At 48.6% G+C, this 139,814-nt stretch overlaps 6 protein-coding genes across 19 annotated transcripts; 4 read left to right on the top strand and 2 right to left on the bottom strand.

The window, feature by feature from the left end:
• Positions 1 to 32,987: 32,987 nt before the first annotated feature.
• MFSD11 (major facilitator superfamily domain containing 11) lies at positions 32,988 to 58,920 on the bottom strand. Of its 2 annotated transcripts, XM_082679035.1 has the most exons (14): positions 58,645 to 58,920; positions 58,190 to 58,360; positions 57,627 to 57,682; positions 56,023 to 56,130; positions 55,035 to 55,114; positions 54,816 to 54,912; positions 53,707 to 53,765; positions 53,015 to 53,159; positions 49,292 to 49,332; positions 43,918 to 43,983; positions 42,302 to 42,427; positions 37,372 to 37,546; positions 36,517 to 36,652; positions 32,988 to 35,645 (listed from the first exon to the last, which is right to left on the bottom strand). In XM_082679035.1, the coding sequence occupies exons 2-14, from the start codon at positions 58,283 to 58,285 to the stop codon at positions 35,481 to 35,483; spliced, it is 1,350 nt and encodes a 449-aa protein (XP_082535161.1). In that variant the 5' UTR covers positions 58,286 to 58,360; positions 58,645 to 58,920; the 3' UTR covers positions 32,988 to 35,480. The 2 variants fall into 2 exon arrangements, with proteins under 2 accessions (XP_082535161.1, XP_082535160.1); XM_082679034.1 differs by lacking the exon at positions 58,645 to 58,920 and having other exon boundaries at positions 58,190 to 58,603.
• A 342-nt stretch (positions 58,921 to 59,262) lies between these two features.
• SRSF2 (serine and arginine rich splicing factor 2) lies at positions 59,263 to 62,473 on the top strand. Of its 7 annotated transcripts, none has more exons than XR_014298293.1 (4): positions 59,263 to 59,872; positions 60,094 to 60,404; positions 60,681 to 60,784; positions 61,413 to 62,473. XR_014298293.1 is itself a non-coding variant. In XM_082678527.1 (3 exons), exons 1-2 carry the CDS (start codon positions 59,511 to 59,513, stop codon positions 60,395 to 60,397), a joined length of 666 nt encoding a protein of 221 aa, XP_082534653.1. In that variant the 5' UTR covers positions 59,263 to 59,510; the 3' UTR covers positions 60,398 to 60,404; positions 61,413 to 62,473. The 7 variants fall into 7 exon arrangements, 3 of the variants coding, with proteins under 3 accessions (XP_082534653.1, XP_082534652.1, XP_082534651.1); XR_014298294.1 differs by having other exon boundaries at positions 60,094 to 60,784; positions 61,413 to 61,521; positions 62,028 to 62,473; XR_014298295.1 differs by having other exon boundaries at positions 60,094 to 60,784.
• A 141-nt stretch (positions 62,474 to 62,614) lies between these two features.
• Positions 62,615 to 68,672, bottom strand: METTL23 (methyltransferase 23, arginine; the record flags this gene model as incomplete). Of its 3 annotated transcripts, XM_082678532.1 has the most annotated exons (5): positions 62,615 to 63,084; positions 63,244 to 63,328; positions 63,412 to 63,649; positions 64,434 to 64,538; positions 68,313 to 68,672. In XM_082678532.1, the coding sequence occupies 4 exons, from the start codon at positions 64,515 to 64,517 to the stop codon at positions 62,919 to 62,921; spliced, it is 573 nt and encodes a 190-aa protein (XP_082534658.1). In that variant the 3' UTR covers positions 62,615 to 62,918. The 3 variants fall into 3 exon arrangements, with proteins under 3 accessions (XP_082534658.1, XP_082534659.1, XP_082534660.1); XM_082678533.1 differs by lacking the exon at positions 64,434 to 64,538 and having other exon boundaries at positions 68,313 to 68,373; XM_082678534.1 differs by lacking the exon at positions 68,313 to 68,672 and having other exon boundaries at positions 64,451 to 64,522.
• A 125-nt stretch (positions 68,673 to 68,797) lies between these two features.
• Positions 68,798 to 74,628, top strand: JMJD6 (jumonji domain containing 6, arginine demethylase and lysine hydroxylase). Of its 3 annotated transcripts, none has more exons than XR_014298349.1 (7): positions 68,798 to 69,201; positions 69,716 to 70,104; positions 70,558 to 70,844; positions 71,729 to 71,864; positions 72,332 to 72,425; positions 73,130 to 73,268; positions 74,054 to 74,191. XR_014298349.1 is itself a non-coding variant. In XM_082679490.1 (7 exons), the coding sequence occupies exons 1-7, from the start codon at positions 69,073 to 69,075 to the stop codon at positions 74,183 to 74,185; spliced, it is 1,263 nt and encodes a 420-aa protein (XP_082535616.1). In that variant the 5' UTR covers positions 68,798 to 69,072; the 3' UTR covers positions 74,186 to 74,628. The 3 variants fall into 3 exon arrangements, 2 of the variants coding, with proteins under 2 accessions (XP_082535616.1, XP_082535615.1); XM_082679490.1 differs by having other exon boundaries at positions 71,729 to 71,826; positions 72,337 to 72,425; positions 74,054 to 74,628; XM_082679489.1 differs by lacking the exon at positions 72,332 to 72,425 and having other exon boundaries at positions 74,054 to 74,628.
• A 5,977-nt stretch (positions 74,629 to 80,605) lies between these two features.
• Positions 80,606 to 110,437, top strand: MXRA7 (matrix remodeling associated 7; the record flags this gene model as incomplete). 3 transcript variants are annotated; one of them, XM_082679160.1, is made up of 5 exons in its annotated part: positions 80,606 to 80,932; positions 96,931 to 96,988; positions 101,525 to 101,621; positions 102,673 to 102,753; positions 106,535 to 107,814. In XM_082679160.1, the coding sequence occupies 4 exons, from the start codon at positions 80,606 to 80,608 to the stop codon at positions 102,704 to 102,706; spliced, it is 516 nt and encodes a 171-aa protein (XP_082535286.1). In that variant the 3' UTR covers positions 102,707 to 102,753; positions 106,535 to 107,814. The 3 variants fall into 3 exon arrangements, with proteins under 3 accessions (XP_082535286.1, XP_082535285.1, XP_082535287.1); XM_082679159.1 differs by lacking the exons at positions 102,673 to 102,753; positions 106,535 to 107,814 and adding an exon at positions 109,524 to 110,437; XM_082679161.1 differs by lacking the exon at positions 102,673 to 102,753.
• Positions 110,438 to 130,730: 20,293 nt separating this feature from the next.
• Positions 130,731 to 132,879, top strand: ST6GALNAC1 (ST6 N-acetylgalactosaminide alpha-2,6-sialyltransferase 1; the record flags this gene model as incomplete). Its single annotated transcript, XM_082678779.1, is given in 9 exon segments — positions 130,731 to 130,862; positions 130,864 to 131,004; positions 131,007 to 131,072; positions 131,074 to 131,164; positions 131,167 to 131,198; positions 131,973 to 132,142; positions 132,309 to 132,468; positions 132,472 to 132,479; positions 132,699 to 132,879. Coding segments are annotated over 9 exon segments (981 nt in total).
• Between the last annotated feature and the right edge of the window lie 6,935 nt (positions 132,880 to 139,814).

Below are 139,814 nucleotides of genomic sequence, written 5' to 3'. Positions count from 1 at the left end.
CCACTATGGGAAACAGTATGGAGGTTCCTTAAAAAACTAAAAATGTCCATGTGATTACCATATGATCCAGCAATCCCACTTTTGGGTATATACATGAAGGAAACGAAGTCACTGTCTTGAGGAATTATCTGTACTTCCATGTCCCTTGCAGCCTTATTTGCAATAGCCAAGGTATGGAAACAACCTAAGTGTCTATCGACAGATGAAGGATAAAGAAAAACTATATGGGGACTTCCCTGGTGGCGCAGTGGTTAAGAATCCCCCTGCCAATGCAGGGGACATGGGTTCAAGCCCTGGTCCAGGAAAATCCCACATGCTGCGGAGCAACTAAGCCCGTGTGCCACAGCTACTGAAACCCGCATGCCTAGAGCCCGTGCTCCACAACGAGAAGCCACCGCAATGAGAAGCCCGCGCACCGCAACAAAAAGTAGACCCTGCTCACCGCAACTAGAGATAGGCTGCACGCAGCAACAAAAACCCAACGCAAAAAAAAAAAAAAAAGAAATGAGGTTTTTTCCTCTCCTGATAACCAGGAAAAATAAGGAAACGATGAATAGGCTGAGGAAACAGCATAAACAGGCCTGAAAGAGTTAAGCAATCTTGGTTATTCTTTAGTTGTTACTACTAAGAAACACTTGTAGCTAGACTTGTCCTTCACAAAGCTGATTGCGCTCTGACTCCATACAAATTACCCTTTGCACCTGGCACCTCTCTCCCCCTACACTCCCTTGTGGCACTCATCGTTTCAGAAAGAAGGTCACAGGCCGATAACTTCAGGAACACCAGACCCGGTTGATGAGCCACCTGATGCCAGCTTTGGCCATGAATTTACAGAAGAAAAGAAATGCAAGACCTTCACTACTTTTGATCCTTTATCACATGCCCCAGACTGCGAGCCCCAAATAAAAAATCTTCTCCAATTCCCCAAGGAGGGGGCACAGTTCTCGAGGTGTTAGCCTACCGTGTCTTCCCTTTGCCTGGCAAAGAAAATAAAAAGCCTCTCTATTTCTTATCTTTCACTTCTCTGTCTCCGTATTGTTATTCGGCATAGGTGCACAGGGAGCCAGATTTGGCAACAAGCTCAAGGGTGATACCAGGAGGCGGGAAGGATGCTCAGGTCCATGTCCTCATTAAGGAGGAGGGACGGGGCTTTCAGGCCTGGGCACCACTGGTAATGCTCGGCGGCCACTCACGGAGCTGCCTGGCTGCACCTTCTCCAGGGTGTCCCTGAGACATGGAGCCCAGAGGACAGAGCGCAGGCCGGGAGTCAGCAAGGGGAGGGGGCACCCTGTCCCACCTCTGGGCTGACTCCCTGGATGGTGTGCTGAGCGGCACTTTGCTGTCTTGCTTCTTCTTCTCGGTACAGGTTTCACTGGCGCTGGCCCACCTCCAAGGCCGGGCCTGAGCTCTTCTTCGGTGGGTCCGGGCCAGCGGGGTCCTTTCCACAGGGTCCGATCCACGGAAGCAGACATCTGTGCCAGGAAGGGTCTGAGCTGCTTCCCCACCCCGTGAGCTTGGGGTGAAGGTGGCGGCCCCAGCCTGAGGCAGGCCAAGCGGGGCCCCAGGATGCCGGGCCTGGGAGGGGCTCACAGGCCCAGTCTCTGCTGCTTCTCGTGGGTTCGTTCCCCTCACCCTGCAGATCCCCCTCGTGGGAAACAGCCTGGGTCGTCTGAAGGCCCCACCCCACTCGTGCTCCTGTTCCCAAAGAGAGAATAAGACACCGTGTGTTAGTTTGCTCAGGCTGCCACAACAAAGTACCGCAGACGGTGGGCTGAAACAACAGAAATGGGTTTCCTCACAGTTCTGGAGGCTGAAAGTCCAAGGTCGAGGTGTCGGGGGTCTGGTCTCTCCTGAGGCCTCTCTCCTTGCCTGCACATGCTGCCTTCTTGCTGGGTCCTCACAGGGTCTCCCCGAGCACACACATCCCTGGCGTCTCTCCATGTCCACACTTCCTCTTCCTGTGAGGGCACAGTCACACTGGATCTGGGCCCATCCTAATGGCCTCATTTTAACTTAATCACCTCCTAAAGGCCCTGTCTCCAAACACAATCACAGCCTGAGGCTCTGGGGTTGAAGGGACACAATTCAGCCTGTAACATACAGTCTACAGGACCTATTCCTGGACACTATTTTTTTTTTTTTTTTTTTTTTGGCCTTGCTGCGCAGCTTGTGGGAATCTTAGTTCCCCGACCAGGGATTGAACCCAGGCCCTCAACAGTGAAAGCACTGAGTCCTAACCACTGGACCGCCAGGGAATTCCCTAGACACTCTCAAAACAGGAGGAAACAAAGGCAGAAGCCACCTCCTCACCGCAGCTGCCCGCCACTGCCTCCAAGAGACACAATCTCAGCTCGTCGCTATGACCCACCTCTGGGTTCAAATCCTGCACGATGGTAACGATCCAAATTATGTAAATTAAGTTTGGGGACAGGGACTTCCCCAGTGGCACAGTGATTAAGAATTCGCCTGCCAATGCAGGTGACACAGGTTCGATCCCTGGTCCAAGAAGATCCCACATCCCGCAGAGTAACTAAGCCCGTGCGCCACAACTACTGAGCCTGTGCTCTAGAGCCCACGAGCTGCAACTACTGAGCCCACGCCTGCGAGCCACAACTACTGAGCCCATGTGCCACAACTACTGAAGCCCGCACGCCTAGAGCCCGTGCTCTGCAACAAGAGAAGCCACCGCAATGAGAAGCCTGCACACCGCAACGAAGAGTAGCCCCCGCTCACGGCAGCTAGAGAAAGCCCACGCGTAGCAACAAAGACCCAACACAGCCCAAAAAATAAATAAATAAAATAAATAAATTTATTTAAAAAAAAAAAAAAGACTCCGTGTTTCCAATGCAGGGGCTGCAGGTTCAATCCCTGGTCAGGGAACTAAGATCCCCGCGTGTGAGGAGGGGCAACCAAAAAAAAAAAAAAAAGGCAATAATAGGGAATTCCCTGGTGGTCCAGTGGTTGGGACCCTGTGCTTTCACTGCAGGGGACCTGCGTTCAATCCCTGGTCAGGGAACTAGGATCCTGCAAACCGTGCAGCGTGGCCAAGAAAAAGAAAGCAATGACATGTTAGCATAAATAACATTTTTTAATGAAAAAAACTCCAGTTTCCAATACAACACAATTTCTGCGCAAAGAAAGGCATCGTTTTACAATAGTGCAGCTCTCTTTAAGGTCTGGCGTACCCGAAGGCAGCTGGATTCTCATGTCTGTTTCTGCATTTGGTCAGCTTGTGTAAAGAAAAGTTCCTGGAGCTTTGTGAGGACCCCACTTTGAGAATGGGTGACTTAAATGAAGCCCCTGGTCCCTAGTCTCTGGTACAAACAGGAGCTCGATAAACGTGCACCCCCTTCCCTGGGCACAGGGCTGGGTGGCGCCCCTGGGTTCTCTGGGGACGCTGTCAGGCTTGTGCCATTGATCCTGTAGCTAATTCAGCAGCACGGGGGTGGCCTCGTATCAGGTCCTAGAGGCAATGGGAAGTGACAAGATTGGAAGGTGGTGATGAGACAGGATAGAATTGACCCAGAAAAGCAAACTTTGATGTGCTAAAAATATCCATCAGTTAGGCAACCCCCCGGCCCCGCCCCCCCACTGTCTCTCCAGATTCAAATCCAGGAAGTGCCAAATGCAAGACGCCAAGCCAGGATTGAGACCAAGCAATCAGACCATTTAAGACAAACTTTCAAAGCTCAGACCCCCAGACGTTTAAATCTCACAAAGAAAATGTGCATTCGGTGTACACAATGAGAGCAAATCAGTTTCCCTTTTTCGTTCCCTTCTCCGCCCCTGCTCAGAGGCAAGCGGTGGAAGAAAATAAGCATAATTGGGCACAGACAAGGCAAAAATAAATTTAGCAACAAAGGGAACATCTCTGGGGGAGGTGCAGAGCTGATGTGGCCGTGTAGAGGTGGGGAGCGATGGCCCCCAGGGCTCAGCAGGCTGAGGCCCTGGATGACAGGGGCTGGACAGAGAGACCACTCTCTGGGGGTCTTTGCTGAATCCACAGGGATCAGTGATGAGGGCAGCCCCCCAGGCTGGGGAGGACTTCTCTTCCATCCAAGATGGGTGGCTGTCCTCCCTGACTGAGCCCTCAAGGGGCTCTCAGGTTCTCTGCAGGAACAGAACTTGCAAGTGGCCGTTGGAAGAACATAGTCCAATCGCTGCCCAAAGACTGCTATTCAGCCTCGCCCTGGCTCAGAATCGACCTTTGTGCCTTTCTCTCAATCATGAGACGCCACCAAAGGTCAGGGACTAGACCCAGTCAGATACTGTCCTTCACCCCTGACCTCTGCTGAATGACAAGCAACCTCCTGCTAAGAAGGTTGCATTCTCATCCATCCAAGGGTCCCAGCCTCCAACAGATGACATCCTGTAACTACACTGAGCTGCCACCGGGCAAGGCAGAAGCTTCCAGGGGGCAGTTTGGAAGGCTCTCTCTTCAGCTGCCATAACAAAACGCCATAGACTTGGGGGCTTAAAGAACAGAAATTTAGGGCTTTCCGGTGGCGCAGTGGTTCAGAGTCCACCTGCCGATGCAGGGGACACGGGTTCGTGTCCCGGTCCGGAAAGATCCCACATGTCGCGGAGCGGCTGGGCCCGTGAGCCATGGCCGCTGAGCCTGCGCGTCCGAAGCCTGTGCTCCGCAACGGGAGAGGCCACAGCAGTGAGAGCCCCGCGTACCGCAAAAAAAAAAAAAAGAACAGAAATTTATATTCTCACAGACCTGGAGGCTGGAAGTCCAAGATCAGGGTGCCAGCATGGTCGGGGTCTGGTGAGAGCTCCCTTCCTGGCTTGTAGACAGCCGCCTTCTTGCTGTGTCTTCACATGGTGGAGAGAGCGAGCTCTGATGTCTCTGCCTGTAAGAGCACCAATCCCATCATGAGGACTCCATCTACGTGACGTCATCTAACCCTAATTACCTCCCAAAGGCCCCCCTCTCCCGTTATCATCACACTGGGGGCTGCGGCTTCAACCTGTGAGTTTGGGGACAGGGATGTTCAGTCCGTAACACTCTGTAAGGCTCCTTCGCCACTGTCCCCCCACAAGGGACCAGGGAGGCTGCTTGGGGCCGCCAGCAGGGAGGGGGCTCCATCAATGCCCTGCATCCCTATAGCATCATCACTTACGAGGAGACACTCCTGGAATGAAATGCGAATCAGAGCAGCACTCTGTCCTTTCCATCTCTGTGAGCTACCCTCCCAACCTCGCCAACACATACACATTCTTCCACTCCCCACACTTGCCGCACAAAAGGAATGCCCCTCCGCAGCAAGCCCACATAAACAGTCAGCATTCCATATCAGAAGAAAAGCTCTGGTTTTCTTGTTTTGCCGTGGGGGACGGGAGGAGAGAGGAGACGCCCAATACTTCACGTGACTGTGATACGTCTGTAATTCTGCCAACCTCTTGCATAGATGATTTAACCCTCATACCACCTTACGAAGTAGGTGGTATTATCCCCACTTTATAGACGGGAAAACTGAGGTCTGACAGCTGGGAAGTCGTGAGGCCAGGATCCTGAAGGGTCTGTCCTGTCCCACATCCATGCACTTGCTAATACATCACACGCCCGGAAGAGCCAGGCGGAGTGGGGCTCCCCACAAAGGGCAGTAGATCTTGGGAGGAGGAAGAGATAAAAAAGCAGAAGTAGGACCTGGCCGAAGTTCCCGATCAAAAGTAGTCATTCCAGGGCCCCCTTTAGATGAACGGAATGGGACCACGTGCCCTGTAATTTCCTAGGATTCTAAGCTGCTTTAAAATATGTCCTTGTTCAGGAAAGGAAGAGAGTGTCCTGATTCCTGCTCACCCTCCCCCAGTTCTCTGCCCAGTGGCCTAAGGAGCTGGCCTGGCCCATTCGGTGGGGTGGTCCCCTCTAGCCAGAGCTGAGCCTTGCCGAGTCATTTCCACCACAAGTGGCAATGGAGAGAAACCACTGTCTAGGACCTTGATTTCTCCAGGGTAAGCACGATCCGGTGGCAGCATCAACGTGGGTCTGGCCAAGCTCCCCTAGAGGTTGGAGTCTCCCCCTGCCCATTTTTCAGGCAGAGCCCCAATCTGCAAACCTACAACTGTTGACAAACAACTTTTCATGCTGACATTTGAGAGCTGGCATTTTCTTTTTCTTTTCTTTAATATTTATTTACTTATTTATTTGGCCGCACCGGGTCTTAGTTGCAGCATGTGGGATCTAGTTCCCCGAATAGGGATTGAACCCGGGCCCCTTGCGTTGTGAGCTCAGAGTCTTAACCACTGGACCACCAGGGAAGTCCCTGGCATTTTCTTATATGTGCAGCTACCTGCTCTTATACACATCTGTAATTTGCGGATTTTAACTGGATTTTAACTTCTATCACAGACAGAAGCAAAGTGGTTTGCAAAGTGTACAATATGATAAAGTCAAATAAATTAATGGGCCACCGAGTGGGTCTCTCTCTTCCAGATAGCCAGGAAGAGCATGCTCCTGACCTATAAATCTGTGGGTGTTAATAGCTCCCACGGAACCAAAGTCACACTCCCCTGACACATATTCGTTCCCATAGGCTGTGAACTGGTAGGCGGCTCCCACGATGGCCCCATGATCCTCACCTCTGTGTCCCTGTGGAATCTTCTTTGCTGGAGCGTGGGCTGGACCGAAGGACCTGCTTCTAACAAGTAGAAAACACAAAAGCGATGGGATGTCCAAGATTAGGTTACACAAATTCTGTGGCTTCTGTCTTGCCTGCTCCTTTCTTGCCCTCTCTGGGGGAAGCTGCCCTGGAGGACTGCCGTCTTTGGAAAAAAAAAAGAAAGGAATGTGAGGCTGCCCACTGTGCATGGGGGGATCTTTCTAAAGCTTCCCCTGCAGACTTCCCCCATGAAGGCACTGCCCTTCTGGCGTTAAGGATTAACACCACACCTCTAGTGAGGCAGGCAACCAGCTTCTCCCCTACCATAAACCCCCAGGCTGGGACTTCCCTGGTGGTCCAGTGGTTAGGACTCTGAGCTTCCAATGCCCGGGGCCCGGGTTCGATCCCTGGCAGGGAAGTAAGATCCCGAAAGCCGCGCAGCCTGGCCAAAAAAAACAAAAAAAAACCTAGGCTTGGAGCACGTTCCCCACCACCACCACCAAAACAGAGGCTCTGGTACCTCCGTAACAAGATCCAACGATGAAATGCTTTCCCCCATTTTAATTAATCCACGTAGAATTTCATCGGCAGAGCTGCGCCCTCTCTCCAGCCAGGAGACAGCAGGTGTGGAGCCTCGTTCCCCAGCGCTTGCCACCCGGGCTCTTCCAGTTGCTGACGGAGATTCCCAGGAAGAAACCTCAGCCGTACTGAAAGGACGAGGCTGCGCTGAGCAAGACGTCCCAGGGCTTCAGAGACCCTGGGCCTCATCCCCCACCCCGTTGTCTCACCCTCGGAGCAGAGTTGGGAGAGAAGGGAAGCCCTCATCACCTTCCCCTGGAGGAGCCCCTATAGCCGCGGAAGTCACAGCGCGCCTGCCAACTGGTCCTGTTCAACCTCCACCATCCGATGGCCTCCACGGCCACCTGAGCCCCCAAGGCCCAGAGCAGAGGTGCCTCGCTCAAATTCAACAGGCAGCTAGTGAGGGGTTGAGCTGAGACCCACTCTCCACTGGTACAGACCCCTGGCTGGCCCACGTGTCCCCAGCTGGGAGCTGTTACAGAGCCAGCGGGAGGGTAAGGCTCCAACCCAGGAAACGTGGTAAAGAGATGGAGGATCCCACGGGCTCCATCCAGCAGCCACGGTCATGGTCACAGGAGCCCCTCCGGAGGCAGGCCCAGATTCAGAATGTGCAGAGCCCAGAGGGAGGCCCACGGTGTGAGACCTGGAACATGGACTGTCTTTATGGGCCATCCGGGAGCTGAGGAAAAATGGGATGAATGGAGTTCCAGGGACAGTGGTCTTAAGAAGAAGGGTCTTCAGTTTGTTTTGTGTTCAAGACTGGGAGTGGTTTACAAGGTGAGGAAAATGTGCTGGGGGTGGAGGGAGAGCCTGCAGATGTGAGAGAGAGGCCGTCAGACAGTCCACCTTTCAGAGAGTCCTGGGGGGGAAGGACAGCTCAGAAACACAGCTGCAGCTGCACCCCAAAGCACACTCACTCTCCGAACGGTGGCCCCCCCAAAATATTTGTCCACTTCCCGGATCCTGTGCGAGTGACCTTATTTGGAAAAAGACTCTATGCATATGTCATTAAACCAGGGGTCTCATGATAAGATTATCCTGAATTATCAGGTTGGGCTTAAATCCAATGACACCTGTCCTTATAAGGGAAAGGCAGGGGAATTCCCTGGCGGTGCAGCGGTTAGGACTCCGTGCTTTCACTGCCAAGGGTGTGGGTTCAATCCCTGGTCAGGGAACTAAGGTCCCACCAGCCTGCAGTGCAGCCAAAAAAAAAAAAAGAGAGAGAGAGAGAGAGAGAAAGAGAGAGAGAAAGGCAGAGGGAGATTTGGGAGGCAGAGATTGAGTGATGTGGCCACAAGCCAAGAAGCACCTGGAGCCTCCGGAAGCTGGAGGAGGTGAGGAAGGACCTTTCCCTAGAGGCTCCGGAGGGAGCATGCTCTGCTGACACCTTGATTTTGATGTCTGTCTTCCAGAGCAGTGAGCAGATAAACTTGTGTCGTCTTATACCTACACACAATGGAATACGACTCAGCCACAAAGGGGAATGAAATGTTGTCATTTGCAACAACGTGGATGGACTTGGAGGGTATTATGGTAAGTGAAATAAGTCAGACAGAGAAAGACAAATACTGTATGATCTCATTTATATATGGAATCTAAAAATACAACAAACTAGTGAATATAACAAAAAAGAAACAACTCACAGGGACTTCCCTGGTGGCGCAGTGGTCAAGAATCCACCTGCCAATGCAGGGCACACGGGTTCGAGCCCTGGTTCAGGAAGATCCCACATGCCACGGAGCAACTAAGCCCATGCGCCACAACTACTGAGCCTGCGCTCTAGAGCTCGCGAGCCACAACTACTGAACCCGCGTGCCACAACTACTGAAGCCCACGCGCCTAGAGCCCGTGCTCCGCAACAAGAGAAGCCACCGCAATGAGGAGCCCACACACCGCAACAAAGAGCAGCCCCCACTTGCCGCAACTAGAGAAAGCCCACGCACAGCAACGAAGACCCAACGCAGCCCAAAATAAAAATAAATAAAATAGGGCTTCCCTGGTGGCACAGTGGTTGGGAGTCCGCCTGCCGATGCAGGGGACACGGGTTCGTGCCCCGGTCCGGAAAGATCCCACATGCCGCGGAGCGGCTGGGCCCGTGAGCCATGGCCGCTGAGCCTGCGCGTCTGGAGCCTGTGCTCCGTAACGGGAGAGGTCCGCGTACCGCAAAAAATAAATAAATAAATAAATAAGATAAATTTAAAAAATAGGTAGTCTATTTTCAGGAAATCAACAGAGAAGAGAGGACAAAGCAGGAGAAAACATCATTAGCCTTCTGAGACTCTTTTCAGCTAATGACATGTCACTGGGCCTCAGAGCATAAGCAGCCCGCCCAAGTGAAGGTGAGAGAAAAGGCACCCAGTCGGCCCCACTGGAGGTCAGCAGAGCAAACCTGGTGGGAAAGCTGGCTGAAGTCAGGGAGGAGACTGTATCCATGAGGTTTACCACGGCCCAAGGCAGAGGGGCCCAGAAGAGAAGTCCTGAAATGTAAATTATTCAAAAACACAGGATGGTTTAACTGAGAATCAAAAATGAGAGGCAGCCGCAACTAAGGAGCCCGCCTGCCACAACTAAAGACCCAGCACAACCTCATTAATTAATTAGTTAATTAATTAATTAAAAATAAGAGCCAGCCATCACACACCCTTGTTGAAATGGTCAGGGCTTGGGGAGGAGGTGTATTAATCTCCTAGGGCCGCCGTAATGAGTTACCCTAAACCGCGGGGTTTAAAACGACAGAAATTTCTTCTCTCCCAGTTCTGGAGTCTGGAAGTCTGAAATCAAGGTATCGGCAGAGTTGGTTCCTTCGGAGCCTCTGAGGGAGGAGCTCTCCCAGGCCTGTCTCCTAGTTTCTGGGAGTTTCTTGCACTCCTTGGTGTCCTTGGTTTGCAGCTGTATCACTCCAGTCTCCGCCTCCGTCTTCCCATCACCTTTCCTTCTGTGAGCCTCCATTCTGCCTCTCCTTTCTCTTATCAGGACACCAGCCATCGGATTCAGGGCCCATCCCAAATCCAGGAAGATCTCGAGATCCTCACCTTAATCACATCTGCAAAGACTCTATTTCCAAGTAAGGTCACATTCACAGCCCCCAGGGGTTAGGATATGGACAGGCATATCTTTTGGTGGGGACACTATTGAACCCACTACGGAAGGGTAACTAGCTCATCCCGAAAATAAAAACAGGGAAATTCATCTAAGTCCCGGTAAGGGCAGCAGATGTTAGACAGCAGCTGTGTGTTTCTGACAGCAAGTGTTGAGGGACGCTATGACAGGTGTCCCCTGGATGTGGGAGGGAGGGACAAATGACCCCTGGAGCCAGCCTAAGAGTTCCATACTGTGCTCACGGAGGAAGACACAGGGGACCACAGAGAGCACAGAGGGATGGGAAACGGCACTGCGTCCGCCCTCCTCTCCCCCACAGCTGTAACTGCTCCGCAATAAGGAAGTCCTGTGACAACGGGTTAGGGCCCCTCCTCTGTGCCGCCATTCGGCCCCTACCCTCCTCATGGCAACCTGCAGTGGTATTAAATGGCTCTAAGGCTATATATATATATATAATATATATATATCTATTCTACGGTACTTTCTTTTTTGGGGGGGCCATGTCACATGGCATGCAGGATCTTAGTTCCCCCACCAGGGATCGAACCCATGCCCCCTGCAGTGGAAGCGCAGAGTACTTTCCAGGAATTCTAGAGCTTGGTTAGAAATGAATTTATACATTGGTTTTAACTGTTACTTCACAGTTTTCCTGTTTGTGTTTTCTTCTTAAGTAAAGGGCAACGGGAACCAAATGAATCAGTCCTCCTGGGCCTTGTAAGTTCTGTTTTTAGGCAAAACCACTTTCAAAAGAGTAATATCTGTAAAGTGGTTTTGCCTAAAAACATAACATACAAGGTCCAGGAGGAGTGGACCTCATTTTCCACAAATTGAGTTCTCAGTGTCTTTCAAAGAGGAAATGAAAGATAGGGACAATTTATGAACTCGGGGGTTTAAATAGGAACGTGAGAATGTAGGCCACGGGACAAGGACAGACGTCTCCACGTCAGCCAGAGGAGAAAGGCACAAGTGTGGCAGTCAGAACAGTGCAGCAGAAGTTTCGTTTGAGGGGCCGGGTCCAGGTTTAAATTGCATCGGATGTTACTATGTCAGTTCCATTCCTCTTCCATCCCAGCCCTGGGCCTCAGCCACACGAAAAGGAGGCAACGACCTACAGGATGCATGCAGGCCGACCGCAAGAGCAGGACGCCCTCTGCAGGCACAAGAGGACAGAGCCCGATTTCCTGGACGTTTCTTTCCTGCAAGACTCCAAAACCAGCACAGTAATTCCTACTCACCCCCTGGCTAGAAAGAGGTGCATTCCAGCTGGAACTTGTTGATCTGACAAGCAGTGCAGGACTAGAGGGCCACAGGGCCGTGGCTGAAACTTCTGCCCAAGCATTTGGAATTCATCTGAAGCTCTAGCTAAGGATTGGTGGTATTTGACCGACCAGGACATGGAAACAAACAGAGGTGGACCTGGTCTAGCAGGGCCCCCATCCACGTGAGAATCAGTCTGTCCTGGCTAATAGAAATCCCAGAGGCCGTCATGTCCAAACCTTTCTTTTCAGATAAGCAAACTCAATTTGAGGGAGCCCATGGCCAACCTAAAGACCCACAGCAGGGACCAGAACCTGGGTTTCTCATTTGCCAACTTCCTCACCCACCCATAGGAGTGAGCAAAAATCCCAGGAGGACAGAAGGAAGTTCGGGAGGGGTCATTCACCCCGTGGTCTGGCATCTGAAGCTTTGCCTGGACTGGCTTGTTGGAGGGCCTGCTAGGACCTACACGCCAACTCCATCCTTTCCTAAGAAAGTTCTGTTGTATTATCTGGGCAAATCCTGTCTTATTCCTCATCTGTAGTTAACGGATTTGCCAAGCTCCCTAAACAACCCTGTGTAGGCTGGAAACTCTAGGAGGACCAAGCTCTGTGGCTTTTGCTCCCTAATGTGTGGTACTGGGTGCTTGGTACTCGCTGAATGTATCTCAGTCAGTGAGCATGACTTAAACATTCTCCATGCAGTTGGGAGGATTTTACACTGACCTGGCTGCACCCTCTCACCTGCTCTTCCTCATAACAAACAATATACGTTTAATAGACAACTGGCCAAAGTTATAAGTGCCGGGTGAAGCTACAGGGGAATTACACCGAGTATCTACTGAGCAAGCTGATCCCACGCAAAGTATTTCCCATGGTCTGCGATCTGCATCAAAAGGAAAACCGGGGCTTCCCTGGTGGCGCAGTGGTTGGGAGTCCGCCTGCCGATGCAGGGGACACGGGTTCGTGCCCCGGTCCGGGAGGATCCCACATGCCGCAGAGCGGCTGGGCCCGTGAGCCGTGGCCGCTGAGCCTGCGCGTCCGGAGCCTGTGCTCCGCAATGGGAGAGGCCACAACAGTGAGAGGCCCGCGTACCGCAAAAAAAAAAAAAAAAAAAAGGAAAACCGCAAAACTGCTCTGTGTGTTACTGTAGTGGTGGACACATACCACTGCACATTCGTCCAAATCCACAGGAGGTACACCACCAAGAGCGAGCCCTGCTGTAAACCGTGGACTTTGGGGGATAATGACGTGTCAGCGTCGGTTCGTTAATTGTAACAAATGTCCCACTTTGGTGGGGATGCTGACAGTGAGGAAGGTTGTACGTGTGAAGAGGCAGAGGGTATATGGGAAATCTCTGCACTTCCCACTCAATTTTGCTGTCAACTAAAACTGCTCTACAAAATTAGGTCTATTAAAAAATCTTTTAAAAAATTTCTAAGTGAGACAATGAATTTAGTCAGTTTTTGCACAACCCGACTCCCACGGTAAATGGGAAAAAAACCCCCAAATTTGCACTGTTCAATCTGCATTTCACAGACACCCCCTGGGTGCTAACTCTCAAGAAGAGAGGTCCACGGGGCTCCCAGTGGGACGCTGGCTGATGGATGTGCGTGACTGAGGTGCCACGGAGAGATGAGGGTTCAAGACGGACTTCCCGGGTCCAGGCCGGGTCTGCACTACTTCCCAGCTTGACTTCCAGCAGGCAATCATCCCAGCTGATGGGTTAGAGGTTGCCTCAATGCCCAGGCCATCAGTTCCCGTGAGCCCCCGCAGGAAAGAGGAGGACTTAACCTCATCGCAAAGTTTATGGCAGACACTGCTTCCAACTTCCCCTCGCCAGCAAACAGCACTGTGCCGTGGGAGTGCAGGAAACCAGGCACTGTTCCCCCTCTCTGGAGCCTTGTCTAACTGAGGAAGAACAACCAATGCCACTGCGCTCATTTCTTAGTCCCTTCAAACACCATACATTTATTATTTTACAGCCCTGGAGGTCAGAATTCCGAAACGGGTCTCACTGCGTGTCAACAGGGCTGAGACAGGCTGGGACCCGAGACCCTTGGCTGCATTGCTTACACCTGAACAAACGTCTCCACAACAACAGAATACAAAGAAACTACAAGGGGCTAAAAACAACTGCGGTGCATGTGCAGTTGGGGCAATTAGGAACAATAAGATACAAAAAGGTTGGGACTTCCCTGGTGGCGCAGTGGTTGGGAGTCAGCCTGCCAATGCAGGGGACGAGGGTTTGGGCCCTGGTCCGGGAAGATCCCACATGCCGCGGAGCGGCTGGGCCCGTGCGCCACAACTACTGAGCCCGCGCGCCGAAACTACTGAAGCTTGAGTGCCTAGAGCCCGTGCTCCGCAACAAGAAAAGCCACCGCAATGAGAAGCCCGTGCACCACAATGAAGAGTAGCCCCCGCTCGCCGCAACTAGAGAAAGCCCGCGCGCAGCAACGAAGACCCAACGCAGCCAAAAATAAAAATAAATTAATTAATAAATAAATTTATTTTTTTAAAAAAAGATACAAAAAGGCCACAAACCCACTGCCATTTCTGAGGTGCCGGGAGCAAAAGCAGGATCCTGTGCATGACCCCTGCACACGGCACCACCAAGGGGGTGGACAGGCCACCTAAGCCCCCCTCCAGCCCGACCCACCGATCCACCCCTGCCCTCCCCCCATTTAAGGGAGCAGCTCACCCCCGCCCGCAGGAGCACGCAAGGGCACCTGTTACTTGTTTTCACTCTCTCGGGCTCCACAAGTCCCAGTAAAGCTTTGCCTGAATTCCTCGTCAGGTTTCTTATCAGTTTCTACTGATTAAAGAGTCCAAGGACCCGCGTCAGTAACGGGGCTGGTTCCTCCTGGAGGCTCTGGGGAGAGTCCATTTCCTTGCCTTTTCCAGTTTCTAGAGGCATGTGTTGGCTCGTGGCCCCTTCCTGCACCTTCAAGGCCAGCATCTTCAATCTCTTTCCCACCTCTGCTTCTGACATCACCTCTCCTTCCCTGTCTCTGACCCTCTCCTGCCTCCTGCTCGCAAGGACCCTGTGATTACACGGGAGCTACACAGAGCATCGGGGAATATCTCCCCTCTCAAGATCCTTAACTTCATTACAGCTGCAGAATCCCTTTTGCTGTGCGAGGTGACATTTTCACAAATTCGGGGGATTAGGATGGGGACGTCTTTGAGCGGCCATTATTCTGTCTACCGCATCAACCACACCATGAAGTGGTCATTTATATGGAGCTGATTTTACTCCAAGAGGGCGATTTGACCCATTCTGAGAAGGCAGTCCCTTTCAATGCCTCAGAAGTCTTCAGACTCAGCTAAGTGTTGCCACCTCCTAGAATAGAGATTCTCTACAGGAGTGAGTGGGGACGATTCTGCCCCCTCGGGGACATGTGGCAATGTCTGGAGATTCTTTTTGTTGTTTGTTTTGGCTGCCCCGCACAGGATGGCATGGGGGATCTTAGTTCCCTGACCAGGGATCGAACCTTCACCCCCTGCAGTGGAAGCTCGGAGTCTTAACCACTGGACCGCCAGGGAAGTCCTGGAGATATTTTTGGTTGTCACAACTGGTGGAGGGGAGTGCTGCGGGCACCCTGGGGGTAGAGGCCACGGAAGCTCAACATTGTGTCATGCACAGGACACCCCACGAGAGAAATGACAGGGCCCAAATGTCAAAGGGGTCAGGGCGGGCTTCCCTGGTGGCGCAGTGGTTGAGAGTCCGCCTGCCGATGCAGGGGATGCGGGTTCGTGCCCCGGTCCGGGAGGATCCCACATGCCGCGGAGCGGCTGGGCCCGTGAGCCATGGCCGCTGAGCCTGCGTGTCCAGAGCCTGTGCTCCGCAGCGGGAGAGGCCACAACACTGAGAGGCCCGCATACCAGGAAAAAAAAAAAAGGGGGGGGGGGTCAGGGCTAAGAAACCCACTCTAGAAATCTAAAAAAGGGTAAGGTCGAGAGCAAGCTGGGCCACAAAAGAGGGTACTAGGCAGAATAAAAGAGACACGCTTTCAGATCACCCAGGAGACTGGAAACCATGGTGACAGAGACACACTGGGCCGAGGCCCCCAGCGACTCCGAGGCACTCCCTCCTCCCCCACCCGGAAGACAGTGAATCCCTATGACTCCCACCTCACAAATGGCGGGTCACTGAAGTCCTCCACATTGCACAGACCCTGTTCCATTCTGTGATGTTTCCCAACACCTGTGACTCTGGTTTATTTGTCCAGTGCAGGCACTTGAAGGTACTTTTTTTTTTTTTTTTTTTTGCGGTACGCGGGTCTCTCACTGTTGTGGCCTCTGCTGTTGCGGAGCACGGGCTACAGACGCTCAGGCTCAGCAGCCATGGCTCACGGGCCCAGCTGCTCTGCGGCATGTGGGATCTTCCCAGACCGGGGCACGAACCCGTGTCCCCTGCATCGGCAGGCAGACTCTCAACCACTGCGCCACCAGGGAAGCCCGAAGGTACTTTATTGACTTGAATTTTTCTTTTTTTTGTGGTACGCGGGCCTCTCACTGTTGTGGCCTCTCCCGTTGCGGAGCACAGGCTCCGGACGCGCAGGCTCAGTGGCCATGGCTCACGGGCCCAGCCGCTCCGCGGCATGTGGGATCTTCCCGGACCGGGGCACGAACCCGTGTCCCCTACATCGGCAGGCTCAACCACTGCGCCACCAGGGAAGCCCACCTTGAAATATTTTTAATCTCGTTTTTCTTTGCATGGAATGAAATTCACTCTGCCGCCCTCCAGGCCATTTTTAATCTCTTCTCCCCCGGTGACACTGGTGAACAGTGCGATGAGACCTTCCTGCAGCAGGCTCTATCATTTTCCCCGTTTTCGAGCATAAGTGTTAATGCTTGCAGACTCTACTGCGTTTAAATTGGCTTTACTGTGGATACCATGACATTTCCAATAACACAGAGAGATAAGTGGTGAGAAATCTGTACGGAGGAGCATAATATTGGAGAGAGAGACAAATGAGATGGAGTCAGCACGAGCTGGGACCCACAGGCCCACTTTACCCACTTAGCATCTCAGCCCTGTGCTTCAATTTCAGAGGCACATGGGATATTTAAACAATTTACTCCCTCCTAGAGGCTTCTGAGATCTTCCTAAACCACTCTCCTCACCTGGTAATAAATATCCCAAACACTACTGGAACTTCAGTAAACCCAGGCTGCACAATGGGACACATTCCCTATGTCCCGATAAAGCAATGCTTCCACAAGCTGCTCCGATGCACTAACTAAATTCTCTTAGACTGAATCAAAGAAAAAAGATGCCATATGCTCTTAATTCAGTTTGGAGAATTCTAGTTAATCCAAGTGTTGCGGGAAGGGGGACCCCTTCCAGGGCCCGAGAGTGGGTTCTTGTCTAACACTCGGAAATGAATTGTGCGAGGAGACACACGTGCTGACAAAACAAGAGACTTTATTGGGAAGGGGCGCCTGGGCGGAGAGCAGGAGGGTAAGGGAACCCAGGAGAACTGCTCTGCCACGTGGCTCGCAGTCTCGGGTTTTATGGTAATGAAGTTAGTTTCCGGGTTGTCTCTGGCCAATCATCTTGCTTGGCCCATAGTCTGACTCAGGGTCCTTCCTGGTGGCACGTGCATCACTCAGCCAAGATGGATTCCAGTGAGAAGGATTCTGGGAGGTTGGTAGGACATATGGACTGGAGTCTCCTCTCTCCTTTTGACCTTTCCCGAATTCTTCTAGTTGGTGGTAGCTTATTAGTTCCATATTCCTTACCAGGACCTCCTTTTTTTTTTTTTTTTTCGGTACGCGGGCCTCTCATTGCTGTGGCCTCTCCCGTTGCAGAGCACAGGCTCCGGACGCGCGCTCAGCGGCCATGGCTCACAGGCCCAGCCGCTCCACGGCATGTGGGATCTTCCCAGACCGGTGTACGAACCCGCGTCCCCTGCATTGGCAGGCGGACTCTCAACCACTGCGCCACCAGGGAAGCCCTCCCTATAGATTTTAAAGTCAACCTGTCCCCACACACACAAAAAAAATCCAGCTGGGATTTTGTTAGAGATTGCATTGATTTTATAATCAATGAGGTGAGAACTGCCACCTTGACAATACTGAGTCTTCCAGTCCATGACCATGGAACTTCCCTCCATTTATTTAGAACTTTAATTTCTCTCAGCAACGCTTTGTACTTTCCAGCAAACAAAAATTGCATTTTTTGGTTAAATCTATTACTAAATATTTTATTCCTTTTGATGCTATTGTGAATGGAATTGTATGAATTGTATTTGCAGATTGCTCAGTGCTAGTATATAGAAATACAACTGATTTCTGTATGTTGAGCTTGTGTCTTGCCACTTTGCTTAACCTGTTAGTTCTAGTAGGTTTGTGTGTGTATATTCTTGGAATTATTTACATACAAGATCATGTCATCTGTGACTGACAGTTTTATTTTTTATCAATCTGGATGACTTTTTTTTTTTGTCTTACCACAGAAGTGGCGAACGTGTACGTTTTGCCTTTCTTTTGCTCCTGATCTGAGGGAAAGAACATTCATTTTTTCACCACTAAGCACGTTAGCTGTGGGCTTTTCCATAGATGCTCCTGTTACGTTGAAGAAGTTCTCTGTTCCTACTTTAATGAAAGGTGTTTATATTTTTATTTTTTCTTTTCTTTTCTTTTTTTTTTTTTGCCTTACCACTTGGCTTGCGGGATCTTAATTCCCCGACCAGGGATCGAACCCGAGGTCCCTGCAGTGAAAGCAGAGAATCCTAACCACTGGACCACCAGGGAATTGTTTGTTTTCAATCGTGAATGGTATTGGATTTTGTGAGGGGCTTTTTCTGTGACGTGAGTGATCATGTAGCTTTGTCCTTTATTCTATTAATATGATGCATTACTGCAGTATAATAAAATATATATATATATATATATATATATATATATATATATATACACACACACACACACCTGGTCTTTGTCCTGGATTCCTGGCACAGAGCTCCTAAAATCCTTGGAATTTCCTGAGCGCTAGGAGTGTCTTTATTCTTAATGAGTCCCTTTGGACCCTACCTGAGTTTATGCTAATGAGGTGATTCTTGGGGCCCCTAAATAGCTTCAGGATGGGGGCTGGTTGCCAGAGGGACCAAGCATGTAATTAGACAGTTAGAACTTCAGCCCCCGCTCCGGGAGGGGTGAGGAACTGGACATTGAATCAATCACTAATGCCAGTGATTTGATCAACTACGCTTACATAACTAAATCTTTTTTTTTTTTAATAAATTTATTTATTTATTTATTTTTGGCTGCGTTGGGTCTTCGTTGCTGCGCGCAGGCTGTTTCTAGTTGCGGCGAGCGGGGGCTGTTCTTCATCACTGTGTGCAGGCTTCTCATTGCAGTGGCTTCTCTTGTGGCACACAGGCTCTAGGCACGCGGGCTTCAGTAGTTGTGGCACGTGGGCTCAGTAGTTGTGGCTCGCGGGCTTAGTTGCTCCGCGGCATGTGGGATCTTCCCGGACCCGGGCTCGAACCCGTGTCCCCTGCATTGGCAGGCGGATTCTTAACCACTGCACCACGAGGGAAGTCCTACATAACTAAATCTTGATAAAAACTCTTGAACAGGGTTCAGGGAGCTTCCATGGCAGTGAACACCTCAATGTGCTGGGAGAGTGGCATATTCAGATGGGACACGGAAGCTCTGTGCCCCAGCCCACCTTGCCCGTGCATCTCTTCCATGCGGCTGTTCCTGAGTTGCATCCTTTATAATAAAGCTGCTAAAGTATGTATAGTGCTTTTCTGATTCTGTGAGTTGTTCTAGAGAATTATCAAATCTGAAGGAGGAATGTGGGAGCCCCTGAATTTGTGGTCAGCCAGTCAGAAGTGCCAGAGCCTTGGGGAGAGCCGAGATTTGTGGCTGTGGCAACAGAACTGAGGGCGGTCTCGTGAGACAGGCTTCAAATTAAGGGGTCTGTGCTAACTCTGGGTAATTAGTGTCAGAATTGAATTTACTTGTAGGACAACCAGTGGGTTTTGAAGAATAACTGGTGCTGGAAAACGACACGATTATATTAATTGAGTTTTGGATGTTAAACCGTGAAAGGGGAATCAAAATTCAGTTGGTATCGCTAAGAGAGCACTCTTAAGTGGAGCCTGGAGACTATTAAGGAAGCGTGACTTATGCACGTCTCAGGCTGGATGGAATGTAACCTTTGACCTGATGGAGTCATCCAGAATGCCTGCCAGAACCTCAAAATACTTATCGGACACTTACCCTAAAATAACTCGTGACAGCGTATCTACTAATTAGACCCCTACCCTGAAACAACTTGTGATTCCTTAAGGACAAATATTTTCTGACTCGGTCAGAGTGAATCACAGTTCTCGCCAGGCAACCTTTAACAACTTCATGGCTTTTTGTCTTCATAAGTCCCCGACTCCTTCTGTTCCCTGGAACACTCTTTCCGGATTGCCCGAATCTGTGTCTCCCGAACTGCAATTCTTTTTTTTTTTTTAATAAATTTATTTATTTTATTTTTGGCTGCTTTGGGCCTTCATTGCTGCATGTGGGCTTTCTCTAGTTGTGGCGAGCAGGGGCTACTCTTTGTTGAGGTGCATGGGCTTCTCATCGCAGTGGCTTCTCTTGTTGCGGAGCACGGGCTCTAGGCTAATGGGCTTCAGTAGTTGTGGCTCGCAGGCTCTAGAGCGCAGGCTCAGTAGTTGTGGCACACGGGCTTAGTTGCTCCACGGCATGTGGGATCTTCCCGGACCAGGGCTTGAACCCGTGTCCCCTGCATTGGCATGCGGATTCTTAACCACTGCGCCACCAGGAAAGCCCCCGAACTGCAATTCTTAAGACCCCTCCCCCAAATAAACTCTTTTTTTTTTTTTTTTTTTGTGGTACACGGGCCTCTCACTGCTGTGGCCTCTCCCGTTGTGGAGCACAGGCTCTGGACACGCAGGCTCAGCGGCCATGGCTCACCGGCCCAGCCGCTCCACGGCATGTGGGATTTTCCCGGACTGGGGCACGAACCCATGTCCCCTGCATCGGCAGGCGGACTTTCAACCACTGCGCCACCGGGGAAGCCCTAAACTCTTTTCTTATTTGCAACCTCCTGCATAAGTTTTTGGATGACAAAACTGATCTTGCATTCCTGGGATAAATCCTGCTGGGTCACGGTGTACCATCCTTTTTATACGTCCGTTTTCTCTGGATTCAGTTTCCTAATATTTTGGCCTCTATGTTGACTGTGGTTTTCTTTTCTGTGATGTCTTTAACTTTGGTATCAGAGTCATACTGGCCTCATGGAATGAGTTGGAAAGTGTTTCTCTCCTTCTCTATTTTCTGAAAGAATTTGTGAAGGATAAGTATTATTTCTTCTTTAAATATTTGATAAAATTCACCAGTGAAGCCATTTGGGCCTGGATTTGTTTGTGGGGGGAGGGAAGATTTTAAATTACTAATTAAATTTTTTATTTGTTATAGGTCTTTCCAGGTTTCCTATTTCTTCTTGAGTCAGTTTCAGTGTCTTCCTAGAACAGTGTCTTCATGTCATTTTCACCTGAGTAGTTTAATTCTCTTCCTTTTGAGGTTAACTTTCACTAATATGGAAGGTATTTAATATTGGAAGAGGCAATATTTCCTTATTTATGCTTGCTCACCACTAAATTTAAACTCATAATTCTCATTGGTCGTCGCAGAGCATGACCATACCCATCATCCTGTCATACATTTGAGGTGGGGATGGTATTTATACACGTACAAATGCAGGAGATTCTAAGTATGAGTACCTTCTGCTCTGATGCATAGAACATGTCTCAGCTTCTTTCACTGCAGCCAACCAGTCCGGTAGCATTCAGGGAAGCCTACAGACAGCTGTGCACTGCATTCATTGTTCTGCAGCCAGAAAACAAATCATGATGTCCCAGTAAGTGGCTTTTTCAAACAGGTTATTATGTGTGTGATTTTCTTTCTTAAAAAAAAGATTACTAGCAGCAACAATCCATTGCAAGCTGGCTATTACCCACAGGGGAGTGACCTGGCCAATATAAAGACCACAGCACAGAGGAGAAGGCTGTTTAATTGGAGAGAATTTCATAAAGACCATTTATGGCATTTATGGCATTATTAAGGCAATTCTTCCCTCTCTATGCCAGAATAAGTGATTTCTTACAGGACACATAAGCCAGCTTTTGAACTTTTTACCTCCCTTAAGGATATTACCTCAGTGCTTTGACTCCAAGAAAAGCCTTTTAGCCAGATATTTATTAAAAAGAGAAAACAAAACTTAAGGCTACAAGAGTGGCTAGAAAAGCAAGAAGGAAAGCAAGCAAATTCATGGAGGAAGATTTTGGTGATTTTTAAGCTTTGGACAGACAGGTTTGAGGTGGGATAAGTTTATACCAAAATTTAGGACACAGAGGTGTGGTTCTGTGCTCTAATTGGAAATGATGAAGACTTTTATATTCTGTATCTGTGTTCTAGGTTTTAAATATTCTCTGAGGTTCCTTCCATGTCCAAACCTTAAGATCTCAGGGCTGCCTGTCTGAATCTATTATGTTTTCATATTTTCAGAATCATAACAGAGCAATAATTATTTACTTGCTACCTACTTCCCAAGGGTCACCATGTAGCTCAGATCTATACTGGTTGTGATAATAATAAGAAATATAGGGCTTCCCTGGTGGTGCAGTGGTTAAGAATCTGCCTACCAATGCAGGGGACACGGGTTCGAGCCCTGGTCCAGGAAGATCCCACATGCCGCGGAGCAACTAAGTCCATGCATCACAACTACTGAGCCTGCGCTCTAGAGCCCACGAGCCACAACTACTGAGCCAGCATGCTGCAACTACTGAAGCCCATGCACCTAGAGTCCATGCTCTGCAACAGGAGAAGCCACTGCAATGAGAAGCCTGCGTACCACAACGAAGAGCAGCCCCCGCTCACCACAACTAGAGGAAGCCTGTGGGCAGCAACAAAGACCCAACGCAGCCATAAATAAATAAATAAATAAATTTATTTTTAAAAAATGTTTAGGCTTCATCTGGTAGGAAATTAGGAACCACCAACATTTTCTAAACTAAGACAATTAATGAAAATTACACCACCTCTTATCTTAGATCTATTCTCAACCATCATGAAAGAAGTAGTTGAGTAGTTCATCAGATAGGATTTTTAAAAATTAATCTCTCCCTGTATTAATTTTCTATGGCTGCTGTAGCGAATTGCCACAAACTTAGTGGCTTAAAACAGCATAAATCTATTATAGTTCTAGAGGTCGAAATCCACAACGGGTCTCACTGGGCTAAAATCAAGGTGTCAACAGGTCAGCACTCCTTCTGGGGACCCTAGGGGACAATCTGTTTCCTTGCCTCCCCAATTTTGCTGCTTGGAGAGACACCGCTTTAGGAGAGATCCCCAGTGTTCTCCTTACTTGCTGCAAGTAGTAAGAAATCCTTCCTTCTCCTGCTCTTTGGTTTAGTTGTTTCTTTTGGCTCAACACCCACCAAGAGGCAAACAAAAGCGCATAGAACAGTGTAGTTAAGGGAATTCCCTGGTGGTCCAGTGGTTAGGACTCTGTGCTCTCAATGCCGAGGGCCTGGGTTCGATTCCTGGTTGGGGACCTATATAAGATCCCACAAGCCACGCAGCACCGCCATAAACAAAACAAAACAAAACAAAACAAAACAGTGTAGTTAAATTAAGCACTCAGTATAGATACGGTACAGTTAAGCACTCACTACAGATTAATGAAGTCTGTAAACAAAGGAAATTAGCCTTGGAGAATCAGGCCTTGGAGGGCTTGGTGGCACTGGCCCATCTAGCATATTAAGTATTTAACATGAATAGACACAAATAATCATGCCCTGGGGCTTCCCAGGTGGTGCAGTGGTTAAGAATCTGCCTGCCAAGGCAAAGGACACGGGTTCGAGCCCTGGTCTGGGAAGATCCCACATGCGGTGGAGCAACTAAGCCCGTGCGTCACAACTACTGAGCCTGCGCTCTAGAGCCCGCAAGCCACAACTACTGAACCTGCGTGCTGCAACTACTGAAGCCTGCGCGCCTAGAGCCCGTGCTCCACAACAAGAGAAACCACCGCAACGAGAAGCCCACGCACCGCAACGAAGAGTAGCCCCCGCTCGCTGCAACTAGAGAAAGCCCGCATGCAGCAACGTAGACCCAACACAGCCAAAAAATAAAATAAATACATAAAGATATAGAAAAAAAAATAAAAATAATAATAATCATGCCCTGTATTGGGCTCTTCACTTTTTTGCTAGTTTCAATGATTACGCTGATCCAGAAAGGAGTAAGATGATACAGCTGATCTCTCAGGAAGGAAAACTGACTGTATACCAAACACAATCTACCTTATCCTGCAAAATTATGGGACAGGCCAAAAAAAATGGACAAAGAGTGTGGCCATCAAGCCATCAGCCACGGCAGACATCCCATGGCGCAGGGGAACTGAGGGGAACTCAGGATGGAGATAAACAGGATACTGGCCCAGATAGTTAAGGTGCACATCAAAGGAAAAGTTGCAGTAAGCCCCAGACTCTTGCATCTTCCCAGACATAGAAAAGTGCTAAATTCATTAACTTGAGACATCTGGTTTTCTTTAATTAACAGTAATCTTTTGATGTTCTGACTACCTGCGTTTTTTTGCAAAAACTCCTCTGTATCCTGGCTCCTCCCTGACCTCTTCAGAACCATCCCTCAGTTCTATCTGAGAGGCTGCATCCCAGGCTTAAGACCTGAGTAAGTCCACCAAATAAAACATAATTCTCAACTTTTAGGTTGTACATTTTTTTTTCAGTCAACACTAAGTCAAAGTGAAATGGAGCGGGACCCTGCAGGGCCCTTCTGGGTACAAAGGCCTTTCTGTGTCCCCCGTTTCTTATTTGTAGAAAAAGGCTTTAGTCTCCTGGGCCTTTCCGGAGTTCCAAAGAGCAGATTCAAGCATCTACTAATTAGGGAAGTGAGGAAATGCAGGAATAAAGGAAAAGCAGTCATGAAACAATAGCTCAGGGGTTTCCCTGGTGGCGCAGTGGTTAAGAATCTGCCTGCCAATGCAGGGGACACAGGTTCGAGCCCTGGTTCTGGAAGATCCCACATGCCGCGGAGCAACTAAGCCCGTGTGCCACAACTACTGAGCCTGCACTCTAGAGCCCGCAAGCCACAACTACTGAAGCCCGCAGGCCACAGTTACTGAAGCCTGCGGCCTAGAGCCCGTGCTCCACAACAAGAGAAGCCAGCGCAATGAGAAGTCCACACACCACAATGAAGAGTAGCCCCCGCTCGCTGCAACTAGAGAAAGCCCACACGCAGCAATGAAGACCCAATGCAGCCAAAAATGAATGAATGAATGAATGAATGAATGAATGAATTTAAAAGATAAATAAAGTTCTGGACACAAAACAAATCATTTCCTGCAGAGTCGGGCACACACAGCATAGTTATAGGTGCAACCAGCTGCAGGAGCAGACCCACTTGCAGGAGACCCAGCCCAGACCCCCAGCGTGGCTCTCTCTGTCAGCAGCATCTATCCAACAGTCCCCTTACCCAGCACAACACACTGACTGAAAAGATTTACTGGCTCCTCTCTTATTTGAATGGTTGTAACCACACAAAATCAGAGGAAAAAAAAAAAATCTGCTTTTTCCCTCCCAGTGTCTGTGAGATGAGTCATCCAAAGACTCTGCTTTTCAGTTCACGTGACAGTTATCCCAAAAGATCCCTTTTAAAATGTAAAATAGAATGAAACCAATTTTAAAAAGAAGTCAAACAGGCTTAGAATATAAACAAAGAAGATTGAAGAACTGGGAATATCTGACAATGTTTTAAGTAAGAAAAGAGAAAAGGAAGACCAATGAATTGAAATGAAGTCAAAAAAGAAATGCCCAAATGAGCCTCTTTTGGGTGTGACGTCTCTAAAATGGCAATCAGGTTTTCCTTTAAATTACCCATCTCAGTTCACACAGAATTAGGGCAGAACTACTCGCGATAAAAACATCAGACCTTCCAGATTTAATAGCAGTTCAGAAAACCAACAGTCACAACCAGATGCACCAGGGAAGAGCTGATGGCATATTCAGACCATTTGTACACAAAGTTGAAAACAGTCTCAAGTTTGAAAGCCACTGTGAAACGTAGTTTCTTGGCTTTTACCAGGTTAACAAAAATATACTTCGTAATGTACTTAGTCATTAAAATTTAGTACGTTATGGATCAACAAAAAGAAATCGCACTCAAGAGAGTGACAAGATAAGCCATGGGCTGGGAGAAAATATTTGCAAAAGGTACATCTGATAAAGGACTGTTATCCAAAATATAAAAAGAATAAGGAATTTAATAGACACCTCACCAATGAAGGTATACAGATGGCAAATAAGCACATAAAAAGATACTCCACATCATATGTCATCAAGGAAATGCAACTGTGAAATAAAATTTATATTTTATGGCAAGACAAGGAAAATTTAAACACAAAAAAATTTCCTCTGCCCTTGGGCCTCCTCTCTCCCCACTACTTTGCATTGTGTATCTGCATTAGGCATCGAGCAAACCTCCCCCAGCAGCAGAAATACCTGCTCAATAAAAAAAAAAAGCAGCATTCTCCTAGCATCAACAAGGCAATTCCTTAAAAGATAACATTCCGTCTTTATCTTGTAAGAGGCCACAGGACCCACCGCCATGATGACGCTCAGATCTGGATTGTGTAAACTGTCAACAATACGTCATTAAATGTACAGCTGTCTTGTCTCAAAAAACTCATATACCTGTGCCTTGACTTCTAACAGGCAATTTTTCTCAGAGCTTTCTGAGATGCTCTTCCCGGGTTTTATAAAATCTTCAAATTTGGCTTGAATAAAATTTTCCATTTTCTTTCTTAGATTGACTAATTTTTTGTTGACATAACTTAAAACAATGAGATACCAATACACACCTATTAAAATGACCCGAATCTGGAACACTGACAACACCAAATGGTGGCTAGGACGTGGAGAAGAGGAGCTCTCTCATTCATTGCTGGCGGGAAGGCAAATGGCAGGGCTGCTGTGGAAGATGGTTTGGCAGCTTCTTGCAAAACTAAGCATACTCTTACCATACGATGCAGCAATTGTGCTCTTTGGTAATTATCCGAGGGAGATGAAACTTATGTCCACACAAAACCTTGCACACAGATGTTTATAGCACCTTTATTCATAATTGTCAAAACCTGGAGGCAACCAAGATGTCCTTCAACTGGTGAATGGATAAACTGTGTACATCCTGTTAAAAGGTAAACTAAGGCATATTAACATTTTTAAACGTTTGGGCAAACATCGATTCGAATCAGGCAGCATCCAATCTAGCAGATAGAAAGGAGGTCTGAGGAGCTGTACAAAATGAAAGACTTGGGAATTCCCTGGTGGTCCAGTGGTTAGGACTAGGCACTTTCACTGCTGAGGGTTCAGGTTCAATCCCTGGTTGGGGAACTAAGATCCCACAAGCCATGTGGCATGGCCAAAAAAAGTCTGCTTTTAAAAAATTCAATAAAATAAAAAGTTTCTAAAGAAACAAACAAAAAAATAAATCACACAAAATTTCAAGAGTCAGACTATTTCCACGGACATTTCCTTATTTCTTTTTTTTAATTTTTTTTAATTTTTTATTTTTTTTTTCATTTCCTTATTTCTTAAGAAAATATAGACAATTCTTTTCTTAAGAAGTATAAGTTGTTTAACTGTGTTTTACTTGCTGGAAACCAAACCAAAAGAAGCCAACCAAACAAGCCAAAGTAGTTACGTTAATAAGACATTTTGACTAATTATGTAATGAGACATTACATTTTAATGAGACATTAACTTTTCAAATCTAATTATCTTTTTTAATTAAAATATTTTTTGAAGTATAGTTGATTTACAATGTTGTATTTTTTTAAAATTTATTTAGTTTTGGCTGCGTTGGGTCTTCATTGCTGCGCACGGGCTTTCTCTAGTTGCGGCGAGCAGGGTCTAGTCTTCATTGCAGTGCGTGGGCTTCTCATTGTGGTGGCTTCTCTTGTTGCAGAGCACGGGCTCTAGGTGCGCGGGCTTCAGTAGTTGTGGCACATGGGCTCAGTAGTTGTAGCTCACAGGCTCTAAAGCGTAGGCTCAGTAGTTGTGGCGCACAGGTGCTCCAAGACATGTGGGATCTTCCCAGACCAGGGCTCAAACCCGTGTCCCCTGCATTGGCAGGTGGATTCTTAACCATTGCGCCACAAGGGAAGTCCCTACAATGTTATGTTAGTTTCTGGTGTACAGCAAAGTGATTCAGTTATACATGTATACATTCTTTTTTATATTCTTTTCCATTGTGGTTTATTACAAGATATTGCATATAGTTCCCTATGCTATACAGTAGGACCTTGTTGTTAATCTTTTTTTTTTTTTTTTGGCTGGTGCAGCTTGCAGGATCTTGGTTCCCCAACCAGGGATCGAACCTGGTCCCCTGCAGTGAAACTGCCAAGTCCTAACCACTGGACCACCAGGGAATTCCCATGTTTATCTATCTTATATATAGTAATTTGTATCTGCTAATCCCAAACTCCTAATTTATCCCTCCCCCACCCCCTTTCCCCTTTGGTAACCATAAATTTGTTTTCTATGTCTGTGAGTCTGTTTCTGGTTTGTAAATAAGTTCACTTGTGTCATATATATATATTTTTTAATTATTTATTTTTGGCTGCGTTGGGTCTTCGTTGTTGCATGCGGGCTTTCTCTAGTTGCAGCGAGCGGGGGTTACTCTTTATTGTCGTCCGTGGGCTTCTCATTGCGGTGGCTTCTCTTGTTGCAGAGCACGGGCTGTAGGCACACGGGCTTCAGTAGTTGTGGCTCGTGGGCTCAGTAGTTGTGGCTCGTGGGCTCAGTAGTTGTGGCTCGTGGGCTCTAGAGTATAGGCTCAGGAATTGCGGCACACGGGCTTTGCTGCTCCGCGGCATGTGGGATCTTCCCAGACCAGGGTTCGAACCCTTGTCCCCTGCATTGGCAGACGGATTCTTAACCACTGCGCCACCAGGGAAGTCCTTTGTGTCATATTTTAGATTCCACATATAAGTGATATCATATGGTATTTGTCTTTCTCTGACTTACTTCACTTAGTATGATAATCTCTAGGTCCATCTATGTTGCTGCAAATGGCTTTATTTCATTCTTTTTTATGGCTGAGTAGTAATCCACTGTGTGTGTGTGTGTGTATTTATATATATATATATATATATATATATACCATATCTTCTTTACCCAGTCATCTGTTGATGGACATTTAGGTTGCTTCCATGTCTTAGCTATAGTAAGTAGTGCGGCTATGAACACTGGGGTGCATGTAATCTTTTCGAATTAAAGTTTTCTCCAGATATATGCCCAGGAGTGGGATTGTTAGATCATACAGCAACTCTATTTTTAGTTTTTTTTAAGGAAACTCCATACTGTTCTCCATAGTGGCTGCACCAATTTACACTCCCACCAACAGTGTAGGAGGGTTTCCTTTTCTCCAGGCCCTCTCCAGCTTTTTTTATCAAATCCGTCTCCTAATCAATAGCCATAATCCATATTCATAATAATTTCACTGCTGATTATAAAACAAAGGCTCACAGTATCACATTTATCCCCTTATATGGCTGGAATTTTATCCAATCTTCCCAAGACTTCTATTTTCTTGAAATACCAAAAGTAACAGAAGTGGGGGACTTCCCTGGTGGCGCAGTGGTTAAGACTCCACGCTCCCCACGCAGGGAGCCCGGGTTCAATCCCTGGTCAGGGAACTAGATCCTACATGCATGCCGCAACTAAAGAGTTCACATGCCACGACTAAGGAGCCCTCCTGCCACAACTAAGATCCAGAGCAACCAAATAATTAAATAAGTATTTATTTTTTAAAAAAGTAACAGAAGTGGACACTTAGGCCATATTGTAAAGAATGTTTGCTTTCAATTAGTCTCTCAATTTGAGAAAATAAGGATATACACATATTCTATTTAGATGACTTAATTCACCTAAAATTTCATAAAATTCGTTCCAAGAACAGCAATGACAGTTTCTAGAATCACTTGCTATCCTGGTCTTTGACACTGGTACAGGAGTCACACCTAACAACAGGGGTTTCGGAAATACCATCATCCTTGAGAGCAATTCTAAGATTCCCTGATACAAAGCACCCCAGGGAAGCCTCAGAATGGGCGAAACTGGAGATTCCCATCTGTGAAAGTCACATACATCTAGCTCACAAGAACAAGCCAGAACAATTCCAAGGATTGTGGCCCTGAAGGAAAAGCCTGACAACGATAAACCCAGGGCTAGTTCACTTCAAGGCCTTTCCCCCTATAGGATTTTCTGTGTCATTGGTGATGCAGAAGAAATATTCTAACCTTGTTTGTAAGATGCTCCTTTAACACTGCCTTGGCCTTGTGCATGAAAGGGTAAATACAGCAGGCAGGGTTGATCATCGGTTCTAGCCAACAGTTAACGGGGTCAAGAGTATCTCACTGTGTCTAGACTGTGCAAAAAAATGCGGTTTGTGCTGAATAATTGCCTGCTTTCTCTATGCAAGTCTAGAATCTTGGTAAATGCCAGGCAGAGGGTGCCTGCCACCAGCCCCTGTAAAACCCTTGGGTGCTGTGTCTTTAGTGGGCTTTCCTGGATAGAAACATCCCACACGTGCTGCTGCATCTTCAGTGCTGGGGGAAGAGGAAGCTCTAGGTGACCCCTCAGGGAAGGGAGGGAGCATAAGGTAGCCTTGCACCTGGATTCCTCTAGACTCCCCCCGGTCTTTGTCCCTGATGACCTGGTTGTATATCCTCACCATGTCACTGTAGTGAACCCTAGCTGGGAGTACCCTGATTCCTGCTAGCAAATCTTTCAATTTAGGAGAAGTCCTGGGGTCCCCTGAGACATACCATGCAGCGCCACAAAATTTTATTGTTATTTTTAAGTGGTAAAATACATGAAATTTTTATCCATAAAATTTACCACCTTAACCATTTTTAAGTGTACGGTTCAGTGGCATTAAGTACGTTTACATTGTTGTGCGACCATCACCACCATCTCCAGAACTTTCATCCTCCAAAACTGACACTCTACTCCCACTAAACAATACCTCTGTTTCCCCCCAGCCCCCCAGGCCCTGGCAACCACCATTCTACTTTCTGTCTCTATGAGTTTGGCTCTTCTAGGGATCTCACATAAGTGAAATCATACAGTATTTGTCCTTTTGTGACGGGCTGATTTCACTTAGCATAATGTCCTCAAGGCTCATCCATGTTGTAGTGTTATCGAACCAAGTCCGGCCAAACAATACCAAAACGCTGGAGTTTGGAGCAGAGAAAGGAGACGGGTGAATCATGCCTTAAAACACTCCCAACTTGGGAGTTCCCTGGCAGTCCAGTGGTTAGGACTCGGCGCTTTCACTGCGGTGGCCCAGGTTGGATCCCTGGTCAAGGAACTAAGATGCTGCAAGCCGTGTGGGGCGGGCAAAAACAAACAAACAAAGAAAACCACCACCCCAACTCCCAAAAAGCTTTCAGCAAAGCCCTTTTACAGGAAAGGTGAGGGAGGGGCGTGGTTAGTTGTTGCAGACTTCTTGGTGTCAGATCCTTTGTTCCTGAGGCCAGGGCATGGTCAGATCACAGGTTCCTGTAACCCTCCACCAAAACAAATGTTATTCTCTGTTCTGACGAGAAAGGGCAAGGTCCCAAGGCTCAACTTTCACCCTCTGAGATCCAGGCCCTGGCTAAAAGTAGGGGGTCCCTGCACAGGCCGGTCACCCTGCTTGGGAGCGTTCGTCCAGCACCCCAGTCTGGGTCCTCCCGCCAGTGCCCAGGCCCGGCTGAGAAGGCAAATCTGGTAGTGCCCTCGGGACCAGGTCCCCAGACCCTGCCCAGCCGTCATCACTGAGGGAGCCAGGGGCCCAGGACCAGCCGGACTCAGGCTTCTCATTTAAACTGGAGGGGATCCGTTGTATAGGATCGATAGGAATACATGTTGTAGCAAATACCCATCAGGTGAAGTCCCAGGTCACAAACAATTGCCCTTGAGAATAGCCCCAGCCACAGAAGTGGACCTGAAGTAATGATGTGCAGTGTCCTTGCAACTGAACCCTGACCTCTGGCCACCTCCTAGCGGGAGACAACGGATCTAAGCTGGACCAATTTTTGAAACTTGAACTGAGAGACTGAAGCTGGTTGAAGCTGTTACCTTTTTTTTTTCTGGTGCGGCTTGCGGGATCTCAGTTCCCCAACCAGAGATCCAACCTGGGCCACTGCAGTGAAAGCGCCAAGTCCTAACCACTGGACCACCAGGGAATTCCCTGAAGCTGTTACCTTAATGGCAATGTCCACATACTCCAGGTGCTGAGGCCTCCATGGTCTGTGACCCATGGAGACTGCCGCCGCCATCAGGTTGCCGAGGGAGGGATGGGGAGAGGTTAGCTGCTGCTTCAAGGCCTGGTCCCAGCCAGCGGGCAGCCGAGGGGAGGGCTCTGGAGCTCTGTGGGACACAGCCCTCAGCCCGTCCTCAGGCCCCCACCTCACCCGCCCATCCCAAGGCCGGAGGGCCCCAGGGAGAAGGCCTCCATCAGCTCTCATTGTACTCTCCGCTCGAGGACCCCAACGAGGCTGACTGAGCGGGACCTCTAACCCTGGTCTCGCACTCAGGGTCTCGCGTTAACTGCCGCGTGCTAAGCGTGCGGCGGCTCTGCCCCCATTAAATAGCATGCAGGATACTATTGTATGTATGGACCACACCTTGTTTACCCATTCATCCACTGATGGACACTTGGGCCGTTGTGAATAATGCTGCTACCAGCAAGATTGTACAAATCTCTCTTCAAGTCCCTGCTTTCATTCTTTGGGGTACACACCCAAACATGGAATTGATGGATCATACGGTGATTCTAGTGTTAGCTTTTTTTTCCCATAAAGGCTGCACCATTTTATCTTCCTACCTCCCAAGGATTCCAATTTCTCTATATCCTCACCAACACTTTTTTTTCTGTTTCATTGGCAACTTTTCTGTATTCTGAGAACTTAAAAATTTCCAAGGGATTTTTCTGTATTAAATCAACAACCAACCAACCAGCCAAAACTCCCAGAGGAAAGAAACCCTCGGGATAAAGAGCCAAAGCCTAGGTTCTGAGGTTTCCAAGCCTTTGGGTATGGGAAGAAAATAGGGCGTGGGAGGGGAACCTCTTCACAGAGAGAAACATCTGTGACTCAGTAAAGGCTGCTCAAGGGCTAAGCCAAATTTCCATACACACCGTATGAAGTTTGTAGCAAAAGAGCGGCACACCCATATTTACACACACACACACCCATGTGAGACAAAGCGAAGACTTTTACTTACCTAGAGGCATGAAGATAGATTATTTGACAGAGTCCATAAGATGAGCATAAAAATTAAACTCTTTATTTCATCATATTCCATTTTAAACTCAAATAATGATACAAATTTAAAAGATGAGCTTACTGTTACCAGTCAAATAAAGAGCTCACCAAGGTCAACACTATTTATAGGCACAAAAACTGAGTAAAAAACAAAACCAAACCCTCAAAACACAAAATGTGAGTACAGAACTTAACGTGAATACCATCACACACAGCAATGGGAGGGAGGCAGCCCAGAAGTTGTGTTTCTGACCCACTTACCTCACTCCGTTTCATTTCCCTTTTGACAAGTTACCAGGAATCCTAGCAGTGGAGATGAGAGGCTACAGCTGCCTTGGGTGGAGGTACTCAGCGGCATTAACAGAGGCTATTTAACCTCTGCCGCCTAGTTTTGCAGATCCATCAGGGGCAAAGGGAGCCCGAGCCTGGGAGAATGAGCGACACGGGAGTGCAGGACCCAGTTCCCAGCTGACACGCGAGACAGGCAGCCTTGTGAGACGGTGCTGGGGATCCACTACTGGTCCTACTCACTCCCTGGTGTAACCCCCGCCCCCTCCCTTGAGTGTGGCCAGGAACTAGTGACTTGCATCTAGTAAAGAGAATACAGCAGAAGTGAGGAGATGTCACTTTCAAGATTAAGTTATAAAAGATGGTGACTTCTGGCCTGCTGGCACCTGCCTTTGGCTTTCCCACTTGCTTTGTTGAGGACAGCTGCCTGAGGACAACCGTGAGAAACTAAGACCCTTAGTCCAACAGGCTGCGAGGAACTGCCTCCTGTCCAGGACCACACGAGAGAGCTGAGAAGCAGGTCCTCCCCCCGGGGGGCACCCGGCCAACACCTTGACCTCAGCCTCGTAACAGACCCTGAGCTGGAGGACTTGGCTCAGCCACGCCCAGATTCCAGACCCACAGAAACTGTGAGAAGATACATAGGCGCTGTTTTAAGTGGCTAAGTTCTGGGGTGATGTGTCATATGGTGGTGATAGAAAACTAACACAACTGGGTAAACAATGATGTGCTTAAGGAGATAATAAAATCATTTGTTATTAATTCTGAAATAGCATTTACAAATTATTTATATAAAATCAACTAACAACTGAGTTTATCTCAACTTCAAGAAAGAAAACCAAAACTTTACAACTTGGGGCAAAAGAGTTTAGTGTTGCATACAAATGAAACTTCTCTAAGGGTCCCAGCTAACTACAGAGCTTTCCGACCCCCTGCAATTGTCATCAAGTCTGAACATCACACTCCATAAAATTTCTAAGCTGGCTTTTAAAAACAATGGAAAACAAAATATTGTCTGTCTTCTTGGTTAAATTTACTTTGCCATAAAAGTCTTCATTTGTACAGTTAAGCATGACTTTCAAAAGTGAGCTTTCCCATTTATATGAAATGTCCACGATAGGCAAATCCACAGAGATAGAAAGTAGATGAGTAACTGCCAGTGCCAGGCCAGAGAACGGGGAATGACTACCAACAGGCACGGGGCTTCTTTTTGGGATGATGAAAATGTTCGGAAAAGATAATGGTGACAGGGGCTTCCCTGGTGGCGCAGTGGTTGGGAGTCCGCCTGCCGATGCAGGGGACACGGGCTCGTGCCCCGGTCCGGGAAGATCCCACATGCCGCGGAGCGGCTGGGCCCGTGAGCCATGGCCGCTGAGCCTGCGCGTCTGGAGCCTGTGCTCCGCAACGGGAGAGGCCACAACAGTGAGAGGCCCGTATACAGCAAAAAAAAAAAAAAGTTAACATTTCCATTTAAACATCTCCCCAGATAGTTACATTCCATTCCCAGACACACTTATGGAATGGTGTCTGCTGTAAAAAGATATGTAAGTGACGGCAGCCTGCCACCATAGCTTAGACCTCACTACATGTTCGGGGTTTTTTTTAATGCGTTGCATCCTCCAGGAAAATTACTAGCAAAACCCTCCCCCAGTAAATGTGTTTTTGTTCATCTACAAATGTTAGATTCCTGTTTTTAAAACTTAAGACAATTTTTACCCCATTTCATAATACTTGATTAGCGCCCCCCTTGCTATGAACTACAAGGTAAGAAAACTTTATCAAACAAAAACATTTAAAGAGAAAGAATGTGCAAATCTTTTCAAAGATTCCATTTCAGCATCACATGATTTATTTAAATGTCATTCCCAGACACGTGTGGGGTGGCATATGCTCCCTTTTATTACATAGTACCACATACGCCATACCCAGCAGGAGTCTTTATATGACATATGGCCTAGTAGTTTCAATCAAAGCACGATCGTTCAAAGAGAACAGGGGGAGAAGAAAACACCTACACGTTTATAACATGATCAAAAGGAACGCGAGACAGATGAACTGAAAAAACAACATCTTTGAACAATCATAATCGACAGTACAAGTCTCCCTTATTCCACTAGTTTTAAACAACTAACATCTGTAAACTTGAATACCAACTCTGGCAGATTTAGCAGTCTTAAATCTCTGATTTTCCATCCTAAACATCCTCCAATGTACTGTGAAGATGAGAGCGGGCCTTACCGCCCAGCCGAGCTGTCTGAAGAGGCAGCCTCCTCTCGTGCGCACCCTTCATCAAATACTTCGGTAGTCAGAGCCCCGGGCTACAATGGCAGCAGCTTCCCACTCCACAGTGAAGAAGGAAACAGTTCCAAAAAACCCAAACATCACCATGACCAGGAGTTGCCAATGAAGGAGAAGGTAGTTACTGTAGAAAAATGCCACGGCTGCGCAAATGGACTAAAAATAAACAAGACAAAACAGATCACAAAATGCACACAGGTGACCCAGCCGCTCCACAAAGAGCCCCACCGCTCTCTGACCCAAGGCTTCCTGTGCCTTGCACGGCTCCCTGCTCTTTCTGCATCTACATGGCACTTCCTTGGTCACTAGCTCACAAACATGCACCACAAACTCCTGCTGAGAGCTGGGAACAATCAAGTAAGCTACTGTTTAAAATGGTATTTTGTAAAAAACAGGAGTTATAAAATAATGTGCATGAACAGTGTGAAACACTCCTGTTACATGTGTGTACTATGAGTTCTGGTATCTAAGGAAGTCTGAGCCACAGAGAGACCAGAACATAAAATCTCTTATACAAGTGATGCGGCAAAAAAGATCACACTACTCATTGCTTCCTAACTCTAATCACAAATGCTTTTTTTTTTTTTTGCGGTACGCGGGCCTCTCACTATTGTGGCCTCTCCCGTTGCGGAGCACAGGCTCCGGATGCGCAGGCTCAGCAGCTATGGCCCACGGGCCCAGCCGCTCTGCAGCATGTGGGATCCTCCCGGACCGGGGCACAAACCCGCGTCCCCTGCATCGGCAGGCGGACTCTCAACCACTGCGCCACCAGGGAAGCCCTATTATTTATTTTATTTTTTATTTTTGGCCGCGCCATGCAGCATGTGGGACCTTAGTTCCTTGACCAGGGATCAAACCTGCGCCCCCTGCAGTGGAAGTGCAGAGTCTTAACCACTGGACCTCCAGGGAAGTCCCATAAATCCTTTTAAAGGTTGTCCTTGACTTTCATTTAAGAAATATTAAGAAAACAAAGTTTGCTAAAAAAAAAATAGACCCTGCTTTAAACACAATCTGAAGAAGAGGTTACCTGCACAAATTTAAAGACTGCAAAAGCCGGTGCACTGTCTTCAGAATAGAGAAAACCTAGAATACTAAGCAGCTGGGTGTTGAAGCAGCTGTCTCCAAGCCCCAACAGGAAGCTGCAGAAGATGGCAACTTCTTTGCTGAATAAAACAAAATTAATTTAGAGTGAGCATTAACAATATTTGTTAGAGTTGATTAAAATGTAGAAACAACTCACCCACAAAAGCATTTTACTTTCAAGTTTTAAACACTATGAAACAAGTATGAATAAATACTGGAATTTACAAAGTCAGAATTTATGCTCAAACGCACTCACCTTCACAGTCTAGCAAACTCTGGTCTACTAACTATTGGGGAAGCAAACACTGTGTTTGGGGCAGAGCTGCTCTTGGACTGTGGATCTAGACATAAACACTCACATCTACAATGACTCTGAGAGTTGAGTGCAAAAAAATGACACCCTCAAAGCTCCTGTGGACACTGTGAGAGAACAGGGTGGCTGGCTCAGCTGGCAGATCACCCCTCGCTCCTCATTGCTCTTCCTCGGGGCCCAAATTTCTAGACATTTCACTGGTTGAAAGGCAGAGATATAAAGTTCAAATCAGATACTTATGTGCTCCTTCACAGGTCAAGAAAAAGATTTAGTGGGGAGAAAGGTTAAAACCAGCAATTAGAAAAATACCTTGGGATTCTCTATGGATTCCTATCTAAACTCATTCTGGCTTCATTAACACTTGACAGATGACCTTTTAAAGATAACAGACTTGCAGAAAAGGATTAACTGCTCCATTCTAAATTCCTAGCCATCCTCTACCTCCCACTCTTCCTTAAATTACTAGAAAAAGGAGAGTCACTGTACCTGGGTTTGATGTAAGCACTGCTATCAGTTCCTTCAACAGGAGCAATAGGGGCATCCCCCGGCATGTTGAGAAATATTAAATAAAAAGCTATAAAATGCACCAGGATGCCCAACAGCACAACTGGATTCCTACCAAAACGATTATTCTTGCTCAGCAGGCCAAAGAGGCTTCCACCTATAAAATGAATGAAGTAGAGAACAGAAAAACCCAAGGCCAAGTTACTATATCAAAATCTTAGTTCTTTGAAAAAATAAACGGACAAAACAATAGCTAATTTAATCAAAAAAGAGAGAAAGAAAGAAGGCACAAATATAGAAAGTAAGAAATAACTGTTGAAACAGAGTTATTAACAGAGCCCCGGGCTACAATGGCAGCAGCTTCCCACTCCACAGTGAAGAAGGAAACAGTTCCAAAAAACCCAAACATCACCATGACCAGGAGTTGCCAATGAAGAAGAAGGTAGTTACTGTAGAAAAATGCCACGGCTGCGCAAATGGACTAAAAATAAACAAGACAAAACAGATCACAAAATGCACACAGGTGACCCACTCCCCCACATGCCAAAAAAAGTACCAGAAATATGACACAATGGTTTTGAAGACGCGACAAAGGGCAGTGATCTTTGAGAGTCAGGAAACAAATGAGGTGAGGCCCACACCTGCCCCAGCTGACTGAGAGGCTGTGGGCTGCAGGGAGGGAGAGGGAGGAGAGGAGGGAAGGCAGGTGGAGGCCCGCAGCCTCTCTGAGTTGAGGAGACAGACCTGAGAGTCTGGGGAGATAAGGTGCCTGAGTCCCCAAGACAGAGTATAAGAAAGGACAGCTGATCAGCACAGGATGTGAGTAAATGAGCAGAGGCCTGGAAAGAAACTTCCAAGAGGATTAGAGGTGTTAGTGCCCTGCCCTGGGCAGGGAAGAGTGCCTGGCCCCACCAGCCAGACTGGAAATCTTATTATTCACGGGCACTGGGTGTACACAGAAGCGTCTTCCATCAGGGGTGAGGGATAATTAGCCCTAGTCTGAGCAGTGCTCTGATCCCGTCCAACAAATTTTAAAAGCAAGACCTAAAAAAAATCACACTGTTTCCAAGTAAATGAACCACATCCAAGAACAAAGCTCAAGAACGTTAACAGGAATATAAAGAACATCCTGCACCCAACAAGGTACGGTTCACAATGGCTCGTATCCACAACACTACCAGGCATGCAAAGAGACAGGAAGACAGGACCCATCGTAAGCAGACAAATCAGTCAAACACAGAGTTAGCACATGGCCCAGCAATTCTAGTGCTGGGTTTACATGCAAGAGAAATGAAAACGTAAGCTCACACAAAAAGTATACACCAATGTTCACAGCAGCGTTATTCATAATGGCCAAAAAGCGAAAACAGGGCTTCCCTGGTGGCGCAGTGGTTGAGAGTCTGCCTGCCGATGCAGGGGACGCGGGTTCGTGCCCCGGTCCGGGAAGATCCCACATGCCGCGGAGCGACTGGGCCTGTGAGCCATGGCTGCTGAGCCTGCGCGTCCGGAGCCTGTGCTCCGCAACGGGAGAGGCCACAACAGTGAGAGGCCTGCGTACCGCAAAAAAAAAAAAAAAAAAAGCAAAAACAACCCAGATGTCTGTGACATGATAAATGGATAAATAAAATGTAGTAGATCCATACAACTAAATATTATTTGATAATAAAAAGGAATGAAGTAAAAAATAAAGAAAGAAAAAGAAATGAAGTACTGATACATGCTACACCATGGGAAAATCTTGAAAACATTGTGCTAAGTGAAAGAAGCCAGACACAAGAGATTATATATATTGTATGATTCCATTTACACAAGATGTCCAGAATAAACAAATCTATAGAGAAAGTAGATTAGCAGTTTCCTGGAGAAGGGTGATGACAATGTTCTATAATTAGATTACAGTGATGGCGGTACAACCCTGTGAATATACTAAAAAACACTCATCTGTATACTTTAAACTGGTGAACTACACGTCATGTGAATTATGTCTCGATAAAGTTGTAAAGGATAAAACAACACTACCCCAGAGCTGTTGCAGATGTTAGAATGAGCAAAGACATTAAAACAAGTTCTGTAACTGTATTAACATGTTTACACACACACACACACACACACACACACACACACACACACACACACGTGCCAGGTGTTGGCAATAAATTAGGGGAGGGGTACCGGTGCCCTGCTAGGAACCGGGCCCCACAGCAGGAGGGGAGCAGCAGGCCAGCTGCTTCTTCCATATTTACAGCCGCTCCCCATAGCTCGCATTACTGCCTGAGCTCCGCCTCTTGTCAGGTCAGCAGCAGCATTAGATTCTCATAGGAGCATGAGCCCTACTGTGAACTGTGCATTCGAGGGATCTGGGTTGCATGCTCCTTTTGAGAATCTAATGCCTGATGATCTGAGGGGGAGCTGAGGCGGTGATGCTAGCGCTGGGGAGTGACTGCAAATACAGGTTATCATTAGCAGAGAGGTCTGTCTGCACAGAGACCATAATAAACCAGTTGCTTGAAGACTCATATCAAAACCCTATCAGTGGGGCTTCCCTGGTGGCACAGTGGTTAAGAATCCACCTACCAATGCAGGGGACACGGGTTCGAGCCCTGGTCTGGGAAGATCCCACATGCCGCGGAGCAAGTAGGCCCGTGAGCCACAACTACTGAGCCTGCACGTCTGGAGCTTGTGCTCCGCAACAACAGAGGCCATGACAGTGAGAGGCCCGCGCACCGCGATGAAGAGTGGCCCCCACTCGCCGCAACTAGAGAAAGCCCATGCACAGAAACGAAGACCCAACACAGCCAAAAATAAATAAATAAATAAATAATGAGTTAGGATTTGAACAAGACACCTGGCCAAAAAAGATATACAGATAGTAAAAATCATACAAAAATATCATATACTATTAGGGAATTACAAATTAAAATCATACCACAGCACACCTATTAGGATTGCTAAACTCCAAAAATATGACAATATCAATTGCTAAAAAAAAAAAACCCTATCAGTGAGTGCCACGTGACAATTAAGCTGCATCTTATGGAGCAGACTGGACATAAGCAACACATGTCAGGTGCCACTGTCTCCCATCACCCCCAACGGGACCATCGAGTTGCAGGAAAACAAGCTCAGGGCTCCCATTGATTCTGCATTATGGTGAGTTGTATAATTATTTCATTATATATTACAATGTAATAATAATGGAAATAAAGTGCACAGTAAATGTAATGTGCTTGAGTTATCCCGAAACCATGCCCCCCGCCCCCATCCATGGAAAAACTGTCTTCCATGAAACTGTTCTTGGTGCCAAAAAGGTTGGGGACTGCTGAATTAGGGAACAAAAATACACCCAAGTCTGCTTTCTCCATAGTGCTTATCACTGTCTGACATTCTAAGTTTCCAATGTTTTTTATTGTCTGTGTTCTTCCCCAAGAATATAAGCTCCATGTTTTGTTCATACAATGGATTCCCAACAAATACGTGCTGAATTGGTAAGTTCCTCATATGTGACACAACACCCAATATACTGCAAGTACTGAACGGATCATTGCTGAATAAGGAATACCTGGCGGTATAATAAAAAGAGATTTGGTCTTTGCCTTGTCCTCTCCTCCTCTCCACTTTCCAGCATGGAGCTCTTAAAACCCTAGGAATTTCTCAGTGAAAGGAATGTCTCTAGTTATCTTAACTAATCCCTTCCAATGACACCAGAGTTTATGATGATGAGGTGATCCTTGAGGGGGTATGGAGGTGGCCCTAGATAGTCAGGATGGGGGCTGGTTGTCAGAAGGACCCAGCCTTGATTAGAGGGTTGGAACTTTCAGCCCCACCCCCCAATCTCAGGGGAGGGGAGAGGGGGTAGAAGCTGAGTCTAATCACCATTGGTGGATGATTTAATCAACCATGTGACATAATGAGATCTCCCTAAATCCCTACAAAACAGGTTTGGGAAAGCTTCCTGGTGATGACTGCATCCACATGACGGGAGGGTACCACACCCAGCCTCCATCGGGACAGAGCTTCCTACACTAGGGGCCCTTCTGGACTTTGCCCTATGTACCTCTTCATCCGGCTGTTCGTTTGCATCCTTTATAATAAACTTTAACAGTAAGTATAGCATTTTCCAGGGGTGTGGTGGGAACCCTTGAATGTGTAGCCAAGCTGGACAGAAGGGAAGATAGCCTGGGACCCAGGACTTAATGACTGATGTCTCAAGTGAGGCTGGTCTTGCAGGACTACACCCTTGAACCTGTGGAGTCCGATGCTAACTCTAGGAGTGTCAGAATTGAACTGTATTGTCGCACATCCAACTGGTGTCAGAGATTCAGAGAATAAGAAATTCAGGAATTCTAAAGATGCAGATGTAGAGAATGGACTTGAGGACATGGGGAGTGGGAAGGGTAAGCTGGGACAAAGTGAGAGAGTGGCATGGACATATATACACTACCAAATTAAAACAGATAGCTAGTGGGAAGCAGCCGCATAGCACAGGGAGATCAGCTCAGTGCTTTGTGACCACCTAGAGGGGTGGGATAGGGAGGGTGGGAGAGAGACACAAGAGGGAGGAGATATGGGGATATATGTATAGCTGATTCACTCTGCTATAAAGCAGAAACTAACACACTAAAAAATAAAAAATAAATTTAAAAAAATTCAGGAATTCTAATACACCTTCCCTAAGTATTTTAAGAGGAAAAGCTGGGAGAGACCATGTTTTCTTACTTATGGTTTTGTCTTGAATTATTTGGCAAATGTTTTGTAATTTAGTTTTAGAACAGTGATAACAACAAAAAAAAACAAAGACATACCCATTTGTATAAAAGCAAGGAAACAGAAATTCAAGGATAGAGAGGTGAAGTACATTTAAAATTTCTGTAACAAACTGATTTAGTGCAAAAACTTTTTTTCTTAAACCAACCTAAAATTTCTCCAATGCCAATGAAAATGCCAGAAAGTCCAATGAGGCTTTTCTCTTCTGTTCCAAATTTATTTATAGCGCCGATACAGGTTCCATATACACCAGAGAAGAAAGTCAATTCCAGACCTTCAGAAAAAAATGAGATTTAAATTACAGTTGTCCCTAGGTATAAAACTCCATAGATACTCAAGTCCCATAGTCAGCCCTCCATATCCAAGACTCTGCAGCCTCAGATTCAACCAACCATGGATTGGGAAGCGCTGGATTTAGTATTGAAAAAAATGCAGTCTCCCTTTCCTGGTTTTTCTTCGTGACTAGTAGTATTTGAGCTATACACGCATAAAACAAAATGCGCACAGGCTGAAATGCTACTCCCCAAGCACAGCATAATTTTACGTGACCTAACTGATGACATGGAACTAGCCACAAGACGGCAGTTGTCACACATTTCAGATAAAAGCATACAACTCAAATAAGCGAAGACACCCTTATGTTAAAAATGGTCACTCTGTGCGCAGACAGGGGATGAACAGAGAACATAATTAACATAAACTTGTAACAGTGAAACTAAAGTGCTCATTATCCTTATTAATAGCTTCCCAAGGGAACAGGGATATACATCTGTAAGACCAATAACTACTATCCACTTTTGCTTAAAGTCAAAAGTTTTAATTAAACACACTGTCCTAGGAAAAGAAATTCCAAAAATTCGGGTAGAAAATTAGAGCAAATGAGTAGAAAACCTGATTCCTTAACGCTACAAAACCTTAACTGAATTCTGAGGATGTTTAATATTTATTCTGTTTGACCTAAAAATAAGACGTTTATACCGATGAGGCACATACAGTTGAACCTTGGACAACACGGGTTTGAACTGTGTGGGTCCATATAGACTACAGGATCCACAGCTAGTTCAATCAGCAGATAAGGAAGCACGGACACAAAGGGCGGACTAAAGTTATATGAAGATTTTAACTGCGGGGGAGGTCAGCACCCCTAATCCATCCCTTCACTGTTCAAGGGTCAACTGTAACAGCAAAAGTAATAATTGACACATTAGAGCAATTTTTACAAGGAAACTGATTTCCTTAAGACCTAAGAGTATTCCACCTATTATCACATCACATTATCGCTGTAAGCCACAGAACTCATTCCATTTCATTAAAAATTATCTTAATTCACGCCAAGTTACACAGATTTACTCATGATTATTTTCTGTAGTGTTCTATTTTGCCCTAAAATCACTGGTTGGGATGAACCAGGCCTCCCAGTTTTCAAACTCTTGTGTAGAATCATCCCACACTGAATTTGGGCTGGCCCTATGATTTGCTTTCACCTGTGTGGGAGGGGGTCACATAGCTGGCTGAGACACAAGGAGAAATCTGAGACCCAGCTAGCATCAGACCCGTTCAGACATGCAAATGAAACTTCCTTGGAAGTTTTAGCCTCAGCCACCCTGTAACAGCAGCCACAAGAGACCCCGAGACCATCAGAAAAACCATTTAGCTGAGCCCAGTCAATGCACAGAATTGTGAGAAAGTAACACAGTTGCTGTTTTCAACCCTTACTGTAATTATGCAGCCACAGAAAACCAAAACCATAATTAATCCCATTACCTGTATAAGCAGTTGTAATGCTAAGAAGGAGCATCTCCTTGGTGACACATAACTTAAGAGACTTTTCTATAAAAAAGGAAAAAAAAATTTAGGAGTACTTAACTACATTTTAATCAATCAAACAAAACTTATAAAACATTCATTCAACCAAAACACCTCTTGTCAATAATGCCAATAAACAAATACGTTGGGACAGAGGTTAATGATTCAGATTCAAACGGTTAAGGTATGAACTAAATCTGCCCTATAAAAAAAATGTTGATTTCAACTGTGTAAATACAGTCTAGAGTTGTGCTTTCTCTAACACCTTCTCCAGCTCTCATGAAAACAAACAAAACATGAAACAGAGAAAAGAAATAGAACCAAACAAAACAACAGAATATTCCAACAGACGTGATTAAAGGCTAGGCTATTAAGAGAGTCAGCAGTTGGCAAAGTGCTGACTTCCCTAAGGAACTGTCACAGGGCAGCTTTAACACTGGACTCTAGGTCAGAATCAGCAGCGGAGCTCTTTGACCACCAGAAGCTGGGATGCCGCTTCCTGAGATTCTCTCTCTGGATCTGAGGACTGAAACTTCAGTTCTGCCTATTTGTTTCTGATCCCCTTAATGTTTATTTCTATGTTGTTCAACTTAGTTGAAATCTGCAATGGAAAATGCATTTCTAAAAACTGCACATTTTAACTTTTTTGAACCTGCTCACATTTCATAATTTAAGGCCACTTATCTAGGATCCTACTAATAGCAGATCCAGATTTTTTTAAAAGGTGGCGGGGGAAAACAAAACCAAAATCCACCCCAAATCAGAACCAGCCTGGAAATAAATGAAAGCTCTCCAGTCTCACAGAGACATTATTTGGTGCGGCCAGCTCTGCAGCAGGAGCGCTCAGGCCTCAGTTCAGCCCTGGGGGCGGTGGTGTGGCCCCTACAGCTCATCCTTGGCCTGAGGATCCAGATTTTAGTTCCTATTCAACAGATGACTAGGAAACGCACATAAATCACACTCTGTCCTGAATTTCTCCATATACAAAAGAAGATAGTTTTTTTTTCTTCTTCAATTTCACGAAAATAAAGTGAACTAAATGCAATATTTTCACCAATCATTTTCACATACTTCCAGAAAAAAAATACATGATCAACAAAGTTTAAAACAATTTTTTTTTTTTTTTTTTTTTTTGCGGTACGTGGCCCTCTCACTGTTGTGGCGTCTCCCATTGCGGAGCACAGGCTCCGGACGCACAGGCTCAGCGGCCATGGCTCACGGGCCCAGCCGCCCTGCGGTATGTGGGATCTTCCCAGACCGGGGCATGAACCCGTGTCCCCTGCATTGGCAGGCGGACTCTCAACCACTGCGCCACCAGGGAAGCCCAAAACAATATTTTTAATTAAAAACATTACATTAGCAAAGCATATCTGCTTTTGACTAATCAGAAAATTTAGGTAACAAAAAGAAATTTTAAAATATAATCTAGTATGATCCTATAATGGTGAACTCACGTCATTATACATTTGTCCAAACCCATAAAATGTACAACACCAAGAGTGAACCCTAATGTATGTAATCTATGGCCTCTAGGTGATAATGATGTGTCACTGTAGGTCCACTGATTGTAATAAATGTACCACTATGGTGAGGGACAATGATAATGGGGAAGGTTATGTGCGGGTGAGGGCAGGGCATATATGGGAAATCTCTGTATCTTCTTCTCAATTTTGCTGTGAACCTAAAACTTCTCTAAAAAATTGTTTATCAAAAAAAAAAAAACCAATATAATCTATTTGCAGAAACCAACAAACTGATCCTAAAATTCATATGCAAATTCAAGGGACCAATAATAGCCAAAACAATCCTGAAAAAGAACAAAGCTGAAAATTCATGCTTTCCAATTTCAGAATTTACAATAATCAACACAGCATTGTACTGGCATAAGGACAGACATATATCTAGAAATAAACTCTTACATTCACAGTCAATTGATTTTCAACAAGGGTGCCAACACAATTCAATGGGAGAAAGAATAGTCTTTCCAGCAAATGGTGCTAGGACAACTGATCTCCACATGCAAAAGAATGAAGCTGGACTCCTACATCCCAACATCCATAAAAATTAACTCAAAATGGGGCTTCCCTGGTGGCGCAGTGGTTGAGAGTCCGCCTGCCGATGCAGGGGACACGGGTTCGTGCCCCGGTCTGGGAAGATCCCACATGCCGCAGAGCGGCTGGGCCCGTGAGCCATGGCCGCTGAGCCTGCGTGTCCGCAGCCTGTGCTCCGCAACGGGAGAGGCCACAACAGTGAGAGGCCCGCGTACCGCAAAAACAAACAAAACAAACAAAAAATTAACTCAAAATGGATCACAGACCGGAATGTAAAAGCTAAAACTATAAAAGTCTTAGAAAAAAATACAGGAGTAAATCTTTGTGACCTGGAGTTAGGCAAAGCCTTCTAGGATACCAAAAGCACACACAACAAAAGATAAAATAGCTAAATCAGACTTCATCAAGAATTTAAAACTTCTGTGATTCGAAAGATACCATCAAGAAAATGAAAAATCAACCCAGAGTCGGGGAACTAAGATCCTATGAGCAGCATGGCGTGGCCAAAATAATTTTTTTTTTTTTAACTTAATTTTGGCCACACGCACAGGGGCTGAACCTGGGCCATGGCAGTGAAAGCACCAAATCCTAACCACTAGACCACCAGGGAACTCCCTGAATAGGTTATTGATTGTGGTGACAGTTGCACAACTCTGTGAATATACTAAACACCACTGAATTATACACTTTCAATGGGTGAACTGTATACTACTATGAACCACATCTCAATAAAGTTATTCTATTAAGGAAAATAATCTAACACCTTAATGGGTCTCTTCCCAGACTTTCTCTATGCTTTTTTTTAATTAAAAAGAAATTCCACTATTTATACTATTTTATAATTTATTTTCACATAACAAACATTTTCTAATATTCGTAGTGATCATCTTAATGGCTACAGTAATCTGTTGGATAGATGGCTTGTAGTTGAATATTTAAATTATTTCCATTTCTCACTAATATAAACAGTAGTTAAATCTTGGCCAAAATTCTTAATTATTTCCTGAGGATAATCCTATTAGTGGAATTGCTGGAGTAAAGGTATAAACATTTTTAAGGCTTTTGATACTTACTGACAAATCACAGAAAGTAATACAAGTGTATATTTTTAGCGTTGTGGTCTTACGCATGTACCTATGCCCCATATACTGAGAATTATTTTTTATCTTTTGAAATTTGATAGAAAACTTAATTTGCATTTCTTATACTTAGCTTATAATAATTCTCCTTTGTTTATAAAATAAATATTTTCTACTGGAGTGTTTATGCTTTTCTTATTGGTTCATAACTATCATATACTGTAAATATTTTCCCTGCCATTTTAACTCATTAGATTTTGAGAGACCGAAATTTTATATTTTAGGTAACCAAAGAGCATTCTTTTTTTTAAATTTTATTTATTTACTAATTTATTTCTCTTTGGCTGCATTGGGTCTTCGTTGCTGTTCGCGGGCTTTCTCTAGTTGCGGCGAGCGAGGTCTACTCTTCGTTGTGGTGCGCAGGCTTCTCATTGCGGTGGCTTCTCTTGTTGCAGAGCACGGGCTCTAGGCGTGCAAGCTTCAATAGTTGTGGCTCACGGGCTCTAGAGCACAGGCTCAGTAGTTGTGGCACATGGGCTTAGTTGCTCCCGTGGCATGTGGGATCTTCCCGGACCAGGGCTCGAACCCGTGTCCCCTGCATTCACAGGCGCATTCTTAACCACTGCGCCACCAGGGAAGTCCCCCAAAGAGCATTCTTTTCCCTGTTTGACAGACCTGCGTGAAGGGCTTTCCTCTACCAAATTAATTTCTTACGGTTACTATTATGGCCTCATTTTTACATTTAATCTACCTGGAATGTTAGTGTAAGACTCCATTTTTTCCCATGCAGTCAGCTGTCTAGCCTTGCTTTTCTAAGACTGCTTTACTGTATTCCGAATTCCATTGTGGGTCTAGACTTCAGTTCCACTGCTTTTTGTATTCCAATGTTTTCAAATGGATTCATAACAGGTTTTGATATTTATTAGGGAAAGTTCTTTTTAAAAATTATATTGGCTATTGACAGACGTTTATTCTTCCAGGTGAACTTTAGGAACTTTTCATCAGGACCAAAAAATAGATTTAAGAAAATTTTATTGCAATTTTCTAGAATCGCATTACACATATACATTCAACTGAGGAATGAAGCGCCTTCTAGATAAGCGAGAACCCTTTCTGTACAATACCTACCACGGCACCAACTGAAGGAAAGTCACGATTAAATAATAAATGAACCACCGACTCACAGACAGAACAGCTTGGACATTCTTTTTCTTTCTCTCTTTGCCTTCGGCTTCCTTGCCGCCTCATAATGTCACACTGCTCCCTAGCTGCCAGGAATCGTCACCTAAATTTAAATGTTCTTGCCCTATAGCACCTCATATGTCTTGTCCTTTTTGGCCGCTGCCTTCTTTCTCTCCATTCAAACCTGACAGCCCAGTTTCTTATTACTACTGAACCCTACACCAAGTAACCAACCAGCTCCGTGATAAAAGGCATGAGGCCCTAATTGTGTTAGTGTCTCATTTCACAGAGGAGTTGAGGCAAAGTTTGTACAACTGCCTAGGAAGGACATCCTGAAACTGGTTAATATCAAGAGACATCCAGAGAGGGGTTCAGCAATAGAGCAGGGAGGCTGGACAAACCATCCCATAAGCCTGAAGGCCATCAGCCTCCCTCTGCCTGACTCCATGTTCACCAAAGAAGCCAACGTGGCTTTCTAGGCCTCTGATAACAAGAAAGGAATGCCCTGTTTGACCTTGGGTAAACGATTTCTCTAAGCCTCAGTTTTCTCTTCTATAAAATGGAGATAATAATACGTGTGTGTTATATGATACTCACAGAACTGTCGTGAGAACAAAACAACATAAAGCACATCGAGAGGTTTAGTCAGGAAGAACCCTCAACAGATGAGCGTGATTGGCCTTACACGCTATTGGGTCACCCAAGCTCCTGCGTGGCTCTGAGGAGTGACAAGCGATGCACGAAGAAATGGTCTGTGTCCTCACTTCCTCGGGTAAACTCCTAACCTCAGGCCCCCCTCACACACGTGCTCAGGTAGGGCACGGAATTACCCTTCATCCCTCACATCCCCCACGTTACAGAGATACTTACTGAGAAGACTAGCATATTTCAGAGCGGCATACCTGGAAGCATGAAAATACTGGGGTATCGTCAATCCAAAGTTACCAGGGAAAGGGGGAAAGGCAAATGCTGAAGTTGTTCCTGAACAGTTCCTGCATTTCAGACACAGAAAATACTTACTAAATGCATCTACTGCCTTTGTCATATTGTTCTGGGCAGACCTGAAAAGATAAAAAGAGAAAAGTTTTTCCCCTGAAAATGGAGAAAGAGAACAAGAATACTATCACATTTTCACTTAAATCTGTAAAAGCGCTGTCCTCTACGTGGTCTGGCAAACACTTTCAGTGGCCTCAACGCGCCCTGCTCCAGGGTGTCCCTTCATGACCCAGGTCCTTGCTTCAGAGAACGATGTGGTTAAAGTGCCACCGTGGAGCACGCTTCCCTCCCATTAAATTTAGGGCACGGAGTCCTGCATGTCTTTTTCACAAATGATACTTCAGGCAGGACAGAAATCTCCTCCACGCTGTTTCCAAACTGTAAAAACAATTTGTCAGGGCTCAATCTTCCACCACTCCAACTATGTAAGAACTACTCGGTAGTTCTTCAGTGTTAGAACTCTTGAAAAGCATCGCCATCGTTGGCGGTAGGGGGTTGGGTGCGATGTCATCTATGGGTTAAAAACGTGGGCTTTGAGGCTGAGGCCTGCTTTGCCACTTATTAGTTGTGTGGTTTTAGACAAATGACTTCATTTCTCTAACTTTCATTTCCTCATTTATAAAACAGGGACACTATCACTTACCTGTGAGAATTAATTGAGATAAAGTAACTTAAGTGTAATTATTTACAAGGTTAGGGTAAGAAAGTTTTTAAGAAATTACATTTCTTACCCTACCAGCCAAGTCTACTCCTCTTAGATCTTTAAAGGATATCATTTACAAACAAACAAACCGGAAATAACAAGAACAGCAAAAAAAAAACCTAAAGGAGATCTGGTTGACTTAAATAAATAAATTACTAACACAAAAATGGTAGTATCTTCTAACCAACAGGAAAACTTTTTCCCCCACCATAAAAACTCATGCCTTCCCTGGAAGCAAATACTATGTGAATGCCATTTAATGACAGTTCCCTCATCTAGTACTTGGACAGGATCAGGTGTGGATTATACTATTTCACACTCAAGGCCCCAAATAAGTAGAAACTGATTTGTACTCTATCGACTATTAAAATATAATCAACTCAGCTACTATCAGCTGCAAATCATTCAAAGTGGATTCCACAAAGTGGAATCCTTTAAAATCAGATCCTACTTACTTCCTCAGCGGCTTCTAATCACACCAAGAAGAAAATCCAAACTCCTGCTGTATCCTTATGTAATCAACTCTCTGTCTGCTGCACTACTCTCACAGTGCACTCCTACTTGCACTGTGAGAGGCCCAGGCGCCTCTGGCATTCCTGGTGCCCACCACACCCCTTTCCACCCCTGGCATCTGCTGCAATGGCCATCAGTAGATCTTCACACCTTTTCACCTCCCAGCTCTCCACCACCTCCCCCTTTCTCACTGCCTTCTAGCACTTACTCTGCTATTTTTTTACGGGGTATCGTCTACCAGCCCCTCTACAATTAAGTTACATAAAAACAGGGAATTCTCTGTCTTGTTCATTACTCCTTCCCTCCCCTTTAGAAGATGGCTGGCACATGGTGCTATTTACAGAATAAAGACACAAGTTTCAAGTTCGGAAGACAATTCAGAAACAGAGAATGCTAAAAAAGGCTAAGTGGTACCCCTCAGCATAGCACCTTATGACAGTTACATGATCCCTTGTCTATCAGAAAAGTTCCTTGAAAACAGGGACAGGTTGTATTTGTCTTCACAGTACCAACACCTAACATTTGCTGAATGAATGGGTGTTTAATTTTTGTTGAATCTGTGGCATTCATCTTCACAGACCCCTTCTCCAATATCCATTGGTTTGTGCTTAAAAAAACACATGTGGTACATATACACATAAATGTTTGTATACTTATATAAACATGTATTTTTTGCTCTGAACAGCGCAAATTTTGAATGCTTAATGATCCTATGACTGGAGAATTTTATGCCCTTTTTGGGCTTTAAAAAGGCAGCACAGAAAGTTCGATGCAAAATTTTTAACAATAGGTAAAATGCTTATAAGGCAAGCTTCATAATTTTATCAATTCACAAAGCAGAACAAGAGTGGCGAAGATTTCTCATTCCCCTTTCTTCAAATCTAGATGATAACCTGCAGAGAAATCATCTGTGATGTTTCAAACAGTTTTAGTTATAATTGAAATAGGTCCTTGCTTCCGGTGGCAGGGTCTGGGGAAGGGGAGGAAGGAGCCATGTCTTGCCTCAAACGTGGCAAGAAGCAGCCCCTGAAGCAGCCCAAGGACCAGGACAAGGAGATGGATGAGGAAGATAAGACATTTAAGCAGAAACAGAGAGAGGAGGCCTCAGAGAAGGGCCCCTGGCCAGAGGTGGAATTAAGAAATATGGCCAAAAGTAAGCTGTTCTTTGTGCCTGAGGCAATGATGGTCCTTAATTCCATTCCTGTTTAACCATCTGGATTTCCCAGTCATAACATCTGTTGCCACCTACAGCTAGAATGAAGTGTTGTTTGGGAGCCTATTGTACATTTAAAAATAAACTTTTGTTGGGACTTCCCTGGCAGTCCAGTGGTTAAGCCTCCGTGCTTCCACAGCACGGGGCGCGGGTTCCATCCCTGGTCGGGGAACTAAGATCCTGTGTGCCGTGCAGCTCGGCCAAAACAAAACAACAACAAAAAGTTTTGTTAAAAAAAAAAGAAATAAAAGAAGAGAAATATGCTCAAGGTAATTCACAATTTTTAGAAAAACAGGACTGTGTAATTGTTTCCCAGTAGGGACTACATCGGGGAAAACTACCTGCACAGGTTACTGCAAAATCCAGAGCATGGGGCTTCCCTGGTGGCGCAGTGGTTGAGAGTCCGCCTGCCGATGCAGGGGACACGGGATCGTGCCCCAGTCCGGGAAGATCCCACATTCCGCAGAGCAGCTGGGCCCGGGACCCATGGCCGCTGAGCCTGCGCATCCGGAGCCTGTGCTCCGCAACGGGAGAGGCCACAACACTGAGAGGACCACGTGCCGCAAAAAAAAAAAAAAAAAAAAAAAAAATCCAGAGCATGGGTGTAACCACAGCTCATCTGTAACGACTGCTGATGGCCCTGCCACTCACTTGTACCACATGATCGGAAAATTTTAGGGCTGGATCCAAGAAATAGTAACTGAGGATTGTTTGCTATATAACTTTTTTTTTTTTTTTTTGCAGTACGCGGGCCTCTCACTGTTATGGCCTCTCCCGTTGTGGAGCACAGGCTCCGGACGCGCAGGCTCAGCGGCCATGGCTCACGGGCCCAGCCGCTCCGCGGCATGTGGGATCTTCCTGGACCGAGGCACAAACCCGCGTCCCCTGCATTAGCAGGCGGACCCTCAACCACTGCGCCATCAGGGAAGCCCTGTTTTCTATACAACTTTATGAGCCTATATCCTCACACATTAAAACACAGGAAATGTCTGCTGAATTGAATGAGGAAACTGAGGCCTAGAGAAACTCAGGGGAACATTGCTACTGTCCACGGTCACACAGCTGGTGACCTGGGATTAGACTTAAATCCCCCACAAACCTTTTCACTACCTTCCCCGCCTCTGTCTACCTTCCTTTCCCTTCCTCCTCCCTGGCAGCTCCCCTTTATCTTCTTTCTCTGCTTATTTGCTTTAAAACTTTTCCCTCATTTCTGCCCAGCACTGGATTATCAGTTAGGGCTATAAAAGGCTGGTAATTCCTAGACTAGACCTACTCAAAATATAGTTTAAAATAGAAAGGAATGTTTCCAACTTCTTACTCGTTGACATCCAGGTCCTGGTCATCAGAAGATTCATCTTCTCCCAGGACATTTTCGGAATCTGGTTTCCGAATGAGAAAGAAGAGAACTGTTCCCACAAGGCTAATCACTGTCAGGGCGATAAACACTGTTCTTCGGTCACTCTCTAGGGAGAAAAACAAAGACGAAAGTAGATAGTACTGGCCATACAAACAATTCCAGAGTTAGCATTATGTTCAGTACTATGTTTGTTTATAACCATCAACACACTTTGTCATTAAATCTTACTTTACTGCATCAGTAAAAACCTAGGACAAGGAGAAAAATAGGATACATCCCTCTTTGTCTTTCAGTCAGAGAAATACTAATAAGCCAAAAGAAAAACAGCACAAGAACTTAATCTTATTCTTTTAATCAAAGAAGGGAACAGACAAAACAACTGAATTAAAAAGTCTTCTGACAACTGACTAGTCTCCTCACACAGAGCATAACCTTCTCCCACACTTTGAGATGCTGCCTGAAGTGCAGTCATAAACTGTAGTCTTAGTATAATAACATAATCCAAGGGAAAAGATGACTAAAAGCTAAAATGTGAGAGGACTGAGGGTACCACGGTTCACTAGAACAATGTGAACAAAGCAATATGGGGCATTTCCGTGGAACAGCTATTTTGCGCTGAACTTACTGAATGAGGCACAGTGAATAAGACAAACCTGATATGTGAGTTTTCCCTTGCCAAGCAAAATATATGTAGAGATTTCCAAAGAACAAGCTGGGGGAAGAAAAGGAGGGAGAGGATGTTGGGAAGTTATTTTCATATTTATGGGTTTTGAAATAATTTTTCCATTACCTGTAAAAGAAGAGAAAGAGAGGCCTACATGATTAAAGAAGTTATCCACCTGCCCTAAGTCATTGAAAACATCAACTTCACCCTCTTTCTGAAAAACTCAACTGAGCCAGATGGAACTGTCTCCTTCCCCATGAGAGAAGCCTGATTCAGACTGTCCTCCAAAGACCTGACTCACTGTGAAACATGCGACTTATTGAAGGTCTGGAAATGACTCCTTGGAAACAAGTTTACCCTTCCTCTAAAATCCTATATTTTAAAGAATTGGTGAAAAAAAAATCCATGATTTAGTTATCTGCATCTAATGAGATACTTTATTTAGTATTTTCCTAGGGAAGAAATCATTCACTTACACTCCAGTTTCAGAATATACAATCTCTTAAAACAACATCTGCATTTGTTAAGTCTTATCATGGCCAAAATTTTAGGCGTTTAGGATTCATGAGGGTAAATCGTCAGGACAGACTCCATGACAGAATGACTGTTGTTGCTTTTTACTTAGGAAATATATAATATGCTGTATCATTATAGAGTTAGTCTCACTTTAGAAATTTAACTGTTAACAGCTACCAGGTGGCATAGCTGGGTGGGAAGGACATGGCCTTTGGAATCCAGATGATTGGATCAGTTAACTTTTAACTAAGCCTTTGTTATCTCATCTGTAGAATGGAGCTAATACCTTCTCATTGCAGGGGGTTGTGAGGATTATTGAAATTCAAGAGCCCAGTAGTACCTAAAGTATAGCAGGTGCTAAATACATTATGGTTAATATTATTTTCCATTTACGAGTCATAAATTCCAATGAGGTAGGTCCATGCATTTGTAAGTAATCCCATAAAATTTTAAATCTCCATCACATGTACCTAGGAACTTAACTCATGAAACAAGAAGATCTGAGTTTTCAACACAACCAGGGTCTAAAAAATGGTGTGACAAAAAAAATTATAGGAAAGATTGAGCCATAAGAATTATTACCTGGATTGTAGGAGTGCCCAGAAAATGCCACTGTTTCTCCCAATAGTGTGCTCATCTGAATTTATTGTCAGGCAGTTTCCTTGTGCTGTCCAAAGTACTAAAATTCAAATCAAAAGTTTATCAAGGGAATGAAATCATTTAGCTTTATATACTAAACATATAAATAATATTCTTAGATAAGACCTGGAAAGTAGGGAAAATGAACATCAAAATACTTACCAGCAGCTGCAATTCCAATGAAAACAGAGGCTGTGTAGAAGGACCACGGGAAAGGCTGGATAAAAACGGCAATGTACATGCTAAAATATAACAGGTCAACGTATTATAGTCAAACAATACCTGAAACAGAATGCCAATTATGCCTTCTAGGAATCAATTCTGAGGGATCTCTTCTTTTAAAATTCAGACTGTAGGACTTCCTTGGTGGCACAGTGTTTAAGAATCTGCCTGCCAATGCCGGGGACACGGGTTCAAGCCCTAGTCCAGGAAGATCCCACATGCCGCGGAGCAACTAAGCCCGCGAGCCACAACTACTGAGCCCATGCACTGCAATTACTGAAGTCTGCACGCCTAGAGCCCGTGCTCCGCAACAAGAGAAGCCACCGTGATGCGAAGCCCGTGCACCACAATGAAGAGTAGCCTCTGCTCGCCACAACTAGAGAAAGTCTGCGTGCAGCAAGGAAGACCCAACGCAGCCAAAAAAAAAGAAAAGAAAAAAATTCAACCTGTAAAGGGCTTCTCTGGTACTGGCAAAAAGGGGACAAATGTGACCTATCCATTTCTTAACGTACTATTTCAAATTTGTGAACTGAGACATTGAATAAAGGTCTGCAATTGGCCTCTGCCAACAGCTCAGTACATAGTGGGACTGCAGTTCTATAGCCCAGAAGAAAAGTTCAGTTATTTCGTTTTAATTCCCATTAGTCAACTTGATACAAAATAAGATTACTTCATGAGTTCTTTTCAACTCTTGTAGAGAAAGGTTTTTGGATGCTATTTTTATTGGTGGTAAAATGAAAGCAAATATACACAAATTCCATCACATTAAAACAATGGTGTCCCTGAGCATCAAGTAGAGAACCAAATCCCTGAAATACTTCCTATAATCTATTCAATCCGAGTCAGCAAGTTCTCGTTAAAAGTTTACTGTGTGCTTGAAAGAAGCTGAAGGTGTTCTCATTAAATGAAAGAAAATTGGACTACTCACCTGTAAAATAAACCACTAGCAAACATAGAGAGCTGAGGTCCTACAATGGCAACCACTGACGGCGTAATCAAATTTGAAGCAGAGAACACTCCATAAATAATTGCCATGCTGCACACACAACACACAAAAGGAAAAAACAACTCTTGAAAGACTGTCAAAAGATCACTTTTTCAAACCCACTTAGTCTATAGTTTGTTTTGCAATAAGCACTCATATTCTTTAGTCAGGATTTATAATTATATCCTTACACTGAATGTCATATTAAAGTTTTCACTTGTACAAAACACTGAAGTCTTGTCAAATGTTTCTTTGAATCAGTCTGCCTTAGACAATATGGTTTTTAATGTACCAGTAAATTATAAGAGCAGCTAACACAGCTCTATGAAAAACGTATCATTATCCTCATTTTATAGAAAAGAGAACTGAAACACAGAGGGGTAAGTAACGTGTCAAAAGTCCAGCCTCATAGCTGGTCAGTGGTGGAGCCAGAATCCCATCCCTGGTAATCTGACTCCAGAGGCCCTAGTCAACCAATCTGCTCTACAAATTTAGCCTACAACTCCTGGCAACAGCATGAAATTTCACTGCTATAAATAATCACATAGTTAAAACTTGCTTAAACCAGAATTTATTTAACTCAACCTAACGGTCTCACTTGAACATTATTCAGCTACTGTAGACCTGGCCCCAGTATATATGTCTTGTGGCAAAGTGTGACTAAAATCATTTCAAGAGTCATTTATAAGCCACTATTTATAAAACCAAGTAAATTATTCTTTGGCTTTTATGAATCTCTAAAATATCAAATGTTCTTTCATTTGTTCTTTACAGTATACATGAAGACAAAACATTACAAAAAATTGTGGTATTATTATTAATCACTTCAAAAAATGGACATTAGCATTCTTTTACTCTCAATTATCATATATAAGGTCAGATTTAGGTTAGGTAACACAGAACCAAATAAGAACAGTTGGGGAGGAAGCGGGTAAGGGGTTGGCCGCAATCTAGTATTTAACCATAGAGAAAGTAAGAAATCTGTAAGTGTTTACATACAGGTATGTATTACATTCCCAACTTCAACCACAACGTACTAGTGACTTATGAAGATCTTTTCATTTCATTTTCTCCACCTGTAAAATTGGCCCTAAACACCTTAACAAAAAGCTAAAAACTCCTGATGACAATATATTAGTAATTACGAAATCACAAAAACAGGAAGACCAAATATTTCGAAAGTCATATAAAACATCCTCTGTTTAGGATTTGGAAGATGTAATTATGACAATACCTGAGTGCTTATTAAATGCCAGCCACTGTGCCAAGCGCTTTACACGCATTGATCTGAGCAAGGAAACTGGGCTCATAGAAGCAACTTCCTAAGATATCGCAGTAATTAAGTATTGAAGCCAGTATTTCAAACCCAGTGTCTAATTCTATATGAAACCTAAACTCATCACCTTCATCCTATTATGTTCTCCTAAGTAGTCTAGATAAAGAAAAAAAATCAGTAATAATCTAATTACAATACGTTGTCTGTGATTTTGATGAAATTAAGCAACATCTGTGATATACAAAGTAAAACCAATCATACAGTACAATACCTGGTATAGCCACTGCCGTGAAAATCTGTGCTATTTAAGCTCCTGATGACAGTTTGCTGTGTGGAAGATAAAACTAATCAATGAAAACCTTTTGTAATTGCCCTCACCCCAGAAAGTCGCTCTCCAAATACTTGGAATAGAGTAAAAATTCAAGATGCCGAATACTTAATACTGAAATTCTAACACGAGAGAAGAGAACGGACTACAGAACAGAAGGCAAACCATTGAGGGGCGTGTGGGGGCGGGGTGGGGAAGGGTGAAGACCATCTGAAACTAGGCCTTAGGTTTAGTCCCTCAACTCTCCAAGTACTAATGTAGTCCTTAATATAAATAAAAAATATAAATGGGTCAGCATACAAACCCCAAATCAAGTAAGAGAAATAAACGACCCCAACAAGAAACGTCTGCCACATGAAATCAAACCTAATCATGGAAAACGAGGAAGCGTAGGTGACAAAATAAAAGGTGCGACTTAAGCGCATTATTAGACATAACGTTGATTATCATTTTTGGAATGCATTATGATAAGCACTTCAAAGGAAGGAGATCAAATTCCAACTCACCGCTACATTTCCACAAGTTTGAAAGGCGGTGAACATAAACATAAAGGCAATTCCTAAAATAATGATGTTGAAAAGCTTTTTAGATTCCGGGGACATTTTGGCTTAACTCTGCCAAAAGGTCGGCAGCAGCAGAGGGCAGTCAGCTCTCCTCGGGGGGAACCCACTGCAATCCTGGGAGAAGAAATGAGATGGTGAGAGGAGGCGGCAAATCCAGGAGCGGGGCAGCCAAGGTGTCAACTTCCAGGTCTTGGAGTGGAATCCCGGGCTTAGGGTGAAGTTCTCCCCACGGGTACAGTTAGGACATTCCTAGGACACGATCCGAGTAGGGAAGAGCCCAACACCCGGAGAAACGCCAAGAACGTTGTAGCTGCAACTTAAGGGGCCCGAGAGGGGGATTAGGACCAAGGGCCAGAGGCAGCGGCCAGCACGGCCCCGCCCTCCCTGCCCTGACTCACCGCAGGTCAGGCGACCCGGTCACCTGACCGCAGCCGCGGCGCCGGCCGCTGGGCCTGCTGGGGAATGTAGTCCTGGGCGACCCGGGACGTGCAAGCGCGCCGCTAGGGCTCCCTCACCCGCTCCGGGGGAGCGGGGCCGACCTCGTGGGCTCTGGCAAGGGTGGGGTTGCTAAAAAGCGGAACGCAGCGAAGGAGACAGGAACTGCGGAAGGGGGCCTGGAGACGCGGTCTGAGGAGGCCGCAAACACAGACGGGCAAGGTGAAGGAGTACGCCCCCCGACAGAGGCGGGGCGGACGTCCGAGCAGAAAACCTGCGTGGAGCTTAGAAATTCGCATGAAAAGAAGGCGGAGCCCAGTAGGGGAGCACCTCCCTTTCCTGCCGTCACAGCGCGCTTCGCAGCCGGAAGGAGCGTTTCGCGGGCTTTCCAACTGCCGGCAAATCCCGCTCCCCCTCCCATCGGCAGTGACTGCGCGCTTTTCGACCCGCCCGCGGGGCTCTGCGCAGGCGCGCCGGACAAGGGCGGGGCGCGCGGCAGGGACGTTACGGGGCGGGGCGAGACGAGCCAATCAGAGGTTTCATTTCCGGGTGGCGCGGGCGCCATTTTGTGAGGAGGGATATAAACGGGCACTGGAGCCGGCCGCCAGCCCAGTTGCTTCGCTGGTGGAGCCAGGTGCGTAGCGCTTTATCAGTTGTCCTAGTCAGGCCTTTCCAAACGTTTCCACGCGGAAACCAACCGCCAGGGGAGAGGCGCGGCGTCGAGCCGAGCTAGGCTGACGAGACCGCCGCCGCAGCCGAGCGCGCGAGCCCGCCGGGGCGTTAGTCCGTCGGCGCGCAGTCACGGGCCCCGGCCCGACTCTTCAGAGCCATGAGTTACGGCCGCCCGCCTCCCGATGTGGAGGGCATGACCTCCCTCAAGGTGGACAACCTGACCTACCGCACCTCGCCAGACACCCTGAGGCGCGTGTTCGAGAAGTACGGACGCGTCGGCGACGTGTACATCCCGCGGGACCGCTACACCAAGGAGTCCCGCGGCTTTGCCTTCGTCCGCTTCCACGACAAGCGCGACGCTGAGGACGCCATGGACGCCATGGACGGGGCCGTGCTGGACGGCCGCGAGTTGCGGGTGCAGATGGCGCGCTACGGCCGCCCCCCGGACTCGCACCATAGCCGCCGGGGACCCCCGCCCCGCAGGTACGGGGGCGGTGGCTACGGACGTCGGAGCCGCAGGTAAGCGGGTGGGCGTCGCGGCCGGGGTTCCGGGAGGGCCTGGGTGACTCACAAAGGCCTGCCGGGGACACGTGGTGGCGGCCGGGCAGAGCCGGCGAGCCGCGAGAGGGCGGGGGCCCTCTTCTCGCGACCAGGGAAATGGCGTCTGGCGGCGAGATAATGGCGGGCGGGCGGGCGGGCGGGGCCGCGGAACCCTAACGCGCCGCCGTCCCTGTCCGCAGCCCTAGGCGGCGTCGCCGCAGCCGATCCCGGAGTCGGAGCCGGTCCAGGTCCCGGAGTCGATCTCGCTACAGCCGCTCCAAGTCCCGGTCCCGTACTCGGTCAAGATCGCGATCAACCTCCAAGTCCAGATCGGCGCGAAGGTCCAAGTCGAAGTCCTCGTCTGTCTCCAGATCTCGCTCGCGGTCCAGGTCCAGGTCTAGGTCCAGGAGTCCTCCGCCCGTGTCCAAGAGGGAATCCAAGTCCAGGTCGCGATCCAAGAGTCCTCCCAAGTCTCCTGAAGAGGAAGGAGCGGTGTCCTCTTAAGCAAATGGTAATGTCTGCGGGGCTCCGAGACTCATGGCCCGAATTCAGAAATGGGGTTTGGAGTAGTTGTTTTGATCCGATTAATATAAAAGTGACTCCTCATGTTAGGAGTGCTGCTCTGAGCTAACTCAGCTTTGGGAGTAAAACTGAAGAGGGGTCTGCAGAAAGGATGTGTATGAAGCTTAGATAATAATGGCTGTTTCGTAAACTGTTTTGAGACCTATTAATGAAAATGACTATTTCTTGCTGTTTTTATCCAACGTCTGCATTTTCCCCTTTAAAGCTGCGGTCTCCTGTTTGATAAAAGAATATTGGCCAGTATTGCAGATTTTAACTGATTTGGCTGATCCTCCAGGGACCAGTTTCTGTGGGCGTGTATTGGAGCAGGTTTGTCTTTAAATGTTAAAGATGCACTATCCTCTTAGAGAAAACAATCAGTTCAACTATTGTTGTGCTGACTGGGACTTCATATTCTAATGGATGTGGCGCAAACGAATTGCAAAAACGAAGCAATGAACTTTTGGAACCAAAAGTTTACAGGTATTGATTGCACTGGGTGGGGAAAGGATAGTGTGTCTTTAACTCTCAAATTGTTTGGTCCTATTTTTTAAAAGGAAAGGGCCCTAAGTAGCTCAGATGTTAAAGCATTCTGAAATGCCAAATGTGTTTCATTTGAACACTAAAAACTTAAAATGTAGACTAATTGTCTGATCTCGAGTTGCTTTTGTTTGGATACAGCCCTCTTTTTTTTTCTTTTCTTTTTTCCCCCCTTACCATTTTTCACCTGGGTTATTTGGCCAAGAATACATAAACACAAACTTTTAATGCTGATGGTAGCCTTTGTGAAATTTTCCTAATTGGGCCTTTAAAAAACTGATTAGTGGCTGGTTGGAACCTTTCTGTAACCTACTGGTTTCACCAGACCCTTAGTAAGTACTGAAATTAAAACCATGTGCACCTTTGGTGATTTCATAATAATGGAAGGTAAACTGAACTTATTTTTTTTCAAACCTAGATGTGTCGACAAGCAACATAAAGGAAGACTTGGGGGAAAAGGACCCACGTACTCAGTAGTACTCAGTCCACTGAAGAGTCCTTGGAACAAGCAACTGGCTATTGAAAAGGTTATTTTGTAACATTTTGTCTAACTTTTTACTTGTTTTAAGCTTTGCCTCAGGTGGCAAACTCATTTTATGTGCCATTTTGTTGCTGTTATTCAAATTTCTTGTAATTTAGTGAGGTGAACGACTTCAGATTTCATTATTGGCTTGGATATTTGAGGTAAAATTTCCTTTTTGTTTATATAGTGCTGACTTTTTTTGTTTGAAATTAAACAGATTGGTAACCTAATTTGTGGCCTCCTGACTTTTAAGGAAACGTGTGCAGCCATTACACACAGCCTAAAGCTGTCAAGAGATTGACTCAACATTGCCTTCATACCTTAAAATTAAAAACCTACGAAAGTTGGTGTAAATTGTTTGTATATGTTATTTACCTTCAGGTCTAAATGGTAAACTGAACCCAAATTTGTATAAAGACTTTTCAGGTGAAAAGACTTGATTTTTTTTAAAAAAGGATTGTTTACCAAACACAATTCTAATCTCTTCTCTTATGTATTTTTGTGCACTAGGCGCAGTTGTGTAGCAGTTGAGTAATGCTGGTTAGCTGTTAAGGTGGCGTGTTGCAGTGCAGAGTGCTTGGCTGTTTCCTGTTTTCTCCTGATTGCTCCTGTGTAAAGATGCCTTGTCGTGCAGAAACAAATGGCTGTCCAGTTTATTAAAATGCCTGACAACTGCACTTCCAGTCACCCGGGCCTTGCATATAAATAACGGAGCATACAGTGAGCACATCTAGCGATGATAAATACACCTTTTTTTTTTCTTCCTCTCCCCCCCCCCAAAAAAAATGGTAAATCCGATCATCTTCATGTATGAACTTAAAATGTGGAAAATGTTAAGGAAACAAATGGTTTGTAACTTTGTAAGTACTTATAACATGGTGTATCTTTTTGCTCATGAATATTCTGTACTATAACCATTGTTTCTGTAGTTTAATTAAAACGTTTTCTTGGTGTTAGCTTTTCTCAGAATATGTCTTGGTCTTTTTTCCCCCGTTTATTTGAAAGACCTGTGCAATTATCTTGTGAATGTTACTGACTGTATAGAATTAAAATGAAATGTTTAGTAGTTGATTTTTCCCCCTAAGTTATAAAGTGGAAATGCCAGTTAAGTACCTACTGTCCTCAGTGTTCTAAGGTAGCACTTTGTTAAGGTTCTGAGCCCTCTTCTCATAACCTAATTTATGCCCTATTTTAATGACTTAGGGACAATCGAAGTTCTTTTTCTTATAGGAGTTTTAATTTTTGTTGTAATGGTTATGTGACCCATCACAATCTAAAGTCAACCAATCTGACCATCTTCAGATCCACTGTACTCAAGCTGAAGTGGTCTGAGTCACACAGTTGGCTTGCCAGGTTGCTAATCAGTATTGACATTGTCCCAAAACAGCTTTTAGGTATAATTCAGAGACTGTCCTTTGCAAAGGAAATGACCAGCATTTCAACAGTATGTCTTCCTGGAAGGGCAGATTCTGCTATATCTTCTTTGTCTGCACCAAAAGACTCCAGAGGAATGTGGACACATTTCATGTCCCACTTGTAGAGCAAAGCTTCAAGTGACCAGTCAGCACTGAAAAAAATAAATTATTTTTAAAAAACCAAGCTTTTCCTGTTTTGCTTTAGATATATTCTCATTATATCCTTAAACTACACACTGAATGAGTAGACTAGTAAGGCTTGGGTTAACTTTTAATAAAATTGGGAGTAAAGCAGGATTGTTCAGGCTTACCTTCTTACCTGGTAAGTAGACCACAGTTGGACCTTGGGGTTCTTCTGCATCAAAAAGTAAACTGTAGTTAAAATGTCTTCAAAGTCTGGGAAGAGGAAACTTCTTAATAGACTTTAATTCCATTGTATCTCTGACTAAATTTACTACAGAGAAGAGCAAAAAGTTTACCTTCTGGTTCAAAGAACACATCGGATGCAAGAATAATGTCTTGCGGTGGTAGATCCAGAAGATCCTGAGATACATGACCCCATGTGAGTCCCACAACATGCACCTGAGGCAGGTTATTCATTTGGCAGCTTTGCCGACAGATCTCTAGACAGTGAGGCAGCTCTGAACTGTCTGACAGTATTACTTCAGCACCGCACTTTGCAGCCATAATTCCTGGAAGGCTCACTCCAGCTCCAATCTAATGACAAGGTTAAAGGTTATGCTTAGAACTGCAAAGAATTAATGGATCTTGGCAAATGATTTCTCATTTCATGCTTGCATTGGTCAATGTGTAAAGATAGTTTGCCATATCTATAAAACATGCCATAATTTAACAGTGCTTTACTATATGGCGCTTCCTCCAGATTTGTCATGGCAGTTCTAATTGGGTCAAAGGAGTTACAGCCCATTTCAACATTTTAAAGGGCCCTCGATTCTGACAACCCTTAAACAGGAGTTTGAACTGTGAGGGTCTGTGATCTATATAAATATCACTATTTGCATCAGTTGAAACACACGCTTCCTGTTTGAGGATGGGCATAGAGATTCCCGACCTTTACCAAATTGCTGACAATCATCACTACTTTGGGCCAGAAGTAAGCACCAAATGCCTTCATTTCAGTTACATGGTTTTGCAAAAGTTAAGAGATGTTCTTAAGCTTCTGTATTTAGTCTTTGGGTTTAAGCATAGTATTTCTGCTGTAAGCCTTCAGCAGTTGAGCCAGATGGAGTGGTGAGAAAGCATGGGATACATTTTAAGACTAAAAGGCTAGACAGTAAATGTTAGTGTTTGTGGACCACATATGGTCTCTGGTGCATACTTTCTTTTTAAACACTTCTAAAAACATTCTTAGCTCACCTGCCTCACAAGCTGGCCAGATCATCCCTGACTTAAAAAATACCTAACAAAACCCAATAACCAGCATATAGACTTAAATTGGAAAATAATCTAGGATTTTCGCAAACCTCAAGGGCACTTGTACCTCTAAGACAGCCTTTCCTGGCAGAGATCCTCTGTGAAACCACAGGTACTGGGCCAGGACCACAGCACAGGGCCAAACATACATTCCATATTGAAGATGCAGGACCTGAAAAGAATTTTTTTGTATGCCATAAATAACTCATGCTGGAAGTCAGAATATTTATACAGGGCTTCCCTGGTGGCGCAGTGGTTAAGAATCCGCCTGCCAGGGCAGGGGACACGGGTTCGAGCCCTGGTCCAGGAAGATCCCACATGCTGTGGAGCAACTAAGCCTGTGCACCACAACTACTGAGCCTGCGTGCTGCAACTACTGAAGCCCACAAGCCTAGAGCCCGTGCTCCGCAACAAGAAGTCACCGCAATGAGAAGCCCGAGCACTGCAACAAAGAGTAGCCCCCACTTGCCGCAACTAGAGAAAGCCCGCGCGCAGCAATGAAGACCCAATGCGGCCAAAAATAAATTTGTTTTTTAAAAAAGAATATTTATACAGCAATTACTGAGCGCTTGGTACTGGCATCCATTACAAAAACAACAGTTCCCTCTCTCCAGTTTGCATCCTATGGTGGGGGGAGCGTCGGGATATAAAATTGCAATACCATGTGATAGGCATTCTTCATACCTTCACTTACTCAACAAGAGTTTATCCAGGGCCTGAGTGGCTTAGTGCCTATTATAGGCTGAGGATGTAACTCTCTTGGAATATGAACTACATACACATATATTTATCTCCTACTGGGGAGAGACAAGCAACAAGTAAGCAAGTGGATATTTTTGGTTGCAACAAGCACAATACAACAGGGTAATGTGAGAGAAATGGGAGTGGGCAGTGACCACAAGGGGTCTGCTCGAGATGGGGAGAGAATGATTCAGGCAAAGGCCCTGAAGCAGGAACTGAAAAACCTCTCACTGGGCACAGAGAGCCCTGGCAGTGTGGGCCTGAAGGCTGGAGGCAGGGCTGCGCAGTACAAGCACAGGTCAGAGGCAAGGCAGAGGCCAGACTTGTGAGGTCTTGTAGGCCACGGGAAGCTTTGCTTTTATTTAAGTGCAGTGAGAAGATAACTGGAGGATTTTAAGCACAGGCATAACCTGGTAATGCGAAGGAGGAACAGTGGTGTTCTAGGATGACATCCTAGAAGAGGTTTGAGTTAGAGCTGAATCCTGCAGTTAGGAAGGTAGGCAACTTACAAAGCCTTTGGGGAGGCACTGAATGATGAGAGCATGGTATTTAGGGAGGCAAGGTAACATAGCCCAGGACTCCGGAACGAGCCTGCCTGAGTTCAAACTTGAGATCTATAATTTACTAGCTGTGTGACCTCACTCAAGTTATTTAACCTGTCTGTGCTTCAGTTTCCTCAACTGCAAAATACTATCTTCATAGAAAGGTTAGGAAGATTCGATGAAAACTACCTAGTACAAAGTAAGTATACAAAGTTAGCGATTGCTAAACTGCAAAATCGCAAGACTTTGTTTGCTAGAGCAAAGGGTGCCCCTCCTGGGGGGGTAGGAAAGGAGGCTGAAGAGGTAAAAATATCAAAGGTGAAGGAACTGAAGTTCTGAACCTAATCATTCAATACACTCAACAAAAATACTGGCGCCTAAAATATGCTAGGCATGATTAAAATGCCTGCCCTGGTGGATTTTACCCAGGAGTACAATGAAGGATTTCTGACCTGAGGAGTGAGTTATGCAGATTTAGGTGTTAAAAAAAAAAAAAAAAAGTGTATCTGTTTTCACAAGGCCTATCTTCACCCACTCCCTAAATTTGGGAAGAAATCCAAAGGAGGTCGGGAGGGCTTTCCTGGCGGTCCAGTGGTTAAGACTCCACATTTCCACTGCAAGGGGCACGGGTTGGATCCTTGGTCGGGGAACTAAGATCTCATACACCGCGTGGCGCAGCCAAAAAAAATCCAAAGGGGTATTTCAACGTGCAGGCATTTAGAAACTGCCAGAAATGGGTTCCACTCCAGCCTTCAACTCCTTTTAAGCTGTTTCTCATTTAAACTGCTACTGCCAATACCTACACCACCAGCTGCTGTTACACATGAAAAGATGCTCAACATCATTAATCATTAGAGAAATGCAAATCAAAACTACAATGAGGTATCACCTCACACTGGTCAGAATGGCCATAATCAAAAAATCTACAAACAATAAATGCTGGAGAGGGTATGAACAAAAGGGAACCCTCTTGCACTTTTGGTGGGAATGTAAATTGATAGAGCCACCATGGAGAACAGTATAAGGAGGTTCCTTAAAAAGGAGGTTCCTTAAAAAACTAAAAACAGAACACTACCATATGACCCTGCAATCCCACTACTGGGCATATACATACCCTGAGAAAACCATAATTCAAAAAGAGTCACGTACCACAATGTTCATTGCAGCACTATTTACAATGGCCAGGACATGGAATCAACCTAAGTGTCCATCAACAGATAAATGGATAAAGAAGATGTGGCACATATATACAATGGAATATTACTCAGCCATAAAAAGAAATGAAATTGAGTTATTTGTAGTGAGGTGGATAGACCTAGAGTCTGTCATATAGAGTGAAGTAAGTCAGAAAGAGAAAAACAAATACCGTATGCTAACACATATATATGGAATCTAAGAAAAAAAAAGAAAAAAGGTCATGAAGAACCTAGGGGCAAGACAGGAACAAAGACACAGACCTACTAGAGAATGTACTTGAGGATATGGGGAGAGGGTATATATGGGGGTATATGTATAACTGATTCACTTTGTTACAAAGCAGAAACTAACACACCATTGTAAAGCAATTATACTCCAATAAAGATGTAAAAAAAAAAAAGTTATGTACCACAATGTTCATTGCAGCACTACTTACAATAGCCAGGACATGGAAGCAACCTAAGTGTCCATCGACAGATGAATGGATAAAAAAGATGTGGCACATATATACAATGGAATATTACTCAGCCATAAAAAGAAATGGAGTTATCTGTAGTGAGGTGGATGGACCTAGAGTATGTCATACAGAGTGAAGTAAGTCAGAAAGAGAAAAACAAATACCTTATGCTAACACATATATATGGAATCTAAAAAGAAAAAGAAAAAGGTTCTGATGAACCTAGGGACAGGACAGGAATAAAGCCACAGATGTAGAGAATGGACTTGAGGACACGGGGAGGGGTAAGGGTAAGCTGGGACGAAGTGAGAGAATAGCATTGTCATATATACACTACCAAATGTAAAATAGCTAGCTAGTAGTAAGCAGCCGCATAGCACACGAAGGTCAGCTCTGTGCTTTGCGACCACCTAGAGGAGAGGGAAAAGGAGGGTGGGAGGGAGACGCAAGAGGGAGGGGTATGGGGATATACGTATGCACATAGCTGATTCACTTTGTTATACAGCAGAAGCTAACACAACATTGTAAAGCAAGTAAACTCCAACAAAGATGTTTAAAAAAATGAAACACTGCAACGTGAAAGTGCTTTGAAAAACTGGAGGTATATAAAATATAATTGCTCTTGAGAGAGTTCGGGGTCAGCCATGAGCTGAAAGGAAGCAATGCCAGCCTGAGAAACTTTATTTGGTTAGTGAGGGTTGGAAATCTCTTCCCCCCGCCCCCAGAAACTGAATTAAGAAGCCCTTCAACAAGATCAAAAAAATATTAGGTGTCAAGAATGCCACTTTTCTGGCAAGAAATATTAGGTATGGAAAGGTCTCCTTCCTAGCAGGGTCTTCAAATTTCTTACTGAAGGACATTTAATCTGCCAAACGGCTTCGTACCAAACCGTTTCGCTCTGTGGTCCAGCCTAAGGCGGGAAGCCGCGGACCCCCCTCCCTATAGCCCCTGGTCGGCCGAGAACCGCTCCAGCCCCAATGCGCTTCCCGGCGGGTGCCTCCGCACGCACCTGCGGGACGTGGACCTCCAGCACGGCCCCCTCAGCTCCCAGGCCCGGCTCCTCCGAGAACCGAAAACGCTTGGCCCGGACCACATGCCCTCGGAGACCACGCTCGGTCGGAGGGGAGTCGGTGGCCCCCGGGCAGGCCGGGAGCAGGGGAGGGCGCCGGGTCGCCAGGCTGCCAAGCTGCACGCTCGAGTGCTCTCAGACCGGCTCGGGCCGTCTCCCCAGCGCCACGTCGGGTCGCTACTACCCGACGGCAAAAGGGGGTAAGCACCCCTCGGGCGACGAAATGGCCACGTGGCGAGAACAGACCCGAAACCCGGCCAACGAGACACAGAAGACAGGAGGCCCCTACGCTGAGGTTGACGGAAGCCAGCCACGAAAGAACTGCTGGCTGCCGGAAGTGACGCGAACCGCAAGGAGGTGCGGGAGAGGCGGGGCCGCAGCAAGGTGGTGCCTCGAGCGTCTTGACCTTCCCAACATGGCGGAGACCTGGCGTGTGTGAGGGCGGACCCCAGAGGCTCGGAGGCCAATGGCTTATCGCAAGAGGCCGTAGCGGGCGGGGAAGACGGCCGACGCAGGCCCAACCCGAGGCTCGGGAGGTGGTTAGGGAGTGAATTTTCTGGAAGGCGACTTTAAAGGCGCCGGGCTGGAGCGAAGGACGTTTTGGTGCCGCCGCCGCCGCCCGGGTCGGAGAGGGGACGCACTGGTGGCAGGAAGCGAGCTGCGCCAGGGTCGTCGCGGAACCAGCTGGTGACCCTGCAGGATGAACCACAAGAGCAAGAAGCGGATCCGCGAGGCCAAGCGGAGTGCGCGGCCGGAGCTGAAGGACTCGCTGGACTGGATCCGGCACAACTACTACGAGAGCTTCTCGCTGAACCCGGCAGCCGTGGCGGTGAGCGGGCCGCGATCGCGGGCCGGGCGGGGCACGGGCATCCCCGGGAGCTACGCACCTCTACCGGGGCCGGGGTCCGCGACCAGCACGGCCCCTGGAGTTACGATGGGCTCGCCCGCACCCCGCGGAGGTCGAGGTCATCGGGGCCCAGATCCCAGGGTGGGCCTCCTTCTATGCGCCGCAAACGCGCCTGCCGAGGCAGCTGGAGTCCCACGCCCCTGACGCCCTTCACGAGGCCTGTCACCCCTGCATCCCTTTGGGCGGCGGGGCCCTAGGGACCCCGGCTGTCAAAAGCCACGAGTGGAAGACGCGAAGCCCCCCTTCCCTGATGCGGTGGCGCTCGGTGCGCAGTGCCCGAACACACGCAGGTCCTTTTCCCTCCCTAAGAGGAGCCGGAAATAGAATCTGGCTCCTTGGGTATGTGATTGCTAATTGGCCTTGGGGGACACCCTTAACTGCCGCCGGACTTTTTTTTTTTTTCTTTAATGCGATAGGTCTTTTCTGATTCCTTCAGGACAATGTGGAAAGGGCAGACGCCTTACAGTTGTCGGTGGGTGAATTTGTGGAACGTTACGAAAGACCGTACAAGCCCGTGGTTCTGCTGAATGCCCAAGAGGGCTGGTCCGCGCAGGAGAAATGGACTCTGGAGCGCCTCAAAAGGAAATACCGGAACCAGAAATTCAAGTGTGGTGAGGATAACGACGGCTATTCCGTGAAGATGAAGATGAAATACTACATCGAGTACATGGAGAGCACCCGAGATGACAGCCCCCTTTACATCTTTGACAGCAGCTATGGGGAACACCCCAAAAGAAGGAAACTTTTGGAAGACTACAAGGTGCCCAAGTTCTTCACCGATGACCTTTTCCAGTATGCGGGGGAGAAGCGCAGGCCCCCTTACAGGTAAATACTGGGCAGTGGTGTGGTTATAATCTTGTCTACAGCAGCAGGAGCAGCTGAGCTCAGTCAGCTAATCTGTTTCCAAAACAGTGAGTGGTTCTCTCTTGGCTGCACTTGGCACTTACTTAGAGGGCTTCTGGTGTCTGCCCAGGGCCTCCTGTCTGGGCATCAGGATTTCTGAAAGCTCCCCAGGTGATTCAAACGTGCAACCAAAGTTGAACCAGTGATCTCTAAGGGATGTTTTAGTAGTTCAAGTCCAGCAGTAAGACATGTTGGTGATTTTTCCTTTTTCTGTTAGGGGTCAGTCCATGCACAATTTCCTCAGCGTTTCTGCGTACCAGAATGTGTGTAGTCTTTGAAATAACGATAACATGTTGGTGTAAAATTAAAGCTTCTTTTGTGGTGTGTACGTGTGGTCAAATTGCACTTCATATCTTGGATGTTTCCATCCTTTAGGTGGTTTGTGATGGGGCCACCACGCTCTGGAACCGGAATTCACATCGACCCCCTGGGAACCAGTGCCTGGAATGCCTTAGTCCAGGGCCACAAGCGCTGGTGCCTGTTCCCTACCAGCACCCCCAGGGAACTCATCAAGGTGACCCGAGAAGAAGGAGGGAACCAGCAAGATGAAGCTATTACTTGGTTTAATATCATCTATCCCCGGACACAGCTTCCAACCTGGCCACCCGAATTCAAACCCCTGGAAATCTTACAAAAACCAGGAGAGACTGTCTTTGTACCAGGTACAGATGAACTGAAAGTACATTCTTTGAATTCAGTAATTTGTAATTTTGGAACACAACTATATAGGGAGAGTCAAAGAAATCCCTCTGCACGCTGACTCTGGGTGAACTGACTGGTTCCCGCCTCTGACCGTGATGTGTTGCTGTGTGGTCACATGCTCAGGGGGGCTGCTGTCCACGTTTCTTGTAACCTGAATGTATAATGACTGTTGATAAACTTCCTGTATGTAGAGAGCCTATTCATTTTTATTCCTAGTAGATACTTAGTGTCTTTGTTTATTGAATATGTTCAGGGACTTGTGCTTAATTTCTATAAATGGGGTTTTTGATCAGTGTAGCACTGGGTGGATTGAGTCAGGAAAGAGTGACTTAGGAGCCAAGAGGCAGGAAATCCTACACCTGAAAACTACACTTTGTTTTGATAGGTTGAGTGTGGGAAGTAAGGGTGTTCAAGATGGGCATCCTCCATCTAGAAACTGAAGAACTTGCTCCCTTTACAGTTCTGGTCACAGCTTTGGATTAACAGGGCTTGACACGTTTACTCTGTAAAAGGGCCAGAGAACAGATATTTTAGGCACTGCAGGCTGGGTAGTCTCTGTTGTAACTGCTCAGCTCCGCCCAAGTGGCAGGAAAGCAGCCACGTACAATCCATAAACGAACAGGTGCAGCCACGCTCCAGGAAAACTTAACCCAAACAGGTCGTTGGTGAGCGCTGCCCTCAGGAGGAGCATTTGCCTCTCTGGGTCCTGTGTCTCTAAAGTTGTCCCTTGTGGACAGGAGTCCCCAGGTTCTGAAGTTTGTGTTGTTTGTTATGTGAAGTTTATGTCATGGCGCGATCGCGTGTAGAACCAATCCTGTTTAACTGTTTACTTGTTGGATTTCAGGAGGCTGGTGGCACGTTGTCCTCAACCTTGACACCACCATTGCCATCACCCAGAATTTTGCCAGCAGCACCAACTTCCCTGTTGTGTGGCACAAGACGGTAAGAGGGAGGCCAAAGTTATCGAGGAAATGGTATCGGTGAGAGCCTTTTTTTTTTCTTATTTTTGCTTTGTTCCAACTTCTACCCCAGAGATAAAATGGAAAGAGTCCACTGGTGTCTTAACATGTGCTGATTTTAGACGGGCCTGGGAAAAGCTGGGGCCGCAGAACCTCACGGGGAGAGGAGAGTGGGTCCAAGGTCAGGGCTAGTTCTCAGGATATTTGCCAGCCTTGAGGTGACAGGGTAAGACTGCATGTTTGATTGAAGCCACTCGGTCAAAACATGGTCACAATTGGGATTGTTCCTCGTTTTCTGTTTTGTTTCTGGTTTGGTTTGGTCTGGTTTCCCAAAGCTAGCACTAGCAAAGGAAGCCGTTTTGTTTGGGTTTTATTTTGGTTATTTCTTTTTCTTACCACAAAGCATTATTCCCATTTAAACTTATGACCTTCAGTTCTTGTGAGCGAGGTGACTGCCCTGGAGACTTAGCTCCTCTGTTTATCCACAGAACAGATACAGCACGGGCAGCGGCAGTGCAAGCCACCCCCAGCCACCCCGTGCCACTGTGTCCCAACCCTGACCTGGAGGGACCAGCTCTCGGGGTAAGAGAGGGATTCTGGCTTGTTCAGTGCTCAGCCTCCCTGCTGAGAGGGCCAGCAAGGGTGGTGGCTTTGTTCTCCCCAGACTCTCGGGCATCTGAGGCCCACTGACTGTCCCGCAGGCCGCCGCGTGCTGCCGTTTGGTCACGCTGAAGGCCGTCCTGAACAGCAGGTCTTTTGTCCCTGGCTGCAGTGGCCGCCAGAATAGGTTCCAAGGGGAGGGCTGCCTGCTGCCCCGACAGTCCCGTTCAGCTTCAGCTTCCAGCGAGGGGGGACCCTCTCTGTTGCTTGATACTTCTTGTCTCTTACAAACCAATGTAACCAAGCCCAGCTCCCATCGTTAAGTACTGTGCTGTGGAAAGGAGAGGTTAACAAACAACAGCTAGGAAAGGTTCAGGAAAAACGACGAGCGAGAGAGATTGTTTCTCCCGAGGGGAAAACTAAGACTAACTCGAGGAAGATTTGCCTCATGTCTCAGCAGCACGTCTGTCTTGTCTGCACAGCGGGTAGCGAGTTGTGTGTGGCTAGTTTTCCTTTCAGGAAAGCCTGAGCAGCATGGGGGGTTTCGTCCCCAGCCTGTGGATCCGCGTGTCCTCAGCACCGTACAGGCGCGTCTAGGAGAGACAGGGCTCAGCTCTGAGTCTGGGGTACTGCGTGTGGGCGTCGCCGCCTGTCCCAGCACTGAGGACCCGGGTCTTGTCTCTCAGGATCTTGAGGCAGGAGCACCCTGAGTTGGCGGTGCTGGCTGACTCCGTCGACCTGCAGGAGTCCACGGGGATCGCCTCCGACAGCTCCAGCGACTCGTCCAGCTCCTCCAGCTCCAGCTCGTCCGACTCGGACTCAGAGGTGAGTCCATGCTCGCGGCCCAGGCCTCCGGGGCTGGTCGCCCTGAAAACCAACTGTGACCTTCCCACCTCCTACCCGGGAGGGAGGACGCTGGGAACGTGTTTCGCTTTCTTCCAAGAACTGCAGCTGCCCACGTTCTCGCCGTGGGGTGAATTTTGCCCATTTTACAGCTGTGCACGTACTAGTGAATCGTTACAATCATCTCTAGAGGTGAGAGGAGTGTCTGGGGATTCTGTAAATGACCCGGGATCACACAGCTAGCGGACACTGGTGTCGGGATTCCACCTCCAAGAGTTCTCCAAACTCAAAGCCCACGTTAGGAATCTCCCCCGTGGATAGTAAATTATAAGCCTAGAAACTCAGCAAATTCAGTCACCTTGTTTAAGCTAACACAACACTGGGTAAGAGCATCGGTGCTTTTAGCAGATGAAATGCCTGTCTCATGACTGTGTGATCCACTGATCCTGCCTCCTCTCTGGAGGAGGCCGTGTGTTTTATGAGTGTTAAGTGCTGTGCAGTGAAACTCCACGATGCCATCGCAAAGTGCTGGCTCTCACACAGTCTTAGAGGTGGATCTTGATTTCAAACAAACACCCCTTCTGTTAGAGAACACTGGAGGGACCCTTGGGGTCTGAGGAGACGGATATCCCGACTGTGTCCTAAATGGCCCTTTTGCCTCAGGGAGGCGTGGACAGTATCGTGCTGTCTCCTGAGGGCCGAGGTTCGTTTAGCGAAGAACTGGGCTGTATCCGACCGAACCCCTGTTTTTCTCCTCCCGTGTCCAGTGCGAGTCCGGCTCTGAAGGCGAGGGGACGATGCACCGCAGGAAGAAGAGGAGGACGTGCAGCGCAGTGGGAAACGGGGACACCACCTCCCAGGACGACTGTGTGAGCAAAGAGCGCAGCTCCTCCAGGTGACCGCGCGTGGCTGTCGTCTGTGTGCAAGGACGTGCCTGCAGCCTGCGGCAGGGCCCTGGGGGGCAGCCTTGTGGATCCTGCAGACCTGGGAGGGCCAGCGAAAGCCAGAGAATGAGGATGCTCTGGGAGTGGGAGTCCAGTCACTTAGCATTTGCTACAGTAGCTTTTTTCTCCGCTACCTATGCAAGTGAACGTGGCTTGTTTTATGCATAAGGGCGAGAATCTACGTGGATGGTGCCAAGGGAACCCTTTACATTATTTAATAATAAAAGTTAAATTCATTTTATATCTTGGGAACTTTTTTCCTGGAGAATACCAGAGTATCCCCTTGTTGCTCTTCTTGTCATGATCTTGGGAGAAGATAGTGTTTCCGCTGGTGGGTGCCCTTGATGGGGAAGTCATAGTTACCGCAGTAAAGGAAGAGGTTGCTGAGAAGTTACCCCATATCTTCTGAAGAGCCTGAGGCGTGGCCTCCTGCTTTTTCTCCCAGTTTGCCACTGCTGCTTTGAGCGCTTGCAGATTCCTCATAAAATCTTAATCATGTCTCCAGTGGGTTTTGGTTTTTGTTTTAAACCCTATAGGATCTAAATAAATTAAAACTTGAGATAAAAATCCATAAGCTAATCTTTTTGCAAGCACCTGCTCTGGTGCTGGGCACACGACAGGCTCCCACTGAAGCTTGGTGACTCTGCGTGCATCCAGGGTCTTTAAACCCCAGAACCCTGTTGTCCATGTGCTGCTAGTTGAAGTGTCAACTATAGGTAGCATTAAGAGGTGAGGTTTTGGACTTCCCTGGCGGTCCAGTGGTTAAGACTCCGAGCTTCCAATGCAGGGGGCACGAGTTCGATCCCTGGTTGGGGAACTTCCGCATGCCGCCCGACAAGGCCCACCAAAAAAAAAAAAAAAGACGTGAGGTTTCAGGGAAGATAGTGAAATACTGAAGCCTGTGGGATTCTGTCTACAGTCCCTGACTGCTGCAGCTGACATTCCTGTTATGTTCTTTGTATCTCCAGGCAGCCTAGCGCTTGCTTAAATGTGATGAACAGGACCTACGTTCCTTTCTGTCGTCTTTTCCTCATTCTCTGGGGTCTGGCTGGAATTCCGTGGGGGAAATTCGGGTGTCTTAATCAAGTGGATTTATCAGACTAGATGGTGCATTTCTCAACCCGAGTTGTCCTTTTCCCAGGCATACTTAGATTTCTCTTCTTGCTTTTTTAAGTTTTTTCTATATTGTAGACTTATATCTGTCCTTGGGGTGTGACTTTGTAAGAAAAGTTTTTAGAGAAAGCCCTGCCATTACATCAACCTGGGGTCCTGGGGGTCCTGCTTTTAACATATCCTTCCAGCTTTGCCGCAGCTGTGCTGTCTACATGCTGATTACAGGCAGTTGTACTTTCCTTGGCAGGATTAGGGACACTTGTGGAGGCCGTGCTCACCCCTGAGCAGAAGCTCTCCCTGAAGTGGCTCCCACGTGAGCTGTTGGCGGCCACCCAACTCAGTTTTCCTGTCTTCTGCTCCTACCTTCTCCTTTGTCTTCTTTGAATTTGGATAATCCTCTCTGGCCCAAGCTCCCGTCTCCGGTCAAATGCTGTTTTTTTCTGCTTACTGAGACTAGATTGTCAAGAAGTTAAAAAACTCTGCATGCTTAGTGAAGCACCGAAGGCCTCCGTGATGTCGCGTGAGAAGGTGCTGTGCTTCTCCTTTAAAACCAAGCTGGTCGACCGCAAGGCTGGAGGGTTGTGATCCTTTGAATGCCTTGTTGCATCTGTTGCCTCGCCGGTGTTGGTGAGGGACTCCCGCCGTCCACGTGGCCGGCTGCACGCAAGCGGAGACGCCGAGAGTGGTGAGCGGTGAGTTCTGTGTGAAGCGATTACGTGTAAGAAGGACCACGAGTGTGCCGCCTTCCTGTGTGCCGTCATCCGTCCAGAAACGCATTCGGTGGCAGTAACCCGGCCACTCACCACTGCCTAGTGCTATCTTAGGATTCGTTACTTTTTCTCCACAATGAGAGAGGCTGTTAGAGTCCAGGGATAATTTTGTCATCACAGAACTTAAATTATAAACAGGACCAAGTTCTTAAAAGATTTGTCGCCATCATTCCCACCACGTGATCCATAAGTCAGAAGCTCTCACTCTGTAAGAGGGTTCATGATAGTGTCCCCACTTCTTGGACCTGCAGACATTAGGTGGGGATCGTGTTACGTGCTGGGAATAAATGCAGAGGCGGTGCCTCTGGCCTTTGGGATCTGTTTAGGCTTCTAACTAACTCTGGTAGGGACTGCCCAGCGGGTTCCATCTCCTGCCCTGTCAGTTCACCTGCTCGCCTTCATCTGTCCCTAAATTCACCCTAAGAGGGGGTTGTTGAGGGCGTGCCCCTGTGAAAAGCATTTTCTGGGCTGGAATGAGGAAGGGAAGGGCACCGGTAGCTTGGGGCCGAGGAGCTTCACTGGTGCAGAGGTGTGTGGGCAGGTGGCTGGAGCTGTATGGTGTCTCTCAAAAGCCTCCCTTCAAGCGGGTGTGATCAGGGAACTCGTGGTCGCTTCTTCGCCACATGTTCCATGTTTGATAGACCAGTTATCACTTCCTGACTCTCTGGGTTGGTCGTGTGGCTTTTACTCTAGAAGGCTGGTCCCCTGTTTTGTCTTCGTCCAGTTTTCTGCATTCTGAAATGCCAACCAGAACACGCGTCTGGGTTGGATGGAACGTCTGCTCGCTTCCTAACGTCGCTCTACCTGCCACTCCCCCTCCTGGCCCTCTGGCTCCAGTGTCTGTGGTTGTGAGCAGATCCAAACCCTGAGAGATTTTATTCATATTTGAATGGCATTCCTCCTCGTTTTTAAAAAACTTTTCTTGACATCTTCAAAATGCTTTTTTCCTTTTCCCAGTGTTGCTACCGGGCTGTCACACTCACTCCCTTTCCTCTAAAATCCATACCAACTGTGCCTCCCTCCACTTCAGTTTAAAGGATGAAACCACCAAACAGGCTTCTTGCCACCAGGGGGCGTGGTGGGATGCATTTGCAGCAGCAGGGATGGTAAAGTGGAAGTTTGGTTTGAGAGACTAGCCACCCAGTTTTACTTCCCCAGATGCCAAAAGTGATTCCTGTTTGAAAAACAATACCCAGATATAAGGGATCCAGCCCATCTGACAGGCCCGCAGTCACCTCTCCTGAAAGTGCCTGGGTAGCACGGATTACATTTGGGTCTTGCCACCCCACACGAATGACTGTGGGACACTCTTTCGTTGTCTTAACCAGGCCAGAGATTCAGAAGCCCCCCTTTTACTGTCACTGTGGGCCAGGCAAACACACCACTGTGGAAGCAAAGCAGGGCTGAGGTGGGGAAACAGAAAGCAGTGGAGTGTGGCTGGGTGATCACGGTGAGGTAGGAAGCAGGAACCAAGGGTCCATCTGTTCTAAAGTTAACCTTTTCTACCCACCTGGCGTGAGCTACTCCTTTGAGTGGTGTCAAGGATAGTAAGAAGAAAGATACAACATTAAACTATTTTTAGAGATTATTTTCTGAGACGACAGCAGATCTTAAAACCGACAAGCTGGGTCCTGGAAGAAAGGATCCGGACTAATAACTACTGTAGAGGAGGAGTGGGGTGGGCGAGACAAGAGCGGGGGACGCAGGACATCAGGAGGGCTCTGGGTCTTTGGGGATGAGGGAGGTGCCAAAGGCTTTACCATCAGCCCAAGGTGGTCAGTGCTGCACACAGGGGCCTCTGGGGTCAGTAGTGCTGTTGTGTTGAGGGTGATGCCTTTGAGGGGAGAGCCACCAAAAGCAGGGACATTATTCACGTTTTGCTCTCGCTTGCAGATGCCCATTTGTTAATTATTAAAACACACAACAAATGTTTCAGCACCAGGCACTATTCTAGGTGCTATAGACGCCACAGTGATGAACGCAGCTCCCTGACCTCGTGGAGCTTCACAGACAGTGAAGTTGGCTGTTGTTCACAAGGGCCACGGGTCGGAGTGGGTAGAGCCGTGCACGTCCATCTCCGTGACCAGAAAAGCAAGTTCAGTCCTTACTAAATGCAAGTTTATGAGATCTTCATAAAAGAACATAATTATAATTATAGCTGTATTTTTAACTTAGGACGCAGCTTCTTTGTGAATCAGCTAAAGGTATTTAAACAGAGGATCAGCAAGAAGGTTGCTGGTGCAAGTGCTTTACACATTTATTAGAGTTTCCGCCTTGATAGGCGTTAGGACTCCAGAAAAGAGTGTGGGGTGGAACCGGGGTTTTGCAGTAAGTGTTGTAGAAACCACTGTCTAGGAAGTAGGCGTATGAGCACGCAGCTGTAGGTTTCTTGAACTGTATGTAGCATTTCCACAAATAAGTCGTTCCTGCTGTGTACTGGGTCCCACTGATGGTTCCATGTGGAGTCTGGTTTCTCCTCATACTCCACCCCTCCCCGGCTTCTGTCGTGATGTTACACGGATGTTACATTGTATGCAGCAAAACTGCAGAGGTGGCTCTCAACTTTGTCTCATGATTCAAGTTCAAAAACTTGGAGCACCTGGCCCCATCCTCTGCTCTCCCGGGAGCAGGAGAACTGGCCCCGCCTGCCTGCTGTCTCCGTGGGGACTGGACACTACAAAGGAACTGGGACTGTCTGCTGAGAGCCTGGTGCCTCCTCCGGGGTCACGCAGAGCACCCTGAGCGCCTCCTAGTTCTGCTTGGGTCTTACCCGTGGGGTCTGCCACCAAATGCCGGTGGGGCCGCAACTGGATTGGCATTTTTAACTTTTCACTGGGATGAAACTTGTTCATCATTTTAAATAAAGCAACTTGATTTGGGGTTGGGTTGTTTGCATTGTCTTGTCCTTGTTTTCATTCTTACTCATCTGAAAGTCAATAAAGTGTACTGAGTTTGTCTGTACAATAGGACCTCTTAGATATACACTTGATCTTGAACAGCTCAGGGTTTAGGGGTAACAACCCTCCCTACACACAGTGGAAAATTCAAGAAAAACATATAGTCAGCCCTCTGTATCTGTGGTTCTGGTTTCTGCAGCCAGCCTCGGATTGTGTAGTACCACAGTATGCGTTTATTGAAAATAACCCGCATCTAAGTGGACCCATGCACTTCAAACCCATGTTGTTCAAGGATCAACTGTATATTTTAAAACAAGGTGGACAGGTGACAAAAATAAGGCCCAAACACTTTGGCTGAAAGTGCCCCCTGGTCAAAAGCCAGTAGCCAAGAGATAAACCTCGCTCCACATTTTATAGCTGTGGGGCATTTTTCATCAACTGCGACTAAAATTCCTTTTGCGTGTCCCCCCAGTACTATGTGATGCAGCAGGATTAAGCTCACCCTGTGTGGCGCAGCCAAAGAAAAAAGAAGCAATAAGCAGTTCTTCAAAAAAAAAAAAAAGAGGCACTCACTCCTTCCAGCATCTTGGCTTACATCAGATATCACTGTACGTTTTCTAAAAACGTATTAAATGCATCCTAAACAAAAACCGGAACCCTGGTTTTTCAGTATTAGGCCTGTGTTTGGCATGATACCTTACAAACTTTGTCCACCCCTTGTTTTTTAAAAATAACTAGAGCAGGGTTTGGGAGTGGTAGGAAATGAAGTTTTCGGTTACAGTGCATTTGTCTCCAGCATACACTGTTAAGTGACAGAGCCCTGGAAGGGTCTGGAGAAACAAAAACAGTAGGCTGCTTTTCCCTCATTCCACCCTCCGACATTCCAGAGTTATGAGAAAAAGAAAGACAGTAGGGGAAATAGAGTTGACCCACGGCACCTGGTGCTGAATTCCTGAAGCCCGTCTTTGGGGGCAGCCTCCATACCCTGAGGCCTGTGTGGAAGGCCGCTGGGTCCAGACCGGGAAGGGGCCTTCACCGGCCAGCACCTAGAAACGTCCTCTTTGTGAAAACGTATCAAAGCAACCCCAAGGAGTAAAAGCAGCTGGTGACGTGTCTATAAAGTGGCTAAAAGTAAGCAGAGTTGGTGTTTTCATTGTCTTACAGGCAGTCCAGAGCTACCGTCTAGTGAACCCTCCTGTCTTTACTGGGCCCTTAGCATCCCCCAGCTAGCAATTCCAAAGTGCTCTAAGATGACCTGCTCGGGTCTAAAATGATGATGCCCAAAGGGCCCCGGAGTACTGGGTATTTCAAACTGCTTTTCAAAAGGATCCTAAGCCCAAAGCGTCGGGCCCGCCCAGGCAGGGAGGGCTTGGCCCTTCTCGGGCCTCAGGAGCACTTCCCAAGGGGCCAGGGCTCTGGTCCCCAGCAGCTTGAGTCACCCCCACCCCACCCCCACCCCCACCCCGGGTCCTGGGAGGTCGGGGGCGGGCAGGGGGCGGGGCGCGGCGGGGGCTCCGCCCCGAGGCGGGGCGCGGCGCGGCGCGGCACGCTCCCTCGGGGTCCCAGCGGGCGGGCACTCGAGCGGCCGCAGCGCGATGGAGGCGCCGGCGGAGCTGCTGGCCGCGCTGCCCGCGCTGGCCACCGCGCTGGCGCTGCTGCTTGCCTGGCTGCTGGTGAGGCGCGGGGCGGCCGCGAGCCCCGACCCCCCGGAGCCCGCGCCCCCGGAGTCCGCGACCCCGGCCGAGGCCAGCGGGACGCCCACGCCGCTCGGCCCCTGCGCTGCGGAGCCGGCAGCCGCGCCCGAGGGGCCGGGGGAACCCAAGCCGCCAGACGAGCCCACGCCGCCGGACGAGTCCGCGCCGCCGGAAGAGTCCGCGGCGGCGCCGGCGGAGGCGGAGGAGCAGGCCGCCGAGGAGAGGCAGGTACGGACCCGCCCTCCCGGGCTCCCCTTCCCACTCTGGGGCCAGGCTCCCCCTGGCGCCCCCGGCAGAGCCGAGAACCTGGCCCCCAGTCTTGAGCTGGGCTGCCTCAGGGAGGGCAGGAGCCCGCGGACGGCAGGAAGGGAAGGTCCCGGCGTGCAGATTCAACGCCCTCCCCCCCGAAGTGTCGCCGAGCCTGTCGGAGTTGTGTTTTGTCGCCTGGCTGGCTTTCCTCTTCTTGACCTCTCCTCCCCCGTCACGGGTCATACCCCACTCCCCACCCCTCAACCTCCAGCCCACGGGTTCCCAAATCCACGTGCATGTGGCTTGTTTCAAGGGCTGCAATGACAGTTGTCTTGATGGTGGAAAATATAATACTTAAAGAAAAGAAAGAAAAAAAGGAAAGCTGCCTTTTCTTTTTAGGCTAATTTGAAATCCAGATTCCTGAGTCATTTATGTGTGAAACCCATTGGGTGGGACTGAAAGAAAGGCACCGGACAATTGCAATCCTTTTTATTGCCGTTTCCAAACTGCACGGTGCTTTGCACACTCCCCCAGGGGCTGCAGATCAGTCGGGCCAGGGTGCAGTGAGGAAGCAGGATAAGGCCCTCCTGCGGCACAGCTGAGACCCCCCAAAGCCGCCCTCCTGCTTCTGCAGTCCAGCAGCTCTGTCCTGACCCCGCGGCCGCCGTCTTGCTTCAGGATATCCAGATGGGCGTCTGATGGCTTGTGGGTACTCCTCTGCCCAGACCGATACACTTTTTCCAATGTATCTCTTTAGATTGGAAGCCTAGTTGCCAGGCGCCTTCCCAGGACTTCAGCACCCTTGGCCCTTCCAGGCCACCAGCAAGGGTCCAGAGCCTGATCAGAAGGCCTTGTTCTGACTCCTGAGGTCCCTTTCTTGGAAGGGAGGATGGCCAGGACGGTCAAAACTGTGAGCAAGCTGCTTTGGTGCGTTGTGAGCACGTCTGCAGCGCCCACTCTGAATTTTGCTGGACACAATGGTTTATACTGGAGAGAATCCTTGCAGGGAGGAGGAGGCAGCGAGGCTGGGCGGAGGCATTTCTCTTTGCTGAGTAATTGTTCCAGACCCCCTGTGAGCAGGCGCTTTGCTTGACAAGAGGGTGACTAATTGTGTCATTAGTGTGTATTCTGACCAGGCTGAGGAGAGCTGCTGTATTCATCCCAGGGAGCACCGAGGCCCTGTGGTTCTTGCTGACCTCACCTGTGGTGATGGCAGGTGGGGTTTGGATGTGTGCTGATGTGTTAGGCTTGCTCCCATATTTAGGATTCTCTTGGGAACAGGGGAGGTATAGGGGCTGTTCCCAGGCTGCCACTTGCTCTCAGTCAGCCCTGCTCCTAGAGTTAACACAGTGGCCCCTTTTCACCCAGAGGCAGCTTCTGGACTGAAGTTTAAAATGTTCTGTAGGGGGCTTCCCTGGTGGCACAGTGGCTAAGAATCCGCCTGCCAATGCAGGGGACACGGGTTCGAGCCCTGGTTCGGGAAGATCCCACATGCTGCGGAGCAGCTAAGCCCGTGCACCACAACTACTGAGCCTGTGCTCTAGAGCCCATGCCCCACAAGAGAAGCCACTGCAATGAGAAGCCCGTGGGTACTGCAACAAAGAGTAGCCTCTGCTCGCCGAAACTAGAGAAAGCCCGCGCGCAGCAACGAAGACCCAATGCAGCCAAAAATAAAACAATAAATTTAAAAAAAAAAAAAAAATGTTCTGTAGGGAATTCCCTGGCGGTCCAGTGGTTAAGACTCCACGCTCCCACTGCAGGGGGCCCAGGTTCGATCCCTGGTCGGGGAACTAAAATCCCGCATGCCACATGTCGCGGCCAAAAATAAATGAATAAATAAATAAAATGTCCTTTAGTGGTGCTCAGTCATCTCGATCCTCTGGGTTACAGCACTTCTGAAAGAACTTTCTACAAGGCCTCTAGGCTCTCAGCAGTATGATATCTATGTAAGGGGTTTAGTGGTTCTTTAAAAAGCAGGCCTGGTTTGCCTCTGGCTGGGAGAAGGCAGGTCCTGTGAGGGCGAGTGGGGGCTTCGAAGGACAAGGCACCTTACAGAGGCTAGTGTGGTGGACACAGCCTCGGAGCTGGTGTGCTGCCAGAGCAGATGACCATGACAGTTGAGGCTTGTGCGTCCCTCCTTCCTCTCCACGGCCTGTCCTGACGTGATCCACCCAACGGGAGAATTAAGTTTAAGTCCACTTCCTCCTTTGGAGGTCTCGCCCTTCCCTTTTGGGTTCAGGTCTCCAGCCCTCTCTGAGCTAGCAAGCCCACGTCGACTCCAGCTGTGCACAAGGCCCTGGGCCAGGTGCTGGGGGACACAAATATCCACTGTTACCCACTCCCCCGCCTTCCCGGTGGTGGCATTACCCCGAAAGGAGCTGCTAGCAACTGTCTGGAAATGGACTTGGGCATTTTCGAGAGCAGGTCCCACTGCTTTCTTCTGATGATCACACTGCCCAATCCTGGAGAGCAGACCGGAAGGCCCACTGGGGAAAAATAACTCAAGTCTGGGTTTGGAAAAGCAGCAGGGACGCCCTCACCCAGCCTCTCCCTAAGTGAGCAGCAGCAGTGGGAGTGGAGGGGGGGCAGCCCCAGCTGCTGAGAGCGGGAAGGCACAGCCCCAGCCCCGGGAGAGTGGCGCTTAACTCACCTCTCCCCTCCCCCCTGCATTTTCCATTCTAATCCAATCGCCTCCCTTCTTGGCGAGGCCTGGGAGGCCTGGGGCAGCTGCTGCCCACCCTCACAAAGCTGCTTATTGAGAAGGACCCAGAGCCCAGGGAAGCAGCCTTCCGCTGCGGCTGTGGGCCATGGGGAAGCGGCCCCTCGGCGCAGGAGAACCAAGTCGCATGAAGGGCCTCCGTGGGCTGGGAGGCTGAACTGGGACTGAAGAAATGCGGGCAGAGCAGCCAGGGCAGGGAGGCCGAGCAGAGGGCAGAGTTGTATTGTGAAACCTCTTGTCATTTCTCTCTGAGGGATTAGTGTGGGAGCGGGCAGGGGAGGGGGTGGGCATGCCCCACCCTCACAAAGAATTATGGAGAACAGCGTCAAGAACAGGAGCTGGTCCCTTTTAAGCCCAGGAAACGGTGCTTTTTGGGTGCTGAGGTATAGCTTAGGATTTTAGGATTTGCAGGCCTCTTACCTAATGGAGATGTGGATTCCAGCAAGGCTGTATTGTAGGCTACCAAACAGTGGTCATGGGCAAAGGGTCAAGTGTCATTCAATAGTACTAGAGTCAAATCGCTCTGTCTGTGCCAGGACTCAGGCATCCTGGTGCTCGGGCCCTCAGTCTACTCAGAAACGGAGTAGGGACTTCCTATAAGGCAGCTGGCCAATGTCACAGGCAGGGAGACTGTTCGAGATTGAAGGAGACTAAAGAGACAGGAAAGACAAATGAAATGCCTGATCATTGATTGGATTCTGGATTTGGGGTAGGGGGGTGGAGCGGGGGTGTGGGGAGCTATAAAGAATATTTGGGGGACTTCCCAGGTGGTCCAGTGGTTAAGACTTCGCCTTCCAATGCAGGGGGTGCAGGTTCCATCCCTTGTCGGGGAGCTAAGATCCCACATACCTGGAGGCCAAAACACCAAAACATAAAACAGGAGCAATATTGTAACAAACTTAATAAGACTTAAAAAAAAAAAAAGAATATTTTGGAGCTAACTGGATCATGTGTCAAATGAATGGTTTATTAGATCAGTTTATTGTATCAATGCTCACTTTCTTGAGTGTGATGCCGGCGTTGTGATCATGTAGGAAAATGTCCTTGTTCTTAGGAAGGTGCATGCTGAAACGTTCAGGGATAAACATGTCATGATTCACATAGTCCCACACACAGATCATGGGTGTGTATGGAGAGAGAGTACAAAGATGGATGGAAAAATGTTAAGGATTGGTGAATCTAGGTGAAAGGGTGTATGAGTGTTCATTGTATTATTCTGTCAACTTCTCTGTAGGCTTGGAATTTTCCAACATACAATGTCGGGAAAAAGGAACCCAGTGAGGAATTTCTCAGGAAACGGCTTGGTTTTTCGGGCACTCTAGGGGTGCTGGTCTGATTGAGCTGCAGAGCCTCCTCTGTCTGTCCTCGCCATGCAGCTGGGCCCTGGTTCACCTTTTCTGAAGTTATCTTGCTGTTAGGTCCATCTTGTCACCAGCCTTGTCACCGCAGGCCTGCCCCCCGGGAGCTGCAGAGCCCCTAGCCCTCCCAGAATGATCAAGAAGCAGGTAAATCCCATCCCCCATCATGTGTCTTGAGCTTCATTTATTTTTTTTCTTTATTGTATTTTATTTTCATTTTTTTCTTTTTCATGTCCTGACCTTCGTGGTGTCAGCATGACTCCACTTTTCTGTTCTCTTAACAGAAGCCAGTTTAGTGGAGGCTAACAGATACCTGGCAGGTGTTCATACCACTTTGAGTCCGTTCGGGCTCCTATAACAAAGTACTGTAGATTGACTGGTTGAAACAACAGACATTTATTTCTCCCAGTTCTGGAGGCTGAGAGTCCAAGATCAAGGTACTGGCGGATTCGGTTCCTGGTGAGAACCCACTTCCCAGCCAGCTCACAGCTGCCTTTTTGCTGTGTATCCTCACACAGCACAGAGGACACTCTGGTGTCTTCCTCTTCTTATGAGGGCCCTAACCTCATCATGGGGGCCCCCACTGTCATGATCTCACTAAGCCTAATTGCCTCCCCTAGGTCCCACCTCCAAGTACCATCACATTGGGGGTTCAGCATATAGGTTCTGGGGGATACAAGCAGTCTGTATCAGATCTAGTGGTTCTCTAGGGGGGTGGGAAACAGAAATAATCCAAATGTCCGTTAATTAGGACGTTAGATTAGTAAGCAAATTGGTAGAAATAAGTAAGGAAAAAAGCCGAACACAAAACAGGAATTATGTCTTCACGATCGTCACAATGAGGTACATCAGCTAAACCAGATGACGCAGAGGGCTGGAAGCAGAGTTCAACGTTTAGAACTGCAGGAGGGTATGTTTTGTAAAGTTCTTTAAGTTCATAATTATTTTTTCATATGAGAAAGAAGTTGGGGCTTTCCTAATAGCTAAATTTCGTTCATCCTTTCAGAGACAGAGTCTTGTTTGCACATAGAAAGTGTAGCTGTCAGAGTTTTTCTACTTAGTGGGAAGACGTAAACTCCCAAAGAACGTGTTTAAGAAGAAAGCTGTCTGCCTTCAGAGAGTTAGAAATAAAACGCTGAGCGTGTTCACTTTTAGACAGTTTCTTTTTTGTAGTCTTTTCCTTCCCAGACCATCGGCCCAAACCACAGCGTGGGAGGGGTGAGACCAACTTAGACCCTTGGTGGACGTTCTTTTTGAGAAATGCCAAGTCCCTGGTAGCCAGAGTGTTTCTGGAACAACCTGAGGCAGAGCGCACTGGGTTTGCCCCTGTTAAGGACAAATAAATGGAAGAGGGGCCAGAAACCCCTCCTCCTGTCGGGCCCTGACGCACAGACAGAGCTGCTGGCTGCCATTCTGATTGCCTGCTGCCTGATAAGAACCAAAGACGGAAGCCTGGGATGCTAATAGCAATCATTCCTTCTCTCTTGCCGGGGAGGTGGGCACATGGGTCACCTTCTCCTGGCCATGGTGGCTAAAGAACAGCTAATGAGATTAACCAGCCTGAAGGAAACCCAGTGCAAGAATTCCTGGAACTTGCTTATCTGGTATTTTTGCCTCTGAATAGCCTTAGGACTTGGGGAAGTCACTTAACCTTGTAGATTTCCCATCTACAAAATGAAGGGGTTGAACTAAAATGATGTGTGAACATCTGGAACAATCTGGAATTGTCTGCTTTCTAGTCATCAGCTCTTGTTTCACGGCCTGGGTAGAGGGTGTGTGTGCGCGTGCGCACACGCCCGGTTTTTTTTTTGTTTTTTTTCTTTGTGTGTTTGTTTTGGCTGTGTTGGGTCTTCGTTGCTGCGTGCGGGCTTTCTCTGGTTGTGGCGAGCGGGGGCTACTCTTCGTTTCGGTGCACGGGCTTATCATTGTGGTGGCTTCTCTTGTTGCGGAGCACGGGCTCTAGGCTTGTGGGCTTCAGTAGTTGTGGCACGCGGGCTCAGTAGTTGTGGCTCATGGGCCCTAGAGCGCAGGCTCGGTAGTTGTGGCACATGGGCTTAGTTGCTCCGCGGCATGTAGGATCTTCCCGGACCAGGGATAGAACCTGTGTCCCCTGCACTGGCAGGTGGATTCTTAACCACTGTGCCGCCAGGGAGGTCTGTGCTCGTGTTTAATATTTCCAAGTTAGAAATCCTGGCAAGACATTGCTAACCCTCTGGGCAGTCTGGTTGAGACAACCCTGGACTTGGTCTCAGCAAGGGCCTAATTCTGTGACCTTGGTATTAATACTCTTTCTCCCAGCCAGATTCTTCCTTGCTGAAGGCTCAGTGTCTGAGGTCAATCTCAAGACAAGAAAAGACCTCTGGCCCAGTGGCCTCCTATGAAGATCTGTAAACCTACTCCAGGGTCAGACCATTCTTTGTCTTTATTCCTCATGATCTAAAGCTGGTTCCCCTTCCTCGGGTGGAGGCCGAGATCTTAAGGAGATATTAAATGCTGGCCCCCTACATTCTGTATTGCCCTTGGAGTTAGTCGTGGTCAAAATTCTTAAGTCCTGGCTTTTCCCAACACAATGATTTCACTTCTTCTGACCCTCTCAGATCTGATTTGGTCAGTCCCTTAGTTTTCTTCCCTGTCCTTGACCTTCTCTATTAATCCCGAAATGTAGAGACTAGAATTCAACCACTGATTGAGGGTCTGGTAGATGCCTGATTGCTGCTCCAGGGTATTTTTTTTTTGATGAAGCTTTTGATGTCCTCTAAATCCGATTTATAGGAACAGTGCCAAAAACTGTTAATCTGATAGGATTGAATCTGGCAGGCTGCTGTCTGAGCCAGACAGAGTGTGTTTGGGGCTTGTGTATGTGCCCTGATTGGGATCTGAGGTCAGAGTCTGGGATGGTCCCTTTGGTCTGGACGTTTGGACACACCGCCCTACAGGCTGGCTCCTCATGCCCTGGGCAGTGTGCAGCTCCTAAACCTCTCCCTCTCCCTCTCCCCAGCCCTGCCCCTTGAGTCAGTGGCTGAGCAGGTCCTCCCTCTCCTTTGCTGTTTGCTGGAGAAGCTCCTGCCCATAATATCAAGTGGAGCACTTACATCAGGGCCTGGACCACCACTGCCATCTCCCAGAATACACTGGCCACGATCGGCCTCCTGGTCTGTGGTTGATGGTGCCCAAATGTATATGCCCAGCCCAGCACCGTCCCAGCTGCCTCCCAGACACCTCCCCTCTGTTGTCTAATGAGCACCGCAGACAGTCATGTCTCATAAGGGTGCCTCATTTCTGTCCCGCTGGCATGCCCTGCGCCTCCTCCGCAAGCCCAGTGACATTCATCCCACTGAGAGTCTAGCACCACTCCCACAGCTGCTCAGACCAAGAGCCCACGTGTCTTCCTGGTTTCTTCCTTTCCCTCTCCCGCCCCCCCCCGTCACTCCATCAGCCAGTCCTGTCACCCGTGTCTCCAGAAGGCCTCCTGCCTGCTGCCACGTCTGCCCATCTTCCTGGCCACTGCTCCAGTCCAGGGCTCAGCCGGCTGTTCAGTAACCTCCCCAGCGGTCTCCCTGCCTCCAGTGTGTACCCCACCCAAGCCCCACCCCGCAACCAGCAACCAGCGTCCTGGTGCTGTCAGCTGTCCGTAACATAGAAACCTCATCTCCTGTTCTGCTTACAGCCCCCAATGGCTTCCATCGCTCACAGAATAAACTCCGGGCTCTTACCAGGGCCCCTGAGGCCCAGCAGGACCCTGGCCCTCTGCCTCTTCTCCCAGCTGCCCCGCCCCCTCCGCTCAGTGCACACACACACACACACACACACACACACACACACACACACAGACCAGGCCTGGCGCTGCCCCTCCCTTGCCTGGCAGACTCTCCCCAGCCTAGATCTTCACAGATTGCTCATCCTCCCCTTTCAAGTCTCTGTGTCCTTGGCCACCTTGGCGGATATAAATTCCCCCCAGTACATCGTCCCATCCGGCTGGCTTCCTTCTCAGCACTCAGTACGGGCTGAGATCATCTTTTATTTTAGCCTGCATTGTCTGCCGCAGTGGAATGTCAGCCCGTGAGAACAGGGTCCTTGCGTGCCACGTTCATGGCCACGTCCCCAGCTCCTACAACAGGCCCGGCGGACAAGCGGCTCCCAGAAAGAACTTGCTGAATGAATAAGCTGCAATGACAACAAAAAGGAAAGAAAACTCTGTGGGTTCCTGCTGAAAGGCAGGTGCTGCCTCCTCGTAGGACTGCCCTGGGCAGCAGGGGTCTTATTTCTCTTCACGCCCAGCCTCTAGCCCAGGGCCTTGCGTGTCGCCTGCCTGCAGTGCATCCCTAGAGCTGTGTATTGTGCCCCAGAGAGGCAGACGGCTCTGTAAGGTAGTCATCCCCCCAACGTGAGACGTGTTCAAACAGACTGGATAACCGGCAATTCATCAAAGGTTTTATCAACTGGAGTTTGGTACTGGGTAGAAGCCATGTTAGATCAGTGGCTTTCTAACATTTTTTAATGCCCCGGATACCTTTTTCCCTCTTTAATCCTACACGGGAGGAAGCCCAGTGCACAGAGGAAAAGAGGAGCTGCTCTGGGTGAGGGTCTCCGCCCCTCTGCCCTTCCCCCTCCTCCTCGCAGTGGTCCCCGCAGCCCCTCCACTCAGCTCCAGGGCTCTGCCGACCGCGGGTAGAATAATAACATGAGCTCAAGACCGTCCAGGTCAGATCCTGTGATCTCAGAGGACCGCATCCAGACAGAGGAAGGAGAGGGGCTCGGGGGTGAACAGCCGAGGACAGATCCTGTGCCCGAGGCTGTGGTCCCAAGGATGACCCCACGTTCCAGCCCGCCCCCGCACCCCATGGCACGTGTGGTGGGTGGGAGAGGACGGCACTTGCCAGAAAGCCTTTAGAGACTGACCTCCCTGAGTCTGGAAGCGGGAGAGCTTCGAAAGCCAGGGGTTGTTTGGATTGAACGTGGCAACCGTCATTATGGGGCTTTGGCAGGAAGAGCGTCATGAAGTCGGCATTTTAAACTGTCCTCAGAGCAGATGACTGGAGGAGAGTGGAGTCGAGGACACCGTGCCTATGAAGGCACTGAGTGACTGAGACAGGAGTGGGGAGAATGAGGGGGTGGATCCCAGACGGCTCTCAGAGGCGGGGAGAGTCTAGAAGCCAGAATAGAAAGGAAACAGCAGGAAATTCCCTGGCGGTCCAGTGGTTAGGGCTCCGCACTTCACTGCAGGGGGCTCGGGTTCACTCCTTGGTCAGGGACCTAAGATCCCACATGCCGTGTGGCATGGACAAAGGAAAGAAAAAAGAATCAACATTCCCAAGCCGCGATAAAGCGTCAAGATGCTGTGACGGCAGGGATAAAATGCACACGTGGAGGAGGCCAGCTTGGGACAAGAAGACTTCAGTTTCTCGTCACGGGGCACGTGCCCTGTCCAGCTGCACGCGTGGATTTAGAGAGCTGGCCTGAGCGGCCTCAGCCTGCAGCGAGGGTGGCTGAGTTGTTCTGATGGAGCGGGCAGAGAGAGCGGCCTGGTCATGACCTCTGCTGGCCCATCCTCCCCACCCAGAGCCGGCGCCCCGGGGACTGGCGCCGGCTCTGCTCTCTCTGCTTGCCCCACAGCCGACGTCCCCCTCTGAATGCGGAGGATGAACAGCCTGACTGCCTGATGGAATCCTTCTGGAAGGAGTGCCAACCATGTCCCGCCCGCTCCCGCTGGAGTGGGAGCCTGGAAGCAGCCCTTGAGCCAGGAAACCCTCTCCGGAGAAGGAGGGGTCAGTGGGCCCGACCCAGGCTGCGGGGCGGCGCATGGGGGATGCTGCAGCCCCCGGAGAGCTCTGTGAGCTCTGTTGTCTCTGTCGTTGCCTCCTACGCGGGGAGGGAGGGACAGGCCGGCCTCCCCCTCTGCCTGCCTGGTGGAGCCGTGGTCCTCCCTGTCTGAAACCAGTCCGGACTGACTGGGGGGCAGGGGCGTTGGTGCAGCCACAGGTGGCTGGTCACAGGGTCCAACAGACCCTATTTGCAGGACTCCAGGGCAGACCCATCTCCTTAGGCGGACGGACAGACAGACAGACAGAGAGCTGTCTCCCTGTCTCTGTCTCCCCCCATCTCTGCTCTACTTCAGCCTGTGTATCGGGCCTGCATCAGCCAGGGCAGCCATAAATGGTGATGTGCTGCCTGTCAGCTATGCATGTGGCCCCTGGGGGCTCTGAGAAGCCTCCTTCCAAGCCCCTGTGGGCCCTGCAGCCCCCTCCCATCCCCTCCGCCACCCATCCCGTCTTGGCCTCTGGGGGACTCCGGTCTTGGGCTCCTGGCCTTGGCGAGGCTGTCAGGAGGCCCTCCCTCCACCTGCCTCCATTGGTGGAAAAGCTGAATTAGAAAAGTAGCCCAGAACGTGTGAAGTTAGAACGAGTCTCTAACCTGCTGAGACGCTGGTCACTGAGCTGACCGGGGAGGGGTCTCAGTCCCGCGCCTGCTCTGGGGACCAGCCAGGACGACACCAGCTGTCAGTCTCAGAGGCTGTCACCAATTCACAGTTTTCATTACATTGATTTACTTTCATTTGCACTTGGGGCTGCCATAACAAAGTACCACAGACTGGATGGCTTCAACAACAGGAATGTATTTTCTCCAGAACCGTGAGGTCGAGGTGTCGGGGGTCTGGTCCTTCCTGAGGCCTCTCTCCTCGGTTGCACATGCTGCCTTCTTGCTGGATCCTCACGTGGTTTCTCCTCTGTGTGCAAGCTTCCCTGCTGTCTCTCCGCGTGTCCACATTTCCTCTTATAAGGACACCAGTCAGATTGGATTAGGACCCACCCTAATAACCTGACTGAACTTACCTCTTTGTAGACCCTCTCTCCAGATACAGTCATAGTCTGGAGTACTGAGGGTTCAGACCTCAACATATGAATTTGGGGAAGGACACAATGCAGCCCTTAAGGCATGGGTACCATGCAGCATTCTCAGGACCAAGGGCACGGACCAGAAATCAACAGTGGTGATGGCCTCTCGTGAGATCTGCAGTCAGCGCTCTGAGCAGCTGCTGGGTGCATCCGGCCTCCAGGCCCGGTCCTGGCCGAGCTGTGGGGCACGGCTGCCCCACCAGCCACAGGAGAGCAAGCCCCAGAGTGGGACTCAGGCCCTGAGAGCCCTGAGGAGTCGCCTTGGGCCTTCGAGACTCATTCGGCAAAGACAGAGCTGAGGGCCCAATTCCTTTAGCCTCTCGGTTCAGGCCCTTACATCTCTCACCTGTGCTTTGAACCTTCCTGCCTCCTGTCTCGCCAGTGCATCCCTACGAACTGCTCCCAAACGCAGCTCTCATCCTGTTTCTCCGCACTTTGAAGCTTCGGTGGCTCCTCAGGGCCTTGTGCTATATAAGCTCTCTAGTCCGGGCCCTGCATTCCTGGCCTCCCACCCCGCCCTGCAGTCACACCAAACTCCAAGGAGTCACTGGAAAAGCCGGGAGGTTCCAGGCCTGGCCAGCTCTTCTCAGACCCAGCTCAGGATTCTCGTCCCTTCCGAGGCCTCCCCTGCGCCCCTCAGGCTCAGCTGAGCTCCCCTCCTTAGGGCCCCCCACCATCGTGTTGCTTGAATGCATAAGGTATGTACCTGCCAAAGCAGAACTTAAAGATGGGATGTGTTACGAGCAGGTACGCAGGTAAAATCCTTTATCTTTTGGCCGCACTCCGCAGCTTGCGGGATCTTAGTTCCCCGACCAGGGATGGAACCTGGGCCCCAGCAGTGAGAGCGCCAAGCTCTAACCACTGGAACACCAGGGAGTTTCCAGTAAAGTCCTTACTGACTGCTCGTCCAGACAAAGGCTGCGACAGAGCATTTTGCACACGGTCGGTCTCCCTTTATTCTTCTCCTTTGCTGTCGCGCACACAGCTCACCATCTTGAAGCAAAGAGCACTGGACTGAGGCCAAAGAGTCCCAGCCTCCAGAAGGGCTTCCATCCTGGTCTCAGTCGCTCTTACGCATTTTTTATAAAATAAGGGCAAAATGCAATGAAGAGTGATTTTTAAACTTTTTCTTTTTTTAAATAATGGAAGGCTTCCCATTATTATGATGTTGTCTAGAAGACCAGTAAGTAACCCAGGTAAATGTGAGGCCTTGGGCACCACCCTGGAGCAGGCCCCCCTACCCACCCCCACTGCTGTGCAGCTGGTATTTGACAGAGGCAAGAGCCTCCTGGCAGAGCATGAGATGTTCTGGGCTTGTGGAGTGGGATGTGAGTGGACGGTGGCTGTGGTCAGGACTCTGGCTGTCGGTGACAGAAACTGGGTTCAGGTGAGCTTTCGCAGAACCAGGATTTGAGTCGCTCACATACTGGGGAGGCAGGGTTGGAACAGCCAGGGACTCCCGACCCCGGCGACCCTGGGCAGCTCCCGAGCTCCCAGTTCTGGACCGAGAGGTCCCTTGTGCCCAAGCAGAAGTTGGGCCCAGGGTCACATCCGCCTGCCCTGCCCATTGTGGTGTGTGTGGGGGGGTCTGACTGCCCGACTGGCAGTTCCCACCAGGACCACAGGCTTCAAAGGGCATCTTCTGAAAGAAGGGGGTTTCTGTGCAGACAGAAAACAGTAAATGGCCGATTCAGCAATGTTTTCCAAACTTCATTAAGTCTCAAATAAGAAATCTATTTATTTGAATTGCACCCCTGTCTATAAAGTCACAGAAGTTTTATAAAACGGTATCTACATCAACCACACACACACCACTATTTATCTTTAATTTCATACTGGGATACAGGGCCGCCCCCGAAGTCTTAGGGTAGTTTTAAGTCTTAATAACTGAAGAAGTGTAAATGCTACAAACCTACAAAATACATCAGTTGAGTATTTACTTATTTAAATTCCTTTTATACTTAGTTTCCTGACATTTGAATGCTGTGTTTTTCATTTTAAGTCTTTGTGAGTGCTGGAATCTGGACGGACAAGCAGGGAGAGGAGTCCTCTCCTGTGGGCACCTCAGATACCTGGTCGACCTCCCTTGAGGTCATGTCCAGACTGTCACGTGTGCCTCCAATCCTCATAAGATCACAAGGCTGGACTCACAAAGGCAATCCCTTTAGTCACGGACCATCCGCCCATGAATGGGTTTCCAAAGTCTGAAAATCAGCTAGAGCCCCTAGCCGGGGGTATTATATGAATCTGGATAAGAAACGTCAACATATTTAAAAGGTAGATAACTAACCTTTCAAACGACATTTTTTGGTACGTTGGGAGCATTTATGCTTCTGAAGTTATTAAATCTTAAAATCACACTAAGACGTTGGCTGCACAACTTTTACATACTAGTAGCAACCTCTAAATTGCTTTCGCGACTCACCGATGGGTCATAACCAGTTTTAAAAGTACCACACTTCAAAAGTCAAGTGCAAAATCCAAATGTAGACCAGCCTCTCCCCAGGGGGGTGCTGGCAGGTCAACTGACGCCGTGTCTCTTTGGGATAAAGAGGTCTGCCTTGGTCCTTGAATTTACCATCCTGGGTGGCAATTACCTGGGTCTATGTCTTTCCTGCCGGACTGTGAGCTCCTTCACGAAGGGGCTGTGCTTGCTTTTTTGTTGTTTTTCCTTTAGCCTTTGCGTCCCTCGACATAGTAGGAGAACTGGCCTACTCTCTAGTCTTGACCTGGGGCTTATTTCTGGGCTCCAGCCCTGATTAGATTAATCTGTTTTTCTTTCTGTGTTTTTTCTCTTTCTTTTTTTAAAGAAAAATATACATAGTAGCCCCAAGCTCACTGTTCAGAGATCCCTGTGTAGCATTTTAAAAATGCAATTCATGCCTATTATTAGAAAATCCAACTTATACTGAAATGTGTAAGATGGAGAGGAAAGGCCGCCCCCAACCAGCTCCTCTCCCCAAAGGCGGTCGCTGTTATCGGTGTCTTGAGTGTCCTTCTAGAAAACGTTTTCTCCGCATTTATGAGCGTGTATGTGCACTTCTGTTTTGACGTGCACACCAAGAATGTTGCACTCTCCACCCTGTGCTGCTTCTTGCTTCTCCCTTTGGTCATGTATCTCAATGCACTTTTCACATCGGTACGTAGGGTCGCCTCCCTTTTAAATATTTTTTTTTTTAATTTTTAAAATTTTTATTTTTCTGGCTGTGCCGTGCGGCATGTGGGATCTTAGTTCCCTGACCGGGGATCGAACCCGTGCCCCCTGCAGTGGAAGCGTGGAGTCCTAACCACTGGACCGCCAGGGAAGTCCCCAGTCGCCTCCTTTTTAAGGCAATGTTGCACAGTGTATGCGTGCACTGTAATATATTTAAGGTGTTAATATTTTGGTGAACATACCGGCCAAACTGTTTAACCATCATATACTTAACTATACTGTATTTAACTCCATGGATGAACATTTAGTTGTTCCCAGTTTTGTCTTGTTCTCCCCTGCACCCAGAGTCCTCGTATAAAAACCCAGATAGATGGTTTTCCAGCCCAGAGCAGATCCCTAGAACTGGGTTTGCTGAGTCAAAGGGGTGTCTCCGTTGTCCCCCAAAGAGGCCTGCCTTCCCCTGCAGCCACAAAGACGCTCTGCTGGACGAAATCCCGGAGGCGTCTGGACACCCGAGCCCCAGGTGCTGGCCAGCGCTCAGGGCAGCGTGCCTCGCATCAGATGGCGCCAAGCCTGATGCAAACTGCTAAGTGGAGAAGCGCCAGCTCCTGCCTCCGGCCCTGCTCCACCCGGCCGCGTCTTGTGGGGTCCAGCGAGAGAGAAAGTCACAACGAGAGGCCCTTTGGGTTTTTGCCACTTACGACTGGCTCTTGGGCTTTGTGCAAACTTTGCCTCCCAGCTGAGCTCTCTCTGCTTTGTTGGGGCGCCTGCCTGCCCGGCTTGCTGAGGCTGCAAACCGCTGGACCCCCGGGCCGGGAGCCTGAAGGCCTGGGTTTAGATTAGTCCACCGGCCCCCGTGGGGCAGCTCATTCACGTCCGGGCTCGCCTCTCCTAAACCTGCCGGCTCTGCCTTGTCTGCCGCTGGGCTTCCTCGGGCCGCAGGTCCCCTGGCCCTTCAGTCCCTCAGAGCCCCGGCACCCGCACCTCCCTGTCATCCTCCAACATTCCTGCAAGTTGAAGTCACTCCTGCCTTACACAAGGCCATCCCGGGACATTCCTTCCAGCCTTCTGTTTATTTTGTCCGTGTGCGTGGGAGAGAACCAGGCTGAGGGAGGTGGAGCTCCCATTTTGGGAAAATGGAGACTGAAATGGTCAGGGATGGAAACAATGTTAAAAGAAGCAGAGATGGAGCCTGTGACCACAAACTTCTCTGTGACACCCAGCCCAGCCCGGACCCCAGAGCACCCGCCAGCTTTCCTCTCGTGCCTTTTGTTCTACTCACTATAGCCAGGAGTGGGAGTCACCCAGTCCACTTACCGAAGTGGCACCCACCACTTGACCAGCACCCACCTGGAAAAGGCAAAGGGACCGAGGTGCAAAGGTCAAAAATTCAGGCACTGACGTCCCTGTTTCCTTTTTGGCTTGTGTGTTTTGTCCGCACCGCATGGCTTGCGGGATCTTAGTTCCCTGACCAGGGCTTGAATCTGAGCCCACGGCAGTGAAAGCGCCGAGTCCTAACCACTGGACCACCAGGGAGTTCCCGCTGATGTCCCTGTTTCCACCTGCTGTTGACCGTGGCCCCCACTCAGGACCTCCTGGCCACGCTCAAAGGACAGCGCGGGTGCTGTGAGTGGTCAGGCTGGCCCTGGGCAGTCCCTTCCTCTCCCCGCGACGTCCTGTCCACCAATGCCCCCTCTCCCCGAGGCGGTCACCCGCTTCCGGTCCCCAAGCACATCTATCCTAAGAGCAGACCCAGGGGTCAGGTTGCTTTGACCGAGGGGTCAAACCCTGAATGACAGTATCAAACATGTAAATCAGGTGCGCAAGCACTGAGCCCTCCCCTTGTCTTGCAGGAAAAGGAGCTGGATGGCGTGGAGGGCCCATCCCTGGCAGGGCCTGAGGAAGACGACGGTGAGTGGGACCCGCGCACCGCTGCCCGCTGAGGCCGCCCGGATCGTGTCTGGCTGTGGAGGCTAGGCTGTGCCACAGCCCTTTGGATTCCCCAGCTGAGGATTTGAGTGGCAGGGGGAGGGGAGAGGATGGAGGGGGAGAGGATAGAGGAGAGGGGCTGCGAAGCCGTGTCTGCCGCAACCCAGAGGACACAGGCTGGAGCCCACTCCTCTCTGACCCCCTGCCTTCCTGCACCCATCTCCCTGACCACCTATGTGGCAGGCAGGATCTTAGTTCCCTGACCAGGGATCTAACCTGAATCAGTGCCCCCTGCAGTGGAAGCCGGGAGTCTTAACCACTGGACCACCAGGGAAGTCCCTGCTTTGCTCTTTTGGCCTTTACTTTTCCATTTATACAATGTGAGTTGTCTCCAAATACAGGTGGCCCGTCACTGACCTTCTGTTTCCTGCAGTGCCTCTTAACTCCTTTCTCATCCCCTATTTGTACATTTCACATTTCTCTCCAAATATCTCGGACCTATTTTATGGCGACTAAAGCCACTTACTGGGCCGCCTCCCGGGGTTCTGCAGGTTAAAGTCCCCCGGAGAGGAAACGCCTGATTCCGAAGCAGCTCCAGCTGACCAGCGTGGCCATCAGGTTCCAGGCAGCTAGGGGAAGAGAGAGGGAGTGACCGGGAGCATTGAGCAATTTTGACTTGACCGGGTAGAAGACAGTGTGTTTGCTGTGGCCACCCACGGGGACCAGTGTCCCAGACAGACAGACAGGACCAGACACAGTGTGGGGCTTCTGCTGGTTCTGTCATGTTTTACTTCTTTAAAGAAAAAAAAAAAAAAAAAAGCTGAAGCAAAAATAGCAAAATGTCAACATTTGTCGAATCTGTATGGCAAGTACACGGAGGACTTATTACTTGCTGTACTTTTGTGTACGTTCGAAATATTTCATGTTTTTTTAAAAAGGGAGTCTGTTGCTGTGATTTTAAGCCAACAGCTGGCAGGAGCCCTGGAAAGAGAAGGTTGCAGGAATGCAGTAACCAAGGCTGGTGTGGGCCAGGCAGGCAGGGCTGGGCTGGGGGGATGGGGGGTGGGGAAGCTTCCCCTGAGGCCCAGCAGGGATGGGCCTTCAGTTTCTATCAATAGAGCCTTAGAGGAAGAGGGAGGGGCAGGAGGCTGCAGGGGGGCGGGGGGGGGTGGTGGGGGTGGTGGGTGGGGTGGACATCAACCCCTTGCCAGGGGCTCTCCCTCCAGCTGTTGACTCCCCAGATCCTCTGCAGGAACCGTGGGCCTGGGGTCTGTCCCTGCCACGTTACTGGATCCCAGTAGTCATTTGGGGACACAGGAGGCAAGCGCCAAGGCTGCCGGAGGCCCCTGGGCCAGCACAAGGGGAGGCTGAGCAGACCCCTCTTCTGAAACCCTGTCAGACCCCATAGATGTGCAGCCCCACACCCAGCCGTGGGCAGTGTCTCCGGGCCCTCCGTCCTTATCTGACTGCTGCTCCTGGACCTTGCCCATCCACCAGCCGCCTCCTCCCAGCCTTGACAAGGCGGAGGCAGGAGAGATTTAGGGCCCCAGCTGTGAGCAGAAAACGTGAGAGGCCCCCAGCCCCTCTGCAGTGAGCCGCTCAGTGTCTGCTAAGGTGCCTTCCCTAAGCGGCTGGGTGGACTCAGAAGGCTGCACGAGGAAGTCCCCCCTCCCAGGGGGCTCCCACGCTGAACCCTCCTGGTCTAGCAAAATTGGACGCTGCCGTGGATCCCTCGTCGCACCATACGTGATTAAGTGAAAGCCTTTTCAAGTGGTCCGTTCCCTCTGGCTCGAAGCAGCATAGTCAGAGCGGCCCCACAGATTGAAACCTTGAGTAGTACCCAGCTGGCAGCATGTTTTATGTCTTATTTTTCTAAAACGTAGCAACACAATGACCTTGAAGTCGAAGCTAATCCGTCGTCTTTGTCCGTTGCCTCTTTCTGAGGTCCAGAAGCCAGCATGGTTGTGAGCTCACTCTGAGACTAGCTCCGTGTGATTCTGCCCCATGGCAGGTTCTTCCCTGACAACCAAACACCCAGGCCCCTCAAACGGTGGCCCCAAATTACTCAGCAGAGTTCCCAGATGCCCGGACACCGCAGCCCAAGCCCTTAGCCTTTAGAAGCTCCTGATGCTGCGGGCCCTTTGCTCAGCAGCCTGAGCTGAGCTCAGCCTGGAGGGAAGAGAAGCTGATGGGAGCGGGGTCTCCGGGGCTGGGGGGTCAGGGGGAGTGATCTGTCTGCGCTGAGCCCCAGCTCGCCAGGAGGAAGAGCCAAGGCCTGCCCTGGCAGCCTGGCTTCTCACCCCGTGTCCTCCTGTCCCCTTGCTTCCTGCCCCCCCCCAACTGGCTTCCTTGCTTTGCTGGCTCTGTCTCCCCAGACCTGCAGCATCACCTGTAAAGCCCCTCCTGACACCCCCGCCCCCTGCTTAAACTTCCAAGCAGCCCCCTCCCTGCCTCTCTCTCCCCTCCTGCTGTCCTTTTCTGAAGAGCTCTCAGGACCTACTGCAAACTCTGTATTTTATTTTATTTTACTTACTTATCTATTTTATAAGATTTTTTAACATGGACCTTTTTTAAGTCTTTTTTGGGGCCACGAGGCATGTGGGATCTCAGCTCCCTGACCAGGGATCACACCTGCACCCCCTGCAATGGAAAGCAAAGTCTTAACTACTGGACCCCGAGGGAAGTCCCAAACTCTGTATTTTAATTACTCATCTTTGCTTGCTGTATGTTTTCTCCTCTGCTAAGTCCCCAGCACCGAGCAGAGTGCTCGCTAAGTATTTGCTGAATGAATGAAGAGCGAATTAATCCTGGTACAAACACGGTAACTGCTTCCTAAGGCAAGGGCTCAGCCCTGGCGGCCAGATTCTCCTGCAAAGTCAGGCTGTGGTGAGAGCAAACACCACCCCAGCTACAATGCCTGGGTTCTGAATTTGCATCCAGAACCTTCTTTTAGCCCAGAGAGAACTCTAATCTCAGAGGCTGCAGCCTTTTCCTCCCTGGAGCCCACATCAGCCTGTCTGATCACTCGGGACAGCTGCCAGCTGGAGGAGGTCCGGGTGGCCCCAGGGCAGGATGTGGAGGTGTTTGAGATCCCTGACACTGGAGTGACATAGAACAGAAGTGAAAAAGAATACATCCATGTGGGAGGGTGATTTGCTGGTCTTGCATTTCCCATACTCAATTCTTTATACATTAACTGAAATTGGATAAGACAGGCACTGAGCCTCTATCCCCGAGGCTGACCGGAGGCCGTCTACCCTCCACCTGCTGGGCTGAAGGACCACATAAGGGCATTGCTTCCTAAGGGAACTCTCTTCACCTGGACACTCAGCCACGGGAATGCTCTAGAGCTCTTTCCTTTTCTGCCCTTGCAGCCTTCACCTGTACCTGCTGCCTCCTCTGGCCTAGCTTCCCTACATCACACGTCCCTGTTTTCCTCTGTCCACACCCCCTGGTGTGCCTTCTTCAGACCTCTAGAGCTGCCCTTTCATTTGTTCCAAGGCAGCTACGGGGTCTGCTCTGGGACTGGCAAACCCGTTCAGCAATAAGTACTGGGGTTTTTTGGTTTGGTTTTTTCGGTTTTTTGGTTTTTGACCACGCCACGTGGCTTGCAGGATCTTAGTTCCCCAAGCAGGGATTGAACCCCGCCCTCGGCAGTGAAAGCGCGGAGTCCTAACCACTGGACCGCCAGGCACTTCCCTAAGTGCTGGTTTTAATGACCGATTTGAACACCGTGAGAACAGGCCACATCATTCCCAGGTCCCATTGTGGGCTGGATGCGTCGTTTCCGATTTTTAATAACTGGTTGCGGGGAGGGGCATAGAGAGAAGGGGCCTGCCGACATGATGCCCCTGGACGGCAGGGCGGGCACCCCCAAGCCCGGGAGACCCGAGGACCTTGGCAGGAGGGTCGGGAGTCCCTTCGGCCTTCTGGACCTGGGACCCGAGGAGAGGCAGGGAACCCAGCGCCTTAGCACAGGCTGCTTCCCAGAGATAAGGGCCCTCCGACTGTGTAATTAGCACAGCAGTCATGGGGAAGAGGGGGGGGTCAGGCTGAGGGGGAGAAAAGCCTTGCGGGCGGCGGCTGGGCCAGAGCGCTTGCTGGAGAGGGGCCCACAGGCAGCTCTGTGGACGGCTCAACCTGGTCTTGGAAGGGAACCGGCCTTTGGTGGATGGAACTGAATAGCATGGGTGGGGGTGGGGCGGCGATGCTCGCTTCACTCCAGCTGCCTCATCCCCGGTTCAAGTTCCCAAAAGAGTTCCTAAGCGGAAGTGGTGTGGGGGGAGGACCTGCCAGGCCCAGGGGAGGGTGAGCCGATGTTGTGGGCGTCCAGCGCTCTCTGAGGCTTAGGTGAGCTGGCCCGGGGTGGGCGTGGGGCCCATCTGCCCTATTTGAAGCGGGGGCGCCCTCTCCGGCCCAGGTGGTTCTCTGGAAACCCTTCTTTGGAAGGGAAAGGGGCCTGAAGTTGCAGGCGGGCCCAGCACCCTAACTGGCTCTTACTGTGTGTCCTCTCTACAGGGGGAGAGGCCTTCTCCTTCAAATACAGCCCCGGGAAGCTGAGGGGAAACCAGTACAGGAAGATGATGACCAAGGAGGAACTGGAGGAGGAACAGAGGTAGGCCGCCCACCCTCTTCGGGGTCGCTCAGCTTTCTCCGGTACCGGTACCGCCGTGAGCCCCCTTCGTCGCAGGCGGGAGAGGAGGAGGGCCTCCTGTAAGCTTCGCCAGCCCCGCACTCTTCTATTTCCGTTTTAGGGGTTTCTCCCCCCTGTCCTGGCAATAGTCGGCCAGGCTCGATTTCCCCCGACAGTCCCCTTGGGGCCCTCGGGAGGAGCGTGTGACGGTGATGGGGGGGAGGGAGGCCGAGCCCCTTCTTGCACCCCACCCCTCCCCAGCCAAAAGGGAAAAAGCAGATGCCTGGGAAGAGCCTGGAGCAGATCCGCCTGTTCACTTACATGGAGGGTTCATGACAAAACCAATCCATCACTGCAGGACACAGCATGATTCTTCCTGCTCATCCACTCGGCCACCAACCCCCCTCAGCACCCCCAAACCCCCCAGCCCAGGGCCAGCAGTCATTTGTTATCTGTTCTGCTCCACGGAGCTCTGAGGCAGTTGCAGCCACGCAGCTCCTCATTTTTCGAGTTGGGCTCTTGCCCCGCCAGCCCCCAGCCGGGCACCCATGCACACCCCTGGGCTTCCCTCCTAAGGAGCGGTGGGGACAGGCCATGGGGGAGAACCGGTGGTCTGACACGGGCCAGCCTGTGGCCTGGGGTCCTCTGGTTTAAGCACAGAGCTAAATGGGGGCCTGTGTTTTCTGAGCCCAGCAACCCGGAGGGGCTGGGGGATCACCCCCTACTTCCTAGCTAGTGTAAGCTGGGTTCTAGGGTCAGGAATGGAGGCTTTAGTATTCCAGGATGCAGATCTCAACTACCCTTTCATTATCACCAAGCCCACCCTGCACCCCTCAAGTCAGAAGGCCCTGTGCCCACGAGAACCCCCTTTCCCTTCCTGGAGCCGCCGCCGGTCCTTCCAAACCTGGCCTGGAAGGCTCTTCACCGGGGGCGGAGGGGTGGCAGGGTGAGCCCAGCCTGGGGAAGGCCCCCGCTCCTCGGTGCCCAGCTGCTGCCTCTGGGTGTGATCCGGTTTGCTGCCTTTATATTTCAGGATTGAGCTGACCTCTGACCTCACTTCCCTGTAGCAAGTTCCTTAGGTCCTGAGCCACAAATATCCTTGCAAATCCTTTTGGTAAGGAGACTGACTTCTTAGATTAGTGATGCCTCCCTCATCCTGTCTGTTACTGTGTCCCCATCACGACTGAATGTGGTCCAAACCTCTCCTCCTCCGCTGCCTTCATAACCAATTAATTCATTTCTGTGCACCCGGGCCTGCTCATTCTTCTCCAGCGCAGGGCTCCTGGGTGAACAGGCTCCCTTCCCAGGGCTGCAGGGTTCTTGGAGGCCCAGTTAACGGCATGTCCCTCCTGGGCCTAATGGGCCAGCTGGTTGGAGGGCCAGCGCCCCCTTGTGAGGCTGGGGGGGAACTGTCTTCCGCTGGACTGTGTGGTATCACGCCCGCAGCTTTCATCTTTCCCTGAGAAGGTAGAACGGTGCCCAGCAGAAACCCTGTGCCCCCAAGTTGTGGGTGAGGCAGGGTGTTATGATCAGAGCAAGGGCTGGTGGACTGCAGCCCTGTTTTTGTAAATCCAGTGTGACTGGAACAGGGCTGCGGTCACTGCTTTTCTGTGGTCTGTGGCAGCTTTTCCACTGCAGTGGCTGAGTTGCGTAGTTGCAGAGGGACCACGTGGCCCACAAAGCTGAAAAGAGTCAGTACGTGGCCCCTTCCAGAAAAGGTATGCAGCCCCAGAGTTAAGGATGGAGGGGGCTTGACGTGCCTGTGGCCCCTCGAAGGGCCCTGTGGACAGAGGCTGTGACCGGGACCCTGGCCCTATTCTGTGTGCTCTGCGGAGATGAGGGGCCATTAGAGTAGGAGAGGCCAGTTAGCCAACTCAGTGGCAGGGCTCGGGCCGGGGTCAGACTGCCACCGTCCCTGGGTTCAGTGCTGGGACCTCGGGGAGGGAAAGTCCTTCCTCCGTCGTGTTCAGACAGCAGGCTCTGCGTTGCCCAGGGGGGGTCTTTCCCTACTGGATCTTTGGGGGTCTCTAGATGAGTGGTTCACGCTGAGCTATTCTGCGGGGTCGAGACTGCCCAAGCGCTGCTCTTGGGTGAGGGTTTCTCACCTCCTCACCTGCAGGCTTGGTTATCACAATCGTGCTTGAGCTGAGGAGGGACTGGTGGACTTCATGGTGAACACAGTCCTCCCAGGGTGGGGCTGGAGTTCATGTTCACTCTCATCACTGCCCCTCCCAGCATGCTCCTGTGGCTGTCTGACACGTCTGCCTGTGAGGTCCGCTTGCTCCCTCCTGCCCCTGCACGTGGTCAGCCCACTCAGCACTGCATGGGGCCCCCGACACCCACCCCTCTCGCATGTTCCCCGCATGGTGATGCTTGGGGTTGCAGAGGCTGGCAAGCGTGGCTTTGCGTTTTCATCTGCAGCACGGTAGTTCCAGTGGGGACTGGGAAAGCGGACGGGTGTGAGACAGCTCTGGTCCCAGCTGCGTCTAGGAAACTGCCTTTGGGATTGTCAGTATGAAAAATATTGTCAAACCACTAAAACCACAGGCCAGTGAAAAGTGTGTGCCCTTCCCTGCCTGTCAGATTCTTCTGGACCAAACTCTGCTTGCTTCTAATTCCCTTCCTGGCATTCAGCGTCCGCGTCAAGTTGCAAGCTGGTTAAAAGCCCATGCTGCAAACCCCTGACTTTAAATTCTTTACCTCGGCCCGCACAGCAGTATCTAGACCCTAAATCTAGATACTGAGGCCCAGAGTTCCTCAGAAGCTGCAGTTCACAGGTTTAGCAGTATCTAGACCCTAAATCTAGATACTGAGGCCCAGAGTTCCTCAGAAGCTGCAGTTCACAGGTTTTCAGGGCATAGCACTTGGTACGCAGGACCCAGAGAAAGAGACCCCAAATTCGTTCCTCCACGTGGTTAATGACTGGGCGTTCCTGTCCTTGGAGCAGCTCACAGATGAGATTCCTTCTGCCCAAGGGGCAGAAAGTGTAAGGCTTGTAAATCCAGACGTGCTGCTTAAGAAAGACGCTGCTTCCTCACCGTCTGCCCACCTCCTGCTGGGTCTCCCATGGGGCTGGAGCTCACAGTCTCCCTCAGCACTGCCTCTGCCGGGATGGGGGTGCCGTATCCAGCCTCAGCGTGGCTGGGACACTGGGCTTGCAGGTTATGACTGCTCCCCGCGGCAAGATGCCACCCCCTCACCCCCAGGGCCAGTGAAGCTGGCGAGCTTGGCTGACTTCTAGCTCGGCAGCAAAAAGAAGAGGCACCATCGGCTACTCCTTTCCTTGTACACCGTCCCTTCTTCCCATCTTCTGGTCCAGGGGAAAAGTGGAACCCAGGAGGTAGACTAGGTTGGTTCTGATAGTGAGGACCCAGGACCCCAGCACCCATTCCATTCTGAAGGTCCCCAGGACTGGCCTGCCGTTTTTGGAAGTGCACACCACTCTAGGGGATGGTGTTTTGAAATGCATAACTGGCAAGGGTGAATGGCTATTCTTCCTGCTTTCTGCCCTCTGATGGGTCCACAAACCATCCACCAGTGAATTTCTAGGAACATGTGCTGACTCACCTCCACATGAGGGCGCCAGAGGGATAAAACTGAATCCCACCGGTTTCCCTCAGCGCTCACCTGGGTAAACCAGCGCTTCTGCATGTCCCTTGCAAAAGGTGGGCACACCATTTGTGTCATCTGGGGAGCACATGTCCTTGGAAGCCACTGTCCCCAGAAGGGACAAAACCTACCCAGCAAGGATAAGAAATAATCTATGGTGAGAGGACCGGCCCAGAGAGGACCAGCCCAGAGCGGCCAGAAAGCTGAGGATCTGACCCCCGCAGTCTGACCTACCTACCTACCTATCTGTGGCACCCTACCTGCCCACCGACCTACATGTGGACCCCGTGCCCAACAACACACCTGTGGGACCCTCCCTGCCCAACTACCTAATTGAGGACCCTCCGTGTTAAACTGCACAAGTGGGCCCCAAGCTGCCCAGCTACCTAACTGAGGATGCTCCCTGTCTAACTACCCATGTGTGGGACCCGACTTGCTCAACCACCTACATGTGGGACCCAAACTGCCCATATACCAACATGTGGTACCCTCCCTGCCCAGCTACCTACTGTGGGACCCTCCCTGCCCAACTACCTAATTGAGGACCCTCCCTGCCTAACCACCCACATGTGAGACTCGAACTGCCCAAATACCTGTAAGTGGGACCCTCCCTGCCAACCACCTACAAGTGGGCTTCAACCTGCTCAGCTGCCCGCATGGGCACCCGAACTGCCCAGATACCTAAATGAGAGACGTGCCCTGCCCAAGTATTTACTCTGGGACCCTACCTGCCCAACTACCTAAAGTCTGACACTCCCTGCCTAACTACCTCCAGTGGGACCCTGCCTGTTAAACCATGTACAGGTGGGCCCTGACCTGCCCAGCTACCTAAAGTCTGACACTCCCTGCCTAGCTACCTCCAGTGGGACCCTGCCTGTTAAACTACGTACAGGTGGGCCCTGACCTGCCCAGCTACCTTATTGAGGCTGCTCCCCGACCAGCTACCTGCAAGTGGGACCCAACCTGTACAACCACCTAAATGAGGGCCCTGACCTGCTCAACTACCTACAAGGGCACCCTACCTGCTAAACCACCTACAGGTGGGCCCTGACCTGCCCCTGTAGGCCTTGCAGACTTGGAACGGGGTCTCGGGCTGGCTTCGGTTAGTGGGCTCTCCCGCAGCAGGTGATGAGAGGCAAACTCCCCTGGGTCTGGATCCCAGCGTCTGGGCTGGCTTCTGCAATTCCAGACGTTCCCCTTCCTCACCCCGTTTCCCCCTTCCCTGCAGTACTTGTAAGATGGCATGAGTGAAATAAATTATCTTTTCTCCTTATTTCTCTTTACAGAACCGAGGAATAATGAAGTTATCCTTAGCCTCCTCCTCAAGGCTTTTCCTTTTGGCGTCTTAAAACTTGAGAGATAAAGTGGAATCCCCAGAGAGGAGCCAGCAGGCTCCTGGGGCGCATTTTCCCACATAAATCTGCCAGGACTAGGCCCCCATCCAGGACTTTCCTTGGCTGGGAGGATCCCGAATGCCCGTGGCGCTCCCCTGTAGAGGCGTTCCTCCCTGTTTGCCTGGATTGCTTTGTTAAGCTGAAGGGTTTTCCTGGACTTTTATTTTCCTTATCACTCAACCTTCCTGCCCACACACGCTCTGCACCTGAGATATCACCAATGTCAGCAATGCCATCATTTTTAAATCGGTGTAGTTACATTCCAGCCCTCCTGCTTTTCATCACCAGAGCCAAACCAGGAAAGACTTTGAGGTGTGATGGACAAATGAGGGAGCGCTGCCTGTGCTCCCTGCCTGGTCGACTGCCCTCCTTCCCCTTGGGGCCCGCTCCCCTCTCTGTCTTCGGCTGGCTCGGCTGTGGGGGCGAGAGCCTGATGATTGATCAGTGGGCAGCAAAGAACCAGAACCAGCTGTTGACTTCCTCTTGCCCTTACCCTCCGTTGAGAGCAGGCTCGGATCCAGCCCGCTTGTTGCTAAGAGGCCTTTTCATTGATGTTCCTACCAGCTCAGCAGAATGTCCACCTTCGCTTTCGCAGAAGCAATAATGATAGTGTTCGCTTAAAACAGCTGTCTCGATTCTGCCTTTTCCTAGGTTTCATAGATGAGCTAGAACTTCTCCAGATAATCAGATCAGTCCCAGATTCATTTCTTGGAATTTTATATTTGACAATATTTATACTATACCAAACTAATCTGTAGTTTTTAGATGTGTTGGTTAAAACATTTTTTGAAAGCAGTAAGTTGATAGAAAAAGTTTTTTTTCTCCTCTATTTAGTGGAAGGCCGGGAAATGCCCACTGTCAGCCTAGGGCATGGTACATTCCCAGGGACCTTCTCCTCTGGGTCTAATACCTTAGGTTCACGGGTTTAGGACAGAACAGGCAACAAAGCAACAGCCACACAGAGCCATGTAGCCTGACCCACACAGCAGTAGCAACAGCAATGGCCTTGTCCAGGCCGGGGTCTGACTGAAAAACAGGTGACTCCTTCCACGTTATTAAGTTTGTCTGGACACTTTCTGAACGTGGCTTGTAGGCACCAAGCCTCACATACTCGCGATGGCTGGGATCTGTGTATTCAGCCTTTGTTCGGTCCAATAAACTTTGAGTAGATGGTCTTGATTACTGTGTGTTTATTTCAGTTTTGCTTTATTTTTAAAAAATCATCTTTTTGAACCCATTAAAATTTGAGCTCTCTCTCAATTTGTGCCTGTTACTCTCCAACACAGTGCGAAGTCCTAGGCCCACCCTCTTAAAAATATGCAAGCGCCACGGCCATTAAGAGACGCACAAGAGGATTTGTGTTCCTTTGGGGGGATGCCCACTCATACACCTGGATTGTGATTCCTTCCAAAGAGCTAAACACACAGCCTGTCAGTTCACAGTACTCCTTTCTTCAGGTGGTGGGGTATCGCGTACTTCTCACAGGCTCCTTCTCCTCCGGACAGGAAAGCAGACTGTAGAAATAACTTTCCCGGCGTGACTAAGAGAGGCTTGGATTTGGGACTTCAGTATTTCAGCTTCTAGATGCTGCTGTAGTCAGAAAACCAACTGTTAGCTGTTTGGGAGATATGGGGTTATTGCAGAAGGAATATGTTAGGACAAGCGTAAGACCAGACATCGATCGGATCCCCCTGTAGACAGGGTTGGGGTGCTGGTTGGACAGTGCTGTGCCGTGCAGGGCCAGGGGTCAGAGGCTGTGCTGAAGCTCTGCCTCCTGGTGGGTCTGCAGGGACCAGAGCAGACCCTGCCATTTGGTTTACGTCCTCTGAAGGTGGCCCGTGCCGAGCCAGTAGGGCGGTGTGGAGGGGGGGAACCGCAGAAGCCTGAAACCGAACGGGGAGCCCATGCCAGCACACAGCGCCCAGCCTCGCTGATGAGCACAGCGCAACAGAACAAACAAGAAGCAAACCGTGGCTGCAGAGTCTCAGCCCACCCTTTCGTGTTTGCACTCATGGGAGGTGTCCCGTGCTGATCAGATGGTGTGGCCCAGCTGCAGAGAGAGAACAGAACATCACTCCCAGCATCCCCCCGGCCCCCCAGCCCGTGTGTGGTGAACATAAGGCCGATCTCCAGCCAGGCCTGTTCCCTGGTAAAAGGGCCAGGGCCCCTGCTGGCTATAAGGTGTCTTTGTGCAAACTGGAAAGAGGCGCCCCTTCCTCTGGGCAGCGAGACCCCACACCCACCCTTGTCCCTGGGCCAAGCACCCTGTGCACACATCTGTATGCTCCCGTTTCCCAGCCAACTGTGTTTCTTCTTCCTCCACTTTTGGCTCATCCCTCTAAACGAAGGCTGTTTCTAACATGTCTCTTCATAGGCTCTCTAGCCGCCTAATGGAGCACCTCTGCTTCCTCGTGGCCTCCCAGGGAGGTGTGTAGTCAACATTAAAGAGAGGCCTGGGAATTCCCCGGCGGTCCAGTGGTTAGGACTCCGAGCTCTCAACTACCGAGGAGCCGGGTTCGATCTCTGGTCCGGGAACTAAGATCCTGCAGGCCGTGCGGCATGACCGAAAAAAAAGGGAGGCCCACGGGGAAACTGTAGCACCGAGAACCTGAATGATAACTTGGGATCCCCAGATCTCCAGGGTAAACCCAAGACTTGGAACCCCAGTTTGCAGAAGTCTCAAGTTAAGTTTTTTTAGACCAAATCGGCTCCTGTGTTAAGAGTGGGTTTTGTTTTAGTTTCATTTTCTTCTTATTCTGGAAAGCAAAGCAGTAATACCGGAGTGAGGAGTGTCCCGACTCCACGGGATGTGCACGGCCTCTCTCTCTCTCTCCCCTGGTTTGGGAGCATCTTTTTCCTCTTTATCCTTTCTTCTTGACAGAGTTCAGAAAGAACAGCTGGCTGCCATCTTCAAGCTCATGAAGGACAACAAGGAGACGTTTGGCGAGATGTCGGACAGCGACGTGCAGGACCAGCTCCGGCTCTACGACATGTAGGCGCCTCCACCCGTCAAGACGCCGCCACGGCGGGGCCGTGACTCTGCCCCAGCCCAGGACCGGAGCCCGTGCCACTGTCAGACTTCTGTAGGCTTCAGTTTATCTCATATACATAGATGTAGAGGTAGATCATATACAGAGTTGCTCAGTTCTTGCAATTGAGGTATCATGTCACAGGAATCAGGACTGTTGTCTTCAGAGAAGAAAAATCCCTGACTTGCTTGGCTTCTGCCTGCTGGTGAGCTTCCAGCTGTCACATGGGCTCCCCTCCGAGGCTGTCCTCTGATCCAAATTCGACCTTCCGTGCAGACCCTGAGCAGGCAGCGGCCCAGAAGGGCTGGCTCGAAGCCTCAGCAGCCCCAGCACGTGGTGTTGAAAGGATTCAGGGGTGCTGTGGGATGGGTATCAGGTCCCACTGCCTGAGCATCCAGTCTAATAACACTACACCTTCTTCTTCCTTAGAAGGATTTCTGGACACTTCTGTAACTGTATGGAAGCAAGCGGTAGGGGAGCATCCCTAAAAAGCAAAAAGTCTGATTCAAAGGCTCACCTTCGATCCTGGACCAAAGCAACAGTATCAGAGTTAAGACCCTCTAAGTCTCTCTTATAATTAAGACTTCTGTGAGTGCTCATCACACACCTAGACCTGTGCTAGACGCTGTCAATGGAAATAAAATACACAACACAGTCCTGCCTTTAGCGAGATTAAAGTCGTGTAGAGGGGAATTCCCTGGTGGTCCAGTGGCTAGGACTCGGCGCTTTCACTGCTGACCCTGGTCGGGAAACTAAGAAGCTGCGAGCCGTGGCGCGGCCCAAAATAAATAAATACATAAAAATAAAGTCCTTTGGGGAAGCCAGGCATGTGTGCAGGAAAAGAGAACCTCACAAGTCAGCATTCAATAAAATGCCAAAATGACCTCACAGAGAGAGCCTCGGCCACCTTAGCACATCAGTAAAGTTCAGTGAGTCAGTGAGTGCATGACGCCGGAAATAACAGCGATTCTTCCGTTCTGCCCAGGTCCTGTATCTGATCACCCCACTGGCAGAAAAATTCACAGCAATCTGGATTTAGGAGGGTACGCTAAAGGGACAACCTAAGAAGGTTCTTGAGAATATTTTTTATTTGCTGAAATAAAACTAAACACGAAATTAAAAGAAGCAGTGGCGTTTTACGTGCCACAATTTAATAATTATCACGGGATCACAGTGAACCTTCTTTTATCCTCTCTTGCTTGTTAGGGTTTTTCCCAGGCCTCCCCCGCATCACTGTAACTGCTTTTGCTTCTTTGCTGGCAATCCATAGCAGGAGGGTCTGATCTGTGTGTCTGTTGTTATATCCAAATGTCAGTTCTTTTTTCTTTTTTTAAAAAAATATTTTTATCTTTTTTGTTACTGCTTTTTAAAAATGTTATGATTTAAGTATTGTTTGTTCTCTCTCTCAGGTCCCAAGGACCCCCCTGGGTTGTTTTTTATCTCCCTGCCCCCTAAATGCATGTCAGCAGAACTTGCACTGCCCTGTAGCCACTTTATATCTCTTTCTTTACCTCCTTCTTCCAGTTCTTCTTCTCTGATTATACCAAACAAACAGAAATGACTCGTGGGTACGTGAGTCAAAATTCTCATGGCTATGGGAAAAGTAAACTGAAGGAACTTTTCTATACTTGGTTCAGCTAAGATGTTCCAACTGCAAAGAACTGAAAACTCCAACTCAATTGTCTTAAACAAAAGAAGAATTAGGGCACAGGAGGAGTCCAAAGGCAGAATGCCTGTAGGTCCATTAGGGTCAGGGCCCAAGCTACATTTCTCTTAACTTGGTCTTCCTTGCACTGTGGGCTTTGTCACAGACCAGCTCTCCTCATGGTTGCAAGATGGCTGCAGGAGTTCAGATATCACATCGAGGAGCAGGAAAAGGGCCATCTCTTCTTTGTGTCCTAGGAGTGAGGGAACCAATTCAGGTGCACCCTCCCCTTTTGGGTCCCAATTGGCCAGAATGTCATGTGTCCATGCCTTCACCAATCACTAGCAAGGAGATGGGACCACCATGGTTGGCTGAGATGCCTGGGGCTGGGGCCGCATCCCCTGAACACTTAGCCATCCAGAGGAGGGGGCCACTGGACCTCACTGGGTCTCTGTGAGAAAGGGGTGGGAGGGATGGTACTGGGTAGACAGGACCTGTCACCTGGTGGGGACTTGGAAACCAGGGTCTGGAGTGCCCAGAATATGTGACACTCTTCCTGGGTGGTGGTTCTGTTGCCCAGGTTCTGGGCCTCTGATGCTTTGTGGAAGCACTGCTGGCTTGCTACAATTTTGGGGCGGCTCTGATGCCTTTTCCAGATAAGCTCCATCTTCTGTTTATATGATTTCTGTCACTTCATCTGCTTCACTGGCACACCAGTTGCCAGAAGAGTCCTCTTAAAACAAAACCCATTTCCAACTGACACCCATATGTCCCACCAGATCTCAGTATTGCTACTAGTCAGGAAAATCAAAGCACCTTCGAAAAAATGTACCTGCAGACTCAGAATTTGTTCTTAAAAGTTCCCGGGAGTCAATGCGAGAACTTAACAGATGACCATAAGATAACAGCCTACCCTGCAAGCTGAAAGCAAAAGGAAACATTTGTTTGTCCGTAAGTGTCGGGAGGACGAAAAATCGATACCATCTGGGCCACTGCATCGTCCTTAACAGAGAACCTTGTCAAATTTTGGATTTTTGTCAATTTGATAGGTCAAAAATGTTAGCTCAGTGAAATTTTAATTTGCATTTTTCTTACTATGTAAAAGTTTGCACAACCATTCAAATATTTAGGTGCTCCTTGCATTTTTTTCCCCCTGTAAAGTGCCCGTTCCTGTCTTTTCCTGTTTTCTATTGACCACCAAACACTTAATCTCAGGTTTAATTCACCGAACAGCACCCATTTCCGATTATCTGGCCATAATTTGGGGTACAGCACCCGTCATCCTCAAGCCCTGATCCTGAGTTGAGAAGGGAACCTAGATAATTCCAGGAAAAGCTCACCAAATTCAGGAGCCTTAGTGGGAGTCAAAACACCAACAACAGTAGAGCTCCCTCTGCAGTACGATTTCAACCAAGTGTTAATTGCCTACTTTATATACTCTGAAGAACCACTCACCCGCAGATTGGACCAATCATTCTCCACGGCCAATATCCTTAGCGGCGCCTCAGTGGTTCAAGCATCTGCCAATCTACTGCGAAGGCGGAACTCTTGATTGCCATTGGCTACCGCATCCTCCCATCGCTCCCCGCCTCCACCCGAGCCCGCTTCCCTCTGAGGTGGGAATTCCGGATGTCCGGTCGCGTCCAGACAGGTTTCCTCAGTGATTGACAAGGGCCTTTGTCCAATAAGGAGTGCAGGCTGGCTCATCCCGCCCACACGCGGTCTTGCTTAGATCCTCCACGGCGGAGGCAGCCGGGGACTGGTTAGGGGCGGGCCTCTCGGCCCGGTGGGAGCCCCCAGGGTTTTCTTGGAGCCCAGCCACTGCCGGCCGCCAGCCCCTCTGGGCTCAAGTCAAAAGATCCCTCCTCGAAACAAACAAAAAAAAAAAGATCCCTCCTCGAACCGAGTTCCCCGCCGCGTCGGGGTGCGGCCTGGCTGTCTTGACTGGGCCTGAGCTGTCTTGACTGGGGCCACCTCTTACTTCCCTACCGAGGCCAGGTTCCCACAGCTTAGCAAACAGCAAAGCCTGAGCCGCGCACCGAGCTAGACCCAAGATATGAAGACGAATTCGAGCCGGTCCCTTCACCCCAGGAGCCCACCACCACCACTACCTTCCCCCCAGCACGCCCCAAGCCCGCCCTAGACTCCCAGACCACTGTCCCACCTCCGAATCCAACACACCCCCAAACCCCCCTGTTATTCACGTTCCCGTTATCCCCGCGCCCAAGGCAAAATCCAGGAGATCCTTCTGATCAGGCAACTGCACGCACCCATATATTCTCACCAAGGTGTCTTTGGCATTGGGCTGACCTTCAAGAAGGTGCAAGGAGAAATGAGTCACACTTTCCCACCTGTGCTCACCCTTTCACGTTATGCCCAAGGCGCTTAAGCTAAGGTTTGCCAAAGCAGCTGCTGAATAAGTGTGAAGATCAAGTTGGACTCACCACCTGGCCTGAGTGATCAAATTGTTTCCATTCCGACACCCAAATCCGGCCCACTGGAGGCTCCACAGCCTTAGAGGTTTCCCACCAACATCGAGTCTTTGGGCCTGATGGTGGCCTGGGTCCTCTACAAATGAAAAAGAGAGCCATGCCCCAGAGTAGGTTGGGTCATCAGGGGTTACTGAACTGTTAAAAATCCATCTGCAATCAGGGTTTTTTTGGTAAATTTCATTTCTCTCATCTCTTTATGTACCTTAATTACTTTCTGTTGAGCGCTCCAGCAGGGGACAGGTTATATTGACAGGTTGTCAGTTATTTAGCTTCTTCAAAGGTTGATCATATTCACCTCAGAACTGTGTTAGGCGGTGTCTTTGGTTCCCTTGTAATCAGCTTCAATGATACTGCAAGTTGAGTTTCAGGAGAGGAGACAGCTGGCAAGGGGAATGAAATTAAGAAAATTGTTCCAGGAAGAAAAGGTTTAATGAAGGAAATGGGAGCAAAGGGACAAAACACATAGGATTCAGATTTGAATATTGAGTGGTGTGAATTGGCACATTTACCCTTTCAGACATTTATTGAGTCTGTCTTCAAGCAAAAACGCTATGCTGGATGATGTAATGCAAAATGCCTAGGTGAGAGGAAGGTTCACTAACTTTTTGGAGCAAGTGCTAAAGGCAGAGAACTGTGTGCCTTGCCAACGCTCTCTCATGAATCTTCACAACGACTCTGGGAAGGACATAACGTTCTCTTTCTACAGAAGAAGAAAACAAGATTCAAAAAATACTGATGATCCAATTTAAAAGAAAACGAGCAAAGGATCTTAATAGACTTTTCTGCAAAGAAGACATACAAATGGCCAATAAGCACATGAAAAGATGTTCAGCAGGCAAATGAAATGTAAATCAAAACCACATGGAGGGCCTCCCTGGTGGCGCAGTGGTTGAGAGTCCACCTGCCGATGCAGGGGACACGGGTTCGTGCCCCGGTCCGGGAAGATCCCACATGCCGCAGAGCGGCTAGGCCCGTGAGCCATGGCCGCTGAGCCTGTGGGTCCGGAGCCTGTGCTCCGCAACGGGAGAGGCCACAACAGTGAGAGGCCCACGTACCGCAAAAAAAAACCCACATGGAGACACCACTTCAGGATCCCTAGAATGGCCATAATAAAAAAGACAATAACAAGTGTTGGTGAGAATGTGGGAAAATTGGAAGAGTCACACACTCTTGATGGGAATGTACAATGGTGCAGCTGCTTTGGAAAACAATGGCAGTTCCTCCGAATATTAAACAAAGAATTGCCATGTGACTCAACAGTTCTACTTCTAGGTATAAACCTGAGGAAATGAAAACATACACCCGTGCTCACCACAAAAAGAAATGGTGATTATGTGACGTGATGGAGGCAGAAATCATTTTGCAATATATGTGTATGAAATTAATCCATTGTACACCTTAAACTTATACAATGTTATATGTCAATTATAGCTCAATAAAACTGAAGAAAAACAAAAAAACATGTCCACAGAAAAACTTACAAATGAACGTTCATGGCAACATTACTCATAAGAGCTAAAAGGTGGAGACAAGCCAAACATCCACCAGCTGAAGAATGGACCAATAAAATGCGGTAAATCGATACAACGGAATATTACTGAGCAAGAAAAAGGAATGAAGTAGTTACATGCTACCACATGGATGAATGCTGAAACTATTACACTAAGTGAAAAAAGCCAGATACAGGACCTCCCTGGCGGTCCAGTGGTTAAGCCTCCGAGCTCCCAATGCAGGGGGCACAGGTTCGATCCCTGATCGGGGAAGATCCCGCATACCGCATGGTGTGGCAAAAAAAAAAAAAAAAAAAGCCAGATACAAAAGACCACATATTGTATCATTCCGTTTATATGAAATGTCCGTTTATATGAAATTTATAGACACAGAAAGTAGATTAGTGGTTGCCTAGGGCTGGGGGTTGGGTGGCAGGGAAGAGGATTGACTGCTAACGGGTACAGGGTATTTAGGGGAAGGGATGAAAGCATTCAAAATTGATCATGATGGACTTCCCTGGCGGTCCAGTGGTTAAGACTCTGTGCTTCCAATGCAGGGGGCGCGGGTTCAATCCCTGGTCGGGGAACTAAGATCCCACATGCCACATGGTGTGGCCAAAAAACCCCGAAAAACGGAAAAAAACTGATCATGATGATGTTTGCACAACTCTGTGAATATACTAAAAACCATTGAATTGACTGCTTCAAATAGAGGAATGGTATGGTATATGAATTATACCTCAACAAACCTGAAATATATATAGTTCTTGATTCTGATATACACAGGTTTTGCTTTTGGTTGTGTCTGGTGGCATTCCAGTCCAAGTGGCAACATGAGCACGTATTGTGGACGCCTCAGTAATATTTTGATTTTTTTTTTTTAATCTGTAACCATGAGGGAAAAAAAGACATGCCTTGGGTGTGTAACAACACAACTAATGTTTACTGTGAGCTTGTGCCTGGCTCTGTGACGAGAACTTGATGTTCTGTGTGATACAGTCCTTATGAGAAAAGTGCTGTGTGGCAGTTTGGGCCCCCGGGAAACCAACTCCGAAGTGGAGATCTGCACAGAAGAGGCTCATTAGGGAGTGCTCCTGGGATCAGCACCCGAGGGAGGAAGGGAAGGGGCAGGACTGGGTCGAGGGAGAAGTTGGATCCGACAGAGTCTCAATAGAGACTGAAGCAGACCCTGTGGGGAGTTTTGAAGATGGGATGGCCCTTCAGAGCCTATGTGGTGTGAGGACCAGGCCTTAATACAACCTTGTGCATCGGCCAGTGGATGCTAGCTGCTCCCCGGGGAAGATGCTGGCTGTTCTCCCCAGTGAAGCAGCTCACCAAAGGGGCTGACAGTGGGGGAAACAGCCTTCATTCCTGATGGGGAATCTGGGTGGCACGTCAAAGCATCCATCATGATTATTATCTGAATATTACAGATAAGAAAATTGAAGCCTAGAGAGGCTAAGTAACTAGCCCAATGTGACAGGTGAGTATGTCGCAGGAGGCATTCAAATCTGAGATTTGGAGGAGGCTGGCTGCAGAGCTGAGGGCTTTTAGCTAAACTGCCTCTGCCCTGAGGAACTTTGAGAAGCTAGGATGGAGAAGAGAACCACAGCCGTGTACTGCAGAGGACTGCTCCCTCCAGAGGCGCTGCGCAGCCAGGAGTGGTGAGTTCCTGGAGCAAGGGCCCCTCTGGGGCCACCAGTAGGGTGGCTTGTTAGAAAACTGCAGGATTCTCCACCCCACGCTCCTCTGGTCCAGCCCCAAAGCGCCAAGCTCCCCTCCCCAAGAAGACATGCTATCGAGCCACCTTCTGCTTCTGACTCCTCCCTCCCACCCACCTGGCAACCCCCCAGCCCATAATGCAAACAGAGACCACATTAAAAATGAACAGGGAGTCTCATATCAGGGAGATGAGCAGGCAACCGAGTAAACGGGAAGCTAGAATGAGACTGCCATCGCCTCGTTTTCCATAAATAATATAGATATCAGACACCAAAGATGGGGTCAGGCAAAGGAGATCATCTCTGAGAACGTTGGAATTATTGTTTTTCACTTACACACGGTATCAGTCAGAGCTCCTCCTAGTAATAGAAACCAATTCCAGCGGATTCAAGAGGAAGAGGAATATATTTAAAAGAAACTGGAGCTTAGATCACCAGGAGGCCTGGAGAACCAGAACTGGTCCCTCGAGGACAGTGATGCTTCTGGCACCCAAACCTTGCAGCTGGCTTCACCGACCCTCTTGGCCAAGGACCCTCTGTTAGCTCCTGCCGGCTGCCCCAGGAACTCTGTTGTGTTCAGACACCTCCTCAAGCACCTTCCACAGTCTCTTCTCTTTGGACTCAGCCCTTAGGGCAATCTGGAAGTGCAGGGAAGCTCTCAACCAGTGGGATGAAGGCGTCTTGGATAAAGGCCCCAGGGTGCCATCCTTGGGGCCCTCCTGCATGGTCCCCAGCAGGCGTGAGCCTGGTTGCTCACAGAGGAAACAGCTCAACAATGCTCCCTTCACTGGCTTTTCCTCCTTCCCTATCTCAGCATCTCACACTCGACTCCTTCACTCCTGCTTCCTGGGGACACTTCCCAAATAAACTCCCTGCACTCAAGTCCCGACTCAGGCTCTGCTCTCTGGGGAGCACAAGCTGAGACACACACACGTACTAAAAGTACCAGAAAAGGCCTGGTTACAACCACATTCATGACAGATAGGGAAGAATGGAGAAGAATGGAATTAGGAAGGGGGACAAAGAGGATTTTAACTTAAATCACCATAAAGTTTGTCTGTTTCTACAAAATACATATATCACTGAAGCAAAAATGAAAACATAAGGACATTTTTAAACGTTGGGTATTACCACCTCCCACCCCTTTAAGGAGGGCTATTATCCAAAAAACCCCCCATAGAAAACCAGAAATGAGGGACTTCCCTGGTGGTCCAGTGGTTAAGAATCCGCCTTCCAATGCAGGAGACGTGGGTTCGATCCTTGGATGGGGATCTAAGATCCCACACACCGCAGGGCAACTAAGCCCGTGCGCTGCAACTACTGAGCCTGTGTGCTGCAACTAGAGAGAAGCCCGAGTGCTGCAACGAAGAGCCTGCGCACCGCAACTAAAGATCCTGCACTAAGACCTGATGCAGCCAAAAATAAATAAATAAATATTTTAAAAAGGAAGAAAGAAAGATAAACAGAAAAGAACAAGTGTTGGTGAGAACTGGAGAAATTGGAACCCTTGTGCATTCCCTGTGCAGCCTCAGTAGTTGTGGCTCGCGAGCTCTAGTGCACAGGCTCAGTAGTTGTGGCGCCCGGGCTTAGTTGCTCCGCGACATGTGGGATCTTCCCGGACCAGGGCTCAAACCCGTATCCCCTGCATTGGTAGGCAGATTCTCAACCACTGCGCCACCAGGGAAGTCCCAGTGCCATGTTTAGTGGTGCCAGGATTGGCCAGAGGAGTCATGTGGTGTCAGCCTGATCCCTCCAGGATCCCGCCTCATGGTTTTAGCATTCACTGATGAGCATTGCCTTAGGGTTTGCTAAGATGGTGGTTTTCTAATTCTATTATTCCTCCTGCACTTATTACTGGAATTCTGTAAAGAACTTTCCTTTACCAGTTCTATGATTTCACTAAAATAGTTTGAATAGGAAAGAAAATTTTTTACCTCGACTCCTGTGAGTCTTTTTTCCCTTTGGTAATTTTTTAAATTTTGAAATAATGTTTGACTTACAGCATTGTTACAAGAATAGGATAAAGAACTCTCATAGACCCTTCATCCAGATTCCCCAATTGTTTGCATTTCACCCCTTTTGCTGACTCATTTTCTCTTTCATATATACAACTTTTAACTATTGGAGAGTGAAGTGCACACATAATGCTCCTTTACCTACAAATACAATGGTGTGTATTTCCTAAGAACAAGGACATACCCTTAAATAATCATGAACAATGGTTGATGTCAGAAAATTAACATTGATACAATGCTATTATTTAATCTATGACCTTATTCATGGTTTGCCAGTTGTCCCAACAAATCTTTTATTTAAAAAAAAAATTCTATTCCAGGATCAAGGCCAGGATTCAGCATTGCATTTCATCTCTTTTTTCTTTAGTCTCCCCCAGTCTGGAATGGCTTCTAAGTCTCCTGGTCTTTCATAACCTTGACATTTTTGAAGAGTACAGACCAGTTATTTAGTAGATTCTGTGAACTTCTAACGCGATTAGTCTTTGATAGCTTCCTTGCTTTCTGGCATAACAAGATGTCCCAAGTTCATCTGTACCTTCCCTATTCCCTATCCTAAAGGCCATTTCTCTAAAGATCCCTGGATTCTTTCAGTGGGAAACGGGACATAGAGATGGGAACTGAATTCTGATGACACTGTTAATGGGGACGCGGCGTGAGTGAGGGTAATGGGAAGGTGAGCAGTGCCCGCTGAAGCAGGGCTGCCCCCCAACTGTGCCCCAGACCGCTCGTCTCGGGGAACAGCATTTTCAGGCTGGCCCTTGTGGACCAGTTTTTCTGACTGGGAGAATCAGGGGGAACGTATGGTCCTTCTGCACTGGCGTGGCTTTGGGTATGGTTCACCCAGTATAATCCCTGAGTTGTTTTCCTACTCCTTTTTCATTTTATGACTTGTGAGATTTACTTGTCTTTTCTTTTCTTTTCTTTTTTTTTTTCGGTATGCAAGCATGTGGGATCTTCCCGGACCAGGGCACGAACCCGTGTCCCCTGCATCGGCAGGCGGACTCTCAATCACTGCGCCACCAGGGAAGCCCTACTTGTCTTTTCTTATCTAACATTATTGATTTATTGGAGGTGCAAACGCAGAACTGGGACATCAGGAGGCTGTCAAGGAAGGGTTAGAACACCGGTATAAACATTAGGTGATTGAGCAAAGCAGAACTGCAGCCATAAATACACACAGAGGCACAGAGGAGTCGATTTGCCCCAGGCCGGCCAGCCCGCCTGTGCATCCCTGGAGGCCACTGTTCTTAGCAGAGTCCTTCCCGTTGTGCTTAGACGGGCTCCTGACTCATTGGGAATATGGCTGTTCTACTATCAGCAATCCTGTCTCTTGTTCTTATGAATTATCTAAATGAACAAATTTCTTCAGTGATACGCAGTCCTGGGTCCTGGGTTCCTACCATTCCACTGTCCCAGGGGCCACAGCTCCCAGGGAAGCGGGAAGGCTGAAGTAAAGGGACAAGAAGAGGTCACCTGCCTACCCTTGGGATGCTAACGAGCCTGCACGTTTGCCTTATATGTTTTCCATAATGAAGGGCAGCAGGAAATGCTCCAGGGCTGTCTCAGGACAGAACAGCAAGTGTCAGAGAGAAGGGAGATTGGGGGCATCAAAGGAGCAGGGGGCGGGGGCGGCTGGGGGGAGGCTGGGGGGCAGAAACTGTGGTCCAGACGAGAATCTAAGTGCAGCCATTTCATTGAGCCTCAACTCAGTTCTCTATTTTCTAAGCACCACTTCCCACCATTCTAGGCTAACTGCCTTTCCTGTCCCTTGCAATGTCTTGGGCAGGTTCAGACACTTTAGGCTGTTAAGACTCAGGCCAGCTCTGTTTCAAACTTCACTTGCACATGTGACTCACAGCTTCGACAGCTCCTCTCCCCGAACAAGCTGGGGCACTGACCCTGGTTGCTGGGAGAATGCGGGAGACTGCGGGTGGGTGTGGTCTGGTTCTGTGATACCTCCCACTCCCTCTCTTTTCAAGGCCTAACTTCTTAGCTTCCCTGGTGTAGAGAGCAACAAATGGAAATGGAAACCGCTGGGGTGGGAATTAAGGGGGAACAGATCCCTTAATTTAACCTGCTGTGTGTCCAAGACAGGGAGGGCCCCAGGTCTGGCTGGGTTTAGTTCTACCTACTACTCCTCGTCTTTGATGATAGGGTGGACTCTGCATAGATGCAAAGATTACATAAGACATGTAATAAGTGTCATTGACCAAATCTTGGTAGGGTACGTGTGAGTGCAGAGGACAGAGAGGTCAATTCTAATTGGGGTGTAGAGGGACTTAACCTGCTTTAGTTTCATAAACAACCCAAGAACCAGTGGATTCCAGAAGCTTTAGGAGCCCTATCTGATACAAGAGTTTCATCTAGTACATGAATGATGATACAGGGCAAGACTGTTTCAGACACAGTATGAATGACTTATTCATGAAGATGAGTCCCACTTGGTTTCTCCTGCCTTTAGTGGTTTCTGAACTTGTATGCTGGTGAAAGTTCTGGGAGATGAACAGAGCTGACGTGGAACATTCCTCTTCTACACTTAAAAGTAGTGAGCCGGGCTTCCCTTCTGGCGCAGTGGTTGAGAGTCCGCCTGCCGATGCAGGGGACACGGGTTCGTGCCCCGGTCCGGGAAGATCCCACATGCCGCGGAGCGGCTGGGCCCGTGAGCCATGGCTGCTGAGCCTGCGCGTCCGGAGCCTGCGCTCCGCAACGGGAGAGGCCATAACAGTGAGAGGCCCGCGTACCGCAAAAAAAAAAAAAAAAAAAAAAGTAGTGAGCCACTCAACTGCCAAGACATGGAAACAACCTCAATGTCCATCAACAGGTGAATGGATAAAGAAGGTGTGGTGTATATATACACAATGGAATACTACACAGCAATAAAAAAGAATGAATAGTGCCATTTGCAGCAACATGGATGGACTTAGAGATTATCATACTAAGTGAAGTAAGTCAGAAATGAAAAACAAAAAACAAACAAACAAACAAAAGAAATGAAAAACAAATACCATATGATCACTTATGTGTGGAATCTAAAAAAAAGACACAAATGAACCTATCTACAAAACAGAAACAGACTCACAGACATAGGGAACAGACTTGTAGTTGCCAGCGGGGTCGTGGGGGTGGAGGAGGGATGGATTGGGAGTTTGGGGTTAGCAGATGCAAAGTATTACACTGTATATAGGATGGATAAACAGCAAGGTCCTACTGTATAGCTCAGGGAGCCACATTCAATATCCTGTGATAAACCATAATGGAAAAGAATATAAAAAAGAATGGAGATATATATATATATAGAGAGAGAGAGAGAGAGAGAGAGATATAAAAAACGGAATCACTTTGCCATACAGCAGAAACTAACACAACATTGTAAATCAACTATACGTTAATTAAAAAAAAAAGAGACAGAGAGAAAGACAGGGCACACACGATTGAGAGATTGGGAGATTATGGGAATAAAAAGTGAATTGGAAAAACGAAAAAGTGGTAAGCCACTGAACATCACAGATATTTGCAGAGCTAGTTGGGACCTCAGAAGGCATCTGGTCAACCAGTTCATGTTCCAGATGATGACGTTAAGGTTCGGCTAAGCCCTGGGGCCATCCAGTGTGGTGGTGCAGGTGCCCAGGCTCCCTGGGTTCAAATCCTGGCTGTGCTACTTCCTAGCTGAATGATCTTGGGCAAATTACTGTGTATTCATTTTCTTTATCTGTAAATGGGGGCTTTAACTACCAACTTCATGGGGTCGTGTGAAAGGAAAATCAAAACGGAGTTGGTATTGCCAAGAGCACTGAAATGGAGGCCAGTGAAGAAGTGTGACTTATGCACATCTCAGCCCGGATGGAATCTGAACTCGGATCACTTCTTGTCTTAACATAGGCATCCAGATATCTGCCCAATATTCCAGAAACTCAAGATACTTATTGGATCCTTACTTGAAAATAAGTCCATTGGAAAAAAAATTTATAAGAAAATGAATCTGTATCTGAAGGGTGACATCAGTAATTAAGCTTGAGAAATTAACTAGATATTGTTAATATATTTGACAAATGAACAGCAGGGTTTTGAATTATAAAAGAAAAGAAATCTGCGCTGAGGTTGAAAAGTATACTGCTGATGTTTGGGGAATTTTTTTAAAATAAATTTATTTATTTTTGGCTGCGTTGGGTCTTCATTGTTGGGTCTTCATTGCTGCGCGCGAGTACGTAGCCCCTGCTCTCCACAGCTAGAGAAAAGCTCACATGCAGCAACGAAGACCCAATGCAGCCAAAAGTAAATAAATAATAAATAAATAAATTTATTTTTTTAAAAAAAGACAGTAGGTTCAAGTCCCTATCTGAGTTGTGTGGTTTCATAACCAATAACGAGTGATTTGTCCAAAGTTATACAGCTACATAGTGGCAGGGTGTGATGAGGGAGAAGGGAAGGGGGATGAACTGCACCGCAGAAGAAGCCTGCTTCCTGTCGAAACCGCTGATGCCCTGTTAGAGCCATGAGCTGCAGAAAAACAGCTTTCCCAACCTGAGAAGCGGGGGAGGACAGCCCAAGAATCAAAGGACTTTCATTTCCAAAGACACCTGAAGGTCATTCTTATTGTATGACTTGGCCGACAGTTGCCTTTATTGGTGGCAACTGTGCAATTAGGTGATAAAGGTCTCCATTGTAAAGCAGCCACATACGATGTGTAATTAAACGTGCATTTCTGAGAACCAAAGCCAGGCTAAAACTTAAAAACAAAACACAATAAATCTTCCTTTAGATGCGGAGAAAAGATTCCATTAACTTCTTGTTTCTGAACAGACTACTGCTCAGATAGGGGCAGTGCTCTAAAATAAACACCAACACTCCTACCAAACGGCCAAAAACAAGCAAGAGCAAATGACACATCCAGGTGGAGCTTGAATTCCGGGAGCAGGTGGATCTCAACTGGTAAGAATGAGCTCCTGGCCTAGAAGGAAGTGCTGTCAATTTTAATTCTATGTGTGAGTCAATGCCACAAGCATGAAAGAAACTGTACGTAATTAGTTTGCTTCTTTGCTGAGAGCTGTTTAAATGGAGTATTCTACTGGGAAGCCGTTATGTAAAGGACGATGCAGCACAAAGGACCCAGGTGGGAAACTGGAAAAAAAACCTCTGATCTGGGTAGTGTCCTCTCTACCCGTTTGCCTGCTTGTCAGGCGCTGGGCACAGTCAAAGCCCCGCCCCCTGGTCGCCAGCAGCAGGTGTTGCTGCGCAACATTCCTATTAGCATTTCCTTATTCTGCTGGCCCTGAGCTTGTGATTTTTTTGACATCGAAAAAATAGCTCCTCAGAATTTGTTTCCCAAAGCTTTACTTCACTTCCACCTTTTTTTTTCTTTTGGCCACGACCCTCAGCGTGCAGGATCTTAGTTCCCTGACCAGGGATTGAACCCAGGCCCTCAGCAGTGAAAGCACAGAGTCTTAACCACTGGACCACCAGGGAACTCCCCACTTCCACCTTTTACGAGAAGTTTGAGATGTGTGAGAGAGGTTGTCCTGGAGAAAAAATCAGAGCCGTGGAAGAAGGACGGACGTGTTCTCTAATGACCACGTGACACTCATCGTACGGCAGTTGGGGGCTCCAGCCAAACAAGGAAAAGAAACACACATGCTTATCGCCACAAGTGCTGTGTTTAGCAGACCCTCGGGTTATATGGCGCAAACCTGAAGGAATTCAACTTCCTCAACTTCCTTCAATCATCCTCAACTTCCTGGAGCCCCCACCATCCCCCCCCACCCCCGCCCGGCCAAACCTGGGGCCTGAGTCTCCCCCCAGCAACCCCATGGCACCTTTAGAACTCTCTCCAGCTCAAGACCTCCTGTGGCTTCTCATCACAATTAGAATAAAGCGCATACTCTGGTTTTCTAGGGTAAGGGCAAATACAAGGAAAGAATAAGAGGCTTAATTCTCCTGTTGAAAGTAAGGGAAGAGATGTCCTTCCCCCTTCCTTTTCTGAGAGCATTGACTTTAGAAAACCTGAACGTTCTTTCCCTGTCTCTTTGAAATGTATGTGAATTTGTTTAAGCTAAAGAATCCTCTCGCCGGATCTGGGAATGTCTTTCTCAAGGACTTGGGAAGCCTCCCTTTGAAATGCCACCATCAAGGACGGGAGCACCCCACCTCCCAGCTTCTCCGGGAGCTCAGGGGTCTACGCCTATTTCCCTTTGGATAAAGCCAAGTAGGGAACACTGATGGCCTCCCCAACCACCAAGGGAAGTTAGGATGAGTGCTGTGACACAGGAGGCTGCGTAGCCCTCTTACTTGAGGACCAGTCACTGTTTCTCTCGCGAACGTGTTTGCGATAAGTTGTATCCGTTTGGTTCTAGAAAAGGGCGGGATGTCTTCCTGTCTTTGCCCCCTCTTAGCGGATTGCCTATGATGCACGTCAAATTCTGGTTTAATGCTTACTCAACAATGAAATTGTTTTCTTTCTCTTCTGCCTTTGTGGAGAGATTTTCTGGGTCGGGAGGAGATTTTGGTTTTAGCTGCCCTTCCCCCTCCTTCCCTTTGTACTCAGCTCCAGCCACCCTGGCCTTGCTATGCATCTTAAAAAGCGCTGAGCGTGCTTCTGGCTCAGGACCCTGTATTTTTGTTCTTCTGGCTCGGCCCAGTTTCTGCCCATAGATTTCTCGTGACTTGCTTCCTTCTTTTACCTGGTCATTCCTCAGAGAGCCTGTCCCTGATCACAGCTCTCAACGCCCTTCATTTTTCCTCACAGCACTGATCACTATCTGCTCATTGACTCTAGTCTCTGCTGTAGGAGGTTAACCTGCTGAGGTCAGGACTTGGTCTGTGTTGCTCATCACTGTACCTGCCGCATCGAAGGTGCTTGATGTAGAGGAAATACAGTTAAAAATAAGTCTCCTGGGAATTCCCTGGTGGTCCAGTGGTTAAGACTCCGTGCTCCCAATGCAGGGGGCCCGGGTTCAATCCCTGTTCGGGGAACTAAGATCCTACAAGCCACACGGTACGGTCAAAAAAAAAAAAAGTCTCCTGCCAACCCTGAAAACCTCTCCACAAGGCACCTTCAACACAACAATTTTTAACATTGCAGGTGTCCTGCAATTTGGCCATTAATTTTCAACCCTTCCTCTCTGGGTACTGATGGAAATCTGCGCTAGATGTGGCCAGGGTAGAGTTTTTCTGCTTGAGTCTCATCCTCCGCCTTCCTGGTGCTGCCTTTTGTGGGTCTGTGTCCCATGTTATTCTGTGGGTTTCACTGGCCATGACGGGAACAAGGCATGGGGAACCTTTCTGCACTCATGCTGGTTAGACCCCCCTCTCCTGTGTGCCTCCAGTGGACTCCCGTGTCTTCTGACACACGGTCACACACCAGTTTACAGTTCCCACCCCAGGAGTCCAGCATATAGTAATTTCTCAATAAATGTCAAGTAAATGAATTCACCAGCAAAAACTTTGATCTTGTGTCATGTTGCTTTTAGTTGGCACTTGTCACCATGACGGTGGGCCAAGGTGTACATCTACCTTTCCCTCAGACAGTAATTCCTCCAAGAGGAGAGGCAGTGGGATGGTAGATGACCTCCCAGGCCCTGAGGAACGGTAAGCTGTGATCTTAGAAAATGAGCTAGGGTTCTATTGTTGATACTGGAGACTTAAGAGAATAAGAAATTCCATAGTTGTGCACAGAGACCGAAGAAGTGTCATCACACAAGCCTGTCAGGGTCTGCCTGGCCCTTCAGAAGACAAGAGGGCTCGCAACAGGCCATCCGATCCAGATTCAGTGTCCAAGACGAGCACAGCTGCTGAGTGCGACCAACCGGGAAACAGAACATTCTGTGTGGGAGAAAGGCTAGAGCGCCAACTTAATATTGAATCCTTGCCTAGGGCACCCTTAGTCATGACTCCTTCATTAAACAACAAAGATCCATGAATTAAAGTTCTATTGTTTTTCCTTTTTTACCAAACGATATTATTTTTGCCTTTGTGTTCGTGTGAGAAACCTCTAAAAAATGGATATGTCAGTTGAGCCTGTTACAAAGAAAAACCAGAGGCATTCTAGCTAGAAAAAAAGGAAAGTTTGGCCAAAAGAGAGTATAGAATAATATCACCTTGAGACACAGACAAGAGCCCCTTCCCTGGATCCTGCACTTCAGGAGGCCCCATATCACCAACATACTAGTACAAACTTAAAGACCAACGAGCACCTGTGTCACTTGGATCTGGTGCTCATAGCTGCCACAGCACGACCACGACCCATAACCATCAACATACACTTTTTTTTTTAAACAATCTGTTTATTTTTTATTTTATGTATTTATTTATTTATTTTTGGCTGCATCGGGTTGTAGTTGCGGCACGTGGGATCTTTCATTGCAGCACACGGGCTTCTCTCTCTAGTTGTGGCATGCGGGCTCTCTAGCTGTAGCTTGTGTGCTCAGTAGTTGTGGTGCGTGGGCTTAGCTGTCCTGCGGCATGTGGGATCTTAGTTCCCTGATCAAGGATTGAACCCGCATCCCCTGTGTTGGAAGGCGAATTCTTAACCCCTGGACCACCAGGGAAGTCCCCAACATACACTTTTATGACTAACACTGGTCAGGCCCCAGAGAGGCTTCCCTACATCCTTTGCCCTATGTCTTCAAAATCCAAGGCGACAGCGCCTGGATGCTGTGAAGATCTGTGGGTTCTTCAGATATAAGCACATTTGGGGGAAACAATTAAAAGGGGTGGTAGCCCCATGACAGTAGTAGAAACCAGCACAGTAGCAGACCAGCCAGGAGTTTAACAGAGAGAACCAGGGAAAGAGACAGCCAAGAAGAGTCTTCCCAGGATCCCACTCACCCCTGGGGCGTCCAGAAGGTGGGTGCGTGTGCTAGGCTGCACCCATGCAGGAGCAGTCAGAGCAGGATACAGAGCAGATTTGAGAGCACTCTCTGCACCACACAGATCCATCAGCAAAGAGCAGGAGCCCTACTGGATCAAGGGACTGAAGCACAAATTCTGACCAAATGCCGGCTGAACAGTGAGCTGCTGTGCCCCAGGGTGACTCCTGAGATTCGCACCCAAATAAAATCACACTCGTCCTCGGTGGTCTGGAAGACTGTGCAGATGCCCAAGGCTGCACCCCCTCAGAGGGGATGGACATGGGGCAAAACTGTGAACTCCCAAACTGTGAAAGCTGTCTCCTAGCTACACACCTACATCCAATAGTTGAGAAATAAAAATATAACTGGTTAAGGGGGCTTAAGCACAACTTTTGACCAATAAGTGGCTATGCTGACCTGGGGTGATCTGTAGGAAATCAGGTTAAAAGATTTTTTTTTTAATTTTTTAAGAAAAAGAAAAATCTGAGCAGAGACATCAGCAGATGCATCTCTACACACAAACCGGGAAGCTGACTTCACAGAATTAGTTAAGAATTAAACAAGTAAACCAGTGTCCAGGGGCTTCCCTGGTGGCGCAGTGGTTGAGAGTCTGCCTGCCGATGCAGGGGACACGGGTTCGTGCCCCGGTCCGGGAAGATCCCACATGCTGCGGAGCGGCTGGGCCCGTGAGCCATGGCCGCTGAGCCTGCGCGTCCGGAGCCTGTGCTCCGCAATGGGAGAGGCCACAACAGTGAGAGGCCCGCGTACCGCAAAAAAAATAAAATAAAATAAAAATAAACCAGTGTCCAAACAAACAACAGTTACAACAATAAGGCTCAGAGCAGGAGGAGATTCAGTATATAGTGTTGCCACAATATATCATCTAAAATGTCCAATTTTCAACAACAGCAAAAAAACTTTAAGACATGCAAAGAATCAGGAATGTGTGATTCACACACATGGAAAAAAATGAGGCAATATAAACTGCTTTTGAAGAGGTCCAAAAGTTGAACACATTTGAGAAAGACTTCAAAGCAGCAGTTATAAGTATGCGTTAATAACCCTGGTGGCGCAGTGGTTGAGAGGCCGCCTGCCGATGCAGGGGACACAGTCGTGCCCCAGTCTGGGAAGATCCCACATGCCGCGGAGTGGCTGGGCCCGTGAGCCATGGCCGCTGAGCCTGCGCGTCCGGAGCCTGTGCTCGGCAACCGGAGAGGCCACAACAGTGAGAGGCCTGCATACCCCAAGGGAAAAAAAAAAAAAAAAGAAGGGTGGGATTGCTGACAAGATTAGGGTGTGTGCAGGGCCTCAGTTGGTCGTCTTTCTCCTAATCTTGATGAGCTTCTCTGTCCCTTTAATCTCACCTCAGGTGCTTTCCTGGCTGCTCCTCCCTTGATTAGCAACTGTTCGAATCTGCCCTTTCAGTGAAGGTCATGGAGGCTGGAGTCTTGCCTACAAGAAATGGGGGACAAAAAGGCCTCCATGCCTGGGAGCCCCACAGGGCCCTGGTAGGCATCAATCTTTCAAAAATCAAGGTTGGGGCTTCCCTGGTGGCGCAGTGGTTAGGGGTCCGCCTGCCGATGCAGGGGACGCGGGTTCGTGCCCCGGTCCGGGAGTATCCCGCATGCCGCGGAGCGGCTGGGCCCGTGAGCCATGGCCGCTGAGCCTGTGCGTCCGGAGCCTGTGCTCCGCAACGGGAGAGGCCACAGCAGTGAGAGGCCCGCGTACCGAAAAAAAAAAAAAATCAAGGTTGACAGCTATGGTCTTAACAGGAATGCGTCTTTCCCTGTGGACAAAGTTACCTTTGTTACCTATGCTTTATTTTTTTTTTAAAAAGGTCCACTGGGCTGGGGCTTCCCTGGTGGCGCAGTGGTTGAGAATCCGCCCCCCAATGCAGGAGATACGGGTTTAAGACCTTGTCCGGGAAGATCCCACATGCCGCGTAGCAACAAAGCCCATGCACCACGACTACTGAGCCTGCGCTCTAGAGCCCGCGAGCCACAACTACTGAGCCTGCGCTCTAGAGCCCGCGAGCCACAACTACTGAAGCCCACGTGCCTAGAGCCCGTGCTCCACAACGAGACAATCCACCGCAATGAGAAGCCCGCGCACCGCAACGAAGAGTAGCCCCCGTTCGTCGCAACTAGAGAAAGCCCGCGCACAGCAACAAAGACCCAACACAGCCAAAAATAATAAATAAATAATAAAATAAATAAATTTATTTAAAAAAAAAGGTCCACTGAATCATACAGATATGAGATGACAGGACTAGTTCACACAAACTCATTCTTAGACTCACAATTGGGAATGTAGCAGATGCTAGGAGCCACAAAGGTGCAAACATGGAGAGCTGGGGGTGAGCAGTTCATTTCTGCCCCTGGCAACCAGTTCCACCTCCCCAAACTCCGTGCCACCACTAAAGGTTCTTTATTGGTCATAAGTTTCCAGACCCATGGCCAACAAATGCAGCTTAGTTTTGGGTAGTGGATGGTGAGGGCCCTTCCCTCGTCTCTCCTGGAGACTGGTTTGATGTCCACTTGAGACACAAAGATAGATACTAGATATGCTTCTCAAGTCCCTACAGCCTTCAACCTTCATCCAAAGTCATCTCTGTCTCTAGGAATCAGCATCGAGAGAACATTAAGGAAAGGTCTCCAGAGTTGCTGCAAAAGGCTACGTCCCAGGCACCCACCTACTGGAAGCAGGACAACCACCCACGTGGAGTCAGTGAGGGGACCAGCATGGGGGACACACCGCCCGAGGCCACAGCCAACACAGCTGGAGAGGGCAGAGGAGCGGAGGCTGGCAAGGCCAGTGCCGAAGGAGCCAGGCAGAGCACCCAGCACAGCCAGGATGGCAGCAACAGAGACACAGGCGAGCAAGGACGCCGTGGGGGACACACTGCCCCCGAGAGCTCAAGTCGAGGGGGTGGCCTCTGGCTGGACAGAGGCACCGTCGCTGAACAGTCAGGACCCGAGGACGACCTAAAGGGTCAGGGGACCAGAGCGCGAGGCCGACGGCCAAAAGGATGGTGCCCACGAAGCTGCAGGGCAACGCGGCCGCCACAGCAAGGACACCCCTTCCAGAAAATCAGGCTGGGGTGCAGACCCCTGCGGGAGCGGGGCCAATGGGAAAGGAGTCAGAGGAACCACCAGAGAGGCTGTCCCACCCAAGGACAGAGCCCAGGCCACACGCGTCCTCAGCCCCTCTCCAGAGCCCCACCACCCAGAGAGCCCAGAGATTGCGGGCCGCCAACTTCAAGTCTGAGCCGCACTGGGATTTTGAGGAAAATACAGCCTGGAGGTGAGCGGCCTCCAGACAGGGAGTTTTTCCTGCCCCTCACCTCCCCGAGGCCCCACCTTCCCTTCCCTCCCAGGCTCCCATCCTAAGCTCTGCCTCGGCCCACCCATGCTCTCCCCCAACACTGCTCTCATCCCATCCTTCCTTGTTATAATGGCCAGAAGCAGGGCAGGGAAGGCAGGTCCCAGGCTGTGAGCGAGAAGGCCCTGTCCTGGGCCCCTAGGAGCCCAGAGCGTCATCAATCTCAGTGAGAGAGCATGACCTGCACTGGAATCCCGTCCTGCAGCAGGGGGAGGGGCAGGAACCAGCAGGGACTAAGGGACAAGAATACCCAGGCCAGCCCTGTCCTCCCTGCATAGATAACTCTACGGCCCTTAGAGAAACAGCCGGGACCCACAGCGCTGGGAAGGGAGCCTTCAGAGCATGGATGTTCACACACATCACTGCAACCACGCACAGCCCTTGGACCCGCAGCATGTTCACAGACCGGTCCACTCCTCTCACACATGGGAAGATACATTTGCCTTGAGGGCTGAGGACCACTGGTTCCCTGGGAGCCCTCCTGACCACAGTGGGCTGGGACGATCGATGGCGAGGGGGGCGCCAGAAGGCCCTGGGAACAGGATGAAAGGGGTAGCAGAGACTGACGCCTTCCCAGCTTTGAGGCCTGCTTTCTGCCCCTGCCCCACCCCACCCCCGCCCAACCAGCCCCTGCCCCCCCACCCCCCACCCAGCCAGCCCTTGGCCGTGGCCTTCCTGGGCCTCTCCCTGCCTGACCCGTCCTCCTGCATGTAGACCTGCCCTGACTCAGTGAAGATCAAAGCCTCCAAGTCACCCCGGCTCCAGAATCTCTTTCTGCCCAACGTCACCCTCTTCCTGGACTCCAGACACTTCGACCAGAGCGAGTGGGGTCGCCTGGAGCACTTCGCTCCACCCTTCGGCTTCATGGAGCTCAATTTCTGTGAGTCCTTGGCCCCGGGGGCCGGGGTGTGTGCTAGGCCCCAGCAGAGGGCCATGCTTTTTGTGTCTGGTCCGCCTCTTCCCTGGGGGCCACCGGCCCTGGGAGAAATGCCACTGGATCCCTGGCCCTTCCAGGGCTCTGAATGGAGTCGCCTCGTTGCAGTGGTGCAGAAGGTCGTGCCCTGCTTCCCCCCACCCCCCGGCGCCCCAGCAGCAGCTGCTCCTGGCCAGCCTCCCTGCTGGGAGCTCCCGGTGCATCACCTGTGCTGTGGTGGGCAACGGGGGCATCCTGAACAACTCCCAAGTGGGCCCAGAGATAGACGGCCATGACTAATTGTTCCAGTGAGCTCCCCTCCCCGGCCCCCTCCCACCCCCTCTCCTGCAGAGCTGGGCTCTTCTGAGAGATCTGAGAGGGTGTTCCGTGCCTGTATCTGGAAGGCGGGGTTCCTGGGCTCTCCAGAGAGTTTCTGTAAATCAGTGCTGTCTCCCGGTTTCTCCTTCCTTTCCATGCATCCCCCTTCCGCACGCACGTGTTCTGTCTGATTTTGTCTTTCCATCTAGACTGAGTGGAGCTGTCATTAAGGGCTATGAACAGGATGTGGGTACTCGGACGTCCTTCTACGGCTTTACTGCCTTCTCCCTGACCCAGTCACTCCTTATACTGGGCAATCGGGGTTTCCGGCATGTGCCTCTGGGAAAGGCGAGCAAAGAGGAATCGGCCTGGCCGCGCACACCGCAATGAAGAGTAGCCCCCACTCGCCGCACCTAGAGAAAGCCCGCGTGCAGCAATGAAGACCCAACACACCCAAAAATAAATAAATAGAAATTTTAGAAATATAAAAATAAAAGTCCTGTACACCTGAAACTAACACAGCGTTGTAAATCAACTGTACTTAAATTTTTTTAATGCTGAAAATAAATAATGAATTGCAAAAAAATATATAAAGGTGTTTTTTTGGGGGGGGGAGCGGGTGGTCCCAGAACATTTTTCTTAATGTTCTAATAGAATCTCCATGAAAGGACTCATAACCATTTGGTTAAAGTTCCCCTCCCGCCCGTCCCGCCTTCTACTTCAGTGATGACACCTGGGGTGTTCAGCTTGCTCTCTGGTGCGCAATCGTCCTAAACTGGCCGTCCTCTTCGGGCTGCTGAGAACTTAGCATTTCCTCAGCAAGCAGGCCAGGAGTCTAGGATCTGAGATGTGATAAGAAAACTGCTTCCACATTTGTGGACAAGGGCTGAACAAACGGCACAGCATGAGCCCCCTATGGAAACCGAGGGAGGAAGTGCCACTGTTGCTGGGGCCCCCAGATGCCAGCAGCAGCTTCACCCCAAAGACAGGGCCTAGGAACAACCCAGCTCCCTGGGGAGCTGTCCTCCAGGTCTGCCAAATTCTGAAGGCTTAAAAAAATGACCACATATTTGTTCATGATTTTATGGATCAACAACTGGGGCTGGGCTCAGCTCCCTTCTCCTGTGGTCTGGGGTCACCCATGCAGCTGCAGGCCTCCAGAGGCTGCACTGGAGCTGGATGGTCCAAGATGGCCTCACACTTCTGTCTGGTTCATGCTGGTTCTCAGCTGGGAGCCTCCATCCTCCTCTCTGAGGCCTCTCATTCTCCAGGGGCCTAGCCTGAGCTCCTGGACGTGGCGGCAGACGGTTCCAAGAACACAGGAGCAGAAGCTACAAGGCCACTTGAGGCCGACTGTCAGAAGGCACACACTGTCACTTTGGCCACATTCTAGTGGCTGAAGAAAGTCCAAGGCCAGCCCAGAGTTAAGGGGTGGGGAAACAGCCTTGACCTCTTGTTGGGAGGAGTGTGTACACTCAAGGCAGTTGAGGGTGGGAGGACTTGTTGCAGCATATCCGCCAGCAACACACCTGGTGACACCAGGCTTTCATGTGTAGCACTCCTATCACACCATCGGATGCCTGGTAGCGTGGGCAGATACAGCATTTCACCAAAAAGAGCCCCATCTTTCTCGTGGTCCAGTGTCTGTCCCTGACATGTCACTTTTCAGTCTACACAGGACTAAAACAGCTAACATCTATATAGTGCTTCCTACATTTCCGGAACTGTTGAAGGCACATTTAATGAGAGTAGCAATTCTTATGAAGTTGGTACTGTGATCATTCCCATGTTACAGATGAGGAAACTGAGGCATAGTGACTTAAGGAACTTGTCCCAGCTCACAGTCAGTAAACAGTGGAGCTGAGATTGTGGGCTTTGCAATCCCCCCTCTTGAGCATCCCACTCTACTGCCTTTTGAGGGTCTGCCTTGGAGGCATCTAGAGGTATCTTCTGTCTTGGCATTCCTCTCTCCTTCCTTGTCTAATCCGAGGGGGTCAAGTCCAGTGATTTGGAGGGGGATGGTGGCTGGAGCTCATATCCCTGCCCCTCTCTCTCCCCGACTGCAGCAGCCAGGGAGGCCAGCAGACAAGGCGTGGCGTGAACATCTGAGCTCCAGGGTTCACTGGGGAAGGAGGCAGTGAGGACTTGATTTGTTTTGATGAGGTGGGCGACTGTCAACAGGGACCAGCAGCAAAGAGGAGACCTTGCCTGATCTTGTGCTCTGGGGAAAGTGCAGGTACGTGAGGTTCCCCACGAGGACTCAGCCAGAGCAGACGGGAGGGTGGGGCAGGTCTGTGCGGTTCTGGGTACCAACTGAAGGCCACTGGCTAGCACTTCCCTCACCATATACCCCTGTGTACACACACATACAATTTCAATTATGTCCTCTTTTTTTGAGCCCAGCTCTCAGTGCTCTCAGGTATAAAGTCAAGTCCACGTAGGTGGTCATGTGACTTGTCACATGAGCTGAGCCTGTGTCCAACTTCGATCTTGCCACTGGAACTGTCCACTGGGGACAACACCACTGTGTCACTCCCACCAGGTATCTGCCAGAACTCCAATGGGCTTTGATCACGTACAAGAAATCCTTGTAAATTTCTGCATCACTTACAAGAAATCCATGTTTATCCCTGCATCTCCCAATTGGCCCAGGTGGAGCATCCAGGGGGCAGAAGCTTCTCCACCTGAGCTTGTGCTCTGGCTGCCAGCCGGCAGGGAGAGGACTGACTGTGCTTCAGCTCCCATGGTGGGAAGGAGACCCTTCCCTCTGTTTACTTGACAACTGCAAAATACTCAGGTGTTTGGATTCTAGATAGCTGAGTATAAGGCAGATTTCCATTACATATGAATTTTATTGTTTTCCACTCAGTATTAGCCGAATTGATTTGTGTGGTTGTTTTTAAGACTTTTTTTTTTTTTTTTTTTTGGCCATGCCATGCACCTTGGGGGATCTTAATTCCCTGACCAGGGATTGACCCCGGGCCCACAGCAGTGAAAGCACAGAGTTCTAACCACTGGACCGCCAGGGAATTCCCAAGACTTTATTTTCTTAGAGCAGTTTTAGGCTCACAGCAACACTGGGAGGAAGGCACAGTGATCTTCCATAGATCTGCTGCCCCTACACATGCACAGCCTCCACCATTACCAGCATCCCCACAAGAGCAGTACATTTGTTGATGAAATAGATTCGTTTTTACATTAAGAAAACTGGTTTCAGGACTTCCCTGGTGGCACTGCGGTTAAGAATCTGCCTGCCAATGAGGGGACATGGGTTTGATCCCTGGCCCGGGAAGATCCCACATGCTGCGGAGCAACTAAGCCCATGCGCCACAGCTACTGAGCCTGCGCTCTAGAGTCCGCGAGCCACAACTACTGAGCCCACGTGCCACAACTACTGAAGCCCGCACGCCTAGAGCCCATACTCCGCAACAAGAGAAGCCACCGCAATGAGAAGCCTGCGCACCGCAACGAAGAGTAGCCCCCGCTCGCCGCAACTAGAGAAAGCCCGCACGCAGAAACGAAGACCCAATGCAGCCAAAAATAAATAAATAATTTTTTAAAAAAAGAAAAAGAAAATTGGTTTCAGATTTGCGGATTCAAAACATAATGGACACTTTTACCAATGACTGTATTTTCTACAGATGAGCAGATTTCAATTGTGAATTCGCAAAGGACCAGTTCCTGCATTTGGACCTGTGTACATGCCATAGTAATGCTCAACTAAATACAAGTATACTAAGGGGTGGCTAGTGTTAAAAGAAAACCAAAGGGAAGAAGAGGGGCTGCTCCCACCCCTGCTCCTGTGGGAACTGGCACTTTATCTCTTCAACTGAGAAATATAAACACAAAATTGAAGTCCATCTACAACCCAAGTGAGAATTTTCTAGTGCATTGCTTTATGCTGAACATTACACAGTAGGTTAGCAAATTTGAATACCACAAAGTTTACAGACTAGTAAAGCAACTTTGACACAATTTAAATTTCTCCAGGAACTCGGGCTGCACATGAAGACTTTGAAGTGTCCCCCACTACAATCATAAATTATTACTGTAAATTCTCTATGGTATTTTGATAGCTTTTATGATATTTAGAGTATAGATAAATGAGAACATATTTTGTTCTGAGTTGTATATAAATTTGGATAGACAGGAAAGAATAAACACAGATCATAAGACAGAAAGGGAAAGGAAGTATGTACTTGGTGTGTATCCACTAAAACACAGACATACATTCACACCATAATCATACACCATTTCAAGGATACCTCAGTCCACGGTATTAGCTAGCATTAAGAATTTCCACGGATGGGACTTCCCTGGTGGTCCAGTGGTTAAGAATCCACCTTCCAATGCAGGGGATGCAGGTTCGATCCCTGGTCAGGAAACTAAGATCCCACATGCCACGGGGCAACTAAGCCCATGCACCGCAACTACTGAGCCCGCGTGCCGCAAACTACAGAGCCCACATGCTCTGGAACCCGCGTGCTGCAACTAGAGAGAAGCCCTTGCACCGCAACGAAGATCCTGTGTGCCGCAACTAAGACCCGACACAGCCAAAAATAAAATAAAATAAATAAATTATAAATTTTTAAAAAGAGATCTTGTTGCATAAATATATATTTAAAAAAAAAAGAATTTCCATGGAAACAGTGTAGCAGAGGGATTAAGAGTTCAGACTCTCCTGACTTGTAAGCTGCTCATTCATAGGGTATACCTTGGGAAGCCAAAATGACAAAAAAGGTCAGGGTACTGGAGACAAGGATTTGCGCAGGAAGGAGTCAGAAATCTTCACAGAAATCTGAGTCTATTGGTGAATACTAATTTGAGCCAGTATAGTGCAAGAGTACACAAAGCCAAGCAAAGGAAAACCACCAAAGAAAGAACAACTACTAAGAATCGGGGAGCTGAATGAACCAGAGCTCACACAGCTCAAAAAGTCATGGCCAGCGACGCCAGATGGATACTCGGATCTACAAGAAGACAGCAAGAATTCTGGAAATGATAAACACGTGGGTAAATATTTCATTGCTCAATGTTTTTGAAAGATGATTGATTATTTAAAGCAAAGACAACAGTGATGAACTATAGGGTGTTTAACACATGTAGAAGTAAAATGTACAATAATATTGGTACAAAGGATGGGAAGGGGAAATGGAAGTATACGGTTTCTACATTATACGTGAAATGGCATGCTGTCATTTAAAAGTAGACTATGATAAACTAAAGATGAATATTGTAAACCTTAGAACAACCATTTTCAAAATAGCCCAAAGAAATACAGCCAATAAGGCAATAGAGGAGATAAAATAGAATAGGAAAGAAAAAAAAAGAATGAAGAATACATGAAACTAATAGAAAACATACAATGATACAGTGGGCATAAACACAATCATATCAATAATTATATTACAGATAAATGTACTAAATACTCTAAAAGACAGAGATTGACAGGCTGGACAAAAAAGCAAGACCAACCATATATGTGGTCTTGTGTTTATAAGAGATGCACATTAAATATAAAAACAAAGATATATTAAAAGAATGAAAAAAGTTAACCATGCAAGCACTAATAATAAAAAAGCTGGAGTGGCTATATTAATACCAAACAAAATAGACCTCAGGACAAGGAATATAATCAGAAACAGTGAGTCAAATAACAGAGTTTCAAACTACGTGAAACAAGAACTGACAAAACTGGGGACTTCCCTGGTGGCGCAGTGGATAGGACTCTGTGCTCCCAATGCAGGGTGCCTGGGTTCAATCCCTAGTCAGGGAATTAGATCCCACATGCATGCCGCAACTAAGAGTTCACATGCCACAACTAAGGAGCCCACCCACCACAACTAAGACCCAGCACAACCAAATAAATAAATAAGTATTAAAAAAAAAAAGAACTGACAAAACTGAAAAGAGAAATAGACAAATTCAAACCTGTTTTGGAAATAAGTCAGACCCTTTCTTCTAAGGCTAAACATATACCTTCCATATGACATAGCAATTCCACCTCTAGATATTGACCCAAGAGAAATAAAATTTGCACACAAAAAGGTTGGTACAACAATGTTCATAGCGGATGTACTCATAGTACATATCAGCCAGAAACTGGAAACAACCTCAATGTCCATCAGTAAGAGAATGGATAAACAGTGTGTGGTATATTCATACAATGGAACTATAAATACTTACAAGATAAGGGAACAAACTGCTAATGCACATAATCACAAAGAATACAGACTGTGTGATTCTGACCGTGTGTTTAGAACAATCTAAACTTAATTTATACTGAACGAAAGCAGCATAGTGGTTGTGTCTAGAGGCAATGGCAGATTGATTGGATGGATAATGGAAATGTCTACATTTTGATCGGGTGTGGGTTACATGAGCAGATGCAATTTCAGAATCCATTGAACTGTATACTAAAATATATGTATTTCAGGGCTTCCCTCGTGGCACAGTGGTTAAGAACCTGCTTGCAAATGCAGGGGACACAGGTTTGATCCCTGGGCCGAGAAGATCCCACATGCTGTGGAGCAACTAAGCCCATGTGCTGCAACTACTGAGCCTGCAACACACAACTACTGAAGCCCGCTTGCCTAGAGCCCGTGCTCTGCAACAAGAGGAGCCACCGCAATGAGAAGTCCACGCACCGCAACGAAGAGTAGCCCTCGCTCGCCATAACTAGAGAAAGCCCGCATGCAGCAACGAAGACCCAACGCAGCCAAAAATAAATAAATAAATAAAATAAATATATTTTAAAAAAAGATAGCAAATGGATTCAATTTGGATTCCAAACTAATAAAAAACAAAATCACGGTGAACAGTGTTAAGCATCATAAACAGAAAAATAATAAATCACTGTGATTTATTTTGGGAATAGTTAATTCATTATAATAAACACAATATTATGGAAGCACAATTGAGATTAATGACGAAATCACTTTAAGATTCATAATTTTAACATTTTTGTTTCCTATTGTTACCGAGACCAATTATAATTGTGCAAAATTTTATCAACTGCACTGTCATACAAATAGGCAAATTATCTATTGTCAAAACTAGTTTCTCATTTCTGACAAAATAACATTTATTTTTTCAAGAACCTGACATTTTCAAGGGATTGAAAAAAAAACCTTCCCATTAAGAGGTCTATAGAGAAGAATGTAAAAAAAAGAAACGTTTTACATCTTGAAAAGCATTAGGCACTAATTGTTTGAATCACAAACGCTAATCCGTATTCTGACTGATCCAGAACATCCCAGATGATATTCAGAATTTTGTCATCAGCTGTATTTTCTTTTTGTAAGCTCAGTTTCTACTCAGCTTCA

The sequence above is a fragment of the Grampus griseus genome (assembly GCF_964374135.1).
Source record: "Grampus griseus genome assembly, chromosome: 20".
NCBI lineage: Eukaryota > Metazoa > Chordata > Mammalia > Artiodactyla > Delphinidae > Grampus > Grampus griseus.
The sequence above is the reverse complement of the archived record's forward strand: the minus strand, read 5'-3'. Positions and strand labels throughout refer to the sequence as shown.

Coding starts and splice junctions, on each gene's coding strand:
- SRSF2 (XM_082678527.1), top strand. CDS start 59,511: ATGAGTTACGGCCGCCCGCCTCCCGATGTGGAGGGCATGACCTCCCTC. Junction 59,873..60,093: donor TACGGACGTCGGAGCCGCAG/GTAAGCGGGTGG, acceptor CCCTGTCCGCAG/CCCTAGGCGGCGTCGCCGCA.
- JMJD6 (XM_082679490.1), top strand. CDS start 69,073: ATGAACCACAAGAGCAAGAAGCGGATCCGCGAGGCCAAGCGGAGTGCG. Junction 70,845..71,728: donor AGAGACTGTCTTTGTACCAG/GTACAGATGAAC, acceptor GTTGGATTTCAG/GAGGCTGGTGGCACGTTGTC. Junction 72,426..73,129: donor TGGAGGGACCAGCTCTCGGG/GTAAGAGAGGGA, acceptor CTTGTCTCTCAG/GATCTTGAGGCAGGAGCACC.
- MFSD11 (XM_082679035.1), bottom strand. CDS start 58,285: ATGTCCCCGGAATCTAAAAAGCTTTTCAACATCATTATTTTAGGAATT. Junction 54,913..55,034: donor CATTGGAATTGCAGCTGCTG/GTAAGTATTTTG, acceptor TTTGAATTTTAG/TACTTTGGACAGCACAAGGA. Junction 35,646..36,516: donor CAGTCTTTAAATTTGTGCAG/GTAACCTCTTCT, acceptor GTTTATTTTTAG/TCCATTTGCGCAGCCGTGGC.